Source organism: Pleurodeles waltl, chromosome 6, assembly GCF_031143425.1.
Source record: "Pleurodeles waltl isolate 20211129_DDA chromosome 6, aPleWal1.hap1.20221129, whole genome shotgun sequence".
NCBI classification, from domain to species: Eukaryota; Metazoa; Chordata; class Amphibia; order Caudata; family Salamandridae; genus Pleurodeles; species Pleurodeles waltl.
In genome coordinates, this window is record NC_090445.1 from 226,392,419 (window position 1) to 226,514,314 (window position 121,896).

At 44.2% G+C, this 121,896-nt stretch overlaps 1 protein-coding gene across 1 annotated transcript; it reads left to right on the forward strand.

The window, feature by feature from the left end:
- The first annotated feature begins 3,310 nt into the window (after positions 1–3,310).
- Positions 3,311–108,127, forward strand: NMT1 (N-myristoyltransferase 1). Its single transcript, XM_069237950.1, has 12 exons — positions 3,311–3,464; positions 46,643–46,754; positions 47,855–47,999; positions 48,080–48,198; positions 49,462–49,553; positions 50,099–50,215; positions 51,026–51,196; positions 72,743–72,851; positions 73,923–74,093; positions 98,961–99,128; positions 106,637–106,774; positions 107,221–108,127. The coding sequence occupies exons 1-12, from the start codon at positions 3,355–3,357 to the stop codon at positions 107,239–107,241; spliced, it is 1,473 nt and encodes a 490-aa protein (XP_069094051.1). The 5' UTR covers positions 3,311–3,354; the 3' UTR covers positions 107,242–108,127.
- The last annotated feature ends 13,769 nt before the right edge of the window (positions 108,128–121,896 follow it).

Below are 121,896 nucleotides of genomic sequence, written 5' to 3' on the forward strand. Positions count from 1 at the left end.
CCCTGAGCTGCTGGTGTGGTGACTTTGGGGTTGTTCTGAACCCCCAACGGTGGGCTACCTTGGACCAAGAACTGAACCCTGTAAGTGTCTTACTTACCTGGTAAAACTAACAAATACTTACCTCCCCTAGGAACTGTGAAAATTGCACTGTGTCCACTTTTAAAACAGCTATTTGTCAATAACTTGAAAAGTATACATGCAATTTTGATGATTTGAAGTTCCTAAAGTACTTACCTGCAATACCTTTCGAATGAGATATTACATGTAGAATTTGAACCTGTGGTTCTTAAAATAAACTAAGAAAAGATATTTTTCTATATAAAAACCTATTGGCTGGATTTGTCTCTGAGTGTGTGTACCTCATTTATTGTCTATGTGTATGTACAACAAATGCTTAACACTACTCCTTGGATAAGCCTACTGCTCGACCACACTACCACAAAATAGAGCATTAGTATTATCTATTTTTACCACTATTTTACCTCTAAGGGGAACCCTTGGACTCTGTGCATGCTATTCCTTACTTTGAAATAGCACATACAGAGCCAACTTCCTACAGGGGGCTAAAGGGGGCACCCCCAGCACAAAACAAAAAAAGGGGAACAAAAAAAATATCCCTGGCATATTTGTGGTTTCTGCCCCCCTTGGGGGCGGATAGGCCTAAAAAAATGCCCCGATCTGCCCCCAAGGGGAGCAGAAATGGTCATCAGCAATGTGCCCTCCTTTGGGGAGCGATGCTTGCCAAAGGGGTCGCAGACCCCACCCACACAAAACACACTCACAAGATCCCTGGTGCCTTTGTGGATTCTGCCCCTCTTGGGGGCAGATGGGCCTATAAAATTAGGCCAATCTGTCCCCATGGGAGGCAGAAATGGCCAACAGCTCTGTGCCCCCTTTAGGGGCGACCCTTGCCAAAGGGGGCACCCCCAGCATAAAACAAAAAAAAGGGGAACAAAAAAAAATCCCTGACGTATTGGTGCTTTCTGCCCCCAAGGTGGGCAGATGGGCCTAATAAAATAGGCCCATCTGCCCCCAAGGGAGGCAGAAATGGCCAATACTAATTTGCCCCGCTTTGGGGGGCAACCATTGCCCAAGGGGTGCCGCCAAACACACCAAAACACACACACATATCACATAATCCCTGGCGCCTAGTGGGTTTCGACCCCGCGGGGGCGAGATCGGCCAAAAACATGGCCGATCTAGCCCCAGGGTGGGCCGAAACATATAAAAAATGAGTGCCCCCAGGGCAGTGACCATTGGCTAAGGGGTCGCTGCCCAAAAACTTATTGAAAACAAAATCCCTGGTGTTCTAGTGGTTTTCGACCCCCCGGGGGCAGATCGTCTGAAAAAATGGAGGATCTGCCCCCGGGGGGGGCCGAAATAGGAATAATAATGGCCCCCGAGGGGAGCGACCCTTGCCCAAGGGGTCGTTCCCCAAATTAAAACCATAAGAAAATCCCTAGTGCCTAGTGGGGATTCCTGCGGGGCCCGCCTCTCTCCGCTCGTGCTGGAAGCAAATGGCTTCCGGCACGTCCTTGGCAGCTTCTGATGACGCTGGCACGCTGTGAGCGCGCTGACATCATCAGATTGCCGAGGGGTGGGTCGGGGGGGAAGGGGAAGGGATTCCCCTTCCATCCTCGACTTGGGGGTGTGGGCCGGGTGCAGGACGAGCTGGTCTCGTCCAGGGCACACGAGCACCCTGTGCCTGGACGAGACCAGCTCGTCTCGGGCACCAAGGGGCTTAATTAAGAGACTTTATATTTGCTTTAAACATTACCTTTTATTTATGTTAATAGTGCCGCTTCTCTAAATCCATGCTGATGAGAGTTGTCATTCTGTGCGCCCGGTTAAAGTAAAATTGTATTCCTTCTGCTTTTGTGAAATGTTCGTTTTTGGTTGCAAACTTCCAGGCACCCTATCCGTTACCCCATTTACTTTTAGACATGCAAAACAGCAGCCACTCTGGTGTGCTACAAGGCTAAAACATATTGGCAAAGACAATAGATCTTGAATATGTGGGACCTACTGGCTTTGCCGATTCTTGTTTAAAATCCTGATGGCGTCAGTTTACAAAAGTGGTCTTCAAAAAAAGTGGAAAAAAAAATGGGCCCCCACTCTGAATTTTTAGCAATTCTTCTATTAAATTGGCAGTGTTTATGTATGTCTACACTTATTTAAACATTGCAATTAAGTTCTGTTACAGTTTTAAAAATGCAATCAGATACACAATGTCAAACATACTATTCTGGCCAGGCAGGCCTTTCTAACATGGAAAAGTATCCACACTGTGATTATTAGGAGTGGGTTCTTAGTTATAAGTAGGACCCCTGGTTTTATGGGATTTTTTTTTTTACATTTCCGTCTGTTTTCATCCATATTTACTTTTAGGACATCTTACTGGTATTTAACTATATTTATTTTGTGCTTTGAAAATAAATGAAGTTGTAAAATGGTAAATTTCCACATTTATTAAACTGATGAACATGCACTCATACTTTGATGCCTATTGTGTTTGAAACAAATAATCAGCCAAATATAAAAAAAATTATACCACAGGTAAATATTACTATTATACTTTATATATATGTTAACATATGCTTATATTTAAGAGCACCTCAACCTGTTTTGACCTGCCTATCTATCTGCTCAGCTGTTGGCCTGCAATATACGAAAGACATCACGGTGAGCCTCCCACAAGAATCACAATTTTTAGTAATTTTCACTTTTAAAAATAAATGCAGACAGGAAACACATTATTTTCTGTCTGTAGTTATCTGTAAAAATCAGTAAAAACGGAAAACTGGAAGCCTTAGTTATAAGTGACAAAATAGCTAATTACGGCCCTTTACCGAGCAGTTTGCTGCTGCTCATTTCTGCCAGCTTAATACAAACCACTGTTATTAACATAGTGCTTGTTTTGGCCAGACCTTGGCAATCTCCCTGGCATCACTTGAGGCCCCCAAGTTTGAAAAACCCTGGTCTACGCATAAGTTGGCCTGCCAATTATTCTTGACATCACGGAGAACCATATAATAGGAGACCAACTTTTTGCATTTCCTGTTTAATAAGTAAATGCAGATAGGAAATCATTGTTTTCTGTGTTTATATGTAAAGGTCACCAAAAACGAGAGCCATAACCTTCATTCATTAGAAATTAACACATACAATAAGCCTGGGGTGCCGTGCCTCCTTCCTTACTACAGGCATGCCTTTAATTTTGGTCTTTTCTTCAGCCAACCTTAAGAAACTCCCATTGAAACTACAAGACCCAGAGAAACCAGCGACGCACATCCAATAGGCGGCCGGCATGTTGCCATGCGGCCGGTAGACTCGGATAGTAGTCCCTGATTAAAGATGGCGGATGACGGTGAGACAGCACTCGGGCAGCAGTCGGGGGACAACGACCACGACCATGAACACTGCAGCGACTGCGAAAACGAAGAGGAGCACAGCTACAATCGGGGGTAATTGGCACTGCTGACCGAGGCAAGGGGAGAGTGTCTAGTGTCTCCAATAGGGTTGTTAGCGAGCGGCTACCTCTGTCTAGCACAGGCGAGACGGTACCACCTCCGGCGCGCTGATAGGCTGATGCCGCCCTTATACCGGATTCTCGGCGCGCTGGTTAGCTGATGTGCTTGCCAGTTAAGCTTGTCGAGGCGTGGACCTAGGTTTCACGTTGAATGGGGTTCATACATGGTTTCTGCGATTAAGAGATAATGTTAAAAACGTGTGAACCCGGAGTATGTAGTCCCCTTTATCGGTGGGTTCGCGATGCACCAGCGCATGAAACGCATTTGTGTGTGGGGGGATGGGACTTAAACAGTATAAGTCATGGAGAAATAGAAAACAAATGTGACCAAAGCGCACTCTTTGTGCACCAAAGAAGCCGCAGTTTTTTTCCTTCACCTGGACAAAACTGTTCTGCAGTGTAGTGGTATAGCGCGTGGATTACAAGGTAAGTGCCCCTTATGTCCCGCAGTAGCCCAGGTTATAGAGGAGAGAGGAAGTAGGCCATGCTTCAACCACTGGGCCCTCCTCCCTGTCACATTCTATCAATGGTTGGGGGTCATGTGACTTCTTGCAAGGCGACTCGGTTTACTGAATATTTAGTATTCCTGATGGAGAGGGTAGCTAGTAGTAGATAAATTACTACATTGATTATTCCCCTGCCACCACATCACAACACTTTTTCGTTTTCTTGTTTCTTTTGGTGCATGATGTACTACTGAAAGAGCTTTCGTACCGTTTGTCGTCTATACTTTTTTGTTAACGGCGATTCTTCCATTTCTTACTACAGTAGCACGGGTTTGTGGTGTGTTTGACCACAACTTTTCAACTCCTAAAATGTACGTGGTTGCAGCATAGACAAGGAAATTTTACGGCACAATGCCCTTTAGCGTCATATTTCTTTAACATGGGGAGCCTTTCACCTGAGTAGATTAAAACATCACTGGGAGGCATTTATTGAAAGCGATACTTTTTAATTGTGAATTTAGAAATATTCGTGCCCCCACCCTGTCGCCAGTGCCATTAGTGATATAAAAGGAGAGAGACTGTCGTATGGCCTATAGCCATTTTATGCATGGAGAGGCATTATAGTCTAGTCAAACAATCTCAAGATTTTTTTTCTCAGTGTGCATACTGAACTCGTGTATTTGAAGGTGCTGTCATGTGAAAAAGGAGGCTTAGTGAAATTAAATATTTGACTATGACAACACAAGTTAGTTAGGTGGGGAAGCTGGGATGGAGCCCAGATTTTCTGATTTTAGTTTTGTAATTCAACCACTAGGTGAGTGTCCCTCTCTTCTCTTTTGCATCACAGGTTGGAAATGCCCCGAATCCTCATTCTCTCACTGCAGGTATTGCAGGAGGGAGGATGAGTTGAGGGGAAAAAGCTGACTCTGCTGTTGTATGCCACGTGTCCTTGTGGCTCCTAGACAGTGACTTATCTCTTCCTTTGTCAGCAGGAAACCTTCACATATGGGTGTTGAACTAAACATGCAGCATGTGTTTAAGATGGTGAAATTGAAATTTCACGTGTAAGTCGTGTTTGCGAAAAGCTGGGGGGTCTCCCTAAGATGGCACTCTGTGTTTATCAACATTGTTGATGCAGTATATGTTCAGAGCCTTGTTTTGGAACCTCGTTCTATTCTTTTCCTCTGTGTGATTCATAGCAGTAGAATTAAAGCCCTGTGAATCAATCAATTTCATTTTTAATTATCACAAATATATTAGTTGACCGCAAAAACATAAAGTTGTTACTGTACTCCCTTTTCTGCCATTTGTATAACCTTGTTGCCCTGGCAGTTTGTGTGCATTTATCCACAGGTTTCGTTTTTCTCAGTGTAGTCTAATATCTTTTGGTTTGATCTGCATAGAAGTGGGATTTCGGCATAGCGCTAAACAGTGGTACCTATCAGTTTAGTCAAAAAACTCAAATGTGTCTGTGTACAAACCCACATTGAGATTCTGTATCATGTTTTGTGTCTTGAGTGAGTTGTAAGGTTATGCTATTTTGTCTCATTTCACAAGGGTGAGCTATTAACCATTACCTGTTGGATTTCGTTTTTGGGGGTCTTGCAGTTGCCAACTGTATAGCTCTTTTGCTGTGTTATGTTGAGACATTTATTTATATTACACTGTATTGCCAGTGAAATTGGCTTACAGCATTGTCTGGTACAGATACCTAAACACTCTGGGATGTAGCATTGTGTGACAGACCTGAGTTTGTTTTTGCTTGAGTAGTATTGTCAGTAAAGTGGTTGTTTGTAACATTGGGAGCATTTTGCTATAGTCTGCATAAAGGTGAATGAATTTCTGTCCAACTTTATAATACCGGTCCCCTGATATGCCTTTGTAACAAACATTATTGTCCAGAGATTTTCATTTTTGACTTGTGTTTTTGAATCACGAGAGAAGTAATTTAGCTTGGTTCAACATTGCTGATCCAGGCCAATTTTTTTCCAGACAACATTTTTAACTAGCATTTGCAATGCAATAGGTCTCGCATTTGTTTGAGTTGGAGCTATTGGCATTGTAAATTCATAATTGGACTTTTCTTGCCACATAAATTGGTCAACCCTGCCTAATAATTTAATCTTTTCGTGCCATATAATTCCAGTGGCCGTGCATATAACTAAAGCACTTACATTTATCTTCTTCTTGTATGTGCAGCAAAAAAAAGAAAATGTTGCCATTTAGTGTCCTAATTTAAATCTGCCATGCTAATTCCAATAGAATACCACTTTCACCACCCCACCATCAGAGTTGCTGACTGGCTTATACAATTCCCCCCAAAAAGTCACAAGACAGCCAGAGAGGAGAAATAAACTAGAAGGGTCACGAAACACTTGAAGAGTGTTCAAACAGTCATAGTGTAATAAGGATGTTAAACTGGCCTGAATTAAAGAGAGATTATTAAAACATATTCAAATTTCATATAAACCTTTTATCATTAATAAACTTTTGGCATTAGACTAATACTCAAAACATCTCTTAGAAGGCACCATAACAAAAATATAATTTGTATGAAACACAGTCATGTAACCATATTGTTACCCCCTAGAGGCGATAACCCCATGAAAAAAAACAGGAGAAAGTAATGCAGTGTGACCATGTAGTTAGTCCCTAGAGGACGTTCTTGGGGCTAGCCAGCCTACTACAGTGATATTACAAACAAGGCCTTTAAAATACAACTTCTCCCAGCTGTAAAACAAAAGTTATAGCCATGAGAAAGCTTAAAAGACACTGAATGGTGGGAGGGGTTATTTTGGGCTCCCCATTAACATGTGAGAACCCAGAGATGATGTAGACAGAGCGTTTTGAAGGTGGTCCATTGTCCTAGGACCACAACAGGCTGAGTTATAAACAAAAATGTTCTGTAAAATTAATGCCTTGCAGAGCTTTATGGGGCTCGTTTTCGTGCCACGAATATTATAGTATGTTGACTTCAATACTCGGAACAACCCCTAAAGGACACCCCAATAAAAATAGCATTTGGAAGAAATGTGGTCTTATAACCATACAGTCAGTCCTTGGAAAGCATAATCACATGAAAAAAACGGGAGAAGGTAATGCAGTGTAACCATGTATTTAGCCCCTAGAAAACATGGTACATTACACATTTCAAAGCTAGCAGGACTACTGCAATGATATTACAAGCAAGACCCATAAAACATAACTTCTCCCAGCTGTAAAACAAACGTTCCAGCCGTGAGAAAGCTTAAAAAAGATAAACAAATCGTGGTAGAGGTTATTATTTTGGAGTTCTCACTAACATAGTGTGGGAACCCAGAGATGCTGTAGGCAGAAAGAGCATGTTGTTGTGAAAGTTTTGGTTGTGGTTCCGTTTCCCTAGGACCACCACAGGCTGAGTTATGAGCAAAAATGTTTTGTAAAAGTAATGCCCTGCAAAACATTATGGGCCGATTTTTTTTTTTTTTTTTCCCCCGAGTGCAGTGAATATTATAGTATCGGCTCTTGTGGCACAGTGGGAGAGCCGATTTTCGCTTTGAGGATTTCCGTTTTTCGTAAAGCATTCACCAGTTTCAAGTGTTTTTTAAGGAGAGACCCACAAGAAATTACCCTGATAAGGTAACTGTGAACAATGTGACCAGCACTCCAATACCACCGATTGAGTTCACGCTGGTGTGCCTGTTTGCACTGTGAGTGCCACGGCCACCGTGTAGCATGAAGGGGAGAGACAAAATAAATAGTTCACCCACGCTGAAGTATATCAGCAATCATACAATAATCCAGGTAACGGGGGCAGTCTGCAAGGCGTGACAAAAACAGTCTCAAGGTTGGACACACGTAAAGCATTTACAAATAACATCAAATTACTTTTTTTGAAAGGCAAGCCCAGGAATGAGTGAAAGTGATGGGCGTGGTTAAAAAGCCCACAATACTTACAACAGGTCAAAGCGTTAGCGCGCTTCACCTCAAAATGGTGGTTGTGTTGCAGTGATGTAATATTTCAGGAACCTATATAGTTCATTTTGGTGTCGGAGCATAGGTTTTTGAGGTCAAGTAGTTTTATAGAGACAGAATATAACTCCTCAGTGCAACCCATCCGCCATTTTACAAAATGGTGGGTATAAGGGAGGAAGAAGAGACCTATATAGAAATGAAGCAAATAATAATTGGTTTTAATCCCTTTATGTATACACCAAACAATGTTTATGATCTGAATATGGAAAAAAAATGTTCATCACTCCTGTTTTAGACACATTTTTATAGTTCACTTTATTTGTTTCGGCAATCGCTTGTGGTACGTTTGCAGAATGTTGAACATTTAAGAAGACCGTATCAACAAGGGCATCTTTTTTTTTTTTAAGCACATGTTTTGCAAGTACATGTAAATTTTGTGGTTAAAGGCTTTAGAAATATCATGGGTTTTAACACCCCATCAATATTGTCCCTACAAAATTCACACAGATCTTTCTGTACGTATGCATGATCCAAAATATTTACACGTTATGATCAAGTAGAACACTCTTTTATTGTTTCAACGCACAGAATATGACCTGGATGGAAGGTCACTTAGCAGAACTGATCTCTTGAACTCTCTGTACGGAAGATTGTTAAATGTGACAGAGCTCGTTTTCCACACATGCATAAGGTATCTTTCTACGTCTTTAATGTCACATTCTTCTTCTGTCTCAGTAAATCTTTTTACACACTCTACAGGTTCAGCAGTTAAAGCGCCAAGCTTTGTTCCAGTTTTGCTTATCGTGCCATCACCAGTAAGGATATGTACCTTGATAAGAACACTGGTCATGTCTGGGTCAAGTTTCTTGTACAGAATGTGAAGCGGGATTAAGGGTTTTTTCTCTCCCGTTCCGTAACGCATCCATAACTTTGACAACCCTTGACTTATGAGCTTTGCAACGCATCTAAGTAACAAAATAATGTCATTTGACAGTACAATAACTCGATTGGAACCATATCGAACAGCCCACTCAGCATGTGGCACAACATGAAGGTCAGCTTTGTCCATTTTGCTATTACGTTCTTGAGCAACATGGCCTGGCCCTTTTGAATATATCTCTGCAGGCACCAACTCCTCATTGACCATCATTCCACTTGCAATAATTGGAAATTCAGTGTTCACTGAAGCATTAGCAATGTTTTGGCAAGTTAACATCTCCCATTTCATCTTGTTCTATGTGATGACCAGAATTTATCAAGTTTTCAGTGAGGACACTTTTTCAAATTGAAATTCTTCAGGTGAAAGATTTTTTTTTTTTAGAGCTCTTGTACAAGTTTGTGCTTCACTGGTTTAGTTGCAGTATCACCTTCAAATAATGCGTTTGTTGGAAGAAGATGGTGCGACAGCATGGCCTTGATAAATTCACCCCTTTCTTTTGCCACATCCATCTCTCTGTGTGCTTGCTAAAGTTGTGTATTTGCATTTTTTTTTTTTTTTTATATATTTTTTTTTTAACCTATTTTGGAGTGACTGGTTGGACGAAACGCTCACTATAGTGATTAAAGCGTGGATGTTTAGCTTTAGTGATTATGTCAAACAGCTTTTTATCTTTCAATACAAATATCTCCTGCTTCAGTTCTGCATATAGTTTCGATGTTCCAGGACATCTAGTAGTCTTTTTACCGTTATCCACATATTGTTTGGTCACAAAGTTGTGTAGTCGCACAGGCTCAGTGACTTCAAAGAAGTTTCCTTGCTGCATGAAATGAAGATTGAAGAAGACTTTCATCATGTTCATTAAAACGTTCCCCTCTTTTTCCCACAAGTTCGTGGTGAGGAACAGTTTCACAATCGTATATCAATTTTGAATTTGCAACCTCTCTGAAAACATTGCAGATAGAAAGGACTTCATGGTAAACTAGCTGCTGTTGAGCAACATATTCACTTTTATGTGTCTGACCAACAATTCCCTTGGAGCTTTTCTGTGATCTCTGGAGTGTATGTTCCAGTTTCATATCTGGAGCCACAGCATTGAACCTTCCCTCTCTGTCTTTCACCACAAAATGTCTTTGGATGAATTGTCTGTAGATGTGTGGTTTTTCTACCTCTAGCTTCTTCACTCTTATCTCGGGTAGTTTTATGCAATCAAATTCGTGAAACACAGTAATCAGTGACTCCACAGTAGTCATGTGCAGCTCTCAATCACCTTCCTGATCAGCATGTACCAATTCTTATTGTTGTTAACTAGCGCTGTCATGTGTAAAACATTTCCCCAGTACTTGCAAAGTTCTGATTTTTCTTCACGTTGTTTGACAAACTACAAACTTGATTTTCTGATTTTGAACTGAGTGCATTGAACATTGACTGGTTTTGCATTGTCTTTTGAATGAAGTGCACCTTGTGGCTCGTTCACTTCTGAAATAAGATATGCAAAACCTAATGAGTCATTCTTGTTCCAGAACGCGCTCCAACGCAGTGTTTCTAGCCTCAGATATGATGAGCATACCTTGTAATGAACGAACATAATGAGTTCCAGTCAATATTGACTGAACAGTTTTGCTTCCAAAGATTTCAGCCTCAAGAAGTGCACCTTCTGGGCCACGTTCACTAAGGCAACTTTCTGCATACTGCAACACAACTGTTTTCATGTGGAAAACACCCATCATCGGATAAAGATCATCAAATTCTACTGGATTGCTCATTAAAATTTCAGCTACAATACAGAAAATGCCTCCATCGCAGAAAATTGGCAAGATAGGCTGGTCTTCAAGCTGAGCGTGCACATTTTTTTTAGAGCTGTGTATACTGTTGCATAGTTTGTGACTGGAGGTAGTATTACTGGCAAAAAAACAATCTTCTTCAGTGGGACAGTGTGCTAGGAAATCAGAGCATGAATTCCAGCCCAAGGAGAAACGGGCTTTTTTCTTCATCCTTCAGTCAGCACTGAATAAGCGATTAAGATAAGTTCAGTTAAGTCAGCTTTGTGGACCACAGCACAAGGTAGAAGAAGATCTATGTCCTAAGCCACTTTTAAAATTTCTGGTAGACTAGGACATTTTGATGGCTTTTAGTGATTTTGCTCATTTTGGCAAGGTAGTTGGGATATAAATTTGCAGCTCTTTTTATGCCTACAGCTGACACAGCTTGTTTTCCAGCAGGTACTTCATTGGTACAGTCTTGAAAAAGCACAGTGGCAATATTGTGTGTACTGAATGTTCCAAACAAAGAAGAGCTGTCTTCAAACTCAAAATTATCAAGAGCAGCAATTGTAAATCCTTTCCTGGTAAAGTGACTTTGAAGTGGTGTGCTGTTGGATTCACAAGGTTTTACAGCATGAGCTGCTAACAAGTTCTTGCTCCAAGCTATGTCATTATAACTTTTTGATACCCCAGTCCTACTCATTGAAGTGATTAGCTCTCAACTCTTGCACGTGTCATAGATTGCATGGGCATTCGTCATGTGTAGCGGAGTTTTCTTTTGCTGTCACTTGCACAGCATAAGCCTGTTGATTCATGGGATCGTCTTCCAGTTCTTCACTTATATTTTTAAAGCCATCATCAATGTTGACTGTTTCTGTTCCAAACTCAAGAACTTTAGTTTGTAACCATTTTGCTTTGCTGATATTAAACAATGATGTTAAAAATGTTATCTTAACATCAGGCATTCTTGTTGACTCCTATGATTTGCAGAGCTCTGGGGCATCACAACATTTTTCATTAAGTCCAAAATCTAAATCTTTCAGGACACTTTTTAAAATGCGTTCTGCTGATTTTACTGCATCCTGTGATTTTATTTTGGCTGCAAGCACTTCAGGAGTCAAATCAGCTGAGAACACTATACTTGGCTCATTCTTTTTGTTAGACTAACAAAAACGTTTTCTGTCGGTGTACATTTTCACCAGAAAAATATTAATTTAAATATTCTGGTTCTGTACAGTTTCACCAATGTTGACCATTATTTCACTGAGTGTGAGCCTGTAGCCAGCACTCGAGTGGCATTAAAACTTAATTTGCTTTTTCAAATAGTGCAAACTTAACTGAAGGCTGACAGTTACGTTGCTGCTGGGAGCTCATTGTACATTCATATTTGTGAATTTATGCATACATGCAGTTCGGCTGGGCATACAGATCTGTTGCAAATACATTCACCTCACTGCTTGGATCAGCTACTCGGCTGAAAACTTAATCTTGGACAAAACTAGCTTCGGATAAAAACATGTTTGCCCTTTGAGACTCACATACTCTGTACTTTGTTCTTTCGTCAGTCCCTTTGGCCTTTGTTCTGGCTTAACTAAATAACACATTGAAGATTCTCTGCTTTCTGATCAATTGTTGCAGGTGGACAAGGGGCAGCCATCGATCTTCTAAGTGGGTAGACATTGGGTTTTGTTGTTGCTTTCTCAGAAGACTCAGTTTCTTGTTGTGACTCACTGATTTCTGCTATTTGTTTTGACAATTTCCCCCCCCCAGGCTTTTTTCTATTGTATATGACTTGTATCACTTGTTGTTTCAATGATAAAATATTTGATCCTCTTCACCCACTAGTGTCAATCCTTTGTGAACTTCGTCTTGACCTATTTCTGCAGCATCTCAAACTCTCTTCTGTGCAGCCACAGTTGTTGTTAGGTTTTCTTTTGGATTAATTTGACATATGACACATTTTTCTTTGTTGGAGTCCTCAGATTTTTGTAGTTAGCAGCACTCTGTCAGGAGATAAAGATGCTCTGCTACCACCTGCTTCGCTCATGTTTACTAATTTGAATCAACGAAAACCTGAAACAAAAACAATATTAAAATACGTACCAATATGGTGGCTAAAACACATCATTATAGAGCTGCTGTTTTGTAAAATGGTGGAAGGGTTGGAGTTATTTTCTGTCTATATAAGACTACTTGACCCCCAAAACCAATGCTTTGAAACCAAAGTGAAGAGTATGTAGGTCTAATGGCTCCAGAAATAATACATCATCACTGCAGCACATCTGCCATTTGAAAAAATGTTGCCCAGAAAAAAGTGGCCTGAATTAGCAATGTATACTCAAGCTGAATTACTTCTTTAATGATCCAAAAACACAAATCAAAAATGAAAATCTATGCACAACGATTTTGTTAAGGAGGTATATCAATTAATCTCTGTGACTGTTGGTTACAGTAGCAAAGTCCTCTTCCCAGTCTTTAATTACTGTGCATTTGCTCCTGTGGGAGTTTTACCTAAGCTGATGTGAAATTTCACAGCTCACCAATAAGACTTCCTTTTTGTGCTACACCTCCCATCATTGCCTCAAAAAGGAAGCCAGGCATCCATATATATATATATATATATATATATATATATATATATATATATATATATATATATATATATAATCATTCCTGCTAACAAAGGTACTCAGCCAGCATGTGCAAGTGAGAGTTTTTAAGTGAATTTTATCATTTATTTATGATTGGATCTGCTAGAGTGATTTCCCTGGGCACGTTTCCCGCTTCAGAAGACCCATTGGAGAGTATTTTACTTTTAAGGCTTGGCACCTGCTTTTGCGGTTGCATTTTGGCATGGAGAGTGCCATTCCAACACTGTTTATCCGAGGGGACTGAAAAGTTATGATTTAAGCCCAACCACCACCTGGTTCAAGATGACATTCTCATGAGCCGTGCATTTTAGAGTTCCTGAAAGTGCAGAGTTGGTCCAGTGGTGGCTGAAAGAGGACCGTGAAACCCACTAGAAGCTGAAGCGGGACAGTGTCTGTTGAGGTCCTCCTGACCTTTACATGTGGCTGCCTGGTGAACAGCAGTGCTGAGCTGATGTTTGTTTCACTGAGCACTAACATTCAGAAAGCTGTACTCGTATCTAAAAATTAAGAAAAAGCAGGTAAAACTAGATAAAACAATTGCCTTGCTCCATTCATTTTAGTCATGCTGGGGCTGATCCCAGGTTTTCTGGTTTCATTTTTCGATTCAGCCACTAGATAGGTATATCTTTTACTCTTTTTAAATCAAAAGTTAATGCCATGTATTTCACTCTTTGTGCATGTGGTTAGAATGTGGATGGCAGACAGAAGCTACATGAAGGATAGGATCGTTTTGGGGCTTCAGCTTCTCTCCCAACTCATAGCACTTATTGGCAATTAAAGGGACAAGAGCGTAGAACGAATACTATTAGCAAACAAATTGCTGAAGCTGTTGCAGCACAACAGTGCAGGACTCCTTGTTTCAAGAGTCATAACTTTCTCACTGCCCCATATTTCAGTGAGGTGACTAGGATACAGGGTTTTCTCTTCCTGGCGTTATATCAAATGATTGTTGGTTACAGCCCTGATTTCTTATCACATACTTACTACCACTGGTCGGCTTGTTTTAAGTTCTTCCTCTTTAAAAAAATGAATAAATAAAGAAGCAAAGAAATATGTTGAGAAAGTGATTATCCAAGAGCACATTCTAATTTGTCACAGGGAAGCCAAGATTAATCAAAAACATGCCATCTGGTTTCATAGTTTCCATCTTGCTCGTTACATAACAACTGGAGTGTGAGTGGTTCTGATAGTGAGGGTTGGGAACATATCTCACCAAAGAAATGCTTGTGTGCTTTTAAATCTGCTTAGACCTTAAATACAGAGTTTACAACTAGCATATTTTGGCAGTGTGATAAAGCTAGGATTAAACATAAAGTATCCTAGTTCTATTGCCAAAACCTTTCAAATATCTCATGGCTAGCTGTGGAGGTTTGGTGTTTGTCTGCCCACCTCAATGAATCGAACACACTGATGAGGGTCTTTGGCAAATGTGTTTTTCATAGCACTCTGTAGCTTAACTGAGCTTTTTTTTCTTTTTTCTTTAATCACTCCTGAAGTCTACAGATAAAAAACCTAAAGGCATAAGTAGATTGTGAGGCATAAGATTCTATTTCATCCTAGTTCAACAATCCAACTACTTCCTTGGTGCACTTGACTCCTCCACGGTTACGATAGCAAGCAGGCAAGGCTTAAACCAAAGTGCAAAAGATAGATAGCAACTGGGATAAAGCATAACATTGTACTGTCAAATCTGTGGCTCTTCTAGACACTAGAGGCTCAGTTTATAAGGCGGTAAGAGATGAACCCCTCGAAATAACTCCATGACCCACAGTACATCATATACATGCCTTACGTCTCCCTGCGCCTACCTTAAAACCCCAATTCTCCTGGCATCAATGCAGCCCTCAAACACACCACAGACCACACCTTTTGGCCCCTGGGAAAATGTTTGAGTACACATGGTATAACCAGAGACTACTGTCAAGAGGTACCCCTCCTACCAATGTTCTGGCTACAGGTGCTGGGTGCTGACCTGGAGCACAAGTGAGCACAGGGGAGTAGTCCCGGGAGCAAACAACATCATTCAATGGGAAGGAGCTCAGAGCAGTTCAGATGGCTCTTCTGCATTTTTCTCCGCTGGTGAGGGGTCACAGTGTACCGGACAGACAGTCTGGTATCTCTCACACACACCAGCCATCAAGAGGGATCATAGGTGCACACACTGACCTTCGATTAAAAAGATTTGTATAAGGGTGGAGAGCAATGTCCCATCTTGGTGCACAGTTTATTCTAGAGAAGGAGAATTGCCCTGTAGGCAGTAGGACCAGGTTTTTCGCCTCCTCAGTGTCTCTGACCTTGACATAGTTAATGTTCCAACAAATATCTTTAAAGTTTGGGGTGCTGGAAATAGATTTAGAAGCTCCAGAAACAATGCCCTTCTGCCACTCTTTTGCACTAGGTCTTTGTTTAGAGGCATGGAGAGTGGGTGCTCTCTTTTCCATTGTCCAAGCTTCTCCTTTATGCATTCCCTCCCAATCCATTATTCGTGAGGGTGTTATAGAAAATTCAAGTCGACTGGGTGGATGTCCTATTGTGGTTGCATCGTGGTTCCCTCTTCTTCAGCTGACAGTGCAGGCACATAGGGTGTTACTGTTGTGTCCTTAGCAGCTGAAGGGCATTCCTCTGATCCACCTCCAGCTAGAGGTATGGCACTTTAGACAGTGAATCTGCTGGCCACTGACTGTTCCCTGTGGTGGAAGCATTAATTCAGCAATTCATGCACCCATCAATGTTAAATTCTTATTCCCAACACTAGCATAAGCAGTGTGTCTCTAGGACTGGGAGTACTACGTCTGCACACCCTTTGTAGTGTGTGTGTGTGTGAGTGACTAATTTAGACTGCTTTGTTCTATACCTGGCGATTTTCTACTTTGTGCTCTGTGCATAGCAATTATGGCTTTTTGGAGTCCACAGCAGGGGTGTGCAATTTAACAATATCTACTTGTCCATGAGTCATAAATCTAGTTGTCCTGTTAAAAAAAAAAAAAAATCCACTTAGGAGGCAGTTAGTGTGGCAACAAATTATGGCAGCAATGCCATTATACAGGACCTCTGATAATAGCCTCTCTGATTGTGCCAGGGCTCATACGGTAGTATGGCATGAATACTAGCAATTTCCTTCTTTTGCCACCTTTCCACAGATCACATACTGGGGCTGGAAGTAGAGGTGAGCAATAGTTCCTGGGATGAAATGCCCTTTATAGTCTGTGCAAACCTGCATGTTTTAGGGGTTTGCTCCAGCTCTTCTCTGATCTTTTCTCATACTGAGAAAGGTTGAAATTGTACTTCTCACAAGGGCAGAAGTAAAACTTCTTCCGGGTTTGGGTAAAAAGTGATTGGAGGAAAGTGAACTTGTAAATGCTCAACAGATATTTGCATGAGCAAATCTAAGCATGCGCACTTGCTCGTGCTGAAATCCAGTCCCAAAATATTTTCTAGTAGTATGATTTTTCTGGCATATTTCTGTAAATTCTTGTGAATTCATGAACGCCATAAATCTGCACTAATGCAAGGACATATACCATTGGTACACTTTTGTGACTTTTTCTTCAAGAATTGGGCCCCTAATTAGGTCTGACGTTAACCAAGACTTTATTTTTTTTTTTTAAATAAAATTCTATCTATATATTGGCTGGCTTCACTGTGAGTGACAGCATTCTGCTGTTTTACAAGCAGTATATGTGCACGCAAAGTACTTTTGTTCAGTGCCAGGGACTACTGAGCAATGTGTGCTTTTTGAGACTAAAAAATATTTTTCCTTTTGCCAATGTTTGTTATAATGGTGCGGCTCCAGCAGCTCCCACAACAACACATTTTTGCAAAAACCATGTCAAAACAAGACACGGATTGACAAAACCAAAAGGCTGACCACAAATGTCAAACCATTTTGGCTTTGCCAATGCTTGTTTATTTTCATGTTTCCCATATTCCTGTTAAAATTATTACACTGATTTTCAATTATGAATATTTTAGCATGCATCAACACATTTTACGAATTGGTGCTTTAAAGAAATCATACCTAAAATTTCACAGTAGTTAAGTAAAACCTTTTTTTTCCTAGTTGCATTTCTTTTTTTTTTTTTTTTTTTTTTTTTTTTTTGTGAGCTTTTTATTTTGAAAGCACAGATTGAAACTTGCTTTCAAGCTTCTTCAAATATTTGCATCTATTCGGAGAGTGTTCTGGGAGCATTATACTTTAAACATTAAACTTTGCAAGCGTCTGTACACATTGTTAGGATGGAACCACCCTCAGTAGTGCAGTCCGAGCTTATATTTCCTTAGAGTGCTCACCCTAACAATAAAGACATTGCAATAATAAGCCATAATTACAGGCTTGGACATTATTAACATATGGACTCAAATATTAGCTTAACTGCAGACAGTGCCCTTCCCTGGTCCTTGATGTGGTACTGTAAATTGGCAGCCAAACGGTTTGTATTCCAGAGGGTTGGGACTACTTTTCTGCAGGACAACATAAACATGAAAACTTGACCTTGACCCTAAACAATATGTCCTGGGCATCGGGCTATAGGAATTCCACAATGAAGTGCAGGGCTGTGCATGTGTTTGTAGTGAGGAATAGCTTTCTGTTCAGGTCCTCTTGTTCCATAGTTCCCATCTTGCTCATTACATAACAACTGGAGTGTAAGTGATTATGATGGGGAGACTCTGGGACAATTCTCACCAAAGAAATGTCAGTGTGCTTTGAAACACATTCAGGGTTTGCTTAGCTAGAAGAATCCGCCACTATACATTGAGGAAATTGTTCATTTAATTATTGGTCAAATAATTCAGTTACTTGGGTGTAATAATGTGAACACACAGTACTATCTTGTAGTAGAGCGGAAGCAAACATTAGGGAAGGGTGAGAAAAGGAAGCTGTTAACTATGTTTTATTTTGTTGCCTTGGTTTACTTCATACTAGCCGATTAAAAGCAGCCTTGTTTTGCACTTCGGAAGAACTTCTCTGCATATTGGCCTTCTCCACACACTGAGCACACTGTGTGTCATTAGTCAGGATAAAGCTGCATGTTCCTCTTGTATGGAGACCGTTTTGTAAGCCTGAGGTCTTGCCCTCCATTTGCAAGCTGAAGATGAGAGGTGGTAATGGCCACCAACATCTGATGTCCGCTTTTAAGGGCAATGGCTTTCCAAAGGCCTTATACCCAAGCTATATAGTAAATCAGAGGGTTACAATGGTGAACATTTTGGGGGATCACTGTATTGCATTATTGGATGTGTAGCTCTCTCTACATAGTAGGGAAGTGTTTACTTGAGAGATTTTATTTGTTGTGATCATATGTGGGAACCTTCTCGATATGTGAGTGACCAGTGAGGTGCTCTGCCCTGACTGCTATGTCTAGTAGGGTGATTGCGGAGGAAAAGGTGTGAGACGTGTGCGAATTACCAATAGCTGGCAGTTATAATTTACTGTGCAAATTCCATGGTAGGTTTCATGGCTCATTCAAAGATCTCTGCCTGCTCTGCTTAGGCAGAGGGAGGAAGTAAGGTTAATGTAATGGGTCAGGGGAAAAAGGTAGAGATCTACCTGGATGGTCTGCTGAACAGGTATAAGTAGTCCATTTAAACGCCGCAGCTAGAGGGACTAAAATATATAGGCAGCTAATTAGCAGTTATTTTATATGGTCATAATTCGGTGAACGGATGGTAGCTGCGGCGACGGTCTTTTGGCAGCTGTCACTGCGGCGGTAGGTGGTTTTTACCGCCATTGTCAAAATGAGGGCCTTAGTCTCCTGCCCAAATAAGTTGAACTAATTTTGATCTGGTAAGACTACCGTAACTACTAAAATGTTGAAAAGTCAAATTTCACAAGAGTATTACCTTTATATTTGTTTAGTATTATTCATCTATAATTCACAGGGAATCGCAATTAGGGAATCACAGTTTTATAAAATGACACATCTTGCCCTTAATTTCCCTAGGCTGAGCACTGAGAAGCTTTCATTGATAGTCAAATAATATTCAATTCTGATTTTCAGATTTAGTAATCTGGAGGATATAAGGGCCCCAGTTTAGATTTTGTTTTATGATTCGATTTCTATCCGATCTTTATTTTTTTCTGCTGAATGTTCTCCTAAATGTAAACATTGTTGCCATTTCAGTAGTGTGTTTTGATACTCGGCTACTGGTTCACATTTGTTCCTCTATCGCCTTCCATTCAGTGTATTGTCCATTGTAAGCAGAGAGGTTTTATTAAATGGTGGCTTGGCAGTGACCCTTTTTATGGGCGAGTACAAAGTGCTCCGTCCATTCTGTAATCTCTCTTTGGGCTTGAAACCACGCCCATGCCACGTCAGTCACTTACTTTGGTTTGTGGGCTTGCCTTTTAAAATCCGCTTGCTTTCATTTGTAAAAGGCATGCATGCATACGTCATGCCTTTTCCGGTGTTTAGCCCACCTACACAGCACCGGTAAATTACCAAAAACATCTGAGGCTCGATGTTTTTTTTTTTTTGCTTTACAACGCTAATAGCTCTAACTCTAACAAATGCGAGACCCGTTGCATTGAAAATGCTTGTTGTTGAATATTACTGCCATTCCAAAGGATTGCTATATCCCTGAGGTTGTTACATCCCTTGATTCATGAAAAAACATTGAATAGAGTTAATTGGGTTTACTTCGAGTTTGTTTTGCCTTCGTATGGGTTTGGAGATGATTTTCGTAGATTTAAAACTTTGAGGATGCTAATGTCAAAGTATCTATCAGTGGTGCTATTTCAAACAGCCGTAATTTTCAAAGAGGCAATAGGCAAATGTGCCAACTACTACCTTTTTCTTTTAAGTCTTGCTGCAAAGCCTTTGGGTATCTCAGTTTTGAAATATCCAAATCTTCAAAGGTTTTGGTATGGTAATAAAAAACCTAAAGAGACCATCTTGGGAAAAAAATACATTAGCTCTACCCAGTCCTGTATCACTAACAATCACCAGCAATAGCATCCCAGAATGTTCCTTATTTGATGATGTCTGATTGGGATTTGTGTCATATAGTTAAATCATTCACTGGATGGCACCCTTTTCAGCGCTCCTTTCTACTTATGGTACATTCATTGGTATAGCGAGTATATATTTATTAGAGTTTATCAATAGGTTTCATGAAATATTGGATCAAAACATTTTTAGAACTAGATTTTCTGAATGAAGCAGGAGTGCTACCCAGCACATTTTGAACATTAGAATATAAATTGGTGCAAGGAGTAGCCAACCTTGGTATTTTGAGCTAGAGAATGTTATGGCTACACTAAAAATAAGAAAAACTAAATGTTTTTAGTGCTGTTGATAAATAGTTTGCTAGATCGGAGAGCTTGCACGTAAGCTTATGCGGAATAGTGATTTAAGGTGTGTTTGCTGTACTTGTCCAGCGCAGGTGTAGCCCAAATACAGTGGTTATTGGTTATGGTCCTATGTTTCACAGAATCTCCCTCTGTTCATTTCAAAAAGTTTGATTTAAGCTATATAAAGGCGCTTTTAGGGTGTACATGAAATAAAGTTTCTCTATTGCTCAAGTTGTAAAACCAGTTTTACTTTAAAAATGTTTTTGTTTTAAAATTAAATATTTTAATGTTTTTTCTCTTTCCTCTGCAGCTTCTGCTTTACTTTCTCTGCTCAACCCTCTAACTCCGTATAAGCGTTTAATCTTGCTTGTGAGAATAGAGGCGTTTCTCTTAATTTGCTGTAGCATGAGATGCTGTTCTTGTAGAGGGATGAAGAGGCTTCAAGAACGTGCGAGGGTCTTTTTGGGTAAACCTTTCATGGTTCCTTATGAAAGAGTGCAGTACAGCTGACTAAACTTACATTAAGGCTGTTGAGTAAGTTTCTTGCCATCTGTGCTTAATCGCCACTATTAATTTATAGAATAACTTGGTCTAGTGTGTCTAATTATGTTGGACCCTCATGGTTTATATGTAATATATCTACATTTGAGATGTAATGTCACTACACAGTATTTCTATATATTTTTTTTATCCCGCCCTGATTGAATGTCCATTTCAGTTTGTTCCTCTGTATGTTTTCTGTAACATAGGATGAATTGATATTAATTATAGTGGTGAATCCAATTAATTTTTAACGCCTGTGTTGTTTTGGCAATTTTGCCGTTCGTGTTTACAGTGCCTCAAAGTGCACTGAAGCCGCAGTTAGGTGGCAATGTATAAAAACACAATTAAATGGGCTTTGAGTACATAAAGGAACTTATGTGCAAGATCAGTCAGAAAGCCATGAACAGGCCAGTCATTGATTGCTCTAAGAATACACTCCTGATTACCTGTGTCTGTCCAGTGCGAGATTTTTAGAGCCTGTTTCCATTGACTATGTAGCAGGCTAGTTTATGTATCAGGAGCTCTTGGGTTCTGGCACAAAGAGTCTTCAGCCTTTCTCTACCATGTAGGTGCTGATTAATTTGTGATGTCATCTCCTAGGTCAAATAATGAATCTTGCTTTCTGCTCTTGTTGTGGATAACCTATTGTGTACAATACCAGTACTTATCAGGCCTCAGAAAATCATAACAATATTACCAGACCTGCAGGTCTAGCGACTTCAATAATCTGCTCAACCTAGTTGTAACATGCTTAACACATCAACTTGTCTAAAATTGTGCAATTCTAGACAGTCCCGTTTCCTCATTCTCATATTAGAGCACCTTCAACTATGTGAATTCAGCATGTCTGCTGTACAAAAAATTATTTTGATTTAATAGACTAAACCGTTGAACCATGCAAAAAGTGCACAAGAATCTAGCCCACCCGTAGGGTACACATGACCCCTAACTTACCTCTTAGTTCACCAATGGGATTATTATTAGGGCAGGAATGTTTCTCAGTTAATGTTTAAAAACTCACTTTTAAGATATATATGTTACTAAAGCCTGATATGGTAGTGCATGGTCATTTACAGCCAGCACATTTTCCATTGAAATGGCTTTAAACCTTCCCAGTGAGATGCAGTTTTACTGATAAAACTATATCATATTTACCATTTGCACACCACCAAGCAAAGTGTTCAGATTTTGTTTATCCCATTAAAATATTTTCCATCGCACTTAAGAACTACCAAAACCGTGTGCTTTTCTAAATAGCTTTTCTTACTCCTATTTTTTAAATATTTGTATAGTTAATTTACAAGCTATTTAAATGTTGTGTGTTAGGCATCAGTGTGTCATTTTTTTTTTTTCTTTCTTTCATTTCAGTTTCCAGGATAAAATAGCAATTTGTAAGACAACACAAGCTGACATTTGACCTCTGTTTTGATTGCACAGCAAACGTGGCACGATAAAAACGAGATTTGAATGCATTTTTCATGCTCATTTGCTTTCTGATTGAATAGAACACTTATTCTTTGCCAGCCAGCTTATCCTGATAAAATCTGACCCACCATAGTGAGTGTGCAAGTATATGTTTGGAGGCTTGCTTAGGTTGATTCTTGTCAGTCGCATTTGATTACTTCTTTTTTGATGGTTGTCCTTCCTCTTCGTTTGTATACCCCTCTACTGGAGCATAGTTTGATTATTGTTATTTTGATTGCATAATTTGTATGCTTCCGCAAGGACCAGGAAGGCATCTTTTTTTATTTGAGTACTGCATGGGAGTGCTTGTGCTTTATTTCTCTTCCTCTCCCATGTGCTGCTATGTCCTCCAAATTGGCTTTCCTGGCTATTCTCCACCCCTGCCCAGGTTATTCTTAAAAGCATATTTTGTCAACATTTGAATAGAGATCAGACTTTATTGGATTTGTTTAATTTTATCTCTTTTTGTACAACATGTGCGAAAGCACAGTACTAGGCACACAAAGGGAGCTTTTCTGGTGTGGCGGGGCAGTCTTCTGTATTCACTAAGCTGGTGTTTGAGGCAGAAGGTTGACTTAGCATGGCTGAAAATTAGATATCTTGTTTCCTGGAGGCCCATAAATGGGCTTCCTGGGCTGCAGAAAAGCACCCAATATCTGGAGCATTTGCTTTTACTCCTAGTCCCCTGGAAAGTAAATGGGGCATTGGCAAATATTTTCCTTCAAATTCTGACACTTCTTTTTGAATTCAGTTCAGAGTTTCTTGTGCTAACATTTTTGAAAAATAACCCATGCCACTTGTAAGCACTGAAATTATTAAATTCAGTGTCAAGTTTCAGGATACTCTTGTCTGCTTTTCTTCCCATATTAAAACTTTTTAGAACAACAAATATTTCAACTGCGTTTAGGCATTGAGCCTATAGCTTGATACTCTCATTATATAGACAAGACCTATTGGCTTTGCTGAAGTTTGCTTTTTCATACAACTCCCAAATGGGAAAGAGGTGGGGTGGATCTAAGGGGGTCAAAGGCACACTAATACATGAGGACACTGGCAACTGGAGGTTAAAGATATTTTTGTATCTGAATTAAGCTTAAACAATAGCTTATGTGTTTCTTACCACAGTTTTGCTGTAAAATATTACTGCTTAATTCACCCACCGAGAAGATGGATGTCTGCCTTGACCTCACCAAGATTTGAACTCAAAATCAAGCTTGACAAAACATTGCTATTCATGATCTTGGCTCAATTCTTGAATTCTGTCTTCTTAGTTTAAATTGACTATATATTTATGCTATTCAGGAATGAAATGTCCACTGAATACTTTTAGCTCTACACAAACTGTATATAGTTTCTTATTTTTGGTTATTCTTTAGAGAGCCGAGTGTCACCTAGGGAATAATTGTGAGCCCACCATGCTGGTGCTGACCAGGTGGGAAATTAGGTTGAATGGATTAGAGTTCTTGGCTGATAGTGTCTGGTTCCTCTGGGGGGAGGAGCACTTTGGGTATCTGCTTTGGAGAGAAGGTGCAGGATGTTACTCAGTTCTGCCTACCAAATGTAACATTGCTCCCACAACATCAACTACAGTATCGGAGATCACCCAGGAATCAATTCTCACTGATACCACAGAGTTCATCAAGTCCAATAATGGCAATAATTTGACTCCCCAACCCTCATTTTTTTTTATTTTTTATTTTTTTATATATAGCAACTAAGCCTTGCTTCCAGTGAGATACTCTGTATTGTGATAATTAATTTTTTTAATGCTTCCAGAGACTGAAACTAATGTAAGACGTGTGTGAATTGGCATGGTCCTAAACTGGATTCATAAATAATGACATTCAGATCAACAGTCCTGCCACTCATATTTTCCTATCCACTTGAAAGGGAGCCAGTACCTCTCTTCTCACCAAAACAACACTAAGCATGTTGGATGACTCTGGTGCAAAATATTTCAGTCCTTAAAACTAAGGACTACACCCTTGAAGTCAAACCTACTCAGAGCTCGAAAAATCTACTCAACCATCCCCTATGGCGAGTCCTATTTGATCAGGATGAGTTATTTTTAGGACTTACTCTCCCCTTCTGTGGAGTTGACAAAGAACAGATCTCTTGTTCCATTAGAAAGTGGAGGAGCAATAAAAGATGCCTTTTAATCTTGTTCTTGTATGTCATATTTTGCTCTGTGTTTCCACACAGAGGTCAAACGTCAGTTTGTCTTACAATTAATTTTCCTTCTGACTGCAGAGTTCTAGGATTTTGTAAGGTAAACTGTCTGACCTGATGTATAGAATGTGAAACAAAAGGCTACAGGGTGTCGGATTTTCCTAACACACATGTAAATGACTAAGTCAACTGTACAAACATTTCAAAATATATCTGAGTAGTTGTGAAAAGCCATTTTTTGTTTTTATGTGTGATTTAAAAAAACCAAAACATTTGATAGTGTGAAAACAAATCCGAATACTTTACGTGTTGATGTGCAAAGGATATGTTTTCTGAAACCCAATTTTCACAGATTGTTAATACACTATATAGTTTTATAAGTAAAGCTGCAAGTTAGTGGAAAGGTTTTTGGATATTTTTTTTAAATTTACTGTGTGGTGTGGTTTAGTGATATATTTTTTAAATGTGAGTGTTTAAACAAACTAAAACACTCCTCCCCTGATACAATGCTATTGGTAAACTAAAAGCAAGTCATGAGTTGTGTCCTCTATATGAGGGCTAGATATACATGCAGCAAACTTTAGTCTATTTAATCAAACAAAAGAGGTTTTTTTGTACTGCAGAAATGCTGAGCTTACATATTTGAAGGTGCAATCATATGAGATGTTTAAAAAGGCCACTGTGTGAACTATTTGCCTAGGATCACGCAGTTTGGGACCGGTTTACAGGTCAAGTACATTACAGTTAGGTCGAGTAGATTATTCAAGTTACTATACCTGCAGGTCTAGTAACTTTTTTTTTTTTAAATGATTTTCGAGGCCTGCTACTGCATTGTATTCTCCAGTTGTGGTACAGCAATATTTCAACTGTAGAGCCCCTCTTGCTTAAGCTTATTAGAGAGCAACCATATTAGGAGCAGCTGCAAGAATACTCGCCAGTGCTGCCTTAAAACCTAAATTTCCTCAGCTGATAAACTCTAATTCAAAATAACGCCATCAAAGATCACCATACTACTCAAGTGAGGACAATCGGTTATTCATTATTTTTCAAAACTACTCACACAATCCTTCTTAGTTTATAGTTGGACATCACCACCACCGCACTTTTCAGACATAGAACTAGAGTATCCTAAAAGAAAAAACACAGAACTATCAGAATTGACTGCATTCTGCACTATTGCTGATCTGAACCAGCATTCAAAATGTAAATAAAGGACTGTCTATCTCTTCTGCATTTCTTACTGCATAAGAAGATATGGTTAAACATTCACTACCTTCAGTTGATCATATGCGCACGCATGTTTACTTTGTTCTGTGCTTGGACAAAAAAGAAAGGAAAGGAAGGGGGAATGGAGCTAATATGTAAAGACTCTGACTTCGAACAATTTAAGTGTCTCAAACTGTTAACAATAGGTCTTGTGATTGTGCTAGGGATGTGCTAGATTATTTTGCAAACAACAAATTCTTGATGAACTTTAGGAATATACTCCAAGAACATCAGGCATAAATTATGAATTGGGAAAGGGTGTGGCATTACTGCCAGAGCTGTTGTTTATTTATTTTTTTATTTTTTGGAACTGGGAAACCAAATTTGAGTCTTTGTGTCGGCTGAAAATCCTGTAATTCTCGGCAAATAACCTAATCTACCTGTGCGTAAGAAATTAATTTTACCTTTTGTAATAAAACTGGTGCTCATGTAAATTGCTTGAGTTCGTGCTAGATCGGGGGAAAAAAAACACATTATATTGTCAAATTCAGTATTCACTGGGGTATCTCCACCAACATTTGTATCCAAAACCCTGCTTTCTTCCTGGAAGAATATGGTCTGAATCAGTTCTCAACCACACACCCATTATAAAGATGCCACTCTGTTTGTCATTCCATGGTGGTAATCAAATCTAATTCAATGGAAGCCAATATCAGTCTAATGTTTAGACCATCTGCTGATGCTCTTAGAGATTAACTGTAAGGAAATGCCTCCTTGGCATGGTTACCCCTTGACATTTTGCCTTTGCTGATGCTATGTTTTGATTTGAAAGTGTGCTGAGGCCTGCTAACCAGGCCCCAGCACCAGTGTTCTTTCCCTAACCTGTACTTTTGTTCACACAATTGGCACACCCTGGCATCCAGGTAAGTCCCTTGTAACTGGTACCCCTGGTACCAAGGGCCCTGATGCCAGGGAAGGTCTCTAAGGGCTGCAGCATATCTTATGCCACCCTGGGGATCCCTCACTCAGCACAGACACATTGCTTGCCAGCTTGTGTGTGCTGGTGAGGACAAAACGAGTAAGTCGACATGGCACTCCCCTCAGGGTGCCATGCCAACCTCACACTGCCTATGCAGTATAGATAAGTCACCCCTCTAGCAGGCCTTACAGCCCTAAGGCAGGGTGCACTATACCACAGGTGAGGGCACCAGTGCATGAGCACTGTGCCCCTACAGTGTCTAAGCCAAACCTTAGACATTGTAAGTGCAGGGTAGCCATAAGAGTATATGGTCTGGGAGTCTGTCAAACACGAACTCCACAGCACCATAATGGCTGCACTGAAAACTGGGAAGTTTGGTATCAAACTTCTCAGCACAATAAATGCACACTGATGCCAGTGTACATTTTATTGTGAAATACACCCCAGAGGGCACCTTAGAGGTGCCCCCTGAAACCTTAACCAACTACCTGTGTAGGCTGACTGGTTTTAGCAGCCTGCCACACTCGAGACATGTTGCTGGCCACATGGGGAGAGTGCCTTTGTCACTCTGTGGCTAGTAACAAAGCCTGCACTGGGTGGAGATGCTATCACCTCCCCCTTGCAGGAACTGTAACACCTGGCGGTGAGCCTCAAAGGCTCACCCCCTTTGTTCCAGCGCCACAGGGCATTCCAGCTAGTGGAGTTGCCCCACTTTTGGCGGCAAGGCCGGAGGAGATAATGAGAAAAACAAGGAGGAGTCACTGGCCAGTCAGGACAGCCCCTAAGGCAACCTGAGCTGAAGTGACTCTGACTTTTAGGAATCCTCCATCTTGCAGATGGAGGATCCCCCCCAATAGGGATAGGAATGTGACCCCCTCCCCTTGGGAGGAGGCACAAAGAGGGTGTAGCCACCCTCAGGGCTAGTAGCCATTGGCTACTGCCCTCCCTGACCTAAACACACCCCTAAATCTTGTATTTAGGGGCTCCCCTGAACCTAGGAAATCAGATTCCTGCAACTTAAAGAAGAAGAGGACTGCTGAGCTGAAAAACCCTGCAGAGAAGAAGACACCAACTGCTTTGGCCCCAGCCCTACCGGCCTGTCTCCCTCCTTCAGAAGAAAACTGCTCCAGCAACGCTTTCCCCAGGACCAGCGACCTCTGAATCCTCAGAGGACTGCCCTGCTTCCAAAAGACCAAGAAACTCCCGAGAACAGCGGCCCTGTTCAACAAAGACTGCAACTTTGTATCCAGAGGAGCAGATTTAAAGACCCCTGCAATCCCCGCAAGAAGCGTGAGACTTGCAACCCTGCACCCGGCGACCCCGACTCGACTGGTGAAGAAACAACACCTCAGGGAGGACCCTCCGGCGACTCCGAGACTGTGAGTAACCAAAGTTGCCCCCCCTGAGCCCCCACAGCAACACCTACAGAGGGAATCCCGAGGCTCCCCCTGACCGCGACTGCCTGACTCTGAAATCCTGACGCCTGGAAAAGACCCTGCACCCGCAGCCCCCAGGACCTGAAGGATCGGAACTCCAGTGCAGGAGTGACCCCCAGGAGGCCCTCTCCCTTGCCCAGGTGGTGGCTACCCCGAGGTGCCCCCCCACCCCCCTCGCCTGTCTGCATCGCTGAAGAGACCCCTTGGTCTCTCATTGAAATGTATTGAAAACCCGATGCGTGTTTGCACACTGCACCCGGCCGCCCCAGTGCCGCTGAGGGTGCACTTTCTGTGCTGACTTGTGTCCCCCCCGGTGCCCTACAAAACCCCCCTGGTCTGCCCTCCGAAGACGCGGGTACTTACAGACTGGAACCTGGGCACCCCCTTCTCCATTGAAGCCTATGTGTTTTGGGCACCACTTTGAACTCTGCACCTGACCGGCCCTGAGCTGCTGGTGTGGTGACTTTGCGGTTGCTCTGAACCCCCAATGGTGGGCTACCTTGGACCCCAATTTGAACCCCGTAGGTGGTTTACTTACCTGCAAGAACTAACATTACTTTACCTCCCCCAGGAACTGTTGAAAATTGCACTAAGTATCCACTTTTGAAATAGCTATATGTGTTTTATGTAAAAAGTATACATGCTATTGTGATTATTCAAAGTTCCTAAAGTACTTACCTGCAATACCTTTCAAATGAGATATTACATGTAGAATTTGAACCTGTGGTTCTTAAAATAAACTAAGAAAATATATTTTTCTATACAAAAACCTATTGGCCTGGAATTGTCTCTGAGTGTGTGTTCCTCATTTATTGCCTGTGTGTATGTGCAACAAATGCTTAACACTACTCCTTTGATAAGCCTACTGCTCGACCCCACTACCACAAAATAGAGCATTAGTATTATCTCTTTTTGCCACTATCTTACCTCTAAGGGGAACCCTTGGACTCTGTGCATACTATTCCTTACTTTGAAATAGTGCATACAGAGCCAACTTCCTACATTAACTTTCCCTAATACTGCAAAAATGGACAACCCAAGCATACCATGAGGCAATTGCAACTCTGTTGTTCTCTATCAAATGTAAACAGTATATCAACTCCAGCTATAGATGACCTAGTGCTAATAGTTATCATAAAAAGGGGAAATAGAATGAGCCGTCAGTGGCGTCTCTGGAGACCCTTTGATAAGATGTTAAAAGGTGGACAGTGAAGTCAGTCTCTTCACAGGCTGAACATGCTAAAAGTTAACCAGTCTACTGGGCTATCAGTTTATCTACCTAACTGTACTCTATCTTGCAGTGCTTCTTCTGTGTGATGACTTATTCTTTTTTTTAAATCTATCAATTCATATAATTAAAGCCTACTGGTGGAGGCTACCCTTTTCCTGACCCAAACAACTATTATCAATTTATTATAAAACATTTTGTAAGATATCTAAGTTGGATTAAAGGTGGGCTATTTCTTGTGCCCAGCTGTCTCTTCATGATGAATGCATATATACTGAGTTGGTCAAATGCATACTCTTCTTTCCCAGCACAACGTAAAGCGATTTTGAGAAAGCTGTGGTCGCACTGTGGGTGTGTTTTTATTATGAATAAAAAGAATAACTTGTCATTTTCATCTGTTTCTGTCCCCTGTTTGAGGCTGGTTGAAATAGATGTCCACGACAGTCATTGCTAGCATGCAGGGTAGATGTGTACTGGTGGGGATTAGGATTATCATAGGTATGTGTTCATACGGTATGATGAGTCCTATGTCTAAATCAAAAATGGCAATGTTCATTAAGTTATGAAATAAACGTTTTACAAATAAAGCATTATTGTGGATTCCACTGTGTGGGTTAGTTCAGTTTATTAGAAGTTGTTGTGTGGGGAAGAGAAAGTGGTAAATAATTATGAAAAGGGAGTGAAACAGAGGAGGCAGAATAAATTCGTACTTTGGTTTGTGAAATCCAAAATAAATGGATTTGGGAAACTCATATTGCAGGATTTGACACAAATGGAGTTAGTTTACCATTATTTTTTTTGTCCACCACTGTATACAATGTGGTTTGTGACCTTTTAACAAATGGCATAGTTTTTTTCAATTTTCAGAAAAGGGATGAGAGATCAGTAGGACTCACTGTAAACCTGTGAAAACATTAAAAAAACAATTTTTTCTATCCACTTATCTATAGCTTTTCTTACAATATGATAATTAAATTAGGTGACTCCTAATAAAAGCAGGCTCTCTTCTGCATTGTCCTACATTACGTGCTGTTAGGTTCACACTTGTAGTGTGTGTGCCTTGTTCTCTTCATTCAGCAAATCTATGGACTTTGTTTAGGTTGCACATTCCTTTTATAGTGAGCCTTTGGATGACTTGCTTATGCTCAGCCTGGGCTGCAGCCCCATTAGTCTGTTCTGACCAGTTGAGAGATCGCAGCACTTCACCCTTCATTCATGCGTCGAACTAGGTGGAAATGCATTTGTTCTGGCCACAATAGCACTCCAGCTGGGTCTCTGCTCTGCCACATGACAAGCCACCTGCACAATACTGGATAAATACCATTCTAACCTTCTGCAAAGCTTCCACTCTAATTGGATTTCATGTAAGTACTACTTTGAGTTACATGGTCTGAAAGCTGTTGGTTTTGCGGAATTGATGAGCTGCATTACACTATACCTCTTTCATTTATGTAGCCCTCTTGGCTGCATGTTTCCTAACCTGCTCTTTCACCGGAGATGTGCAGATAGTTCTAGCATGGGAGGTGGGTGCTTAAACTTCTGACTTCCAACATGAATTGATCCCCCTTCCCCCCCGCCCCCCAGAAGTTATTTGTGTGTTTATATTCGGAGGGAACTTTGTGTGTGGGGAAGGTGATGGTGGGAGGGAGTACTGTAGAGTATTTCAGTCAGTAGTAAGCTGCTTTTCAACCTTGCTGTAAGGTAGAATTGCAACCTCTAATGAAAGTGAGGAGTGTGTATTAAGTGAGATTTTGGTCGGTCAGCCCCTGAAAGAACTTACAACTGTAAATTTAATGAGGTGCATCAAGATGCTTTTAGCCATTGTCGTGTTGAGCATTTTGCAGATATGCTATTGATAGATAGTTGGAAAATATCCTGGGTTTTATAGGGCAGAGTTGAGTACTTGGGTTCTCAGCCACTCGGTCAGAGGTACTACTCATTGCCAACAGAGCAAGACAGTTCAGTGAATGCACATATTATTCCTGTTTTTCCTTTGGGAACCCCATTTTTGCATTCAACTGTCTCTGCTGCAGGTGGGTGTTGGGCACAGTGAATTTTCTGGATCACTCCCAACCCTTTGGAGATAAACTGCATACCAACATTAAAAAAATTTGTCTTACCATGCCATCGTGAGCTACATGTGATGGTACATGGAGCAAGTGTGCCTTGGAGAGATGAAAAGTCACTGCCAAATAATTTTCCCATTGGTGCCGACCCACATCCCCTCCTCTGTTTGCACACATCCACCTGGAGATTAAGACCCCCATTCATCTGCAGAAACCTGTTTTGCACATACTGTGGTTCAAAACATTTCATTTATAGACATTCAACACAAGAAGTTGCTTTAGCAACTGCAGTTAGTTGCCTTGACAGTCTGCAGAAACATTACCAAGTGACACACAATCTTTTATTGAGGTGTGAGCTGCACATTTAATGTCGGCAATTTTAGATGGCAACAAAACAGCTTACAAAAAGTCACTTATTTATTCAGCATGCTGTACTTCATGTCCTGCAGAGGTGAGGTAAGCCTTCCGATTGCTCATAATTACCCAAATCATAGATCACACCAAATGCATATTGGCCATCTGTATAAATGTTTAGCTTCATGGCTTTTGCTGTACTGCATATTCTCGTTACTGCAATTGGTTCTGCTCCTTGTGCCATTCTGATACTGGACAATCGGGCCTCTTTTACAAGTTTATATGCAGTGAAGACTTCGTACGAGTCCTGTAATGTTCATTGGTTTCTCTCAAACAGGAGCCATCAACAAATCAATCTTCATCAGCCTCAGAAAGTGTGGCATCTTGCAAATCAGATTCCACCTTCGTATGGTGTTCAGTGGCCAATGTGCAACTGTGGAAAGCATAATCATCCAGTAGTTTTTTTTTTGTAGTAGTAGTATGGCAGAGTTCAAGGGTTAAACAAGAATTCCTAGCCTAATGGTGACGTAGGGTAATATAGAGTAATTATTGGCATATCATGTTTAAAGACATGCAATAGAATTAATAGATGAGATGTCTTGTTAGCCAAAATCCTTTTTATACTCTTATTGGATGAGGTGTTTTTATATGATTATTATTATTATAGATATATATATGATCCCAACTGGCAATAGTTAGGACCTAGTTTCCATAGGAAAAACGTTTTTTTGTTTTGCCAATAACTTTGGCGCTCTATGACGTACCTTCACGACATTTTCAAAACTAGTATGCCACTCAATTCAGCTGCTGTCTTGAACGTTTCTGGGTGATTCATCAAGCGGGGGCCGAGAAAAGAGGTGAGGGTCCCAAAACATGTTTTCCCCATGCAATTTCTCATAGGGATTTTAGGCACGCCTACAGCCCGAACTGCTGAACAGAATTACACCTGATTTGGCAGAAAACTAGATCTTAGTCCAGAAAATTCGCTTTTTGTAATTTGGCGTAGATCTGTTCAGTAGTTTTGGAGTTAGTAAAGAAAAAATATATTTATATATCTAGGGACGTGGATTCACTTGCGGAGGATCTGGGGGAAAAGCAAGGCCCTGATTGACTGGCTGCAACCTGAAAGGAAAGTTACTGCCACCATTTAGTTTCTCACATTGGCCCGGGGAAGGTAAAAATGTAGTGTGGAAACATACAAGGGGTCAGGATACAGGTATCCTGACGCCATTGCACACAAATTGACCATGTGTTTTTGTTTCTTTTTTGCCAAATCTATGGATTCACTGCTGCGCTTAGCGTGGTCCCCCACTGTAAACGCGCAAAGGTTCTGCAGATTAAAAAAAAAGAAAAAACACCTACTAATGCACAAAAACACACATCGCATAGCCAAAGGCTGTGTGCGGCGTGGGTTTGGGTGCAAGGGGGTGGGGGAGGGTTTGTCTGCAGGGCCAGATGCAGGCCAGGCCTTGCAGCAAACTCTTTCAGCTGTGCGTGACGGTGGTTGTATTAATGTGCGGTAATTTGATGTTACTTTATATCACAAAAAATTTAGAAATTCACTGGAAAAAAACAGGCACGTTATAGTTAGGTTGATGTTTTACTCATACAAAAACATAGAAATTCAGCAGTTACAGTGATACTTATCTGAAAAAACTATAACTTGTGCCGGAAAGTAACTTTCGGCAACAGGTTATAGGTTTTTAACATAAGTATAATTCCTGACCCCTTAGCACTGGTAGAGGGACCCCCCACAGCAACAAAAACATTTTTTTTTAATTATTTTTTGCTGTGTTTCACAAGATTTGCTGCAAAATAAATGAAGAAAAAAAAATACAAGCACGGGATCCTGCGCATGTTGTGTTTAAAAAAAAAAAAAAAAAAAATGTATAGGCCCCCAGGTGTGCCAGGTTCTGGGGGGCATTAAAAATTGAGTGCAGGGGGGAACCTTCCTCCCCAACAGCTCCAGGGAACACCACCTCCTCCCCAGATTATTTTTTTTTTTTTAATGCTGCGCACACGCCACCTTTAAAACCGGTCCTGCAGTCAAACAGCAGAGCTTTCATCTCTGTCCCCTGTGAGCTAAAAATCCTTCAGCAATCATGGAGCTGCTGTCAAAGCAGCTCCGTGCTTGCTGAAGCATTGGCCCTGCAGGGGACGCCTTAAGGCGTCCCCTGCAGTGTCCGGTAGCCCGTAAAGGGTGTGTTACTTTTTTTTTTTATTGTTTGAAAAAATGATTTAATTAAAATATATATGGAACACAGGGGAGCCCTTTAAGCGTCCCCCGCGGTACCAGATATCACTTAAACAGCTTTTGATTCATTTTTAAAAAAAGTTCTAAATTAATAATATGAAAGCCCATATAAGCCTAGGAGAAAGAAAAAAAAACACCCCTCCCCAATAGCTCAGTGTGAAGGTTGCTGACCTTCATGCTGAGCTATCGTGGTTCGAGTCTAGCCGGACTCATTTCCTTTCTTTATTATTTTTTTTATTTTTTTAATTTAAAAATAATTTGTTTTTGAAAAAACATACAATTTAAATTGGAGACAAATAACTCATTCTAAGTATATCAGATATCAAAGCCTTAAAACTCTTTCCCTCTCTCTGATTTAGTTTTAGGAGGGGTTTGGATATCCATACTGTGTCCTTAGCGTCTTTGTGTCCTGTTGAGAGCTAATATTTTGATATAACTAGATATCAGCATTGTGTTGAGTATTTAGGCCTAATTATTCTATTTGCTCATTGAGTGATTCTGTGTATAACTGGAAGAGCCTCGTGGCTGGTGTGGAGCCTTGGTATACCGCGTGTTGTGATAGTGAGGATTTGGATCTTATACGTAACATCTGTTAGATCTCTCTTTTAGGTATTACTTTATGCACTTGAATCCAGCGATGTTCATTGCTTTCATTTTTTTTTTTCGGTACCTAGAAGATCTTGTGGTCCACTGTGGCAAAGGCTGCTGTGAGATTGACTAGGACAAATTTGCAGTGTTTTTCTTTGTCTAGTATCTGTCAAGCTTCATCTGTTATGACCTGATTTTCATTTAATTGCTTAAACCCTGGTAGGTTTGAATTGAGAAATAATCTTCATGTGTATGATTTTTCCAGATAGATGTCGAGTGAATGGTCATGCTTCCTCTTTTCAGTTTTCCTTAATGCTAAGGTGTAATGGTGTAATGTAGGTGATGGCGAAGTAGTCAGTCCAGCGCTGTAGTTATCTGGCAGTCAAAAGTACATTGTTGTAGGATGAGGCCCTGAGTGTTGCCTCTGGAGTGGGTTAAGATAATTGGTCAGTGTTTCTATTTCTTGTGTTAAAACATGTTATTAGGCTTCCTTGATGTTTGTGAGGATTGTTGGATGGATATGATGCCATGTTTCTCTGCTGTCCCCTAACCGCATTCTTCTTCATGCACTACATTGTATGGCTCAGATTGTTTTTAAGTTAAAAAAAATAATAGTGGTGTTTTGCCATATTCCTTTACACTATAATGCACTTACTGGGTCTGTAAATAATGTGGACCTATCTGAGGGATTGGGGTGTTATAAAAGGCCAGGCCCTAGGTATGTTCATCCTTGTAGAGAACGCTGATTCAAACATGTTTAAGCTATATATAAAGGTGCCACTAATAAACAAGGTGCTTTTATATAACACTATACATATGCAATATATCAACTTCGGAGAATGACTGGGTGAGTTGGTTTTGCTGAGATTAAAATTCTTGACCACATGCCCCCAACAAAGGTTTAACGTACACAACCATTTAATCTACTGTTTAATTGTTAAAGTTCCAAACTAAGTGAAATAAGTATCTCACCGTGAAATCCTAATATGTGGAAAGTGGGGAAGAAAAGTAACCACCAACTTGCCATGAGAAAACATCAAATCACTTTTCGTATGTTTGAGATTTGTAAGCTTCAGAATATCTTTTTTTTTTTCTTTTTACGTTTGCTCCTATCGACTTTTACGTTAATTATAAGTTGTCCCTTTTAAACTGGATCCTATGGCAACAATTGGAAACCTTTTTATTCACGGGCATATGGTCTAGAGGGCTTTTCTCATGATTCCCTTCAGCAAAACTGTGCAGTGCTTTATTACTAAATAAATGATTTCTCGCTTGGATTTTAAACGGCTCGAAGGTAATTGGATTGCAGTGCATCCTGGGCCGTTACAGTGAATCAAAATTTGCAAAGGTCCCGCAGAGGGCGTACCAGGGCAGGCAGCTAGGATTTTTTTTCAGCCAGTCGAACAGCCTGTGAACCTTTCTGCTGAAAACAGCTGAATTCTCTTTACTGTTTAGTACCCTTGCTCTGTTCATCTTTCTGTAAAGGATACAAGATTTGCACAAGTCAAGAGCTGTTTACACCCATACCCCGTGTTTTGCTTCTGCACCCCCACCCCCTGCATATTTATTTTCTTTTTAGTTACTGAAAATGATACAGCCGTCCATGTCATTTTTTGTTGTTGTTGTTTTTTTTATAGTTTATTTAGCCACGTTGGACAGCATCAATGATAAGCCATGTAAAGGTTGGCTAACTCTGGGGTGAATCTGAAGCCCATTGCTATGCTTCTTAGCTGCAAAAACAGCTATGATTTGAAAATGAAGAGATTACCATTCACATTGTCTCTTTTATTGAGAACATCGTGCATGACTGCTAGTGCCTCTTCCTGCGGGATGGTCGTGTATAGAGCTTCAGTATCAGATTACTAATATCTGTGTTAGGATCAAAGGCGTTACAGATAGCTTAGTTTACAAAGTCCATCAAATCCCTGATATATTCCCTAGAGTTGACTATGAACTGTTTCAGAAAAAAATCACCATATAGAGATGGTATATTACAGGAATTCCTTTTTTTTAAGGAACTCCTACTCTTACGTAGTACCCAACGTGATTGTAATGTTTTTTCAGTGATTGAGGTGATCTGAATTGTAATCTCTATATAGTGATTACGATTTTTTCTTACTGTAGTGCTTGATGTTCCTTAATTGTTTTTACATTTCAAACGCCAGGTGCTGAAAAATAAGCCCTGGTCATCATAATTGAGTGCTGTTGCCAACCATCTGCACAATTTAAAAACTGGTTCCAGGACTGCATGTTACTTGCACTTTAAAGCGTAAAGTTTTACCTTGTACTTGCTGCATGTATGTTGGAGTGATTTTAGCACACTGTTACCAGGTATGATTCAAAGCCATTGTTGATTGAGGAAAAGGGCATGTAGAGTAGAGGAACCAAGATGGAGTTTGCCAGCTGCCTGCTGCCTTGCAGAACTTGTCTTGGGAAGGAAGTTTCTATGCTTTTTTTATGTGAAGGAGACCCAACTTGATTCCCTTCTCAAGGTTTTGGTTAGGCAGGGCATTCCATTGTGTCAGTCCTTGGTCAACAAAATGTAGCCCTTTGTACTTCTAGCTTATAACTAGCTTATATAGCATGATGCTGAACCTTTTAGGTCAATAAGAACTGCATGCTGATTTTACGTCCCGGCATCTTGTTGAGGATGCAAATTGGATATGAGTGGGCATTGACATCCTGTGCGCGTGCTTTAGGACTTGCAGAAAGTAACCATACAAACAAGCTTCAGTATTAGCATCTCAGCTGCTGGTTCTTCAGCACGAACTGGAAAGGCAGTATAAACTTAATTCCCCTAAGCCTCCTTCAAGTGAATAATGGCTCGGACTAAGGATGCATTAGAGTCTGGGAAGGTAGGTAGTTATGTTTCTGGCCAGGCAGATAAATGACTGCATTATAGTTCATAATTGTAGTCCCTGAGGTTTAAATGGGTAATGATGTATGTTCTTGTCACCTTAGTCCTAGAATAATTCTGACTTTAAAATGTATTTCTTTTTACATAAACTTAAATCAATTACACATTAAAAACAAATGTTGAAATGCTGAATGTGGCTTTGAATAGAGATGGCCTTTTGGTTTCACCTTTTGTTCAGACCTATAGGCTTTTCATAGCAATATTGTAGATATGCCTGCTGTGTCATTGATAAATGAAAAGCGGTAAAGACTTACTTCCTCCCATCCAAAGTCTTCAAAAGATATGAAGGGGGTGTGGACTCTGGGTCGTGTCTGGTCGGAAGCAATAAAGTCCAGTCTGTCAGTTGATTATTCTTAGCAAAATTATTTAACGAGGAGGTAGCTACTCATTGTGGGTACAAATTGTTGGCAATTAAATGAATGTTGAAGGTTGGCTTCATCTTTGAGGTTCAGCTTACAGTTTTATTAAACTTCTGTTTTAATATGTTTAAGGGCTTTATGGTGCAGTCTTTCTTCCCTTAGTTACCTGTTGTTATTATTCTTGGCCATCACGGAACATCAAAGGAGCAGTGATATTACAACTCCTGAGATATATTTTACTGGGTATTGGTCCAGGGGAAGATAAGCAACTCCTCTGCACATCACTCCGCTTCTGCATTTCAAGGTTGTATTCTGATAGATGGTTGGAAATAAAGCAAGCTATGGCAAAGCCAATTCGTAGTACTTTTTTCAATAGGTTTGGCTTGGTGTTAGGTGGCGTGTTTGGTAATAGTTGTGCGACTTTGTGAGCTGTTCCTGTCCTATAATGTAAAATACATAATGTCGCAACAACTTGAGCTTCAACTATTTGGAAGCTAGGCACAGGGCCACTTTGAGTAGACTGCATTAGCAGAGGTAAGCTGTACCCCCAATTAAAAGTGTAAGACAAAGGAGTCAAAAGATGAATCCTGTGTTGTAAATGCTGATCTTAAATGGTATAAACTGCAAAATATTGCTATGGATATCTTTTTTGACAACGGGACAACTTTTCGTGAAAGCGGATGTGAGTGCATGTCTTTACTTTGTGAACAAAAAGAGCTGCCTATCCAGTAGGATGGTATCATGACAGTAAAGTAAAATAAGCATGCAAGGGTGATTAGTGAATAATCTTAGCCTTTCTTAAAGAAACAGGAAAGCACCTTTTTTCTAAAATTAAAAACCGTAAACTGGCAAATATATACAACTAAAATATAATATGTAAGGGAGAACCTGCTGAATTACACACTGCTTGTAATGCTCTTTTGCAATTTAAGAAAATGACTGCTTATAGCCATCACCAAAACCCAAAGGATACACAAATGGGACAAAGTAACCTTCAGCTAAATGTAATGGCCTTGATGGACAATCGGGCAATCGCCAACCATGAAAGACCCATGAAAGCCAGTGGGTGAAGTGGGTTGACCTAATGACTGCTCTCTATACTTCTTACATGTACCTTTTAAATAAAAGTATTAACAGTGTGCAGTCTCCCCAGCATAAAACTGCTTGTAGTGAGACTTACAAAATGGTGCTGGGATAATCTTCTATAAGATTATTGAAGGAACCTTTGATTAATCTGTTTTTGATTCTTGCCCTAATGTCTTGATTCTCTTTGGGTGAGGGAGTAATGATCATATCCAGCTAAGTCTGGAAGTAAATGTGAGCACGTGAAAAGATTGGTTTGGATTACTTTTTCAAACATTATAGATATTCTTTTTTCACCTCTGCCATATAGCAGAGATGTGGGTTTGGGAATAGAATAGAATTGTCTGAAAGACAATTTTGCTGTGAACTCACAGCTGGTAAGACGACTGCTGTTTTCACTATTTCAAGAAACGCCTTATCTGTTTTGTGAGTTTATTTTTATTTTAGATTTGTTATTGTTTAATTGGCTTTCAGTCTTCAATGTTTGGTTGTTCAACTGTGCATATCATTAAGGCTGCTTCCTATATTCTGTCTGGTGTTGGGTTCTGGCCCAGAAAGCCTGTGATTATGAGCCTATACTTTTGCACCAGTCACCCGTTAGCTGCACTATCTTAAACCTCTGGCTATCACAGCTTCTTCAGGGGATGTGTGCAGTGACTGCACCTGTGACCTGTCATTTTTAGGTTTCAGCCTACCAGACAGCTAAAGACATCTTGGAGACTTTCAGAAAGTTGATCTAGTAATGCATTCTGCTTGTTGATTACCATTGACTTTGTGGTTTGTATCTCACACTTTCTGGATTTCCATTTGCTGGCTTTAATTACTTTAGGCTCTCCAGGTTCAGTTAGTCTCTCCCCTTGCCTAAACCATGTTGACTGTATCCTTCGACAAACTTCCTTTCTGTAAACAGGCCTGTAAATCTTGTTCTTATCAGGTCACATTTGCTGTGCATTCAAAGACCGAGGTCAAATGCTAGGCAGGGTCTTCCAAGGGCGCTTCTTTACTTTTCATTCTCTGACTTCAAAGTGGGAGGATTTATGTGACAATCTTGCTGGATACTGAGAGTAGGAAAGTGTTTTTTTTCTAGCAAATAACATTTAAAAGAACTGTGTAAGTGTTTCAGAGTATGTCAGAATTATCAACACACAAACAAAGCACATTTTCTGTTATTTCTGAAGTGTGTTGGAAACAAATAATTTAATATGATCGAAACAAATCATTACACTAGGTGATGCAATTTCCACACATTTGTCTGTGCACTGTATAGTTTTATTAGTAAAACTGTATGTCGGTGCAAATGTAATGGTCATTCCAATTGAGAATGTGTTGTCTTTAATGGCAGTGTGCAACCACACCATGAATACTCCATTCTATGTCACTCCACTCCACTCTGCTCTACACCACTGCACTCTACTCTGCACCACTCCACCCGACTGTGCTCTACATCACTTCAAGCTACAGCTTTCGACTCTACCATGTACCACTCTACTCTATGCCACTCCCACTCTCCACAACTGCACTGTCACTGTACTCTACGCCACTGCTCTCTGTGCCACTCTACTCTGCTCTACGCCACTCTACACCACTCTAACATTCTACACTGCAGCACTGCACCTTCCACCACGGAACTCTATGCCACTCTACTCTGCACTAATTCACTCGATGCCACTGCAATCTGGAACTATAATTTACACTGCACCACTGTGTGCAATTCTACTCTGCGGCACTCCATTCTATGCCACTCGACTATACACTGTACTCTATGCCTCTGTACTCTACTCTTCACCATTGCCCTCAGCCTCATTCGACCGCTCCACTCTACTCTTCGTCGCTGCATTGTAAGCTGTTGAATTTAATGCCACTTCACCCTACACCACTGTACGCTGCAATAATGTACTCCAATGCACACTACACCAGTCCACTGTACGCCACTCAGTTGTATGTCACTCTACGCGATTCCACATACTCTGCACTACTCAATGCCACTCAGTTGTATGCCACTCTACGTGACTCCCCTCTGTGCCACTCAAATACATGACACTCTCTGCCACAGCACTCTACTCCTTGACACTCCCCATCACTCTCCTCTATGTCAATTACTTTTAGCCATGTTGAACAACAGCCACACTGATGAACAACATGACTAAACACATTGCCAAAGCCAATAGCTCTTGCATAGGTGAGACCTATTGGTTTTTCTAATGCTTGTTGTATAAGCTGATATTTCTGCATAACCTAGATATTGGGAGTGTCATGTCTGTCTTTGCCTGCTATAGGGCATTTTGACCTTTGTACGGCTGGCTCTTGCTTGGCAGTACAGTCTTGCATACTACGTGGCTTTAGTGGAGTTAGTGAGCAGGTGTCTATATTCACAGTGGCCACAGTATGCTGTTTTTGTGCCTTCTGATACTTTAGTTCAGCCACCTACACTTTCCTTACTTAATGTATATAGCGCAACAGCACATTTGAATGCTTATTTCTGCTTTGACTCTGATTTATTTTTTGGGTTTTTTAATGTTATTTGTTTTCCTTTTGGTCTTCAAGCAAGCTGCTCAGTTTGAAGTTGGAGATTGTTAGAAATTGGGTCTTTGGTTGACAGTCAGGTTACCCCCTGTCAAGCAAGGACCCTCACTCTAGTCAGGATAAAAGAGAATCACCCTCCGCTAACCCCTGCTTACCCCCTTGGTAGCTTGGCAGAGCAGTAGGCTTAACTTCAGAGCGCTAGGTGTAAAGTATTTGTACCAACACACACAGTAACTTCGTGAAAACACTACAAAATGACACAACACGGTTTAGAAAAATAGGAAATATTTATCTAAACAAAACAAGACCAAAACGACAGAAATCCGACATACACAAGTCAAGTTATGAATTTTTAAAGATTAAACTCAAAAATAGTGCTTAGAAACAAAAATGCTTCAATGAGATGTTAACACGGCGTCGTGAAGGAGTCGTTCCCAACAAGCCGACACCAGCGGCGCCGGACACGGAGTCGTGTAGACCCCCAAGTACAGTACCTTTGAAGAGTGAAAACAAGCTGATGCGCAAAGTCGGGGATCGCGGCGTCTGTGCGAAACGTTGAATCCGTGCACTTCGAGCGGCGTCGGTCACAACGTGGTGCGGCGACTTCCACGGAGTCGTGGACTTCAGTGGGGCTGCTACGGCGTCGGGCCTGCGAAGAGCGTCTCGTTCCAGCGAAGGTCACGGCGTCGGGTGCAGGCAGCGTCACCGGATTCAGCAGCGGCGTCGGTCCGGAGTCGTCCAAAGTCGATTTCCACCAGCTTTCCTTTCAAGGGCCCAGGGACTGGATAGGACACCACTTGTCAGAGCAGGAGTCTCTCCAGAGACTCCAGGTGCTGGCAGAGAGAAGTCTTTGCTGTCCCTGAGACTTCAAACAACAGGAGGCAAGCTCTAAATCAAGCCCTTGGAGATTTCTTCACCAGATGGAAGGCACACAAAGTCCAGTCTTTGCCCTCTTACTCTGGCAGAAGCAGCACTGCAGGAAAGCTCCACAAAGCACAGTCACAGGCAGGGCAGCAATTCTTCCTCAGCTATCAGCTCTTCTCCAGGCAGAGGTTCCTCTTGGTTCCAGAAGTGTTTCTTAAGTCTGTATATTTGGGTGCCCTTCTTATACCCATTTTAGTCTTTGAAGTCCCCTTTCTTCAAAGGGGACTCACACCTACTTGTGAAATCCTGCCTTGCCCAGGCAAGGCATCAGACACACAGCAGGGGGTTGGAGCCGGCATTGTCAGAGGCAGGCACAGTCCTTTCAGATGAGAGTGACCACTCCACCCCTCCCTCCTAGCAGAGATGGCTAATCAGGGAATGCAGGTTACACCCCAGCCCCCTTTGTGTCACTGTCTAGTGCGAGGTGAAAAACAACCCAACTGTCAAACTGACCCAGACAGGGAATCCACAAACAAGGCAGAGTCACAGAATGGTTTAAGCAAGAAAATGCTCACTTTCAAAAAGTGGCATTTTCAAACGCACAATCTCAAAATCAACTTTACTAAAAGATGTATTTTTAAATCGTGAGTTCAGGGACCCCAAACTCCACACGCCCATCTACTCTCTAGGGGAATCTACACTTTAATCATATTTACAGGGAGTGCAGAATTATTAGGCAAGTTGTATTTTTGAGGATTCATTTTATTATTGAACAACAACCATGTTCTCAATGAACCCAAAAAACTAATTAATATCAAAACTGAATATTTTTGGAAGTAGTTTTTAGTTTGTTTTTAGTTTTAGCTATGTTAGGGGGATATCTGTGTGTGCAGGTGACTATCACTGTGCATAATTATTAGGTAACTTAACAAAAAAAAATATATACCCATTTCAATTATTTATCATTACCAGTGAAACCAATATAACATCTCAACATTCACAAATATACATTTCTGACATTCAAAAACAAAACAAAAACAAATCCGTGACCAATATAGCCACCTTTCTTTGCAAGGACACTCAAAAGCCTGCCATCCATGGATTCTGTCAGTGTTTTGATCTGTTCACCATCAACATTGCGTGCAGCAGCAACCACAGCCTCCCAGACACTGTTCAGAGAGGTGTACTGTTTTCCCTCCTTGTAAATCTCACATTTGATGATGGACCACAGGTTCTCAATGGGGTTCAGATCAGGTGAACAAGGAGGCCATGTCATTAGATTTCCTTCTTTTATACCCTTTCTTGCCAGCCATGCTGTGGAGTACTTGGACGCGTGTGATGGAGCATTGTCCTGCATGAAAATCATGTTTTTCTTGAAGGATGCAGACTTCTTCCTGTACCACTGCTTGAAGAAGGTGTCTTCCAGGAACTGGCAGTAGGACTGGGAGTTGAGCTTGACTCCATCCTCAACCCGAAAAGGCCCCACAAGCTCATCTTTGATGATACCAGCCCAAACCAGTACTCCACCTCCACCTTGCTGGCGTCTGAGTCGGACTGGAGCTCTCTGCCCTTTACCAATCCAGCCACGGGCCCATCCATCTGGCCCATCAAGACTCACTCTCATTTCATCAGTCCATAAAACCTTAGAAAAATCAGTCTTGAGATATTTCTTGGCCCAGTCTTGACGTTTCAGTTTGTGTGTCTTGTTCAGTGGTGGTCGTCTTTCAGCCTTTCTTACCTTGGCCATGTCTCTGAGTATTGCACACCTTGTGCTTTTGGGCACTCCAGTGATGTTGCAGCTCTGAAATATGGCCAAACTGGTGGCAAGTGGCATCGTGGCAGCTGCACGCTTGACTTTTCTCAGTTCATGGGCAGTTATTTTGCGCCTTGGTTTTTCCACACGCTTCTTGCGACCCTGTTGACTATTTTGAATGAAACGCTTGATTGTTCGATGATCACGCTTCAGAAGCTTTGCAATTTTAAGAGTGCTGCATCCCTCTGCAAGATATCTCACTATTTTTGACTTTTCTGAGCCTGTCAAGTCCTTCTTTTGACCCATTTTGCCAAAGGAAAGGAAGTTGCCTAATAATTATGCACACCTGATATAGGGTGTTGATGTCATTAGACCACACCCCTTCTCATTACAGAGATGCACATCACCTAATATGCTTAATTGGTAGTAGGCTTTCGAGCCTATACAGCTTGGAGTAAGACAACATGCATAAAGAGGATGATGTGGTCAAAATACTCATTTGCCTAATAATTCTGCACTCCCTGTAAAGGTAGCCCCCATATTATCCTATGAGAGAGACAGGTCTTGCAACAGTGAAAAACGAACTTGGCAGTATTTCACTGTCAGGACATATAAACCACATTACTATATGTCCTACCTTATCCATACACTGCACCCTGCCCTTGGGGCTACCTAGGGCATACCTTAGGGGTGCCTTACATGTAAGAAAAGGGAAGGTGTAGGCCTGGCAAGTGTGTACACTTGCCAAGTCGAATTTACAGTGTAAAAATACACACACAGACACTGCAGTGGCAGGTCTGAGACATGATTACAGAGCTACTTATGTGGGTGGCACAACCAGCGCTGCAGGCCTACTAGTAGCATTTGATTTACAGGCCCTGGCACCTCTAGTGCACCTTACTAGGGACTTACTAGTAAATCAAATAGGCCAATCATGGATAAACCAATTACATACAATTTACACGGAGAGCATATGCACTTTAGCACTGGTTAGCAGTGGGAAAGTGCTCAGAGTTCAAAAGCCAACAGCGACAGGTCAGAAAAAAATAGGAGGCAGGAGGCAAAAAGATTCGGGATGACCCTGCATAAATAAAAGTCCAACAGAGATTCATGGTATAAACTATTTACTGTGGATGATACCGTATGTTTGAACAATCTAGATTCGGACCTTGCAGAATCACAGTCATGCCACATATTCCAAATGGGAGGACCTAAAACATATGGTCTTATCTGCAGCTGCACTCTACATCAGTCACAAAGTCACCTAAGAATAAGGACCACAATACCTAGACCAAAACTTTAAGTAGTACTCACAAAACGGGAAATTTCACTCCAGATTAGCCCCATGAGCTGTTGCACCATTGGAGGATAAGCATTCTCAGTCCAAGTGGAAAAACCTTGGAACTTATTGCCAGCCAAAATATGAAGTATATAAAACAGAAAAAATATGACCCTGAAATGAGGTGAAAACCTGGCTGTTTCCTAAGAATATTCCTTGTAAGGCCTGGAACACCATTCATACAGTCCATGGCAAACGGGTGCCCACAAGACCGTGGTGGGTAGGTACACCTAGTGGCTGAGAACCACCACCTATCTGGTGAAATAAAGCATTCTAATTGAAAATCTATCCGTGCAGATTTCGGCCCATTCTAAATGCTAGCAGTCTCTGCCTCAAGTGCAGTCAGCCAAACACCATTTTAAACCTGCACCTATTTCTTACATTCATCACATAGGTTATCCCATCTTGTCTAGAGACAATGCACTTAGCTATCTGGTCACTCAGTCTGCCCACATACAACCATGACAACACTCTAACAACCATTCACTCCCGCGCATGTAGCTTTGCTGGGCAGATGCATCCCAGGTGCCCCCACATAAAAGGATTGGAGATTGGTATAAATACTTTCTATCAATCACAAGCATTTTAAAAAGCCACTCTCGTTTAAATTGAAGTTGCTATTAATTTAAAATAGCCCACAATGATCTACAAAAATCAGTGAAGTTGTGACTGAAAGAATGTTTTACAGCCTCTGGGAACAAAGTTTGAATCTTGATCATGGCTAATTTTGAGATGCTTACTGCTCTGGAGTCTGTGATCTTACTGGCCTTTTTAAATGTACTTTAATATTAGCAGCATTTTCGATAAGTTTTTTGGCACTTAAACTCAGATTTTTGCTGAACAGTTTCTTTCAGTACTTGGAGACCGGTGTTCCTTGTCTGCACAAGCCATTTTAATTCAACTATTTCTATCTCATTTATGCTAAAACTCATTTTTTATCTCTTAGTGGAACGAGTCCTGGAGATGAGAGTGGCGCCAAAAAGAAGAAAAAGAAACAAAGACGAAAAAAGGAGAAAGTGGGAGAGAAAGCAGATCCTGTCCAGGATCACCCAGTGAAGGTAAAATCTTGTTTTCTGGGTGGCTTGGTGCATATATCTGCCCCAACCTCTTCTGGATTGTTAGGGGAGGGTGACAAATTGAGTTTGAGGTTTGAGATTACTACAAGAGGTTGTCCGATACTTTCTTCTGGAGTGGAGGCCTCATTTGAGCTTTAAAATGCATCATAGATGGAATAGGCTGCTGGCCCCCTTTGTCAGAGGAGTTCTGGAATTCATATGTAGTAGATTCTTCTGCTCTGTCATCCAATGACAGGAAGTGAGCTTTGGAATTACATGTAGACTGAAGACTTGTGTAAAATTGAAAGTTCTGAACCATCAAATCTGCTGTAGGATAACTAGTAAAATGCTTGTATTGTTTCGGCTACTACCATGCTCCTTACAGTACTACAAACCCTAGTTCTTCAACATACTTTGTTTATCGTTTTTGTTCAAAATATGACTTGATAGTTTTCTAAAAGCAATTATAAGGCGATAAGGAAGAGGGGCTCTCTGTGGATGGGACTAATAAGGGTTAAGTCATCTGCCATTTAGTCCAAAACCTAACCCCATATCAGAGCGTGATAGGCATTCAAGTTGGCAAAATTAAATTGCATCATCCTTACACCAGGGGCCCAGTTTTAGAGAGCTGACACCTGGGGCACACTAACAGGCGGGCCTGCTGCCTCTATAACCATGTTTAACTATAAATGGAAACATGGTTCATAGCCTTTGTGAAGAAAGTATTGACGTGGCACTTCTTTCTGAAATGGGGATTTTTCTCAAACAACAGTTTGAAAAGTGCAGTTTGGTCAATGTTTTAGAACTTTGTTGTAAAATGTGTCAGTGTGCCTCTCAAGATGCCCTTCTGTCCCCAAATTAACTGTGAAGAATGCCATTTAGCCGGGTCATTCTACACATTTTTTTTTTTCTTTTCCCCCAATTCTGGTGAATAAACATTATTCAATTCTCGATCTCCTATCCTAAGACTGGCTGTTGGATAAAATTCTTGTCCTTTATTCCCTCCTCAAGACCTTGTCCTTTGCTACTTATCTGTATAATCCATACTATGGAGCCACTCTAATATGTCTCTTCTCTTTGCTATTTATGATGTCCTTTCTCAGGTGAACGCCTTGCCAGCAGAGAGAATTCAGGAGATACAGAAAGCTATTGAGCTCTTCTCAGTAGGCCCGGGGCCTGCCAAAACCATGGAGGAGGCTACGAAGCGAAGCTACCAATTCTGGGACACACAGCCTGTCCCCAAACTGGGTATGAAGAGCTTCAAGATTGTTTAATTTTTCCAGTCCTTCGAAGAGAATATTTTGTGATCATCACTGTCTTTCTTGCAGGTGAAGTGGTGAATACACATGGCCCAATAGAGCCTGACAAAGACAACATTCGTCAGGAACCGTACACCTTGCCCCAGGGTTTCATGTGGGATGCCCTGGATCTTGGGGATCGAGCTGTGGTAAGTTCTAAGCTGCCACGAGGTTGAGAGGGTAGAAAAGGTAGAGATTGCCTTCTTTGCAGCCACCACCACCACATCTGTAGAGGTTCTTGTCACTGCAATGGCTGGGTTAGTTATGGCACCCTGTGCTTGGACGTGAAGGTCTGATAAGCAAGGCAGCCTAACTCTCCTATTAAGTCAATGATTCAGCCCAGTGTGACATACCTTCCTCTTGCAGAGACCCATTCATAGGACTGAAAGTGCATATTCATGGAAACTAGTTTCTCTCTCTCCCTTGACAGAGGCAGTTGAGGGCTGGAGGATATAAATACTAAGATCTCATCACTCACAGAAGTGCTTCTTTGAGAAACCCAGAGGTTGGGGGTTTAGAAAAGGAACTCCCTTCTGATTCCTGGATGTAGGTTCTTACTTAAAGGAAGGTGGTGGCGTCTGAGCTTCTTTCTGTCCACCAACAAGGTCTTCACTTCATAAACTATGTCCCCTCCAACGCCTCTGTGGTAGTCTTTGTAAAAGCTGAATTGTTGGATTCAATACATTTTCCTTGCACTTTGTTAGGCTCTTTCCATTCACAGTGACACAGAAGAGGGTTTGGTGGGCAGTCCAGAGAAACCTATCTTTTTCACTGATACAACACCTATTTTACTGTCTCCTGTCACAGTCCCATTTCTGGAAAGTCAGAGTGATTCATTCTTGAAAATCGCAGGCTTGTCCAGTAAACGATTGTCTTATGCTAACTATATTGTTACTAATAGCTAAGTGAAGCATTTTCCTGTAATGTTGCCTGCTGTTGAGTCAGAATACCTTTTAAACAGAGTTTCGAGTAGCTGAGATCTTTCTTCTGGAAAGAACGCCTCTTCATGTTTAGAAGATTGCTAACAGGAGGTTGTAAATGTGTTTTCAAATAGTCAGTGCGAGGCAGATTGACCTTACTAGATAAAGTTGCTAAGAGTTTGTTTCAGCTGTACATCACAGAATATGAATGCTCCTGGATTCTGAAATATAACTGTGTTGTTTCTTTATTTGAATAAGCATAGTTTTCTTTCCTTTTACATTCCTCTCTGCAGTTTTTTCTCTCTTTTCATGATATCTTGCTCTGTCGTTCCTTCTGTCTTTTCATCTTCCCATACCTATCCTTTCTTGTCCCTGTGACACTCGTTCCCCTTTTATACTTGACAGTCTCCCACCACCCACCTCTCACATCTACCTGTCTCATCTTTACCACTTCTCTCGATAAACACTGCACCATTTGTCTTTATTTCATAGTTGAAAGAGCTGTATACGCTTCTGAATGAAAACTACGTGGAAGATGATGACAACATGTTCCGATTTGACTACTCTCCGGAGTTTCTGCTCTGGTAAGTGCTGCCACTGGACCTAACTTTCTCTACATTTAATAGTGCAAACCGAGGGTTGATAGTCTTGTATATGTTGTGCATTAGGTATATTCATGGAATCTTAACTGAGGTTAGTGTTGTGATGAAAGTGTTCTACTTGATTATGAGTTGGGATAAAGGCAGGGTAAAAATGAAGCCATTACTCTAAGTTGACATGCATATGTGGACTGTTCCAACCTTTTGAGCTCTGTCCATTGGAGGCAGTTGACCAGTATGCTTAGTTTTGTGCTTCTTTTCAGGCTGTCAGGCTGGTTGGTTGATTTTGGGCCAGTAATGTTGGCTAATACACACCAAACCTTCGGCACCAACCGGTCTCTTCATCATTGTCAAGTTGATTAAATTAAGTATTAAACAATAGAGCTGCCTGTTATTACAAAGCTTAGAAGCATGCAAAAAGTTGACTAATGTTCATCTAAAACATTCAAACATTTTTAAACCTCAAGAAGGGATCAAATTTAATGTTTTGGAGGTTCATGTGATATGAAGTTGTTCTTTTCCATTTTCAGGGCTCTGCGTCCCCCTGGCTGGCTTCCGCAGTGGCACTGTGGTGTGAGGGTCATTACCAGCAAGAAGCTGGTTGGGTTTATTGGTGCCATTCCGGCCAACATCCACATCTATGATGTGTAAGTTAATTCATATCAATTTCAGGTCGGTGGAGATGGCTTGATATAGGCCATTATTGGGCACTGTTGCGGTTAGTGATGGCATATATAGGATGTACAACCAGAATATCATGGGTAAGCTATTAGTGTGTAAAAATATTGTAGTCTAAATATTGTGGGCAAAATATTGTGAAGGCAAGTATAGCCTTGCTTTATTTCATGCCACATAAGAATACCTTGATGATGCACATAGACATTTATTTTCAAAGAACATGGATTTGAAATTAAGAATAGTATAGCTTCATGATATTATAATATTCTCCAGTTGGGCTATGATATTTTAATGGAATGTGAAGTAGATTTATATAGCGCAACTTATCACCTGTGGTCTCAAGGCACTGTCCATTGGGATGGGGAGATTAAGTGATTTGCCCAGAATCACAGGATGTTGCGCCAATGCCGAGGCCCAAACCAGGACCTCTAGCTCCTGAGGCGGTCGCTCTGACCGCTGCGCTACATCCTTTCCCTAGTTTTGCCCACGATATTCTGACGTACAAATGGTATACAGTAGCTCCTGTGGGGCACGCTATAAAAAGTAAACAACATTGCTCCGTCTTTTCCTTAAAGACTTTGTTTCTGGATGGGGCGGTCATTTCAACAGTCCCAATTTCTGATTTTTAGGTTCCCCTATCATTGAGGGGGGAAGGGAGGGGCAACCTAGTGTGTTCTTTTAGAAGTTGTCATTTTCAGAGCTCTGGCTAACCTCCTATGCCAGTGTTTTTTACGCTGATTTACTCTGTTTTGAAAATCTGTTGCTTTTCCTTTTTTCAGGGAAAAGAAGATGGTGGAGATTAATTTCCTCTGTGTTCACAAGAAGCTACGATCCAAGCGTGTGGCACCAGTGTTGATCCGAGAGATCACAAGACGAGTCCACATGGAGGGAATATTCCAGGCTGTGTATACGGCTGGGGTAGTGCTGCCGAAGCCTGTGGGCACGTGCAGGTAAGGAGGGATTAGCTAACCGCACGAGAAACCTGTTTATTGTGGGTAATGTTTCACTTGCTGGTGGGCCACCTGGTTAAATGCCTTGGTACAGCTGGGTCTCTTCCCAGTTCTTCAGCATTCATATGGATTCAGGCGGATGTGTGCAGGGAGTAGCCGGAGATTGCATACAGGGAGTGCAGAATTATTAGGCAAGTTGTATTTTTGAGGATTAATTTTATTATTGAACAACAACCATGTTCTCAATGAACCCAAAAAACTCATTAATATCAAAGCTGAATATTTTTGGAAGTAGTTTTTAGTTTGTTTTTAGTTTTAGCTATGTTAGGGGAATATCTGTGTGTGCAGGTGACTATTACTGTGCATAATTATTAGGCAACTTAACAAAAAAAAAATATATACCCATTTCAATTATTTATTATTACCAGTGAAACCAATATAACATCTCAACATTCACAAATATACATTTCTGACATTCAAAAACAAAACAAAAACAAATCAGTGACCAATATAGCCACCTTTCTTTGCAAGGACACTCAAAAGCCTGCCATCCATGGATGCTGTCAGTGTTTTGATCTGTTCACCATCAACATTGCGTGCAGCAGCAACCACAGCCTCCCAGACACTGTTCAGAGAGGTGTACTGTTTTCCCTCCTTGTAAATCTCACATTTGATGATGGACCACAGGTTCTCAATGGGGTTCAGATCAGGTGAACAAGGAGGCCATGTCATTAGATTTCCTTCTTTTATACCCTTTCTTGCCAGCCACGCTGTGGAGTACTTGGACGCGTGTGATGGAGTATTGTCCTGCATGAAAATCATGTTTTTCTTGAAGGATGCAGACTTCTTCCTGTACCACTGCTTGAAGAAGGTGTCTTCCAGGAACTGGCAGTAGGACTGGGAGTTGAGCTTGACTCCATCCTCAACCCGGAAAGGCCCCACAAGCTCATCTTTGATGATACCAGCCCAAACCAGTACTCCACCTCCACCTTGCTGGCGTCTGAGTCGGACTGGAGCTCTCTGCCCTTTACCAATCCAGCCACGGGCCCATCCATCTGGCCCATCAAGACTCACTCTCATTTCATCAGTCCATAAAACCTTAGAAAAATCAGTCTTGAGATATTTCTTGGCCCAGTCTTGACGTTTCAGCTTGTGTGTCTTGTTCAGTGGTGGTAGTCTTTCAGCCTTTCTTACCTTGGCCATGTCTCTGAGTATTGCACACCTTGTGCTTTTGGGCACTCCAGTGATGTTGCAGCTCTGAAATATGGCCAAACTGGTGGCAAGTGGCATCGTGGCAGCTGCACGCTTGACTTTTCTCAGTTCATGGGCAGTTATTTTGCGCCTTGGTTTTTCCACACGCTTCTTGCGACCCTGTTGACTATTTTGAATGAAACGCTTGATTGTTCGATGATCACGCTTCAGAAGCTTTGCAATTTTAAGAGTGCTGCATCCCTCTGCAAGATATCTCACTATTTTTTACTTTTCTGAGCCTGTCAAGTCCTTCTTTTGACCCATTTTGCCAAAGGAAAGGAAGTTGCCTAATAATTATGCACACCTGATATAGGGTGTTGATGTCATTAGACCACACCCCTTCTCATTACAGAGATGCACATCACCTAATATGCTTAATTGGTAGTAGGCTTTCGAGCCTATACAGCTTGGAGTAAGACAACATGCATAAAGAGGATGATGTGGTCAAAATAATCATTTGCCTAATAATTCTGCACTCCCTGTATATATGCGTAGCCCCACTGCTGTTCACCACTACCCCCTACCTAGGGATAGGAAGTGTTTGCAATGACAACATATCTGTCTCGCCTTCCTTTTCCTCTTCTTTTTTGTCTCTTATATTTATTTTTACACTTGAAGTAGATACCCCTGACTCTTACTTTGTGGCTCTTTGCTGGGTTTGCAGGTTTGATGAAGGATGTGGTTTTAGCTTCTTCCCTTTCAAGGTTTTGTCTGCACAACTTGTAAATTAATTAATTTCTTTGCTTTCTATTGGTTACGGCGTGCAGTTTCCTGTCGGTTTCCTGTCTCCCATTGTGTGTTTGTTTTTTTTATTCTGGAGCATGTACCAAATATCTTCAGGAACATATTTTTTTTTTTGCATTGTCACCTCCACTTTTTGCCTGGTAACTGATGCAATTTTCACAGACGTGCACTAGATTCCTAATAGAGGGTCCCGAGTGCCAGACCTCTTTACCGAAAACTGTACAATTGTTCCCAATTGGCAAAACCTTTAGGGCACAGGTACTAAAGAGGGGTCTCTAAAGAGCGTGTTTTGCCACCCTAAGGGACTCCTCACCACACTCATGCAGACTGTCATTGCACGTGGCATGAAATGCGTGGCATGGCACACCCCCTGTCTACCATTCCTCCAGACAGGCATGCAATATATGTTAGTCACCCCACAGCAGACCTTACAGCTCTAAGGCAGGGTGCATCATATTACCTGTGTGGGCATATCTTCCTCAGCAGGTATGCCCCTGTGATGTTAAAGTCGATTCCTCAACATTGCAAGTGAACAGAGATTCCATCTTAAGTATATGCACTTGTGAGTACAAATTACCCAGCTACATGATGGCTTCACTGAAATCAAAGGTGTTTGGTATTGAACACCTTGTATTAATAAACCCACACTGATTCCAGGGATGGATTTATTAATCCATGTTATTTTAAAAGGATTTCTGAAGTGCACGGCTGCCCCAGAAGGTGCTTCCCCGTGCTGGTCAGTAGAGAGACAAAGCAACAGCGAGGACCATAGATCTAGAGACAAGCTAGAGAACAGCCAGGTCTTCAACATTTTCTGGAGCTGTGAATGATTTTGAGTCATCCTGTGGTGAAGTGGCATAGAGTTCCAAAAGGTCTCGGCTAAGACACAAAAAGAGTGGCCTCCCAATTTGGCTCTGGTGTGACAGTGGAGATGAGCCTCGTTCAAATCAGTGGAGCATAGTGATTTGGAGGGCCTGTAAAATTGCGTCAATGTAGCTAGACTGGGTGCTCCTTGCTTGTATATGATTAACCGGTGTAAGCAGAGCTGAGTTTAGAGAAGGAAAAAATAAGTGGGAGCAGCATTTTGAAATACCTGCAGTCTGTTCAGGACAAATTTGTTGAGCCCAGATAAAGAATGTTGCAATAGCCAAGACATAAAATGACCAGAGATTGTACAATCAGTTAGCAGAGTTGCAAGGGGAAAAGTGCCAGAATGGGCTTCAGGCTCCATAGGATGTCATAACAGTGGCCTGCCTTACGTTTCAAAATATAAAGAATTATCCATCCACACCCCAAGGTTTTTCACCATTGATTTAGTGTTAGGGGAGACCCTAGTATTTCTGGCACCCATGCACCCAGAGGGTACCTTAGAGGTACCGCCTGAAACCTACCAGCCTCTAGTGTGCTGGCAGTCTAGTGTAGCCCAGCCTGCCACCATAGACAGGTTTCTGACACCCCTTCAGGTGAGAGCCCATTCTCTCTGAGTCCGGTGTTCACATCTCCTCCAGCATGATGGCTAGTAATTTAGTATTGTAGGCCAGGAATTTAAAAGTTTCTGCCACCTTTGATATGCAACCCCAGCTTCCCCCAGACCTGGGAATGCCCACCCCTCTGCCCTGAGGCCCGTTGACACCAGAACAGGCGGGATATTTGTTTTGCATTAGGCATGGTGCACTACCAGGCCAGTCCCGCCCCAAACGTGGGCTGCCAGATGTGACTCATGGGAGAAGGCCTCCACCATCTTGACTTTCGTGGGATTAGGATATGCCAATTCTCCACAGGAAGTGGTAATATAGGGGGTGATCTAAAGGGTGGTGCCCTTGAGGCATAGAAACCCTCAAGAGCTGAGACCCCCTTTGGGTTTGGTCAGACTGGTCCCCCAGTCCCAGTCTACACCCTCTTTCTGCAGGACCGCAAGAACCAGGAAATCCTTGGAACGCTGCAAACCTGACACCAGAAAGCAACCACTGCACATGAGCCGCACAGCCAGAGTAGAAATTGGCCAACGGGATCATGAGGGTCAAGAGACCCTCAAGAGCTGTGCCCAGCCCCCAACCGCCCTTAGGTTTAGCCAGAGGGGTCGACATTCCCCGTTTGTAGCCTCTTCCTGTGGGATGCTAAACTGCAAGATTCTTCCACAGCACGACCCCACCGGACAAAGCACCACTGCTCAGAGGTGTCCCTCAGCTGGAATTGCTGTGTAACAACAGTGTTCCTTGTGCCCAAGACCCTCGAGACCAGAACCCCCCAACCCCCCCCGTGAGTTGCACCGGACTTGAAGCCTCTTTTCACAAAACCGTTTCCCACTGAAATCACCGGGGCACCCATTGCTGAAACGCCCTTCTGCACCCATGTGCCCTAGAGCTGACCAAGGTGACCTGTTGGTGCTACCTCAGATCTTCCTCCATACTTACCTAAAATCCAGAAGAACGGTCCTGTAATTTGTTGCTAAGCACCTGTATGCAGTGTATGTTTCTTTCAATAGGATAAAATTACAGCTCTAAAGATACAATTGCTGTATACTTCTTGAGTGATAACTCAAAGTACTTACCCAATTACGAGGTTCTTGGTGTTAAAAAATATATAGTATGTTATTTTTATAAATTGGTGTGGATATCCTTATTGAGAGTGTGTATCATTTATTGATTCTGTGTACGCAACAAATGTCTAACACTCCCCTCTGATAGGCCTAAGGTTGTTCGACCACACTACCACAAAGAGAGTACCTTGGGATTTTTAAAGCAAGTCCTGTCCACTTATAAGGGATTTGTGGACTCTATACACGGCGTACTAAACAAAGTGGCAGCTTCCTAGAGTATCTGTTTTTTGTGTGCATTCGCTATGTTTGTTGCTGGCGATACTTTTTTTTAGGTCAAGCGCTTTTCGATCTTTTGCAAGTATTCTGTGGGCTTTTGACCATGCCCATCTCATGCCCATCACTTTCACCCATTTGTGGGCTTGCCTTTCAAAAACTTCTTGATGTTCTTGGTAAATTCTTTACATTTGACCCACCTTGGGGCGGTTTTTTTTTTTTCATATATATATATATATATATATATATATATATATATATATATATATATATATATATATATAATATCTCACCCTGCAGATTTACCCTGTTACATTGCGATATACCTCAGCGTGGGTGAACTTTTTTTTTTTCTTGTCTTTCCACTTCGTGCTCCATGGCGCTCACAGCGCAGAACAGCAGCAGGAACTCCATTGGCAGTATTGAAGTGCTGGTCACATTGTTCACACTCCTCCCACCATTCATTGTCTTTTTAAGCTCTCAAATGCCTGGAACTTTTGTTTCACAGTTGAGAGCAGGTTTAAAGGGCTGTGTTTGTAGTATTGTTGTAGTAGGACTGCCAGCCCTGAAAATGTGTAATGCACTATGCCCTCTAGGGGCTAAATATGTGCTTGCACTGCATTATTTTCTGCCATTCTGTTTTTAATGTGGTTATTCCCTCTCGGGTCCAACTATATGGTTACATGATCATGTTTCTTATAAATGCCATTCTTGTTGTGGTGTCCTCTAGGGGCTGTTCTGAGCATTACAGTCAACATACTACAATATTCAAAGCACTCAGAAACTTGCCCCATAATGCTTTGCAAGCATTCTTTTACAAAACATTTTTGCCCATAGCTCAGCCTATGGTAGTCCTAGGACAACAGGACCACCTTCAAAATGTCTTCACCACAGAATGCTCTTTTAGTCTAGATCATCTCTGGGTCACAACACTAGGTTAGCTTGGACCCCAAAATAATAACCCATCCCACTGTTCAGTGTATCTGTAAGCGCTCTTTTGGCAGGAACTTTTGTTTTGCACCTTGGAGTAGGTTGTGTTATGAGGGCCTTGTTTGAAAAAATATTCCAGTAGGCCTACTAGTCCTTTAGTTATATGCAGGGCCACTGGACGTATGTGGTAGAAAGGACCAAAATATGCGGCAGGATTGACTAGTTACTGTGACAAAACAAGTCCAGTTATACATTTACAATGCCAATAGGTCCAACTCAAGTAAATGCGAGACCTATTGTATTGCAAATGCTTGATTTAGGTTTCACCTACACATCACTTATCTTTGTAAAGAAGCTGTCCATTGTCCCCAGCCCCTGCTCTCTGTTGCCCCACCCCCATTCCTCCTCTCCTGTTTTGCTTGCCACAATCCTAACCGCAACTGAAACCTCCATTTTCCCCCTCCTCCCCACCCTAATTGCTGGTGTTTCACAGAAACACGAGCTGTTGTGCCACATGGCTTATATTTAAAAAAGGAAAAAAAAAAATTACGTTGCTATGACGTGCCCAGCCTTGACATCGAATCACGCATGCCTGGATGCCCCTTGGAAGTTAAACCTGTTCTTCATTCTGTGCACTTTTGTTTTGCTGGCATGTCAAGTGTTGTGCCATCTTGATGGGATAGTAAACACTAATCTGTGAAAATAATAACCAAGGATCTTATTATGCAGTGAAGCAGATGGATACTTTAGTTTTCACCTACCATTCCATATATAGCTGTGGGATGTTTCAGTTCCTGCATTTATTCCCTCTACTTGTTGCCTATTTTCAGACATATTTACCAAGATACACGGAGAATATTTTGAGCACGTTCGACCTATTTAACTAATCGGCCATGCCTCTTTGTGATCACAGAAGAATCTGCTGTTTATTCTTATATTTGCCAGTCCATAAAGGTGACTGCAAACTTGCCTGTCTCTGTAATGCTGTCCATAAAACCAGTAAATTAGTCTAATTCTAGGTAATATAAAAACATTTTAAGATGCCCTCCTCCTTCTACCGTCCCAAGAATGTTTGTCCTTTTCATAATTGCTCTAAAGTAGCCAGAACACAACATTGAGCACTGTATAAAACATCGTAAGAAATAATTAAGAGTAGATTTTATACACCAAATAAATTAATCATACACAGTAATGAATTATATCCCAATAATTTACCTCTTAATGTGTCCTTAGATGAAACAGTTCTAACCTTGGTGGTTTCTGGCCAGAGTATCCCGTAGCGGAATGTGCCTAAGCACTGGAATCAATGTTTAGAGTACTAGTCGCTTCATCACATGCAGTCCACTTAGAATGGTGTCAACCATGTTTGCTTAAAAATTCTGAGACTTGGTCTTCATCCTAAAAGAAAGGATGTGCTTGTTTTTGGTTGCCACAAGTCGATACAGTAGAGAGAACCTGCATAGTAAATGATAGTTCTACTGCGTCTCGCATTCCTGGTCATCCGTTGAGCCACTCCTCCAATTCCTTGTCAACACAATCACCACCTTCAGCATGCCCATTTTTTTTGTCATTTAAACATTTCTTAAGGCAGCTTTGCAAATATATGTTGAATACATTTTCGTAAGGCAGTTGCGCTGCTCTTGACCTCCAGGCAGGAGGTCCAGAGCTTTAGGAAACTTCCATTCGCTCCCTTTCCTCACCAGCTGGAAAATTTGTTTTCCACAGTATGCAGTAATGGTTTACCAAAGAATCTAAAAGACACATACCAAAAATGTAGAGCTAAAATAGTATAGTTAGAAATATTTATAATTGAAAGAGTGTGTGTGCGTGTGTGTGTAGTGCTAGGTTTAGTTCTGCGGTTAGTGTTATCATTAGTTTGTCGTAATTTAAGATCTTTGTAATTCCTGGATATTGTTGGTCAGTTAAAAGTCATAGATAAAAACAAAACCTAAACATTGGTAAACATGTGCATATTGATCTATACATGGCTCGTCTCCCATGTGAAATATTCAATAACTGCACCTATGTTTTTAACAAGCACTCTACCAATATCACATCCTCATTTGTAGTTGATGTTAACATCCTACTTTTTGGACTCCGAGAGAATTTCAGTAATCACACCCTTCTCGTTGAAAGTCTGAGATGATCTCATCTTGGTCTTCCATTATTTAATACTCTCCTACCAGGTCTACATCTTCTCCTTCAAGAGTGAACCTGATCAACGACTTCTCCACATTTGAGGTCGCAGTGGGGGGTGTACGCAAGGTGGTACATTCTTATCCCACAGTGTTCAAGCAACTGCCTCTGTCCTTTTTGAGACACCATCAGCTCACTTCCTTTTGTCCTACACTTATTGGAGCCTGCAGTGGAACTATTTTTGACCACTGCTTCAGTAAGAGCTGTGCCGGACCACGGAAGACAATTACAATCCTCTGGTTCCACACACTTCACTATACTGGTCTCTTATTGCTTCTAGAGCCAGAAAAAACAGCCCTACATCTCTGCTGTCTACATTGCCTTCTTTAAAGGAAAGTAAGCAGATGGATGCCCAAGGTCCTAAGGTCTATGGGACCTCTGCAACTGCCATAAAAACTGCCAATGCCACAACATTGTTTGAAAGGGGCAGAAGTTCCTTGTCTAATGCTTTGTTGAAAATGATGTGGACGATTAGGCATGATGGTATTGATCTAAGTCATCAGTGCTGTGCTGTCAGATCTGGCAAGCCATGTCTATTGCCATAGCCTGGCAGTGAAGGATTCATTGTGGATCAGACTTAGAGTATTAAAACCAGAAACCCCGTAAAAGGATAGTAAATGTACTTTTATTTGGAGCTTGTGCAGATGAAGACATTCTATGCATCATTTTGAAATTGGACCCCCCTAAAGCAATCAGCTTGAAAACAGCAAAGGAATTGCTCAGGCATCTGTGTAAGACCCTGTGGCCACTGTTATTAATAAGAGGGTCCAAACTCCTCAGTGGCCACAGCAGTGCCACCAGTTGCAGAAATGCTCGTATCAGCTCAGAAAGTTAGCTAACAGCAGATGTAGACATCCGGCTTATTTTGCAACAAGTAAGCCTCCTTCCTAACATTGACTTCTCTGCCCTCCCAACCACGTCCCCCTCTTGTTTGCCTCACTGGTTGGGTTGATGGGGAGGATTTCTTTGTTATTCTTGTTGAAAAGTCAAGTTAACCACCATATATAGCCTTGATAGTGTGGACCAGGAGATCAGGGACATAGTGAAGTTGTGCCCCAAACTAATAATAAACAATGTAAGCAAAGTAAAATGTCACACAAAGCAAATTAACATCACCCACCCCTACATAATATCAAAGACTGTGTGCTTCATTATGAATCACAACAGGAACGAACAGAAAGATACATGAAATGAAGTCCATACTTAATTGAATTTTCCAAACAAGTAGACAATTCTACAACATCCCTGCTATGGTACATTACATAAACTGATTAGCTCAAACAATCCAATGCAACCTGGGCCAAGAAGACCAACCGAGCCCCAAAACAAGCCCACCTCCAACCACACTCACGGCAAGGATCCCAATGACTGCTCCAAATGCGCCATTAGTTTGCCTGGATGAGTAGATTGGTTAAATATCTCTAGGTCTGGAGGACGGTGGCATTAACTTATCTTGCAGCACTGTTTGCTCATTACAGTAGATTGCCAAGTTCAACCACTCTTTAAATTGTGGAGAGCTTTAACTTCCCCAGTACAGGCCACCTGCCTTTTTGCTAGCAACAGGGCTAAGGCAGTAAATTTCCTATGTGGGGTGTCTACATCTTTCTTCCAAACCAAGATGACAAACCTCAGGTCCATAGGATTTACAGGCCTCGATTAATAATAAGAAAATTGTTACTAGACCTGCAGGTCGAGTAACTTGAATAATCTACTTGACCTAACTGTAATGTACTTGACACGTAAACAGGTCTCAAATTGTATGATCCTAAGCAAACAGTTTAGAGTTGCCTTTTTCTTTATTCTCACATATGATTGCTCTTCAGATATGTGAGCTCAGCATTTCTGCTGTACAAAAAACCCTCTTTTGTTTGATTAAGTAGACTAAAGTTTGCTGCATATATCACAAGAATCTAGCCCACATACAGGGGACACATGACCTGCTTTTAGTTTACTCATAGCAGTGCCATCAGGGTAGGAGTGTTTCTCAGTTTGTTTAAACACTCACTTATGAAAATTAAATTACTAAACCATGATGTGGTAGCATACTGTCATCTACACACTGTAAATTCCCAAGAAATGTCCAAAAACCTTTCCACTAACTTGCAGCTTTAATGATAAAACTATATAGTGTATTAACAATCTGTGAAAATTGAGTTTCAGAAAACATATCCTTTGCACATCAACACGTAAAGTATTCGGATTTGTTTTCATAGCTATTAAAAAATTCATCACACAAATACAAAAAATGACCTTTCACAACTCTTGATGTATATATTCTGAAATGTTTGTACAGTTGACTTAGTCAGTGTTGTGTGTTGGGAAAACCCTGACACCCTGTAGCCTTTTATTTCACATTCTAAACAGCAGGTCACACAGTTCACCTTACAAAATCATGGAACTCTGCAGTCAGAAGGAAAATTAATTGTAAGATAAACTGACTTTTGACCTCTGTTGGTGAACACAAAGCAAATGTGAAATACAAGAACAAGATCAGCTTATATTGCCCCTCTGCTTTCTGACTGAACAGAACACCTGTTCTTTGTCAACCAGCTCGAAGGGGCGAGTCAGTCCTAAAAATAGCTCGACCTGATCAAATATCACTTGTAATAGCGAGTGGTCGAGTAGACTTTTCGAGCCCTGAATTACAATGTCTATTATAGCAGAGAATCATTATTTCCTGCCAATAGGCTTGTCCCCTACTGCAAGTCCAAAGCCAGATGTATAAATGTAGCCTCTGGCACACCACATCAGTCACAATGTGATCTCTCCTTGAGGCCAAACTTCCAGAGAAACATGGGGGTATTGTAGGCACCCTGTAAGAATTGGTAATGAATAATATGCAGTCTGTAGCTGGAAGTGGTCACGTCTGTCTGCGCCCTCAGAATTTCCACATTTCGACCGAGAGTTCCATAACCATTCCTCTCCCACTCCTACCTAGCTGATTGATCAGTCCCGGGTATTTACTTCTGGGTAGCGAGATACCGATTTATTATTATGTGTTTAGAGGTAGTAGTTGTTAACACTTGGTCTAGTGTTCGGAATATGCTAGACCTTGCATGTGAAATTAGTGAAGCCATTCACATGTACCTCTCAATCGGTAATGCAGCAACCTGTCTAAGTGTGTGCATGACAATTCTTCCTTCTGTTCTGACCATGTAAAAAATACTGTTCTTATAAAGGTTGTCCCAATTCAGGACACCTCGTGCAGCGAGCTGAGAGATTGCATTGGGCTCATGGACCACAGGCAGTAGTGGATGATGTAAGAAGTTGGCTCTTTATATATTATATCAAAATGAGGTATACTGTGTAAAGAGTCCAGGTATTCCCGTATAGGTGGACAGGGGCTTGCTCTAGCAATCCCCAAGTTGCTCTCTTAGGGGTAGTGTGGTCGAGCAGCCATAGGATTATCGGAGAGGAGTGTTTAACTTCTGCAGTAGGCACACAGTGAATTAGTGATATACAACTCAAGAAGGCGATCCACAGCAATTTACAATAAAAACATGTATCTTTATATATGTTTAGGCACCAGAATCAATACGATCAGGTAAGTCCGTTTTGCAAGGAAAATCTTTACAATTTAGAAAAAGTCGGCAGTGCGTTTCTCGAAAGCTGCAATGTTATCCTATAGAGGAAAAGCAAATACTGCATACAGGTAGAGTACAGAGACTTACGGGAATAATCTCCAGGATCTATGGTGGGTGTGGGGCAGAGTCCAAGGCAACACCAACAGGTCACACCAGGCGGCACTAGAGCAGCTGGGTGCAGAGGTGCAGTACAGCCTTGGGTGCCCAATGTTAGTCAGCAGGGACCGGTTTGATACTAAACATCCCTATTGGTTTGTGAAGCCTTTGTGTAGCTGGGGAACTCGTATTGACCAGTGTCCAGACATGTACTTAAAATGGCTTCCCTGTTAACTCACTATTTCAGAGGATTGACAGACATAGCAGGGGCATATCTACTCTTGCAGATCTGTCCTCACCTGTAATGTAATGCACCCTGCCTTTGGGCTGTAAGGCCTGCTGTATGGTTGAACTGCATATGTTGCATGCTGTGCTAGGAGACATAGCATACAGGCAGTGTACCATGTTGTGTTTTCACTTTTAGCTGCACCAAGACACGCAGCCTGCAATGGAAGTTGGCATGAGCTAGGTGAGGGGGTCCTTCAGGGTGACACAATGTATGCTGTGTCCCTTGGGGCCCTCTTTGGTACCCATGCCCTAGTTACTAGGGCTACCATTTACTAAGGACTTACATCTGTGGTATTGGGGAACAAGTGTACAGTTTTTGGGAAAGGGGTCTGGCACTGGGGACCCAGTTAGCAGGAATCCAGTGCACTTCCTGTCAAAATTATATCAAATACCAGGCAAAAAGTTGGGGTGTCCGTGTCAAGGTGCACTTTCCTACAGATAACTAGTGGGTAGGTTGGGGACCAGATAATTTCCAGAACTTCCTTCTTGCTCAGTCTGTCCCGTGCTCTAACTGTGCATATAATTGTTGTCATGCTTGATGTATGCCTGGGAACCTGCATGCCTATTAAGGACAGTAGGGAAGTGTTAGCTGCAGTACCTGGCTCTACTTCAGTATGCAATTAAATGGGGTGATAGCTGGTACCATTGTGCTGCGAAGTGGGCCTTTACACATAGATAGTACAGTTCATGGTCTGACACTTCAAACCTACTTCTGTGTAAGGTTCGCGTAAATGTGTCCCATTTCATCTGGGTTTGCTTTTCTGCCCGACCATACTAACTTAATCAAGTGAAATCTAATTGTTCGGAAAATGGATGTGTTGAGTGGCACTGGTATATTTACAAACAAGTATAGTAAACTAGGAAGAAGTACCATCTTCACTAAACCTATACAACTAGCCTGAGACAATGGGAGGGAAATCAGTTACCCATTCTGCTCAGAAATTCTAGTAATTGTAACGCTGTAGTTTCCGGGTATAACAGCGTTTCGAAGCCTGTTGATCCATATGCCAATGTATTTTAAAGAGCCATCACACCACTCCAAAGGAAAGTCTAGCGTGAGTCTTATGGTGAAGTCCGTGAGTACGAATATCTGTGATTTGCTCTAGTTGATATTACCACCAGAGAGAGCCCAACACTTTATATACTCTCTCATGAGGTCATTAAGAAAGTATTTAGGGTTTTTAGTGCAGGTCGTGTCATCTTCATACAGTTAGGTCAATATATACCTACTGGTGTGATTCAGTTCATGTTGTGGATACGCTGATGGAGTTTTGCAGCAAGAGGCTCCAGAACAAGGACAAAAAGTATGGGTGACGAGGAACACCCTTGTCTTGTGCTCAGTGATGTGATGATAGGTGAGGAATCACCTCCATTAATGCAGACCCGTGCCATCAGCATTGTGTAAAGTAATCCAATCCACAAATGGCTGTGGTAACCCCATCCTAACTAGAATCATAAGAATGTCCAACAATTCTTGGGACTCCAGTGCTCTAAAGACATACAAAATTGCCTTTGCATCCCTCTCTAGATTTAAGTCCTCCAGGAGGGCATACAGTGTCTTTACATTACATACTGTTCAGCGGCCAGGCACAAATCCTGACTGATCTGGCCTCACAGAATCCGGCATGGCATCAGGAATGTCAGGCGATTAGCAGTTAAGGTTAAGAAGAATTTTGGCATCTCAATTGCAAAAATGACAATGGGTGATAGAGATCGCAACCTTTGGGTGGTTCAGCCGGTCCGATGAGCACTGCTTACCACATCGATGGTGGGAAGAATACGCTGCTTGCGGACTTCCTCATACACACTAAGTGAGGAGCCACGATATCAGCATATTTCTTTTTATAAAATTCAGCTGACTGCTGTGTGCTCCTGGTGTCTCACTATGTGGGTTTTCCCTAATCATCACCAACAGTTCTTCCAGCATGGTAGGTTGCATAAGAAAGAATCAGTGATCATCACTTAGCCAGCCCAGTACAACATGCTTCAGGTAGCCTGCAATTTGTGTTGGGGGAGGTCATGGGGGCATTGGCTCTTCTAGTCTGGACAAGTGTGCCAGGAGAGATAAGAAAATCGCGTGCCCCATTTTTAGCTATACATATGACCCTAAGTGTTGATTTAAAAGCCTCCTACACTGTGCCGGTATGTTCCACCATACTGCTGTTAAGTGCTTAATAGTCAATAATTATCATCTTTAGTTTCTCTCAAATGCCCTATCTAACAGGAATTCAGGATTTAAGTACCATCAGTTTACAAACTGCACAGCTCCTGTAATCTCTAGACCCCGAATTATAGCTAAATGGTCTGATAGTGTATGGGCCAATTGTTAGACCTTTCTGACCCAGAGCCACGCATCCTCTAGGATCAGCCAGTAATCCAGTCTTTTCAAACCAATCATTCCATGTAGTAGAATGTATATTCAATGGCTGTTGGATTTCTCGCTCTACACACATCTAAAAGCTTATGTTTGCTTACATGCCATTCATGTGTATTGTAGCTGTTGAGCAAGCTTTAGTCTCTGGGTGACATCCGTCTACCCTATACTGAAGTACACCATTAAATCCCCACCCCATATGAGTGAATATGGTGCAGTGGCAAGCAGTCTACCCCGCAGTTTGTCATGAAATCTGGTGTCATCAACATTTGGGCCATAACAATTGACTATAGTACTGATTGCTGATCAAGCCTGTCCAAAAAGATAACATATCTACTGTGTTTGTCAATAATACACTTAGTCACCTTAAAGTGAATGCCTTTTTTATACATGGATGGATACACCCCAAGCATAAGAGTATGAATATGCAACATAGTGGAAGGCCCGTTTAGTTTCAAGACAACATTGTGAACTTGATGCATGGTGAGTTTCTTGTCGTAATGCAATCTTTGTAGTGCCCATCTAAATAAGATTGAAACTGCTGCACCTTGCGAAGGTTGCTAAGGCATTTCACATTCCATGCCAAGCAGTTTATGGTTCAGTTAGCCTGAGTGTTGGTCATATCTGTGTGTTGGATTTATCTTGCTGCTGGTTAGGGTATGATATAGCACATACAGATTGTGTCACACTATTTAACTACTGGTTTACAGCCTTATATTGTGTAGGTCACAGTATTCATTCCACCAGCAGAGTATCCTCTCTCCCTAGCCTACCTACTCAGGTGGCACAAACCCACCAGGACATTTTTCCTACCCCTTCATCCTAGCAAACCGATATTGACTAGAGCAGTAATGCTCAATTAAAAGTGAATAAAATACAGTAATTAACAACAGTAGGTGCAACTCTAGATAGCGCTTTAAGAGCCAGTGCTCAGCCCACACAAGACTCCGGTTGATTGTACTAGGGAGTATACAAATTCCCAAGCTTGTTAGGCTCACTGCAGTCCACATACTCTTCAAATACATCAAAGGATATGAATATACAGCTCCTCCTTGTCACTGCAGTACAGAGCGAGTGTCATCATCCAGATGAATCCATTTACTTTTGGAAAGGGGACAAACCCTCTGGCTCCACATGGGCTCTTGGTCCTCCCAGGAAAGTTTGTTTTTTTCCGCCAGGAAATCAGCAGCTTGTTGCGGCAGGAGGAAAATATGCTGCTTATCCCAATAAGTGATCTTAAGATGGACTGGGTGTAGTATTGCATACTGTATGTTCTCTTTGATGATTTGTTTAACAGGAATGAACTTGTGCATAGCCTCTTGCACTGCTATTGTAAAATCTGGAAAACATGAAGAACTGACCCTCCAGTTAAAGTTTAGGCTTCTTTCATGCCATTCTGAAGACCGCATCTGTTTCACGAAAGTTTAGGAGGTGTACAATAATGTGGGGGGGGGGGGGCAGGGGCAGGGCTTAAGGGTGCCCAGTCGTGATTGCCCCTTTACCACCACCAGGAGATTGGAGAAAGCATCTGAGCCAAAGGTTGGCAATAGTAAATCCCCCTCATGTTCTTCCAGCCTGTCTTGTGTTTACAGATTCAGGAATTCCCAGTATATGGATAATATTTTGACAAGATAATGCCTCTGAATCCTCAATTATTTTTGCTGTTGCACATAATGCGTATTAAACAATACATAGCAGAATATCTCTTGATTTGTTTTTTCTTGTACTGCAGAAATCTTTTTAGGCTAATTGTTTTAGAATATGCGTTAGTGTTGCAATGGTTTTAATTAACCGGGCAAAATCAATAAACTTTCTGTAGGAAGTTGGCTCTGTATGTACTATTTCAAAGTAAGGAATAGTATGCACAGAGTCCAAGGGTTCCCCTTAGAGGTAAGATAGTGGCAAAAAGAGATAATACTAATGCTCTATTTTGTGGTAGTGTGGTCGAGCAGTAGGCTTATCCAAGGAGTAGTGTTAAGCATTTGTTGTACATACACATAGACAATAAATGAGGTACACACACTCAGAGACAAATCCAGCCAATAGGTTTTTATATAGAAAAATATCTTTTCTTAGTTTATTTTAAGAACCACAGGTTCAAATTCTACATGTAATATCTCATTCGAAAGGTATTGCAGGTAAGTACTTTAGGAACTTCAAATCATCAAAATTGCATGTATACTTTTCAAGTTATTCACAAATAGCTGTTTTAAAAGTGGACACTTAGTGCAATTTTCACAGTTCCTAGGGGAGGTAAGTATTTGTTAGGTTAACCAGGTAAGTAAGACACTTACAGGGCTTAGTTCTTGGTCCAAGGTAGCCCACCGTTGGGGGTTCAGAGCAACCCCAAAGTCACCACACCAGCAGCTCAGGGCCGGTCAGGTGCAGAGTTCAAAGTGGTGCCCAAAACGCATAGGCTAGAATGGAGAGAAGGGGGTGCCCCAGTTCCGGTCTGCTTGCAGGTAAGTACCCGCGTCTTCGGAGGGCAGACCAGGGGGGTTTTGTAGGGCACCGGGGGGGACACAAGTCCACACAGAAATTTCACCCTCAGCGGCGCGGGGGCGGCCGGGTGCAGTGTAGAAACAAGCGTCGGGTTCGCAATGTTAGTCTATGAGAGATCTCGGGATCTCTTCAGCGCTGCAGGCAGGCAAGGGGGGGGTTCCTCGGGGAAACCTCCACTTGGGCAAGGGAGAGGGACTCCTGGGGGTCACTTCTCCAGTGAAAGTCCGGTCCTTCAGGTCCTGGGGGCTGCGGGTGCAGGGTCTCTCCCAGGCGTCGGGACTTTAGGTTCAAAGAGTCGCGGTCAGGGGAAGCCTCGGGATTCCCTCTGCAGGCGGCGCTGTGGGGGCTCAGGGGGGGCAGGTTTTGGTACTCACAGTATCAGAGTAGTCCTGGGGTCCCTCCTGAGGTGTTGGATCGCCACCAGCCGAGTCGGGGTCGCCGGGTGCAGTGTTGCAAGTCTCACGCTTCTTGCGGGGAGCTTGCAGGGTTCTTTAAAGTTGCTGGAAACAAAGTTGCAGCTTCTCTTGGAGCAGGTCCGCTGTCCTCGGGAGTTTCTTGTCTTTTCGAAGCAGGGGCAGTCCTCAGAGGATGTCGAGGTCGCTGGTCCCTTTGGAAGGCGTCGCTGGAGCAGGATCTTTGGAAGGCAGGAGACAGGCCGGTGAGTTTCTGGAGCCAAGGCAGTTGTCGTCTTCTGGTCTTCCGCTGCAGGGGTTTTCAGCTGGGCAGTCCTTCTTCTTGTAGTTGCAGGAATCTAATTTTCTAGGGTTCAGGGTAGCCCTTAAATACTAAATTTAAGGGCGTGTTTAGGTCTGGGGGGTTAGTAGCCAATGGCTACTAGCCCTGAGGGTGGGTACACCCTCTTTGTGCCTCCTCCCAAGGGGAGGGGGTCACAATCCTAACCCTATTGGGGGAATCCTCCATCTGCAAGATGGAGGATTTCTAAAAGTTAGAGTCACTTCAGCTCAGGACACCTTAGGGGCTGTCCTGACTGGCCAGTGACTCCTCCTTGTTGCTTTCTTTGTTCCCTCCAGCCTTGCCGCCAAAAGTGGGGGCCGTGGCCGGAGGGGGCGGGCAACTCCACTAAGCTGGAGTGCCCTGCTGGGCTGTGACAAAGGGGGGAGCCTTTGAGGCTCACCGCCAGGTGTCACAGTTCCTGCCTGGGGGAGGTGTTAGCATCTCCACCCAGTGCAGGCTTTGTTACTGGCCTCAGAGTGACAAAGGCACTCTCCCCATGGGGCCAGCAACATGTCTCTAGTGTGGCAGGCTGCTGGAACCAGTCAGCCTACACAGATAGTTGGTTAAGTTTCAGGGGGCACCTCTAAGGTGCCCTCTGTGGTGTATTTTACAATAAAATGTACACTGGCATCAGTGTGCATTTATTGTGCTGAGAAGTTTGATACCAAACTTCCCAGTTTTCAGTGTAGCCATTATGGTGCTGTGGAGTTCGTGTTTGACAGACTCCCAGACCATATACTCTTATGGCTACCCTGCACTTACAATGTCTAAGGTTTTGTTTAGACACTGTAGGGGTACCATGCTCATGCACTGGTACCCTCACCTATGGTATAGTGCACCCTGCCTTAGGGCTGTAAGGCCTGCTAGAGGGGTGTCTTACCTATACTGCATAGGCAGTGAGAGGCTGGCATGGCACCCTGAGGGGAGTGCCATGTCGACTTACTCGTTTTGTCCTCACTAGCACACACAAGCTGGCAAGCAGTGTGTCTGTGCTGAGTGAGAGGTCTCCAGGGTGGCATAAGACATGCTGCAGCCCTTAGAGACCTTCCTTGGCATCAGGGCCCTTGGTACTAGAAGTACCAGTTACAAGGGACTTATCTGAATGCCAGGGTGTGCCAATTGTGGATACAATGGTACATTTTAGGTGAAGGAACACTGGTGCTGGGGCCTGGTTAGCAGGGTCCCAGCACACTTCTCAGTCAAGTCAGCATCAGTATCAGGCAAAAAGTGGGGGGTAACTGCAACAGGGAGCCATTTCTTTACACTTTCCAACATAACTTTCCATATTCAACAGTGTTTCACTTTTTGCCACTAGGTTGTCCTCTGCCTTTGAGAATCCTTGTTCTGTCTTCACCAGTCCGCTGTTATGCTTTTCAAGCTTGCGAGATATCGAGTCCATTGTGGTGTTGAGCATTTTCTTTTTATTGTCCATGGAGACCATGCTCTCCTGCATAGCTCTCAGGAGTGTTTTCTTTTCGTCATCCTTTTCTCCCACCTCCTGTGATGGTACCTTGTGATTCAGCAGCCTCACTGTCTGTTGCAGTCATTCTCCTGCCTCGCCTGGGCTCAAGTGGTAGCATTAGTTGGCAGGTGCCTAACTTCCCTTTGTTGTGCAGTAATGCTTATGAAGACTCAGGTTGGAGCCAACACTCCCTTGCGGACTCCGTTCGTCAACCAGATCAGGCACCCATGGTGGATTAGCACCCAATGCCCTAAGAGATGTCGGGAACTAATTGGATTGGTGGCCACCGTGTATCTAACTGTGGTACAGGGGCATGAGCATGTCCTCCATGCTACACAGGGTCTTATGGTGCTTATCTTACTCTGTGGCCACCCACTCCTGTCATGCCGTATATATAGTGCTTTTTGGTATTTAACAACGTCCCACCTCACCCCCTGTCTGGACTCTTTACTTGGAGGGGTGGGGGGACATGAGCAGACATAGTCCCGCAATGTTCCACAACCCTCACTGCAGGGCCCACTCTCCACCCACACCAGTTGCATGATAGTATCAAGTTATGAAGGGCACGAGGGCTTCCAGGCCTTTTTGTGAGTGCCTAAGGACAATTTCTCCACTCAGCTTTTAACTGAAACGCGGTGGGTGTTGAAGTCCCTGCGCAAAGCCACCAGCCCCTTCAGTGGCCTTTCAACGGACTGAGATCTTGGCTCATTCAGGGGGATAAAGGAACAGGCTTTACCAAGCTTCCCAGAGCAAACATCCACTCAGCGCTGTTATGCTTCTGGAGCAAAATGTAATCACTGGCCTGGTCACCTGTTCCTTCAACTGGGGCTCATCGTGGCCTGAGGACCATGCACCGCGCTTCCCTGCCCCCCCCTCCTCCGCTGTGCATCAGCCCAACAGTTTGCAGTTGAGGGCCGGATCCGCTGTCTGCAGAGCCCCTTCGGAGCACCAGTTTGCCCCACTGCCCAGCTAAGCCTCCAAAGGTCAAATCGCTGATCTGTTCAGCTTGACCAAGGAGCTCACAGGTGTTGATGTTCTCTGCACCGCTCTGCCGTACTCACTGTGAAGAAGAATGCAGTCAACATAAATCCACGCCACCTGGTCACTGCAGTCGGCATCCCAGACTGTTTAGGCGTGGAACAGCCAGATTATCTATGAGCAGAATTTAGCAGAGCTTTCCCCAGTTCATTTATAGGTATATTGGTGCGAAAGTATGGTGATGGTGTCAAATAATTGCTTCATATGGCAGGAACCTCACTTAAAGTGGAACCACCTTGCGTGCCACCTGTCTGGCACCCCAAGGGGCATGGAGAGGTAAACAATCATCTGGATGAGTGGAAAAATATCCCAGGCGATAGGTAGGTCCTGAATAGTGATCAGAATCTGAGGGTTAAATCTTCTGTGGCCACTCTTTGAAGAGGTCACAGATGTTTTTTCAAGCCAAGCAGGACTTACTTCACAAGGAGGTCAACATATTAATGTTGAGCTGATCTCTCCTTTTCTAAGAGGAACAGGAATGTATTCATGTTACATAATGGTTCACAAGAAAGGTCCATCACAATAATTCATGCCAATTCCCCATCTGCAAACAGCATATAAATATATGAAAAGGGAAATATTTAAAATGTTGACCCGCCATCAGATCTACCCTCCACTATGTCAGGGGGGACTAAATGTGCACAGTAGACATGCCAAAATTTGTAGTCTTTTATAGTCTGATCACAACTTTCTTATATTTATTAGGTGGGGGGACACAGTTATTAGCCATACAAAGCCCTTCCCTGTGGAGTTACTACGTGCCTAGAACTTTCCACTTTTAAATGAATAAAAACTGTGGCCCGTAAGGTACTAGGACTCTCTAAACGTGATCCTGTGTTGCCTGCTCTAGGACACTGCATTGGCTACCTATTTAGTAATGCATTGTGTTAAATTCTGTATGCTTTTTTCGCTTCAAAAAGATCACTATCACCCTCAACTACTCAGTACTCATCTTGTTTTAAATGGTGCTGCGCTCTTCAATCGCCAAAATCTAGTTAAGTGTCTCACACAAGTCCTTAAAATGAAGCCTCTGATTTAGTGGCAGAGCATTCTGCTTCTGCTGACAGTAAACTAAAGTATATTCCCTGGTCATAAGCCATATACGCAGTCTTCTGAAGTTTAGAAAGGTGTCTTAGTATCGCTGTGTTAGAAGTATGCTTAATAAAGGAAAACAATTAAATGACTTCCACTTTTATCGTTTCTGCTCATTGAGTACAAGTTGTTCTTTGCAACCTCTTCAATCAAAGCCTGCTACTAACCTAGGCTAACTTTGTCCCTGTATGCTTCGTAACAGTGTTCCCAAAGCGAGTTGATGAAGAAACTTGATTGCTGTACTTGAACATAGGCACCTTTATGTTGAGGAAGATCATGGTAGTGAATCTAGAGGCAAAGGAGAAATATGCATGCTTCATCCTCCTTTTGCCTCAAAACTTTAGTGCATACTTGCTAGTATTCGTCAACATGTGGTGATGTAGTATTGCTCTTTTTGCTACGGTGAGTCTAGCAGAAATAAATGTGTTTCTTTATCCGACAGATATTGGCATCGATCTCTCAACCCTCGCAAGCTGATTGAAGTGAAATTTTCCCATCTAAGCAGGAACATGACGATGCAGCGTACAATGAAACTTTACCGACTGCCGGAGGTCTGACACTAGCAGAGGCAGCAATTGCCTACACATAACATTTCAGGCAGAGGGTCTGTGTGAGATAAGTGATAAAAGGAATAAGGAAATGAAGGGTTAAGAGAAGAGAATGCTAAATGAGAATAGAATGAGTGGCAGACGATAACGAAGTATCAGGAAGGCAGTAATTCTGGATAAGGATGTCTGGGACAGGACAAAGAGTGGAGGGCTTCAAAAAAAGGACAATAAAAAGAATCCCAGATTCCAGAAATGTAAAGGGCATGCAGATTCACGAGAGCTGTTCATGACCATACAAATGCTGGAAGCATGCTGCAAATCTGCACATAACATGACCGAGGCTTAGGGCCAGATGGCGGGGGAGGAGGTGCTTGGCCTGTCTGATTGGCCTTTGTAAGAAAAGATGAGTGGGAATTGGACAAAACGAGGTGGGAGCAGAGATTTAAAAAGGGCCATGAGCTTTTGATTAATCTCTGAGAATTAACAAGAGTGTAGCAGGATGTTTTGACTCTGAGAAGAGGGTGGCAAGACTAGATGAATGGTGGTAAGGGTTCTAAGAGAACGTCAATCATTGCCACAAAAGTGGGAAATAAACTGAATCTAGTAATATTGAAGGGGTTTTAGTGGGGGTATTGGAGAAACTTGAGTAACCTGGCATGGGGAGAACAACAAGCAGAAAAGTGGAGGAAGGCATACGAATATGAATATAGTGTTACTTTTCCAGAGCTAAGTCATTCCCTTCAATGATTTATAGTGAAGCAAAAGAAACTGAAACAATTTGAATCACTTTCTGCAAAGGGTAACATAACCACAACATGATGTAAAAGAAGGGGTTATGGAGAAGGAAGGAGAGTTAAACAACCCCCCCCCCCCGCCCCAATTTCTAATAGGAGATCTGAGAGTTGTGGGAGGATACGGAGGGCTGAGACAATCTGAGTAATTCCTTGTACCATCAAGTATAGAGAAGTAAGAGTGTCCCCTTCATGGGTTTTTTGTCATTTTCTGAATGGCATGGAACATATATTTCTTTTAATTTTTCTCGCTCTATCCATTCTGTCCCCACCTCGCTTGTAGGTTCCGAAGACCGCAGGTTTGTGCACAATGGAGATGAGACACCTTCCTGCTGTGCACAAGCTGCTGACTGAGTACTTGAAGCTCTTCCATCTGACTCCAGTTATGACGCAGGAGGAGGTGCACCACTGGTTTTTCCCTCAAGAGAACATCATAGACACATTTGTTGTAGAGGTGAGATTTAATTGCTGTCATTATTACAACGAAGACATGTTGAAGATTGAGAACATGTGGGACCTGCAGTCCTGGCAGTCCACTTGTAGTACCAACATGAGCCTGTGAGGCTGACTTAAAATATCTAGTATAGACTTGCGACTGCCATGCTGGCAGAGGACTCATTATTAACCTGCATCTCTGGTTTGTGGGAGAGGGCATGCTTAGGATGTCCATTTAGTCTTCTAATGCTACCCCTTGGTAAACCGTTCCTCTGTGTGAAGTCTTTGTGGAAGACATCAGATGATGGCCTCCAGTTCAGGACAAATCTGAAAACGCACCTCTTCTCTCAGTAACCAAACTTGTTACTTCCCTCACAAATCCACTCTCCTCATTTTTGACTCCTCTCGTTTACCCCGCTCCCCTGACTTTTTTCTCCCACCAGATTTCTTTACCCTCTGTCCTTGCATGTTGGCATTTCAAATTGGACTATTGTTGATTACTTTAGTTAAGTGCAACAGTAGTTATTACAACAGTAATACACTAGTAATTAACCTTACTCTCCTATTTTAAAGACGTCTGATTTGCTCACTGTAAAGAGCACATACCCCCGATTTGGTTACAGAAGCGCTGAATAAAAGTGCATGTACAGGGAGTGCAGAATTATTAGGCAAATGAGTATTTTGACCACATCATCCTCTTTATGCATGTTGTCTTACTCCAAGCTGTGAAGGCTCGAAAGCCTACTACCAATTAAACATATTAGGTGATGTGCATCTCTGTAATGAGAAGGGGTGTGGTCTAATGACATCAACACCCTATATCAGGTGTGCATAATTATTAGGCAACTTCCTTTCCTTTGGCAAAATGGGTCAAAAGAAGGACTTGACAGGCTCAGAAAAGTCAAAAATAGTGAGATATCTTGCAGAGGGATGCAGCACTCTTAAAATTGCAAAGCTTCTGAAGCGTGATCATCGAACAATCAAGCGTTTCATTCAAAATAGTCAACAGGGTCGCAAGAAGCGTGTGGAAAAACCAAGGCGCAAAATAACTGCCCATGAACTGAGAAAAGTCAAGCGTGCAGCTGCCACGATGCCACTTGCCACCAGTTTGGCCATATTTCAGAGCTGCAACATCACTGGAGTGCCCAAAAGCACAAGGTGTGCAATACTCAGAGACATGGCCAAGGTAAGAAAGGCTGAAAGACGACCACCACTGAACAAGACACACAAGCTGAAACGTCAAGACTGGGCCAAGAAATATCTCAAGACTGATTTTTCTAAGGTTTTATGGACTGATGAAATGAGAGTGAGTCTTGATGGATGGGCCCGTGGCTGGATTGGTAAAGGGCAGAGAGCTCCAGTCCGACTCAGACGCCAGCAAGGTGGAGGTGGAGTACTGGTTTGGGCTGGTATCATCAAAGATGAGCTTGTGGGGCCTTTTCGGGTTGAGGATGGAGTCCAGCTCAACTCCCAGTCCTACTGCCAGTTCCTGGAAGACACCTTCTTCAAGCAGTGGTACAGGAAGAAGTCTGCATCCTTCAAGAAAAACATGATTTTCATGCAGGACAATGCTCCATCACACACGTCCAAGTACTCCACAGCGTGGCTGGCAAGAAAGGGTATAAAAGAAGGAAATCTAATGACATGGCCTCCTTGTTCACCTGATCTGAACCCCATTGAGAACCTGTGGTCCATCATCAAATGTGAGATTTACAAGGAGGGAAAACAGTACACCTCTCTGAACAGTGTCTGGGAGGCTGTGGTTGCTGCTGCACGCAATGTTGATGGTGAACAGATCAAAACACTGACCGAATCCATGGATGGCAGGCTTTTGAGTGTCCTTGCAAAGAAAGGTGGCTATATTGGTCACTGATTTGTTTTTGTTTTGTTTTTGAATGTCAGAAATGTATATTTGTGAATGTTGAAATGTTATATTGGTTTCATTGGTAATGATAAATAATTGAAATGGGTATATATTTTTTTTTGTTAAGTTGCCTAATAATTATGCACAGTAATAGTCACCTGCACACACAGATATCCCCCTAACATAGCTAAAACTAAAAACAAACTGAAAACTACTTCCAAAAATATTCAGCTTTGATATTAATGAGTTTTTTGGGTTCATTGAGAACATGGTTGTTGTTCAATAATAAAATTAATCCTCAAAAATACAACTTGCCTAATAATTCTGCACTCCCTGTATGTACATCATATCACTCTAAAGAAACTTAAAATAAATATTTTGTGCCTGTACAGTCATTTGCTGCTGGCACATTGCACATGGTTCCTACTTGGGTCGACTGTGCTGTAGTTCCTTCTTCAGCTTACAGTTTTGGCACAGTATTTGATGCCTAAGTGGGCCAACCGTATTGACACAGGGAATGTGAAAAAAGAGCTCTCTTTAAAAAAGGTACTGATGTGCACACAAGTCTGTATAAATGTACCTAATCTTCATTCCGCCCTGGCCCTTGTTGATGACACCTCACAGGGTTAGCCTCCATGAAGAGTGCAGTGCAGAGACATGGATTTTGCTTAATTCTCTGATACTAGCCGTTATGATGGATACTTTTATCTGCAGATTCCTCACCTGTAGAATAGCCCCAGGTGCCATACTTCATCTGAAGAATTTCAGCAAGTGCTCATATGTCCTGGCAGGTGGCGTCATACCATCCCCATGTAGTTTTCAAACTACCACGAACGTGACAGAATAGAGTTGTATACAAGTGTCACTCCTGCATGCAGACTTCACTTCCTTTCTACTCGCGCTTTCGAATACAAATTCAGTGCTCTGCTCCCAGCTTTTGTTTGTTGATTTAAAAATTTGCAGACCGAATGTTAGGGAATCATGTCCCCACTAAAAACCCCAGGCTTCAAACTGTACAGACACTGAAGGAAGCCGATACCAGTCATGGAACCACACAAGGTGTGACTTTGGTACCTGGATTAAAGTCATGCCTGAAAGTATGCAACAAATATTGTCTCATGCGCTCAAAGGCAATCCAAAACTGTAGACGAAGTACCACATCGCAAACCATAAGGAGAGGTTGTAGTTGAAGCACAGGTCTTGTTTTCACTCAAGTCGTCGACTTAGTCTCAATTCCAGTCACCGGGCTGTTAGTGTGAACCATCCACTTCTTGCTCGAAGTTTTCAAGTAAGTCAAAGTCCAAACCAAAATATAAATATGAAGCAGGACTTGACTCATTCTCCCGTTCTAGCTCAAAAGGGAAGGTATGAGCATATCAAGATAAACATTGCTGTATGAAGTTGGCTCTGTATGTGCTATTTCAAAGTAAGGAATAGCATGCACAGAGTCCAAGGGTTCCCCTTAGAGGTAAAATAGTGGTAAAAAGAGATAATACTAATGCTCTATTTTGTGGTAGTGTGGTCGAGCAGTAGGCTTATCCAAGGAGTAGTGTTAAGCATTTGTTGTACATACACATAGACAATAAATGAGGTACACACACTCAGAGACAAATCCAGCCAATAGGTTTTGTATAGAAAAATATCTTTTCTTAGTTTATTTTAAGAACCACAGGTTCAAATTCTACATGTAATATCTCATTCGAAAGGTATTGCAGGTAAGTACTTTAGGAACTTCAAATCATCAAAATTGCATGTATACTTTTCAAGTTATTCACAAATAGCTGTTTTAAAAGTGGACACTTAGTGCAATTTTCACAGTTCCTATGGGAGGTAAGTATTTGTTAGGTTAACCAGGTAAGTAAGACACTTACAGGGCTTAGTTCTTGGTCCAAGGTAGCCCACCGTTGGGGGTTCAGAGCAACCCCAAAGTCACCACACCAGCAGCTCAGTGCCGGTCAGGTGCAGAGTTCAAAGTGGTGCCCAAAACACATAGGCTAGAATGGAGAGAAGGGGGTGCCCCGGTTCCGGTCTGCTTGCAGGTAAGTACCCGCGTCTTCGGAGGGCAGACCAGGGGGGTTTTGTAGGGCACCGGGGGGGACACAAGCCCACACAGAAATTTCACCCTCAGCGGCGCGGGGGCGGCCGGGTGCAGTGTAGAAACAAGCGTCTGGTTCGCAATGTTAGTCTATGAGAGATCTCGGGATCTCTTCAGCGCTGCAGGCAGGCAAGGGGGGGGTTCCTCGGGGAAACCTCCACTTGGGCAAGGGAGAGGGACTCCTGGGGGTCACTTCTCCAGTGAAAGTCCGGTCCTTCAGGTCCTGGGGGCTGCGGGTGCAGGGTCTCTCCCAGGTGTCGGGATTTTGGATTCAAAGAGTCGCGGTCAGGGGAAGCCTCGGGATTCCCTCTGCAGGCGGCGCTGTGGGGGCTCAGGGGGGACAGGTTTTGGTACTCACAGTATCAGAGTAGTCCTGGGGTCCCTCCTGAGGTGTTGGATCGCCACCAGCCGAGTCGGGGTCGCCGGGTGCAGTGTTGCAAGTCTCACGCTTCTTGCGGGGAGCTTGCAGGGTTCTTTAAAGCTGCTGGAAACAAAGTTGCAGCTTTTCTTGGAGCAGGTCCGCTGTCCTCGGGAGTTTCTTGTCTTTTCGAAGCAGGGGCAGTCCTCAGAGGATGTCGAGGTCGCTGGTCCCTTTGGAAGGCGTCGCTGGAGCAGGATCTTTGGAAGGCAGGAGACAGGCCGGTGAGTTTCTGGAGCCAAGGCAGTTGTCGTCTTCTGGTCTTCCGCTGCAGGGGTTTTCAGCTGGGCAGTCCTTCTTCTTGTAGTTGCAGGAATCTAATTTTCTAGGGTTCAGGGTAGCCCTTAAATACTAAATTTAAGGGCGTGTTTAGGTCTGGGGGGTTAGTAGCCAATGGCTACTAGCCCTGAGGGTGCGTACACCCTCTTTGTGCCTCCTCCCAAGGGGAGGGGGTCACAATCCTAGCCCTATTGGGGGAATCCTCCATCTGCAAGATGGAGGATTTCTAAAAGTCAGAGTCACCTCAGCTCAGGACACCTTAGGGGCTGTCCTGACTGGCCAGTGACTCCTCCTTGTTTTTCTCATTATTTTCTCCGGCCTTGCCGCCAAAAGTGGGGCCTGGCCGGAGGGGGCGGGCAACTCCACTAGCTGGAGTGTCCTGCTGGGTTGGCACAAAGGAGGTGAGCCTTTGAGGCTCACCGCCAGGTGTGACAATTCCTGCCTGGGGGAGGTGTTAGCATCTCCACCCAGTGCAGGCTTTGTTACTGGCCTCAGAGTGACAAAGGCACTCTCCCCATGGGGCCAGCAACATGTCTCGGTTCGTGGCAGGCTGCTAAAACTAGTCAGCCTACACAGATAGTTGGTTAAGTTTCAGGGGGCACCTCTAAGGTGCCCTCTGTGGTGTATTTTACAATCAAATGTACACTGGCATCAGTGTGCATTTATTGTGCTGAGAAGTTTGATACCAAACTTCCCAGTTTTCAGTGTAGCCATTATGGTGCTGTGGAGTTCGTGTAAAACAGACTCCCAGACCATATACTCTTATGGCTACCCTGCACTTACAATGTCTAAGGTTTTGCTTAGACACTGTAGGGGCACAGTGCTCATGCACTGGTACCCTCACCTATGGTATAGTGCACCCTGCCTTAGGGCTGTAAGGCCTGCTAGAGGGGTGTCTTATCTATACTGCATAGGCAGTGAGAGGCTGGCATGGCACCCTGAGGGGAGTGCCATGTCGACTTACTCATTTTGTTCTCACTAGCACACACAGGCTTGTAAGCAGTGTGGCTGTGCTGAGTGAGGGGTCTCTAGGGTGGCATAATGCATGCTGCAGCCCTTAGAGACCTTCCCTGGCATCAGGGCCCTTGGTACCAGAGGTACCAGTTACAAGGGACTTATCTGGATGCCAGGGTGTGCCAATTGTGGGATCAATGGTACATTTTAGGTGAAAGAACACTGGTGCTGGGGCCTGGTTAGCAGGGTCCCAGCACACTTCTCAGTCAAGTCAGCATCAGTATCAGGCAAAAAGTGGGGGGTAACTGCAACAGGGAGCCATTTCTTTACAATTGCCCTCTCTCAAAGTTCCTGGCTTTAGAACAAATTCCTCAGTTGGCCCAGATGTGCCTCGAGTTCCCCAGGCCATCCTTGACCCAACAGCGGATAGCAGCTTTCCAGGAGGCCAGGCTGGAATTCTGGGCCCCTCAACCACTCTGTTCAGGCCCCATGGAGCAATGGGCCTCCAGTCAGGTTGCTGCTGGTGGGCCCTCTCTGAACAATGTCTATTCTCTTGGGACCTGCTACCAGGATTGTTCTTTCTCCAGTACAGACTTGCACGCTAGTTCCTGAAACCATTGGCATCAATATAGACTCCACCTCCCGACCACTGATCCTCTTTGTTGCATCCTATCCTTGATGTACTTTCTGTATGTCATCCATGCAAACTTGGATACTACTGATTAGATTAGCAGGGCTGTTGGCACTAGTGTTGTGCTCTGAAGACATGATTAGATGAGTTTGACAGGATTTTCTGGATGTGCAGATGTCCCTGGAAGATTTGACTGTTGAGTGGTTCGAACTGTTTAGGGGGAAACAACAGGCATCTGAGCCACATCTTGCACTTTGGGATTACTGATGGTAGCAGGCTGTTTCCCCATCAATTCAATTAATTCAGAAGCTATTTGTAAGGAAATGGCTCCCTGTTGCAGTTACCCCCCACTTTTTGCTTGATACTGATGCTGACTTGACTGAGAAGTGTGCTGGGACCCTGCTAACTAGGCCCCAGCACCAGTGTTCTTTCACCTAAAATGTACCATTGTTTCCACAATTGGCACACCCCTGGCACACAGATAAGTCCCTTGTAAAAGGTACCAGTAGTACCAAGGGCCCTGTGACCAGGAAAGGTCCCCAAGGGCTGCAACATATGTTGTGCCACCATCAGGGACCCCTCACTTAACACATGCACACTGCCTTTTTCTCCCCACCAACACACACAATCTGCAATGGCAAAGTCGACATGGCATCCCCCTCAGGATGCCATGCACACAAAATGCTGCCTGTGGCATAGGTAAGTCACCCCTCTAGCAGGCCGTACAGCCCTAAGGCAGGGTGCACTATACCACAGTTGAGGGCATAGCTGCATGAGCAATATGCCCATACAGTGTTTAAGTCTATTCTTAGACATTGTAAGTACAGTTGTGGCCATATTAAGTATATGGTCTGGGAGTTTGTCAAAAACGAACTCCACAGCTCCATAATGGCTACACTGAATACTGGGAAGTTTGGTATCAAACTTCTCAGAATAATAAACCCACACTGATGCCAGTGTTGGATTTATTAAAAAATGCACACAGAGGGCATCTTAGAGATGCCCCCTGTATTTTACCCTTTTGTTCTGTGCAGGACTGACTGGTCTGTGCCAGCCTGCTGCTGAGAGACGAGTTTCTAACCCCATGCGGTGAGAGCCTTTGTGCTCTCTGAGGACAAACAAAAGCCTGCTCTGGATGGAGGTGCTTCACACCTCCCCCCTGCAGGAACTGTAGCACCTAGCAGTGAGCCTCAAAGGCTCAGGCTTCGTGTTACAATGCCCCAGGGCACTCCAGCTAGTGGAGATGCCCGCCCCCTGGACACAGCCCCCACTTTTGGCGGCAAGTCCAGGGGAGATAATGAGAAAAACAAGGAGGAGTCACTGGCCAGTCAGGACAGCCCCTAAGGTGTCCTGAGCTGAGGTGACCCCTTCCTTTAGAAATCCTCCATCTTGATTTTGGAGGATTCCCCCAATAGGATTAGGTATGTCCCCCCCCCCCCCTCCCCTCAGGGAGGAGGCACAAAGAGGGTGTAGCCACCTTCAAGGACAGTAGCCATTGGCTACTGCCTTCCCAGACCTAAACACACCCCTAAATTCAGTATTTAGGGGCACCCCAGAACCTAGGAAACTAGATTCCTGCAACCTGAAGACGAAGAAGGACTGCTGACCTGAAGCCCTGCAGAGAAGACGGAGACACCAACTGCTTTGGCCCCAGCCCTACTGGCCTGTCTCCCCACTTCGAGAAAAACTGCAACAGCGACGCATCCCCCAGGGTCCAGCGACCTCTGAAGCCTCAGAGGACTACTGTAGGAAGTTGGCTCTGTATGCACTATTTCAAAGTAAGGAATAGTATGCACAGAGTCCAAGGGTTCCCCTTAGAGGTAAGATAGTGGCAAAAAGAGATAATACTAATGCTCTATTTTGTGGTAGTGTGGTCGAGCAGTAGGCTTATCAAAGGAGTAGTGTAGGAAGTTGGCTCTGTATGTGCTATTTCAAAGTAAGGAATAGCATGCACAGAGTCCAAGGGTTCCCCTTAGAGGTAAGATAGTGGCAAAAAGAGATAATACTAATGCTCTATTTTGTGGTAGTGTGGTCGAGCAGTAGGCTTATCAAAGGAGTAGTGTAGGAAGTTGGCTCTGTATGTGCTATTTCAAAGTAAGGAATAGCATGCACAGAGTCCAAGGGTTCCCCTTAGAGGTAAGATAGTGGCAAAAAGAGATAATACTAATGCTCTATTTTGTGGTAGTGTGGTCGAGCAGTAGGCTTATCAAAGGACTACTGTAGGAAGTTGGCTCTGTATGCACTATTTCAAAGTAAGGAATAGTATGCACAGAGTCCAAGGGTTCCCCTTAGAGGTAAGATAGTGGCAAAAAGAGATAATACTAATGCTCTATTTTGTGGTAGTGTGGTCGAGCAGTAGGCTTATCAAAGGAGTAGTGTAGGAAGTTGGCTCTGTATGTGCTATTTCAAAGTAAGGAATAGCATGCACAGAGTCCAAGGGTTCCCCTTAGAGGTAAGATAGTGGCAAAAAGAGATAATACTAATGCTCTATTTTGTGGTAGGGTGGTCGAGCAGTAGGCTTATCAAAGGAGTAGTGTTAAGCATTTGTTGTACATACACACAAGCAATAAATGAGGAACACACACTCAGACAAATCCAGCCAATAGGTTTTTGTATAGAAAAATATATTTTCTTAGTTTATTTTAAGAACCACAGGTTCAAATTCTACATGTAATATCTCATTTGAAAGGTATTGCAGGTAAGTACTTTAGGAACTTTGAATCATTACATTAGCATGTATACTTTTTACATAAAACGCAATAAGCTGTTTTAAAAGTGGACACTTAGTGCAATTTTCAGTTCCTGGGGGAGGTAAAGTAATGTTAGTTTTAACAGGTAAGTAAGTCACTTACAGGTTTCAGTTTTTGGTCCAAGGTAGCCCACCGTTGGGGGTTCAGAGCAACCCCAAAGTTATCACACCAGCAGCTCAGGGCCGGTCAGGTGCAAAGGTCAAAGAGGTGCCCAAAACAAATAGGCTATAATGGAGAGAAGGGGGTGCCCCGGTTCCAGTCTGCCAGCAGGTAAGTACCCGCGTCTTCGCAGGGCAGACCAGGGGGGTTTTGTAGGGCACCGGGGGGGACACAAGTCAGCACAAAAAGTACACCCTCAGCAGCGCGGGGGCGGCCGGGTGCAGTGTGCAAACACGCGTCGGGTTTTCAATGGTTTCCTATGAGAGATCAAGGGATCTCTTCAGCGTTGCAGGCAGGCAAGGGGGGGCTCCTCGGGGTAGCCACCACCTGGGCAAGGGAGAGGGCCTCCTGGGGGTCACTCCTGCACAGGAGTTCCGTTCCTTTAGGTGCTGGGGGCTGCGGGGGCACGGTCTTTTCCAGCCGTCGGGAAATGGAGTTCAGGCAGTCGCGGTCAGGGGGAGCCTCGGGATTCCCTCTGCAGACGTTGCTGTGGGGGCTCAGGGGGGACAACTTTGGTTACTCACAGTCTTGGAGTCGCCGGAGGGTCCTCCCTGAGGTGTTGGTTCTCCACCAGTCGAGTCGGGGTCGCCGGGTGCAGTGTTGCAAGTCTCACGCTTCTTGCGGGGAGTTGCAGGGGTCTTTAAATCTGCTACTTGAAACAAAGTTGCAGTTCTTTTGGAGCAGGGCCGCTGTCCTCGGGAGTTTCTTGTCTTTCTCGAAGCAGGGCAGTCCTTGGAGGATTCAGAGGTCACTGGTCCCTTGGAAAGCGTCGCTGGAGCAGGTTTCTTTGGAAGGCAGGGGACAGGTCGGTGAGTCTGGGGCCGAAGCAGTTGGTGTCTTCTGTTCTTCCTCTGCAGGGGTTTTTCAGCTCAGCAGTCCTCTTCTTCTTGTAGTTTCAGGAATCTAAATTCTTAGGTTCAGGGGAGCCCTTAAATACTAAATTTAAGGGCGTGTTTAGGTCTGGGGGGTTAGTAGCCAATGGCTACTAGCCCTGAGGGTGGGTACACCCTCTTTGTGCCTCCTCCCAAGGGGAGGGGGTCACATCCCTATTCCTATTGGGGGAAATCCTCCTTCTACAAGATGGAGGATTTCTAAAAGTCAGAGTCACCTCAGTTCAGGACACCTTAGGGGCTGTCCTGACTGGCCAGTGACTCCTCCTTGTTTTTCTCATTATCTCTCCTGGACTTGCCGCCAAAAGAGGGGGCTGTGTCCAGGGGGCGGGCATCTCCACTAGCTGGAGTGCCCTGGGGCATAGTAACACGAAGCCTGAGCCTTTGAGGCTCACTGCTAGGTGTTACAGTTCCTGCAGGGGGGAGGTGTGAAGCACCTCCACCCAGAGCAGGCTTTTGTTTCTGTCCTCAGAGAGCACAAAGGCCCTCACCACATGGGGTCAGAAACTCGTCTCTCAGCAGCAGGCTGGCACAGACCAGTCAGTCCTGCACTGAACAATTGGGTAAAATACAGGGGGCATCTCTAAGATGCCCTCTGTGTGCATTTTTTAATAAATCCAACACTGGCATCAGTGTGGGTTTATTATTCTGAGAAGTTTGATACCAAACTTCCCAGTATTCAGTGTAGCCATTATGGAGCTGTGGAGTTCGTTTTTGACAGACTCCCAGACCATATACTCTTATGGCTACCCTGCACTTACAATGTCTAAGGTTTTGCTTAGACACTGTAGGGGCATAGTACTCATGCACCTGTGGTATAGTGCACCCTGCCTTAGGGCTGTAAGGCCTGCTAGAGGGGTGACTTACCTATGCCACAGGCAGTGTGAGGTTGGCATGGCACCCTGAGGGGAGTGCCATGTCGACTTAGTCATTTTCTCCCCACCAGCACACACAAGCTGGCAAGCAGTGTGTCTGTGCTGAGTGAGGGGTCCCTAGGGTGGCATAGGACATGCTGCAGCCCTTGGAGACCTTCTCTGGCATCAGGGCCCTTGGTACCAGGGGTACCAGTTACAAGGGACTTACCTGGGTGCCAGGGTTGTGGCAATTGTGGAGACAACGGTACATTTTAGGTGAAAGAACACTGGTGCTGGGGCCTGGTTAGCAGGGTCCCAGCACACTTCTCAGTCAAGTCAGCATCAGTATCAGGCAAAAAGTGGGGGGTAACTGCAACAGGGAGCCATTTCTTTACACAAGCCCCAGCCCACAGGTCAGGAGACTCCGCCAAAGCTGGGAGAGTCTTCCTAGTCTGTCAGGCGAGGAAGAGTAGAGGAAATAGGCTGGTTTGTTGCAGGGCCTACTCTGCCTTGCATCCTCCTGTTCAGGTCATTCCCTCTGGGGAACTGACCCACTTCCACAGTGATAGGACCTAGTCTGAATTGCCTCTTGTCTGTGCTTTTTATGTCTTCACCCCTTCTCTCTATTTTGGGGTTAGAGGTATCCACCTCTGCTAATCTTATCTTAGCCAGGGTCACCCCTAGCTTTCCCAAAGAGGTTACCCAGAGCTTGAGTAACCCCACCATGACCAACGGGGTCAGGGGGCCTAACCTGCTATTTGGCATGGGGTCAGACCACCATGCCAAGGATAGTGCAGCCATAAAGGCTAACACCCAGCAGAGGCCACTGACAGCTGTCAGTGCCCAGAACCACACCTTTAGCTCTTCACCTACAAGGGAAGGGGCTAAGTTACAGGTTTCTTTGGGTTCAGGGTGCCTGTCTGCTGTATTAGAGTGGGGGGTTACCACATCTTGTAGTAAACACCCTTCTTCCACTCTTTCTTCTGTTAACTGAGGAGCCACCCACTCAGGTTTAACAGTTGCCTGACTAGCCAGGACTTCTTGTGGGTCAGGTTGGACGTTACCAGTGCCACTTTTGGAGTTCTCCCCTACTGGAGCAGAATCTCCTTGGCTTGCTGGAACCTTGGCTAAAGGTTGTCCACCCTTCCTACACTGTTTTCTTTTCTTTTTCTTCTGGGGCCTACTTGCAGTTACTGCAGAGGCAGCACCTCCAGAATCCTTGGAAGAGGACTGGCACTGGACCAGTTCCTCTCTTGGGCTCTGACTAACCTCTCGGTAGTCATTTCCAAGGAGACAATCAAGGGGGAGGTCTGTACTGACTACCACCCTTCTCCAGCTAAAAGTCCCACCCAATTCTATGGGCACAAAAGCCACAGGCCTATCAGTGACCCTGTCTGGGCTAACTCTTACTCTGGCAGTCTCACCTGGGATGTACTGGTTAGAGAACACCAGCCTGTCATGCACAATCGTGTGACTGGCACAAGTGTCTCTCAGGGCAGTGGCTGGGATTCCATTCACCAGTAGGTGGTGGAAGGGTCTACTTCCCTCTGGAATCTCCAACTCACCTGTTGGGCCCTTTTTCCAGTTGAAGGCTATGAAGACCTCCTTATCTGAGGAGTCATCCCCAATGGCTACACTGGTTACCCCTGGGATTTTGCTAGGGGTTTTATTTTTTTGGGAAAAGAAGTGTCCTTGGTGTGGTGCCCTGTCTGTCTACAGTTTTGGCATCATGCCTTAGTGGCATCCCAGTTCTTACCCTGGTACCCACCTTTGTTTTGGGTTGTGTCTCGGGGCCCACCCACCTGGTCTGGTTTTTGGGGGCCTACAGAGGACTCTTTTTCTTTATCTCTAGTGTCACCCACTTTCTCCTGGGGAGGCTTTGTAACCCCTTTCTTTTGGTCACCCCCAGTGGAAGTTTTGGTTACCCTAGTCTTGACCCAGTGGTCTGCCTTCTTTCCCAATTCTTGGGGAGAAATTGGACCTAGGTCTACCAGATACTGATGCAACTTTTCATTGAAGCAGTTACTTAAAATGTGTTCTTTCATAAACAAATTATAAAGCCCAACATAGTCATGCACTTCATTTCCAGTTACCCAACCATCCAGTGTTTTCACTGAGTAGTCTACAAAATCAACCCAGGTCTGGCTCGATGATTTTTGAGCCCCCCTGAACCTAATCCTGTACTCCTCAGTGGAGAATCCAAAGCCCTCAATCAGGGTAGCCTTCATGAGGTCATAAGATTCTGCATCTTTTCCAGAGAGTGTGAGGAGCCTATCCCTACACTTTCCAGTGAACATTTCCCAAAGGAGAGCACCCCAGTGAGATCTGTTTACTTTTCTGGTTGCACAAGCCCTCTCAAAAGCTGTGAACCATTTGGTGATGTCATCACCATCTTCATATTTAGTTACAATCCCTTTTGGGATTTTCAACATGTCAGGAGAATCTCTGACCCTATTTATGTTGCTGCCACCATGGATGGGACCAAAACCCATCTCTTGTCTTTCCCTTTCTATGGCTAGGAGCTGTCTCTCCAAAGCCAATCTTTTGGCCATCCTGGCTAACAGGAGGTCATCTTCACTGAGGCTCTCCTCAGTGATTACAGAGGTGCTGGACCCTCCTGTGAGGGAAGCAGCATCTCTGACTATTATTTTTGGAGACAGGGCTTGAGGGGCCCTGATCTCCCTAATTAGGACTGGAAGGGGGGGAATTCTCCTCCAAGTCACTAACATCATCCTCTGGGAGGTCATCCTCAGAGGGGTTGGCTTTTTCAAACTCTGCCAGCAGCTCCTGGAGCTGCTGTTTGGAGGGTCTTAAGCCAACTGGGATTTTCTTTATTTTGCAGAGAGACCTTAGCTCCCTCATCTTAAGATGGAGGTAAGGTGTGAGGTCGAGTTCCATCACATTCTCTTCTGCACCAGACATTATGTTTCTAAAAGTTGGAATACTTTTTAAGAATCTAAAACTATTTCTAGAACCTAATTCAAACTTTCACAAAACTTTTAAACTCTAAAAGAAATGCTAACAGGGACTAACACAGGGCCCTAGCAGGACTTTTAAAAATTTAGAAAAATAGCACAAATTTCAAAAATCAGTTTCTAATGACACTTTTTGGAATTTAGTTGTGTGATCAGGTATTGGCTGAGTAGTCCAGCAAATGCAAAGTCTTGTACCCCACCGCTGATCCACGAATGTAGGAAGTTGGCTCTGTATGCACTATTTCAAAGTAAGGAATAGTATGCACAGAGTCCAAGGGTTCCCCTTAGAGGTAAGATAGTGGCAAAAAGATAATTCTAATGCTCTATTTTGTGGTAGTGTGGTCGAGCAGTAGGCTTATCAAAGGAGTAGTGTTAAGCATTTGTTGTACATACACAAGCAATAAATGAGGAACACACACTCAGACAATTCCAGGCCAATAGGTTTTTGTATAGAAAAATATATTTTCTTAGTTTATTTTAAGAACCACAGGTTCAAGATTTCCAAGTAATACTTCAAATGAAAGGTATTTCACTCAGGTATCTTAGGAACTTTGAATTAACACAATATCATGTACAGTTGTGACGAAAATGGCAATAAGCTATTTTAAAACTAGACACTTAGTGCAATTTTCAACAGTTCCTGGGGGGAAGTAAATATTGGTTAGTTTTGCAGGTAAGTAAAACACCTACAGGGTTCAAAGTTGGGTCCAAAGTAGCCCACCGTCGGGGGTTCAGGGCAACCCCAAAGTTACCACACCAGCAGCTCAGGGCCGGTCAGGTGCAGAGGTCAAAATGGTGCCCAAAACGCATATGCTTCAATGGAGAAGGGGGTGCCCCGGTTCCAGTCTGGCAGCAGGTGAGTACCCGCGACTTCGGAAGGAAGACCAGGGGGGTTTTGTAGGGCACTGGGGGGGGACACAAGTTAGCACAGAGAGTACACCCTCAGCAGCACGGGGGTGGCCGGGTGCAGTGTGCAAACACGCGTCGGGTTTCCAGTGGAAATCAATGGGAAACCAAGGGGTCTCTTCAGCGAAGCAGGCAGGCAAGGGGGGTGCTCCTCGGGGTAGCCACCACCTGGGCAAGGGAGAGGGCCACCTGGGGGTCACTCCTGCACTGGAGTTCGGATCCTTCAGGTCCTGGGGGCTGCGGGTGCAGAGTCTTTACCAGGCGTCGGGATCTGAGGAGCAGGCAGTCGTGGTCAGGGGGAGCCTCGGGATTCCCTCTGCAGGCGTCGCTGTGGGGGATCAGGGGGGGCAACTCTGGCTACTCACGGTCTCGCAGTCGCCGGGGAGTCCTCCCTGAAGTGTTTGTTCTCCACAAGTCGAGCCGGGGGCGTCGGATGCAGAGTAGCAAGTCTCACGCTTCCGGCGGGAAAAACAAGTTGTTTCAAAGTTGCTGCTTTGTTTCAAAGTTGCTGCTTTGTTTCAAAGTTGCTGCTTTGTTTCAAAGTTGCAGTCTTTGGTGAACAGGGCCGCTGTCCTCGGGAGTTTCTTGGTCCTTCTAGAGCAGGGTAGTTGTAAAGAAATGGCTCCCTGTTGCAGTTACCCCCCACTTTTTGCCTGGCACCAGTGTTCTTTCACCTAAAATGTACCGTTGTCTCCACAATTGGCACAACCCTGGCACCCAGGTAAGACCCTTGTAACTGGTACCCCTGGTACCAAGGGCCCTGATGCCAGGGAAGGTCCCCAAGGGCTGCAGCATGTCTTATGCCACCCTAGGGACCCCTCACTCAGCACAGACACACTGCTTGCCAGATTGTGTGTGCTGGTGGGGAGAAAATGACTAAGTCAACATGGCACTCCCCTCAGGGTGCCATGCCAACCTCACACTGCCTGTGGCATAGGTAAGTCACCCCTCTAGCAGGCCTTACAGCCCTAAGGCAGGGTGCACTATACCACAGGTGAGGGCATAGGTGCATGAGCATCAGATAAATGGGCCTTACAGGTTATTCAAAGGGGATGCACCCTACCCTTCATTTCCTCCCAACACCGTCTTCTTCACGTGCCGGAATTAATTTCAGAAAATCATTTGACAATCCTGATGCACAAGGTAAATGTTCTAATCTCTAGTTGAATGGGTACCAAACTCTGAGAAACGCAAGTGCTGCTATTCACACTATTTCCTTGCCCTGAAAAAAGGACTTGGGCCTCAAACCTATTTTTTGACCTCTGCTCGTTGAATGACTTTGAGAGGGAAAAAATTCAAAAGGTCTACGCTGACTCAGACCCTCACTCCTACCTAGGACCAGGATTCATCTCTCAAAATACCAATCCAACAGTCCCATAGGTGTTTCTGTGTCACTGTGGGCCAGGAACGCTTTCAGTTTACTATACTTCCCATCAGCTGTACCTCTACCCCTCTTGTGTTCACAAAAGTAATGGCATAGGTCTCTGCTCATGTTTGGAGGTCAGAAATACGCGTACTCATGTACCTCGAAGACAAGCTGCTGAAGAGAAACTTGCTGCAGTTAACTGAGCTGTTGACATTGTTGGGCTTCATTATCAAGTAGATGAAGTTCCACCTGTGTACCACACAGACTTCAGTTGATTAGATCCTTCCTGGACACTGGTATTCAAGCCCTTTACTCCACTGAAGAGAGTCTTGGACTTTCAGAGTATAAATCATGATGTCCTAGATCTTGGCCTCCTGCATCCTCCTCGTCCACTATGCTGGGCACTGTGGGCTCAGCATCAGAGCTGCCTCTGACTCATTCAGGTCTTAAGGTAGACTGCTTGGGTTCTGCAGTGGGGGTCTGATGTCGTTCTCAACCACAGGAAGAAGCTGTCCTTTCCCCACCCAGAGACGGATACATCACTGCTGGGTTGAGGGGAGATTGGAGGATGGGGAGGGGCCTCAGTGGAGATCAGAGATCTCTGGTAATGGGCCTGTTCCAAATCAAACGTCTGGTCCTAAAGTCCTTCCTGCCAACCATCAAAGCCCTCATGGATAACACTAATGCCATGTGATACTGCGTCATGCAGAATGGAGTTCGGTCCTGGGCCATGTGCCATGAGGCTCTGCACTTCTGGAGGTGGATGAAACAATAGAACATCTTCCTGGTTACCAACCACCTGGCAGCGTCACAGTGAATGAACTGAACAGGCCGCAAGTAAGGACTGGGCAGCCAGACCGGGAGAACCCACAGTGCGGCTCGACCCTTGAGATTCTCAAGCACGAAGGGATAGCGTTGGCCCACTTCTCCTTGGGCTGTGGGATATGTCAGTGGTGTCTTTTGGCAATAGGGTCTGGTGCAGGGGGTGCTCTCGGTTGGAGGGGGCCTGCAGAAAAATGCTGCTGGAGGCATCGGGGAGTCCACTGTTGGCAAACCACCCTGGCACCATTGGCCGACTTCAGCTCTGGCGAAGGGGCACAGGTGCAGTGGTGCTGCCCGGTGTTGGGTTTTGCCAGTTCAGAGTCCTCCTGAGTCTTCTTTGGTTCATGGAAGCAGCTCTGCTACTCCACGTGAGATCCTAGTTACTTATTGAAGTGCTGGCAGTCCTCCCAGGCTTTTGGAGGCAGAACAGCTGTAGGACGAGTTGTCTGTGGCGCAATTGTCTGGGACAGTAGGCAGTCCAGTGGGGTTGGGGCCAAGTCAGATGCTGCTCCTCACTTCTTGCTTTTCGTGGCTCTTTGGGACCTTCTTCTATAGTCCGGCAAATCTGAGGTCCTGGTATTGTGCGGTCACCTAAATACTCAATTTAGGGGGGTTAAGGGGAGTGAAAGGTAGTCACCAATGGGCTAATTACCCCTACGGTCACTACGCCCTCTAGATTACCACTTCTTTTTCGGAAGTGGGCATCACCCTTCCCCAGAATCCCCAATTCCACCACACACAAGATGGTAGAATTCCTAAGGCTGTGATAATTTCAGGCTGGTTACCCTAGAGGCGTGTCCAGCCTGCAAATGCAACACACCTCCTGCATAGCTAATTTTTCTGCCTGTCCAGGTGCCAAATGGGTCCTGAGGCAGGGGGTGGCATCTCTGTTCTGAGGGAAGCCAGGTTTGCATACCAAGGGCAGTGGGCTTCTTTGAAGCTCCCTTGCCTTGGAAGGCAGATTTGCAGGTCATCCTTTTGGGAGGGGTGTGTTAACACCCCTGCTACAGCAGGCTTTGTTCCTGACTGCCCGAGAGCAAAGGTTCTCACCCTTAGAGGAGGCAGGGAGGGAGTGTGGTTGGGGGGGGGGGGGGGGGGGGGGGGGGGGAGAGAGACTCAGAAACTCCTCTGTTGGTGGCAGACTGGTGGAAACTAGTCAGTCAGCCCACTAGCTGTTGGCAGGTTTTCAGAGGTAGGGAGAAGAAAGAAATCAAGTCAGGAAAACAACATATGCTCTCCAAAAAGTTTTAACTTTGTGTATCAGTGAAATAAGTGCTAGGCACCCATTAGTTTCATGTTATCAAGAAGGGTGGCAAGGTGTGTTGGGTGGACGGGGGTACTGCTGTTCTTGAAAACCTGTCCACAGAGAGATCACCCAATCCATTAACACCCTTTGCATCCTCCCAAGACCCTTGGTGCCCAGGGGAGCTATAAGAGTATGTAGCCCAAGGTTTTAAGGAACTCTGCGGACAGTGGGGTTGGTGCAAAATACTTATGAAGGCAATTTGTACTCCCTGCACCAGACCATGCTGTGTGCTACAAATCTCCAATTTATCATGCCAAAACCTGCAACTTCTGAAATGGAGTATGGGGCTGAACCAAGATAGCCACTCCACAAGAGTTCAGCGTGAAACCAGTGTGAAACTTGTGTGAACCCAGCTCGAGCTACAAAACAAAAATAGTCAGCCGCAAGATGGGTTTCCTGGAGCATATGCACATCAGGGGTGGTGCGTCGTGATTAAGGACTGCCCCTTTCTTAATCTTGTCCAGGACTCTGTTTACATTCCAGGTGAGAAGTCTAAGCCTACCCCCTGGTCACTGGGAGAGTCCCTTGGATTAATCAGAGGGGCGGGGAGGGAGCAATAGGTGGATTAGCAGCACAGGGGAATGATGTTGTAATACATACCCTGGGGTCTGCATCTGGGGAATGGAAAGCTGCTGGACATTGTGCAGGAAAACTGGCGCAATAGTTGAAAAACTGGAAGTATCTATAATGGTAGGGACAATTCCTAACCAAGCAATGAAATGATCAACCAATCCCTACCCTCCAATTGTCTCCCTAACCGTCCCTGAAAACAACTCATCAACAAAAACATGGAGTTATCAGAGCTGGAAAATCCAATCAAGAAAAGAAAGCAGCAGTCCGCAGTTTGTGTCTGGAAGACTGGATGGACAAATTTTCTGTGTATTATGGTTTGTCAGACACAGTTACTTTGATCTTTCGTGCTAGACGATGGCTGGAAGGGCCTGACCCCTGTGGCCACTGCCAGGTGGTGTCTATGCTTGTTTTGGCTCCGGTGTGGCATCTACAACAAGACTGGGGGAGTGGGACAGTTGCTCTACTCTGTGTTGCGTTTCCTTCAGTCTGGGTGCTCTTCAATCCAGTGCCATGCACTTTCCCTGCATAAAGGGCTTTGTACAGCAACATATATTGAATTTGCATGGCTCTTAGTTTTTTTTTGCCGCTAAGTAAGGAGCGGCGTTGTTGCTGTACTTGCAGCGTGCAGTTCTCCAATATCCTGATCTTCATATGAGGGACTGTCTGGTTTACGAGATGCCCAGAGGATCACATCCATACCTGTAAAGAATATGGGGTATTATTGACCATGGTAGAGCATCTGGCAGCAGTCGAGGGGGCAGGGACCTGTGGGACCTATCAACCAGGAAACATGGAGACAGTTCTTCAGCCAGGACCCAGGACTGTAGTCCTTGTGCAATGAATTGTGTGTGAAATGTTATTGCGGTGGGAGCACCCCTTAGTGTCTTCTGCCCAGCTCTCAACTGTGCGAACAGTCTTCTGGAGGCGCAAAATGTTTTCCTGGAGTCCTCAGATGGTGTCATCTGTTTCGGAAAATGTGACCCTCTACTTCTGTGACCCTGTTCATTGTGTTTCCCAGGTCCAAGTGAAAAGTCAGTGCTGAGTTTTCAGATTTTTTTTTTTCCCCTCCAGTGTTGTTCTGAACTGCTGAATCACCAGGAGTATTGCCCCTGTGTAGTCTGAGGGCGGCTCCACAAGTTGGCTGTGGTTGGGTCCACGTCAGGGCCTCAAGTTGGATGCATGAACGTGTCTCTGTGCCTTGATTGGTTTGTGACAGCTGCTTGTCTTTCCCTACGTCTAGGGGAACTGTTGTATTTGCAGCAAATGCATGTGTTACCTAGGGGAGGGGGGGGGGGCGATTGTTTATCTGCAGGACTGCTCAGGGGGAATGCAGGACTCACAAGGGCAGCCAGGGCAGTTGGAGCACAGTAGCGCTATATGCTGTGAACCTTCCACTCTACTCTCACTGCCACCGGCAGGGCCAGGCAGAAGCCAGACGGCCCCTGCTACCTCCATCATTCCCCACCAATCCCCCTTTCTCCCCCCACCCCCCTCGCCCCACCAATCTCCTCCTGCCCAGGCTGATTATAGTTCCTGTGAAAATTCTTTACCAGATACTCACTTTGAGTCTGCACGTTTGGTCCCAATGCCATACGAGGGTCCGAGTACAATTGATCAGAGGCCCCCAGGTGTCTCAGCTGCAGCCTCTGCAAATCTAGTTCCTATACCGCCTCAATGTATCTGCCTTGGAGCGCTCCAATACCGCGAGTACAGCTTATAGATCACTGTCCTCCAGGAATCTGTCAGGGCAGAAGGCCCTCTAGAGCCAGCAGTCAGAGTGTTGCTCCTTTGTCGGAGTCCTGATGGGCAGTGGTGCTCGCACCTGTGTTCTCCACTGGGCTCTCCCGGGCCATACCGATTTTCTTGGGTGGGCCACTCCCTGGATCCATGGGGGCCAAGCCTGGCCACCAAGACTGGGCAAGCACTGAAAAGAGGTGCTACCGGTATCGCATCAACAGCGCTGAACAGCGGCAGTAGATCTGTAGATTACGAACTGATGAGTGGTGGGACGGCTGACAGAGATTTGTACATTGCGGCCACGATCTTCGGGGGTCAGGCCAGGGCTGTTTGTTCTTGCAGTCTGCAAGACTGCAAATTATACATTTGCATATGCTCACAAAGCTGTACTGTGGAAGTCCGGTCCAGTGAGAAATCGCTTTGCTTGCTTGGACCTGTAGGGCCTTTTGATTTGAGTCCCATCTCAGGCTCCTCCACTTTTGGGCTGTACTGCTTTGATATCTGTTCTAAAAGTGAGGCATTTTCAGTTAGAGGTACCCATCAGAAGACCAAGTTACTTAGTTTTGGGAACATGTTTTCTGGTGGATACTCTGTCTAACCACAGATTCATCACTGCTCGCCCCCCGCACCATTCTGTGGAGTTGGCTTTTTAACATCTTTACTTTAAAATGTTCTGAGTTAGATCTTTAGGCAATAGTGGTTCACATTGGTATGATTACAAAAACAGTTATTTGAATAAAAGGACTAAATAGTCTTGTTCATTCTATCAAAATGCTTATAAAAAGAGAGACATCAAGCCACCTTTGATAGAAGAGAAAATAGCAATTTATCTGTATTGTTCATTTATTGTTATTGATGTTTTGCAAAAACCATTACAATAACAAAGAAACACTCTGTGCATGTGCCCCCACTGTCGGAAGCCCAAATTCAAGGTGACCACAATCCACAAACGAGTGAAGGCTTTTATCACAGTTGCAGACAACTAGTAAGGATAACAAAATGTTCCACACTAAAATAAAGTAAAACAGACACATTTCCTGTGTGTCTGTTACACATGTTAATGACGTTTTGATCCTTAATTGGATATTAGGGTCTCATCAGGACTAAAAAGATGAGGGGTGTAAGAAGTCTAGGTGACCCTTATATAGGTTTACAGGGGTTAAAATAATAATCCGAAATGCTCTTTTTTTTGTAGTGTGGGCGAGCAGTTTAGGCTTATCCGAAGGTAATGCTAAGCATTTGTTGAACATAGTGTCAATAAATGAGACACGCACTCGAGAAGTAACTCAAGACCAATGTTTAGAAAAATATTGATACTTTTATCAAATGGTTCAACAACCGAAAACTTCAAAAGAAGGTAAGTACTGTTGAAGTGAATCAAGTTTTGCTAGTAACATGGTCACTCGTGCTTTTACGCAGTAAAGACTTTTACAGCAGGGGGGGGGGTCCTTGTCAGTTCTCAGGTGTCCCCTTTATATTGTACATTGTGGGTACAAGGTCACTAGAAAAAACAGCAGTTCGGTTTTACCTGCCCTGAGACGTCCAGGTCAGAGGTGCTGTATGGGTCGGGTGCCTTGCACACTGCATTGTTGATGGGTGGGGGGGCCAGGAAACAGGCTGCAAAGGGGGACTTGAGGACAAGTTGGGGGGGGGCCCTCAACAGGGGGAGCAGGCGGTGGAAGTCCTTGGGAGCAGGGGTACACTATAGTTTGTCGTGGACTCTGGCTGGGGAGCTCGGGCAGCAGGTTTTAGTAGTGGGGTGCTCCTGCACCAAAGGTGCCCGCGGTTCTTGGTTGGACCTTCAAGAAGGAGAAAAAACAGGGCAGCTGGTGCACTCTCTGTGTTGGTCTCTCCGGTGTTGATGTCCCTCGAAGGCTGGTCTCTGGTTGGAGCGTTTGAGTCCGGATTGGGCTCAAACAAGCGTTGGTTGCTGCAAGGGGGGCAGTACCCTGGCTATCGGTGCAGAATGGCTCTGGTGAGTCCTGGTGTCTTCACTTGGGGAGAGACGTATCTGATCTCCTGGAGCACAGTGACCTCTTCCTAGGCAGCTGCTGCATCAGTAAGCCTGGTGATCAGCAGAACAGTGAGCCGGACTTTGCGGTTGGTGGCTGCTGGGAAGTGGCTCCTCCACTTCAAGGAAGATGCTGCCAGTTTGGTGAAGTGCTGGAGTCCTTACAAGGCTTTTGGAGTATGCACAGCTACAGGACGAGTCAGGTTTTTGTGATTGTCGGGACAGGAGCAGGTATGCAGGTAAGGTTTTGCACCAGTGTCTACCAGAAGTCCGAATTTCTTGCTTCTTTGGGTCTTCTTTGTCCTCTTCTTTCTTCAATTAATCAAATGTATCCTTCTAGTGTCAGGGGGCCACCTAACTACTCAATTTAAGGGCATTTAAGGTGGCGTATTGTAGTAGCCAATGGACTACTCACCCTTGGAGTGACTACACCCCCTTTATGACCACTTCTTGCCTGGAGTGGGCATAACCCTGTCCCATCTTTCCTAATTCCACCAAAAGCAAGATGGTGGACCCCTTGATTCGTGGACCTTATCAGGCTGCCCACCTTAGGGTTGTGACCAGCCTAGTAGTGCAGCATGCATACATGCATAACTGCTTTCCTGCCAGTCCTGTTGCAAAACGGGGCCTCAGGGCAGGGGGTGACATATTAAAGGCGGCAGGGACTTTGAGGTCCCTGGCCTTGGTATGCATATTTACTAGCCATCCTGCTGGAGGAGGTGTGAACGCCTTCCTCTGGAGCAGGCATGGTTCTGGTCTCTGAGAGGGCAGGCTCTCACCTCCAGGGGGCCAGAAACATGTCTGTGGTGGCAGGCTGGTCTGCACCAGTCCACCAGCGCACTAAGAGTCTGGTAGGTTTCAGGGGGCACCTCTAAGATGCCATCAGTCTGGATTTATTAAGACTAGGTGTATGATACCAAACACCATCGGTTTTAGTGAAGCCATTATGTAGCTGGGTAACTCATGACAAGTGTCCAACCCATACTTTAAGATGGATTCCCTGTTCACTAGCAACGTCTAGTAATTGAACTAGACAACATAGGGGCATATCTGCTCATACAAATATGTCCTCACATCAACTATAATGTACCTTGCCTTGGGGCTATAATACCTGCTGTAAGGGTGACTTACATACAGTGATTTGGGGAATGGCACACAAGTGTGCCATGTCATGGTTTCTCTCATGGCTTGCACATGACATGCAGTCTGCAATGGCAGCTGTGCGCAGTATTTAAGCAGATCCCTTAGGGGGGCACAATAAATGCTACAGCCCTTAGGGACCCTTTCTAGTACCCAGGCCCTAGGTACCAGGGGTACCATTTACTAGGGAGTTAGAGGTACTAGAGTGTGTGCCACTTGTACACAATTAGAAACTTTACCTTATTTTTAGGGAAAGAGCACTGGCACTGGGGACCTGTTTAGCAGGAACCCAGTGCCCCTCAGTCAAAAAACCTCCGTACTAGTGGCAAAAAGTGGGGTGCCCATGTCCAAAAGCGGCACTTTTCTGCAATCCTTAATAGTTGTCTGTTACTGTGATAAAAGCCTTCACTGATTTGTGGGTTGTGGTCACCTTGAATTTGGGCTTTGACGGTGCGGTCACACTACGTGTTTCTTTGTTGGAATTATTTCTGTGAAACATCAGTGTCAATACTGGAACAAGATAGATAAGTTGCTGCTTTCCTTTTATCAAAGATGGTTTGGTGTCACCTTTTTTTGTAAGCATCACTAATGTCCTAGAATGTATAAGACTGTATTGTATTTTTATTGAATAATTGTTCTTGTAAATCATACCAATGTGAACCACTGTTTCCTAACAATTATTGTAAACCTGGATTCTCATGGGTTTAAAGGTTGCTCCTGTAGCCTGATCTACACTAAATTAAAGATCAGCACACATTCACCAATTATAAACTGATAGGCAAGGATGGCACTTGTGTTGCTCAGTTCTGTCACATTTGGGGCTGTGTGAAGCCTGAGCGGGCCTGCATGACTCCTCCTGACAGAATGCTCTAGGATCACTGCTGTTGAAATTATCTGGCTGTAATCTAGCACCTGGGGATGTATTTAAAGGGTGAAGAATATGCTGTTAGATGGAATAGCTAACTGAAATATTAGTACCAAAAAACTTTCTTGTTCATGTCGCCACCAAAAAGCCTGCTGTTCAGCCTTTGTGCTTCCTATATACTGATAAGCACTTGCCATATAGTGAAAAGCACTTCTGATTGCCAGCATCTGTATGTCAATCCCTGTTATTTATTATTTACCATTTTATCCTTTCTGTTTTTCGGAAATCTAGACACCTGGTGGCGATGTGACTGATTTCATCAGCTTCTACACCCTGCCGTCCACTATCATGAACCATCCAACTCACAAGAGCCTGAAGGCTGCCTACTCTTTCTACAACGTACACAGCAAGACACCACTTGTCGACCTCATGAATGATGCTCTCATAATTGCAAAATTGGTGAGTTTCCCATAGTCTGTGTACAGCCTAGTGTATTCAAGAAAAGCTTCAAATTCCAACCACAGGTGGTAGAATGAATGACACCATGAGCAGAGTGCTCGTTGTTAGGTTTTGCAAGTCTTTCTTTTCAAAGAACTCCCTTTTATTTCATAGGTATCCCCCTGATGATCTGGCTGTTAACTCAATGTTCCATAGTGAAGGCAGCAGTTCTCTCTTGGTTAGCACGGTCATTCTCTCCCAGTTTAGTGAAGGAATGCTGTATCTTTGTACCAATCGGGACTGGAGAGACGCTGCTTCTTTTGAGGGATAAAGACCTTTTGGTTTGTTCCAGAAGACTTACCTTTTGCCAGGCTGTGCAGACTGAATTCTGAATGCAGGTTGTTTCATAAGTAAGCAACAAGGATGTTTTGGCTCCGCTAGCCAGAACTGAAAGTTAAGCCATATGGTTTGCTAGAGGGACCGGACTTTCAGTGATGGTGCAGAACTGTGAATGTGGTGAATGTGCATCTGCATGATCTGCCACATACCAATCTAGAATTTGTGGTCCTTCTATCACATTATTTCCAGGCCCACAGGTACAGTATGGCTATCCCTTAAGTTCTGAGGCAGTACCTTGTTTGCTCATGCTGTTCGCCCTGATTTCAAAACCATTTGAACCATAGCACCACCCTTTTATGATTCTGAAGATACATTAGTTTAAAGGAGCTACTGGACCCTCATCCTAAATCTTAGTTTCTACCATGAAGCAGTTAGCTCATTCAGTGCCTCGGATCTTGTGGGTGCCCGAGCGACTTGAAAGTTTTAGCCACAACCAAGTAGTAGCAAAGTGTGAGCCCCTAAAGTGTAACATTTGTCCATCTGTTATGAATGCTCACAGATTTCCAGCACTAGTAACACTCTTTGACTTTGAATGCCAGCTGGATCAGTAACTTGTAGCCTTATAAACTGCCTGTTTCTCACAAACGTCTGGACTCAAGTGACCGTGTTAAATGAACACTGAGACTTTGACTTTTGGAACAGTTCTTTGGTACTATAAAATCATCATTTTCAGGTGTTATGAATTCCACATTCCTTTAGTCGGGTGGTGCTTATATTATTGTTCCTTCTGGTCTTCTGAAGGCCAGCAGGTCCTGGGTCTGTCGTAGGATGGTGGGGAGAGTGTTCCAGGTTTTGGCGGCGAGGTAGGAGAAGGATCTGCTGCCGGCGGTGGTTTTTCGGATGCGGGGGACTGTGGCGAGGTTGGCTGAGCGGAGGCTTCGGGTGGGGGTGTGGAAGCTGAGTCTGTTGTTGATGTAGGTGGGTCCGGTGTTGTGCAGTGCTTTGTGTGCGTGGATCAGGAGCTTGAAGGTGATCCTTTTGTTGACGGGAAGCCAGTGCAGGCCTCTCAGGTGGAGTGTGATGTGGCTGCGGCGGGGGACATCGAGAATGAGTCGGGCCGAGGCGTTCTGGATGCGTTGGAGTCGTCTCAGGAGCTTTTTTGTAGTCCCTTAGTAGAGGGCGTTCCCGTAGTTGAGTCTGTTGGTGATGAGGGCCTGGGTAACGGTTTTTCTCGTGTTGAGGGGGATCCATTTGAAGATCCTGCGGAGCATACGGAGGGTGTTGAAGCAGGACGCGGAGACGGCGTTGACTTGCCTGGTCATGGAGAGAGTGGAGTCGAGGATGATCCCCAGGTTGCGTGCGTGGTCCGTGGGTTCCGGGGCTGTGCCTAGTTACGTGGGCCACCAAGAGTCGTCCAGGCTGATGGGGTGGGTCCGAGAATGAGGACCTCCGTCTTGTCTGAGTTCAGCTTCAGTCTGCTGTCCTTCATCCAGTCGGCTACGGCCTTCATTCCTCGGTGGAGGTTAGCTTTGGTGGTGTGGGGATCTTCGGTGAGGGATATGATCAGCTGGGTGTCGTCGGCGTAGGAGATGATGTTGAGGTTGTGTTGTCGTGCAACGTGGGGGGCCATGTAGATATTGAACAGTGTCGGGCTGAGGGAGGATCCCTGTGGGACGCCGCAGATGATCTCGGTGGTTTTGGAGCAGAAGGGTGGGAGGCGGACGCTCTGGGTTCTGCCGGAGAGGAAGGATGTGGTCCAGGCCAGGGCCTTCTCTTGGATACCGCCGTCATAGAGGCGTGCTGATAGGGTGCGGTGGCAGACCGTGTCAAAGGCTGCTGAGGATGAGGGCGGCTGTTTCTCCTTTGTCCATCAGGGTCCGGATGTCGTCAGTGGCGGCGATGAGTGTGTTCTCGGTGCTGTGGTTACTGCGAAAACCGGATTGGGAAGGGTCCAGGATGTTGGTGACTTCGAGGTAGTGGGTCAGCTGTTTGTTGACAATCTTCTCGGTCACTTTTGCCGGGAAAGGGAGCAGGGAGATGGGCCGGAAGTTCTTGGGGTCCGCCTTGGGCTTCTTCAGAAGGGCGTTGATCTCGGCGTGCTTCCAGCTTTCTGGGAAGGTTGCTGCCTCGAAGGAACAGTTGATTGTTTTCCGGAGGTGGGGCGCGATGGCTGCGCTGGCTTTGTTGAAGACGTGGTGAGGGCAGGGGTCCGATGGGGATCCGGAGTGGATGGAGTTCATGGTTTTGATGGTGTCTTTGACGCTGGACCAGACGGTCAGGCGACTGCTGCGAGTGGTAGTCGCAGGGGTGGTGGACTCGGTGGTGGGTGCGGGGGGGTCGGGGTTGAAGCTGTCGTGGACGTCGGTGATCTTGCGGTGGAAGAAGGTGGCCAGGGAGTCACACAGGTCTTGAGATGGCGGGATGTCGTTGGTGATGGGGTTGGAGAGTTCTTTCACGATGCTGAAGAGCTCTTTGGTGTTGTGTGCGTTGTTGTCTAGGCGGTCCTTGAAGGCGGTCTTCTTGGCGGTCCTGATGAGTTGGTGATGTCTGCGGTTGGTGCTCTTGAGGGCTGTGTGGTTGTCTGATGTTCGGTCGTGTAGCCATTTCTTCTCCAGCTTCCGACAGGTGTGCTTGGAGATCCGGAGGTCCTCGGTGAACCAGGCAGCTTTCTTGTTGGTGTGGTTGGTTGTAGAGGTCTTGAGAGGGGCGAGGGTGTTGGCGCAATCGTTGATCCACTGTGTGAGGTTGGTCGCGGCGGTGTCTGGGTCGGTGGGTGGTCTCAGGGCGAGGGCGGTAGTCAGTTGGTCCTCGGTGACCTTGCCCCAGCAGCGGCGTGGTAGCTGTTGGGTGCTGTGGTGTGTGGTGGGTTTTCTGAAGGTGAACTGGACGCATCTGTGGTCTGTCCAGTGTGGTTCGGTGGTGTGGTTGAAGGAGACGTGGGGGCTTGCGGAGAAGATTGGGTCGAGCGTGTGTCCAGCGGCGTGAGTGGGTGTCGTTACGAGCTGTTTGAGTCCGAGGTTGGCGAGGTTGTCGATCAGGGCGGTGGAGTTGGCGTTGTTGTTGTTCTCGAGGTGGAAGTTCAGGTCCCCGAGGAGGATGTAGTCTGTGGAAGCGAGGGCGTGGGTGCTGATGAGGTCGGCGATGGTGTCACTGAACTGTGGGCGGGGTCCGAGAGGTCTGTAGATGAGAGTTCCTCTGAGGGTGGTGTTGGGGTCGGTGTGGATCTGGAAGTGCATGTGCTCGGCGGTGGTGAGGGTGTCATCGGTGTTCGTTGAGATTTTGATGGAGTCTTTGTGGATGATGGCGATTCCTCCTCCCACTCCGTTGGTGCGGTCTCTGCGGGAGATATTGTAGCCCTGTGGGATGGCTATGGCGATGTCTGGTGCTGAGGTGGCGTTCAGCCAGGTCTCCGTCAGGAAGGCGACGTCGGGGCGGTGGAGTCTAGGAGGTCCCAAAGTTTGATGGCGTGCTTGCGAGCGGAGTGGGTTTTGAGGAGGATGCAGCGGAGGTGGTTGGGTTCTCTGGCTGTGGTGTGGAGGGTTGGATGCTAGTGAATCTGCAGTTCCGGCAGGTGAAAGGCCCGTGGGTGCGTTTCGGGGTGGCCCGGTAGCAGGGGTGGTCTCGTCCGGTGTTGAGTGCGTGGAGGGTGCTTGCGTCGTAGTGCAGTCTGGCGTTGCGGGGTGCAGGTTCCAGGGGTTCTGGTGCTGGGTGCGGTCCAGGCGCGGATGGGCGCAGACGGGCTTGCCTTAGGCGCGGACGCTGTGCGCCCGCTACGCGGCCTCCATATGAGGGCAGAGGGAGGGAGGAGCAGCTGGGAGGTGGGAGCGGGCGGCCAATGGGAGTGAAGGGGGCGGGGCAGCAGGGGCTCAGCGGCGAGGGAAAAACCCCGGGGAAAAAACAGCAAAGAAAACGGCGGGAGAGGGACAACAGAGCACAGGGGTACAGAAAGCAAAACACAGGGGCACAGAATGAAAAAACGAAGTGGCACAGAAGCCAAGCGCAGGGGTACAGAAAAAATGGAGCGATTAGTCAGGCGGCAAAAGCGGCAACTGAGGTTCAACCCACAGGGGGCTGCGTGGCAGATGGGGGGAGCGACCTGCCTGGTGACCACTGTCTCCTTCAGGGCTCTGAGCCGCTTACCACTACTAAAAAAGATACTTGGGTATTTTGGGACTATTTTTAACCACAATACCTTCTGCAGTACACATGATAGCCCTTAAAAGGTTTATGGTAACAATACCAGATGACAAAACAGTTTGTGACTGATGGCACAAGATTAAAGAAGACTGTGATTTTCAATCATTTTCTAACGGATCTTGTCATTGAGTGCTTGAAGGTGGAATATCTACATAAACATTTCATCATTCTGGCACCTTTTAGTTCTATTGACTCCTAACCAAGGCTTGCTTACAATAAAAAGTGAGAACTCACAAAAGTGCACCCAGAGTGTATCAATATCAATAGGTGTCCATGCTATTTCAACTATAGCAATTTATATGTAAGTGCTTTAAACCTGTTTGGTGGCCTATGTTGGACCCAAATGTGCATTATTATTTTTTTATACAGAGACTAGCCTGCTACTGGTTCAGTATTGCAGTGCTTTCGGTAGTCTGGCCGTTGCTTTCCAAAAGGTTCCAAGGTATCCCTCGCACAGTAGTGTGGATGATTTTTTTCTGTGTTAGGAAATGTCCACTTCAGTCAGTTCTGTTTTTTTAATTTTTTTAAAGAACTTTTATTGCATTTTGAGCATACATGCATAGCATATTCCTGTTCAGATCTCGGGCAGAATGTCAGTAATCGTCAGCCGTATAACAGGGTATCAAACTTCAGTATTGAGAGCAACAATATGATTAAATGCTCAGAATAAATGATGCATACTTAAGAGTAAATTCTGATTTTGGAATGTTGCATAATGCATGTAAAATAGAACGGTTGAGCCCCCAAACATGTCTCACTCCCATCCCTCCCCGCTCCTGTTGCAGTTGTCCAGCTTGAGCCCCATACCAGAGGCATTCTTCAGATCATGACCAGCGTCCGATCAAACCATAGTTGCAACAGGTAGAGTAAATTGCAATCCAGTATTAGATGGTACAATACTCCCACTAGCAAAGCCATGTTGTGTGCAGTGGTTGCCCCCATGTACGTAAGCTACCCCATAGTGTCTCAAGTCAGGGGCTGCGAATAGGAGCATCCGGTGGTAGGTCATCTAAGTCTTTGAGGGAATCTACCAGGGTTCCAAGGCCCAAGCTACCTCAGTGGTGCCCTGTCCCCCTCTTTGTCTCCTGCAGCCAGGTTGTCACCTCGTAGTCGACCCACTTAATAAGCTCTCTCCTCCATATCAATATTTTAGGGCCTCTCAGGTTTTTCCAATTACACACAATTTTCTTTTTGCCCAGGGCGAAGGGCAAATCCTGAAAACGACTGGTTACTCTAGACTTGGATGTATGGGGGAACCAGTGTAAGAGACCTCTCTGAGGCATGTTTGGAATGTCTTTGTCAATGATAGTCGCCAGTATTCTGGTCCAATCAGTTCTAGGTTAATCTTTTTGGTGCTTGATGGATGAGACCAGAGGGTTGTGACAAATAATTTGCTCGCCTTCTAGGTATCTAGACATGCTCATTGCAAAACAAATGTAAGCTGATTGTTCGTGCCAAGACCTGTTGGGTCCTGCTATTGCCAGATAATGTTTATTTTTACAAATATACCAGTGACTGTACAAGTGTGATCAGTTTTCAACCATGTTTGTGTTCCATACTTATTGCCGCCATCTCTAGTAAATCTCGAGTGCTCCATATCGCTACTATTTGCAAAGCAGCTTGGTTCTCTGGTTAGAGTACAGTAGGTCCTTAAGCCTTGGGGCACCCGTGGCAAATAACACCCACCATGGGTACTGGCCAGTAATTGTGGCCTAATCCCTACAGAAAGACATTGGCCCTCATTATAATATCGGCGGTAAAAACCGCCTACCGCTGCGGCGACAGCTGCCAAAAGACGGTTGCCGTGGCTACCAGCTGGCCGCCATAATATGACCACAGCCGGATTTCCGCCACAAGAATGGTGGAAATCAGTCTGTGGCCATACTGGCGGTTGGCGGTAAGGTGGCGCTGCTACCACCAGCAGCGCCACGCCAGTAGACTCCTGCCAGCCATATTATGAGAAAAATACGGCCTGGTGGTGTTCTGCTGGTGGGCGCTGCTGGCGGTAGCAGCGCCCCGTCCCATCTCTTGCCGGAGGACCTCCTGGATGCAGGTAAGTGGGTGTGTGTGTGTGTGTGTGTGTGTGTGTGTGTGTGTGTGAATGTAGGTGTGTGAGTGAATGCGGGTATGCTTTGAGTGTTGAATGCATGTGTGCATGTACGGACGTGTGAGTGCGTGTATGTTGTGATATGTGAATGTGTGTCTGCGTGTATGTTTGAAAGTGCGGATGTGTGTGTGATTGAATGTATCCATGCGTGTAAGTATGTGGGAACGGGTGTGTGTCTGCGTGTGTGTGTGAAGGGGGTGTGAATGTAGGGGAGGAGGGTGGTTTGGAGAGCTAGTGGGGGTATCTGGAGAGGTGGGGGGGGTGGGGGAAGAGACCCCTATCTTTGACAGGGAAGGAATTCCCTGTCACTGATATGGCCTACGTCGTGGTCTTTGTGGCATTATGAACGCCACGAAAACCATGGAGGTAGGTGGGGTCATAATCCTGCAGGCTGAACAGTGACGGTCTGTTACCGCTATGGCGGTCGGAGTGGTACGTTGGCGGGTTGACTTCAGCCAACCTGCCAATGTCATAATGTGGCCGCCTGCCTGTTGGCGGTACTTACCGCCACATTATCCCCGACTGCCGGGGTCGTAATGACCACCATTATGTCTTGCCAGCTCCTCCTTTTGCTATCTCCCACCATTCCTGTCTTGTTCTTCTAATTTCCTGTTCTGTGCATGCTTTATCCTTTCAATGCTCACTTTTTGCTGCCCGGAGCTACTTTAGTGCATGAGGCCCCCACTCTTCAGTGCATGAATCATCCTTTCTGCTCAATCTTGCACTCTCCTCATGTGCATGCTCCCTGTCCCCTCTGCGTGGTTTCCCATAAGTGCCTACTTAATCTCTCACACTCCTTGTGGTCCTGCTCCCTTCTACCTTATGGTACGCACCTTTACCTTGATGGAGTAAACTTTCTATTTTACCTTTTCTTGTTCCTTCACAGAAAGGGTTCGACGTGTTTAATGCCCTGGATCTAATGGAGAACAAAACATTCCTAGAGAAGCTGAAGTTTGGCATTGGTGACGGAAACCTTCAGTATTACCTGTATAATTGGAAGTGCCCCAGCATGGGAGCTGAGAAGGTAACTTCCACTGGGAATGGAGACGTAGAGACACAAAGTGGAGGAGGTTGTAATTAAACTTGAGTTTGTGAGTTGTCAGGGTCATGCTTTCTAAGGAGAACAGTACAAGGGCCTTGGAGGCCAGGCTCTTCCTTGGGATACCAGGGCTCTAGCACTGAAGCAGAGTCAACACAGCCCCTGAAATTCACATCTCTTGATTAAGCCCTAAATGGTGGCACTATGAATTTACCAATTGGTTTTAAAGTACATATTCTTTATTGACAACTGTTGTAGATGTTAGGAGGAAGTCAAAACTAAACTTCTCAAATTATTTACCAATGTCTAATTGTTGCTGTAATTGCTTCCTATTTCTGGAACTCCCTGACTTGTCTTAAAAGTCAACTGATATTTTCCTGTGCCTCTTTCTCTCTAGTACTCGTTTAACAGGTGTCCGTTGCTTTCCACAGGTGGGATTGGTGCTGCAGTAAACACGTGGTCCTCTGGGACTGGATTAAGCCACTGAGCTGTGCCAGCAACTGACCTCTGAAACTTTGATCTTTTGGAATTGCTTGCAGAGGACTGTACTGAACCAAATGAGAGCCAAATGCAGTGATGTAAGGATTGTTCTCAGTGGGTGAGGATTGCGCCCCTTCTCTGGCATAGACTTCTTCCCATATTTTTGTTCTCTCCTCCGCTCGTCACACCACTACAAAGTTCCTCGTCGTACTGGTGTGACCAAGGGAATGTACAACTGCTGAACGCTCTTGCACGATTGGCGTAAAATGGAGTCAACGGGTGAATAGTAATAAAAAGTATATATTATATATATATATTTTAAATCTTTGAGATTTTGACCTTTAACAATGCGTCATAGCTGCTTTTTGGCCATATTGTACTTTCCTTCTGCCACCCTCTCCTCGCGGATTAAACTGAGATCACCTCTAGCATGACACTGATTTGGGTTGTAAGTTGCACAAGGTATTGTTGCGTTGCTGGATTTCTGGAGGAACATTAACCAGAAGTCATCTGAAGTTGATTTCTGTTGGGAAGAAGCCTCGCATTACTAGTCTTTGAAGGTTGGTATTGTTAATTGGTTTTACAATGAGAGCAAGCTAGGGCAGTTTGTTGACTTTATGAACGGTTGAAAACTGTCAAACTGCTCCTGTAAAAAGAGGTGAGGGGTGATGAATGTATGTTGAAGGAAACGAAGGGAAATCTTACCAACTGCTGCCAATACAAAGGGCTATGAATTGGTGTTGCAAGTTGTCCCACCTGCTGCTGGTTCGCTTGCTTGCTTGGGCAGACAAAAGCAGTTTGATGCCTATGCCTGCCCCATGAAATTTAATAAATAATAAAATTATACAATAAACCCAAGTAGTAACTAGTGTGAATGATGATTTTGCCTGCAGCATGAGAACCATTTTGATGTCCCAAATGCATGTCAGGACTCCTCCATTGACAATTACTAAGACAGCAGTTCCTAACCCCTATACTTCTGTTCACCCCTTCTCCCCCCGCACTTATTACTACTGCAATCCGGGACCCCTCACAGAATCACTATTGTAATCCAGGGATCCCCACCGAATCATTACTGAAACCTCGGGACTCCAACCTGAGCAATTTTGATGATTTGAACCCCAAAATAATACACAAAAATACAATACAGAAAGAAGTCTTCATTAAACAAATACACAGATGCTGAAATATTTGTTTTTGATTCACAAACAAATATATCACATCGAAATGTTAATTTTAATGTAAAGTTGAAAATTCTCTAAATTCAATTGAGCCCTCACAACAGCCATACTATATTCTGTTTGTTCTTGAACCGCACCCTACGTATCAATCTGAGAATACTAAATTAATTTTGTTTTTAATTTCAAATTCATTCACTTTTACAGAACGTGTTAACGTTTTCAATTATACATTTTGCTTCTTTAGTTATATATGTTTTACTAATCTGTTACCATCAGCAGTCCCGGACAAAGGATATATAGTATGCCTGAAACCTCAACACCTTTGTCTACTTCTGTCAATGGATGATAAAGAAACTAAGAGCAGCCTATTAATGACAGCCCTGCCGACAGCAGACCCTAAAAGCAAAATATAGCTTCCATCTCAAGTACTGCCAGAGCCCACTTGCTCAAGCAAAATATCACCTCAGCCCCTTGCTAACCTGGTGGAGACCGAGCTGAAGAAAGAGTTGGACCCATACAGCATTTTTGGCAATGCAAAAAGTTCAGGCTAATGCAAAGTCAAATGCCAGGACACCATCCGCTCAGGGAAGGCCGAAGAAAGGACAACTTTGTAAAGAGGGTGTCTTTAATGGCATCCACATTGATCAGAGCAGCTTTAACGCTATGTCTGTTCTAGGCAAAGCAACTGACCTTTACATTGATTGCTTACTGGAGGTTTATTTCTTTATTTCGGATTAAATAATAAATGCATAAAAGAAAACACAAAATCACAGATCATAATCAAATTTACATAAGTTTATAGATAATCACCTTTATAGGGAAACACAGTTAAGAAAATACGTCTTAAAACCAATAAATAATTTTAAAAAGTCACAGTATTAACAACCTAAAAATGTTTCCATAAAAATAGAATAAAAAAGACCTGTCTCTCTAAACAACATCCTGACCACAGCACCTGTTTTTAACTCTGACCGCCCCAGCCAGAACTTGAACTTTTGTAAACTGAAGATGGAGGACTGCAACATTTGTAAATACAACGAGGCAGTCTCCACCTGATTTAAAAAAAGAAAAAAAAATCTTTCCCTCTCAGAAGAGGCAATATTTATCCCTGCCTTAAGTGCAAAAGTAAGTGGGCACAAAAAAAAACATAAAAATGCATAATGACCTAGGTAGAAAACTTGTCGCAGGAACATCGGATATGATTATCCACGTTATAGCGAATGTGGGGATCAGCTAAAAGCCAATGTAGTAGGTTTAGTCTGAACAGTGTTAATAATAAACAGTAGTCAGCCAAATTCAGGGTACAGAGATAAGGCTCCAAACCGGGTTCAGATTTCATAAGTAGAAAGGCCCTGACAGTGGAGGATAAAAGCAGGAAGCTAATGCAATCCTTTATGTAAGGAAGTAAAGCTCCAGCAGCTACCATCGATGTGGCAAACCCTGGATTCTGTCACCTTAGAGGGGTGGTAGTAGTACTCAGGCTAGGATGGCTTAGGACCCTCTCCTTTTAGGCCTGGAGATGACATTTTAGACCAGATATGCCCTTTCATGATGAGCCATAATTCGGAAAGCCCATAGATGCCCCTCATTACTTAGTGACACCGCTCAATGCCGCTGAGTCTTACAACATTGACACATATCCCTTTTGAGGTCCCAGCGGAAGAAGGCAACCTATTGTGACAGACACAAAAACTATTGAATGCAACCAGATCTACATCAATCTCATTCTTACCATCTGTGCGACTACGTGCTGTAAAAGAAGGCTTATAGATGTGATGAGCAGCATCATACAGTAAATTCCAGACCACACGAATAGGAGAAAATCATAAATTCCTGAACACAAGTCTACCCACATTAGCAAATCCGATTGAAGTGAAGCTGTCTGGGCATGATTTCATCCTGTATATGCCTTATCCCTTTTTGCCAACTGAGAATGCAGCCAATACAGGAGAAACTGGACAAATATCGGGCACTGTGAAGCGGGGTCTTTCGATGAGCTCATTCTGTCGCATCAAGAATGAGGACTGTCCTTCTGTGGTGTATGTCCAAAAACAACCACGAGTGGGTCTTCCGTTCTTCAACCTCTAACTGACTTTGTAATGACCACGAATACTTCTTTGGAGGGATTTGAAGCACATATCCAGCAGACGACAGTGAGAGGACTGTGATACAGTCAGGAGACAAACTTAACACCAATGTGCTTCAACTAAGGATCATTAGAAGAGGTCTGCAATGTTTCCTACTGTAAATGTCAGTCATTAGTGTTGATCAGTACAGACAAAACAACATCAATGCTTTGTCAACCAGCAGAGGGGCACAAGGTCTCAAGTACTGTCGGCAGCCTCTGTAGCATTGGCCCACACGCCATCAAATCTCCCTACAAGCAGAACGTCTTTCCAGAACAGACAGTAAGCAAGCTAATTTGGGAGAGCTGAACGACAGCCTGTTATGGAGTATGTTTATTGCATGTTAAAAAATAAAACTGGATCAATTTCCACCGCTGGCAAACCAAACAAGCATTTGCAATGCAATAGGTCTCGCACTTACTTGAGTTGGAGCTATTGTAAATGCATAACTGGACTTTTTTAAACAGATTAATTGGTCTACGCTGCCGCATATTTTGGTCCTTTCTGCCACATAATTCCAGTGGCCCTGCATATAACTAAAGGGCTAGTAGGCCTACTGAAATATTTTTTTAAACAAGGACCTTAAAACACAAACTTCTCCCAGGTGCAAAAATATTTACTTGGCAGTTGGTACAGGCAGCATTGCCCGTGGGGCAATGAATAAACAATTGTACTCCAAGAATGTGTGCTTAATGGTCACTATCCCTTTCATGCAGTCTGGGGAGTCGGGAAAAAACACTCATGATTTTTTGCACACTTGAGGAGAGCCACCTCACATGATATTAATGAGCCTCAGACAGTCTAGATCTGAAAAGTTACTTATCAAATAGTGACCATTGTTCAGCATGATCAACTGTAAGCTCTTCTCAAGGTTAGGTTTATAAATACACGCGCACACACACCTCAAGTTCACAGACTCGAATGTGTTTAGTTCACCTACTTCGGTTTCTGCTTTGTATTAGCAGCTTGTATCACATTATACCCAGAATGTGCATTTAATGTAAAAATGTCAAAATAACTGGCGATTTATGTCCTTTCTGGAGAGAGAACATACTTTTGTCTAGTGGAAGCTTGGCGTCATCATAAGATAATGCACAGGGTTAATGCACCTGCTGCAAAGAACGTGTAATAGGCAGATCAGAGTGCGTACAATGTTAAAAACTATACCGCTGATCAAGTTCACGCTCTGAGCGCTGTGAGTGCCGTGGCAGCCAGAGAATGTACTTTTGTCTAGTGGAAGCTTGGAATCATCATAAGGTAGCGCACAGGGTTAATGTGCCTGCTGCAAAGAACGTGTACTAGGCAAATCACAAAGTGCATGTAATGTAAAAATGTCAAAATAACTGACGATTTATGTTCTTTCTGGGGAGAGAACCTGCTTTTGTCTAGTGGAAGCTTTGAGTCATCATAAGATAGCACACAGGGTTAATTTGCTTGCTGCAAAGAACATGTGCTAAGCAGATCAGAGTGCACATAATGTAAAAACAATACTGCCAATCGAGTTTGCGCTGAGTGCCATGGCAGCTACGCAGCACAGACAAAAGAAAAAAGTAGTTTGCCTACGATGAAGTATGTCAGCAATCATGCAATTATCCCTGTAACAGGGTCGGTGTCCAAGGGTAACCAAACCGGCCGAAGATGGAACAAACGTAAAGCATCTACCAATGACATCAAGCGATTTTTGAAAGTCAAGCCCATGAACGAATGAAAGTGATGGGTGTGAGGTGGGCTTGGTTAAAAGCTCACAATACCTGACAGGAGAAAGCGCTTGCACGCTCGACTTAAAACCTGATTTTTAATTGCTCTGTCATGGCCCAGATAATACTCGTTCACGGACCTATGTAAGCTTGAGAATCACCCCCTATTCCACTAGGATTGCAAATAAACACCCTCTCCAGTTGCCGCTGACAAGTCCTGCATCAAAACCCCTGGTCTTTGAAACAATCAGCCTGGCTCCTGAGTTCAATGAATTCTCTCATTTAGACAATCCTACACGCTTCATAGACATTCTTGTTCTAGCCAGTGCTGTACACTAACAAAACATGTGTATGTAAATGGAAGAAAATATGTGTGTTCACAGAAAGACGGACGTCCTTTCTCTTTACAGCCCCATCGGGTCTTACCTTATCTATTAAGTGTCTCGTATTGGTTTCAGACTTGTACCAATCAGACTATACATTGCAGGAAAACCGAGGTTCCTTTGGTTTCCATACCATCCCTTCTTTTATGGCCTCACAGGGCTGTTGTGGAAATTGTGAAAGGTCTCTTCAGAGCATTCCCTCCAATGAGGATTCATCAATAAAATAGGAACTTGAACCAGTGGTGTCCTAGGTAAAAAGGAGCCAGTTCTCAAGGCTAGCCTCAAATGCTCTTGTTGGAAAATAGACCGTGTGGCACATTTACAGTCAGTCTTATGATGAACGTTAACAGGGAAAGAGTAACACTGCGTTATACCAAAAGTGCCTGCTGACTTCCATCTCAGTTAACTAGTCGTACACACACCTTTCTTTCAGCAACCTTCGGATGCAGCTTGAGGGAGCTTCGAATTAAATTGATGTGTCCAAATGTCTGAGACTCTATTATGGCAAGACTAATGAATTTAGAGAGTCCGGACAATTGCTAATAGCATAGTCTAATCCAGAGAAAGGTTATCTGTTGCTGAAGTGGGGGATGTCTAGGTGGGTAGCAAAATCAGTTATTTACTGTAGCACCAAAGCTGGGTGGCTGCTTGCAAGGACAGTCAAAGTACATTGTATTCCTTGCAGATATCTGCAATATTGAGATGTCCACCTACCTTCACTTCACACTAATGCTTGGATACAGTAGCAGACAGTGGTGGGCCAAGTAGTTCTTAATCTTTTCAGACTTACTGAGCCTTTCTATCATTTTTCTTCCTCCCACGCTGTTGATGCGTTAATTGTGATGCTGTTTGTTTTTTCCAATCATAATATGGGACTTTATGAAAGATTTAATGCTGGTAACTTCTGTTGGATGCCTCCAACTGCAGGTTCCTCCGCTTAGAATAATCTCCAGGCACCTGGATACAGAAACTTCACTTTAAAGTACTCCTGAATGCTACAAGGTGGTGCCTCCTTACTGGCATGCAACTGACAAAGTGGAACTGATCATATCACCCCCAACCCTGCGAAATAATGTCAGTTCCTTTCGTTTCTTACCTTTTGACTAGGTTCCGAAGGCCCTCTTCCAAACTTTAACTGACTTCTTTCTGTTTCATCATAACTCCATGGGTTCCTATGTACCCAAAGGTGCCTGGATTCCCCGTGAGGGGGGTGAACGTCTAGGGGGTTTGATCTCCTGTGCTGGTACTGGAGTGATGCCTGCAAAGGGCTGACTGACTCTTTGTGGACACTTGAAAAAAATTCAGTATCTGATCTGGACTCCTGATTATTATCTGTTTTCTTTAACCACTATTACACCTTTGTGCCTGTAAAACTACAGAGATGCTACTGTTAAGACTTCTAAAATTAAGAAAATCGCACTGACACATGGATCTTGAAAAGGCTCTGGGTTCTGTACTGGTGCAGGTGCTCATATCAGATGCAATTTTGAAAGTATTAAGAAAAGTAGGTTTCACATATTAGAGATACCATTGCCATAAACAAGGTTTGACACTTTTTATCTGCTCAGAACCATTGGTAGTTCCTTAGCCTTCTACTGAGAAGGAGAATAATAGTTGCAACTAACCACTACAGAAATCAAACATTATCTTCTTGGGGATTTTGCTGCCTAAAGGGCCAACAGCGAAGGCACTGCAGCCATTCCGGTCAGTAAACATAGGTGTGAAAGTCAAGCGTGAGCTGCCCTTAACTTGTTTTTGGGTGATGTAGGCAAACCTTATGAACACTGAAACATGCAGAAACACAGAATATCACTGTAATAGATTTAAGCACATTCGGGGTTGTATTTTTTTTTTTTGTCACCCCGGCTCCAAGTTCATCAACAGATAGTTCCATCATTAATAGAGAGGGTTTGTTAGAATATGGCGGATTTCCTTTAATCACGACAAGCGCACAAGGGCCAGTAAAAGAAACTGTGCTTAGTTTTGCTCGCGCTCGCAGGTAGAGACCACTGGCACTCATTTTTGGGCACCAACACGTACTTTTTCTCATCAGACCTTGACCCAGAGAAAGCGCGATAAAAACAAAAGGAGGAAAAGAGGAGTGAGAGAGGCAGGAAAACGGTGGCAAAGGGAGACAGCAGAGATGAAAAAGAGCACGCAAGACTGAAATAGTGGAAGGGAGTGTGTGGTGGGGGACAAAAGATGCACGAGTTGGAATCCAGACTAAGCAGCTTTGGCATTCGGCAATGCAGACATTCGTCATCCCGGCTGCGGGAATATATATAAAAAAAAAATTTGCCTCCAGCACTGACCATTTTCTAAACTAAGCACTACCTACAAAATAGACTCCAAAGCAATGAAACAGCCAGGAATTGACGAATAGCCTTCACTCAACTCCAACGCCTTTCTAGGAGGAGCTCCACACAGGAACGTTTTCTACACAAATGGAAAGAGATTGCTAAACCAAAGGATTGTGTTGCTAATTCTGAGTGGATACTGCTTTCATGCCTAGCACCCCAGGCCAAAGCTATCCCATTTAGCAAGTTTGCTTTTACGTTGCACACTCCAGCCAGAAAAAAAAATCTTTCAAATTTCTCTCAGTTGAGAAATTTGTCTCCGATGAAATTCTTTACTCCAGAGCACAACACCGGAGTGTCTTGGTGTTAGTGCTCTCATCTACTCGATGTAATGTAGCGGGGCTGTCCATCAGTCCCTGCATCTATAGCCATTTAAAGAAGGGATGAAAGCCTTCAAATCTAGAATAACTGCAATGAGCCTCAACATGCTTCTGCTGAGACCAGACTCTTAAGGGTTGGATGGGCAGCTCGCGGAGTTAGTTAACATGTAAATGCTCCCCTAACCAGTTAGTGATGAACCTGTCCCCTATAATGTCTGAAGTTGCAGAGTTGTTTTTGAATAAATTACTCATCCTGGACCAGCACGGAAGATCATTGTGTAGTTTTCAGCTCACAGCAGTCTCGTTAAACAGCTCTCCATACAACCTGTTCCCTGAGCCATGCAGACACTTTAAACATTTTGTTCCTTAGGCTCCACTAAGATATCAAATAGATATGCAAAACTCTGAGATCCAGATGAAAAATCACTGCCATTGCTTTCAACCTTTAACAGGGCTACCATCTCCACCATGTTATGCACTCTCTCCTTAGGAAGAAAACCTTTTCTGAAGTCCCCATGAACTGAAGTCTTTTCATGAAAAAATCTATGTCCGAGATGGTCGACTGCTAGAGACTGATTTTGTCCAACAATGAACATGATGCTGTGAGGAGCCAATCATCCGGATGCAGGTGCATGCGAAGCTCGTACCACCAAAGATGGTCTACTGCCACCACCATAGAGAGCGAAAACTCTTGGTGCTGATGTCTGCCCAAGCACTCGATTGAAAACTATCTCTCTTAATCGCATCACTTAGCTATTGCTGCTATAGTAGACTGATCATGATATGAACGTAATCATTGAGGGTTAACTGTACATTTAATCTGCTTTCTGATGAGCTTTTCGAGAAAGTATTGGTCTATAAACGAACTCAAGTGTCCTTTCTTTGAAACCATGGAGCATCTTAAATAGCATCCTCTTTCTCTGCATGTTGTACCCTCTTTACCCTCTGTTGCCTCTTTCGAGGGGAGAATTTTCTCCTTGTTCATCAATGTTTGGGCAATCAGGCAATGTTTTATTTTGCCACCAATGGGTCAAACAATTGGGCAATGTTTTGTGTTGCCACTACAAGCCCAAGCGAATAGAACAGTAGCTTCTTTTGGGGGTAGGTCTACGACCCCAGAGAAACCAATAGCACAACTGGGGATTGTGTAGGATTTCACTGTCTGCGCATCACATAGCTCCTTTATTACTATGCACCAGTAACTTTGAATCATGGGACAAGCCTAGGTTGTGTGGTAAAAGGAACCTCCTTCGTCGTTGCATCATAAGCAAGTATGTTTCTGGGTTTTTCCCAACTCTATGTAACTTGGCCCTTTATAGATACATTCTGTGCAAGACCTTCTACTGGATGAGGTGAAATCTGTCTCTAATGGCCACCTCCCAAGTGTCCAACAAAGCTGTTTCTCTGTCGGTATCCACATCCTGCTCCCACCGCTGACGTAGGTTTATATGGTTGCCTGGGATATTTATTAATTACTGTCTTGTACATCGATGAGACCCCCCGTTTACCCAGGATGTGACATTCGAGTGTTGCGTATTTGAAAACATTCTCCCAGTCAATGGCCTCTGCATGTAAGGCATGTTTGAGTTGAGTGTACTTGTAGTGTTGTGTGCGTGAGAGTTCTGTTTCTCCTGCAGTTTTTCAAATGGCTTGATGAGTCCACCCTCCATAATGTCGCCAGTAGCTTACACACCCACTTCAACACAATTCCCTCCCATAAGGGTGTTAAAAGCATCATTTTGCCCTTCCACCCAGTGTGGGCCACTGCTCTCTCTCATGCTGTTAAAGCAGACAGAGCGGGGTGAGGAGCTTCTTGTTCATCTTTGGCCCTCCATATAAATAGTGCAGCCAACTAGGCGCAGTCATGGTATGTCTGTCCCATCCAACTGGTGGCTCATCTAATGGAGCACTGATCCAGTCATTAACTGCCTGTTGTTGAGTCGTCTGTAATATGCCCTTATATGTAGAAGAGCTATCCAACCATAATATAATGATCCACGGGAGGTTCAAAGCAATGCTGGGGGTGTAGGGGCGGGAGGGGTGCTTCGTCAGACAGAAGCAGTCAAATCTCCCTTCCTAATCCTACTTCATATAAAGGAGCTTTGGCGGTGATTTTGTTTTGAAGATGTCTACTCGCCCTATGAGTTTTATTGGTAGCTTGCAGCATCTGGATATGTCACTCTGTACATATGTCAGCAGCTTGTCTATTTTCCTTTTCAGGAATCTGTCTGGTTTCAATGAGATGTCTATCCCTAGGTATTTAAACCCATTGTATGCTACCTGAAGAGGGCTGGTTACTTCATTCTCCAGAGACCAGTCCCAAATCTTATAAAGTACCAAATGCCCCAGTTTACTTTATATCCAGAGTATTCTCCGAACTCCTCCGTGTTAGAGCAGTTCCCAGAGTTGTGCGGGGGTGAGCCAAGTACAGATCAATAGAGCAATGTCTGCGTATAATGAGATTTTTTTTCCTGCTGCGAGTCTTTGCCTAAACTGAAGCAGACCTGCTCAGTGGATCTGACCCAGCAGGCAAGGGGTTCTAGTCACAGGGCTAATAGGACTGGTGAAAGTTGACACCCTTGCCTAGTCCCTCTATGCAGCAGGTGTGATCCAATGAGCAACACACGCTGCTTGTGTATTTCCACCGGGAGCCCATATGGTCCAGGGGTCTTTACTGCTTTGCATGTATGCCAAGACTTCGAACAGCTCCTCATGTCTGAATTTTCCCTCCATCAAAGCTGAGGTGTCCTCTCATAGGGTCAGAATATCTACATAAGTTAAGAAACTATCTGCCTCTCCCTCGACAGGGCTAGCTTTCAAAAGCAAAGCTCCTGGTAATACTGGACAAACTCAGGAGCCACCACATCTGCCTTTGTTATCCTTTCTTCCACCCTGGTGACTATTTCTCCAACTCTTTTGGCTTCCTTTTCACTACAGTTAAGCCGCGTAGGAAGATGGCCACCCATACCAGCCACTAAGTATAATTTTCGCTGCATTTTTGTGCTGCATTCTGTTCTACATGGTGATACTTGTGCTGCAGCATGACTCACCATATCTATGAGTAATTTCTCAAAGGAGGCTAATTGAACGGATTTCTTAAGTTTTTTTTTTTTTTTTTTTCTGCCCTACGTTTGTCTGTATTTTGTCATGGAGAACCACTTGGTAGGCTTTCCAAATGTCGTGGTGAATCAACCGATCCCATATTGTCATCAAAACACAGTACTGAATCCATTCTGATTTCTGGCGTAGTTTTGGGTCCCTGCTGGGAGGGTTTAACATCCCAGTATGACCTGACAATTAGTGAGTGGTCAGCTATCCCTCCAGCTAGATATTCTGCCTCTGCTAACGGAGATGTTTTCCAGCAGGCATAAATACTTAGTTCAGCCAGCAGTAGGTCTTGTGTGCTCATGAAGTGTGATTATTGCCTGATTGGCTGACACAAACCTATCTACCGGCACTAGTGCCCTGGCAAACCACTCCTGCAGTGTGTGCTGAAATTCTTTGCCACTTATCATTCTCGATCGACCTAGCCCTGGGGTATTGAAATTGCCTCTCGCAATTGGCGATGTGTCTCCAGTATCCAAGAGGATGGTGCTGATTTTCTCTAGTGTGCTTTTCTGTATGTGTGGGTTTGCATGTACATTAATGAAAGGGGCACTGGGGATCTGGGAAACCAGGATTACACTATTAGGATATCACTACGGCTTGACCACCTGCTGAACACTAGAAAAAGGGTTTTCTTTTTCCCCAATATTGCCACCTGTCTATACCTCCGGAAATAGCTATTGTGTCAAAATTAAAGGTATTGGCCCCTGCCAAGGAACCTTCAGTAAGTGCCCATCTAGTGTGTGTCTTGTAATAGAATGTTCGATGGCATGTGTAGCTGCAGATACACATGTTGTGCATAGCCCGCCATCTGGTGTTGGGTCGGAGTGTTACAAGTTGTTTTTCTTCTAAGAAGTCTTTCGAGTCACGAGACCGAGGGACTCCTCCTCTTTTGCTTCCATTGCGCATGGGCGTCGACTCCATCTTCTATTGTTTTCTTTCCGCCATCGGGTTCGGACGTGTTCCTTTTCGCTCCGGGTTTCGGAACGGAAAGATAGTTAAAACTCGGAAAATTACGTCGGTATTGTTGCGTTCGGGATCGGGTTAGATAGAATCGACATCGAATCGTGAAGAGCTCCAGTAGCCCTTCGGGGTAATTTCGATCCCCCGTCAGGGCCTGGTCGGCCCGACCGCGTGTAACATCGAGGCTGATAGAACGGACCCCGTTCCGATTCTGTCCTAAATGCCACAACAAATACCCATATACAGACCAACATTTGGTCTGTAACCTGTGCCTGTCGCCCGAGCACAAGGAAGAAACTTTCGAGGCCTGTCGTGCGTTTCGATCCCGAAAAATGCTCCGTGACCGGCGAGCCAGAAGATTACAGATGGCGTCCACGTCGACAGGACACCGAGAGTTCGAGGAACAAGGAGAAGAAGAGGAAGCCTTCTCTATCCATGAATCGGACTCGGAGGAATTCGACGTCCAAGAAACAGTGAGTAAGACGTCGAAGCCAGCACACAAGAAAACAGACAAGGCCCAGGGGACGCCACTGCCAACAGGCCATGGCTCAACCCATAAAATCGGTGACCGCCCATCGGCACCGAAAAAGGCCGAACTAGTGCCGAGATCGTCCGACTCGGGTCGAGACACAGGCACGCAGCAATCTCGGGACCGAGAAAGTGCTGCCGACAAAGATCGACGCCGAGACAGCGGAGCCGAAGCTGCTCGACGCAGAGACAGCAGCACCGAGGAGGATCGACGCCGAGAAGTTTCGACTCCAAAAAAGAGAAAAGTCGCCTCGGAGCCGAAAACGAGTAAGGACATAGTTTCGGTGCCAAAACGACCGGCAACCGAGCCAACTACCAGCTCATATTCAGAGGAGCAGTCACTGTCCTCTCAATTGCGCAAACATAGATTCGAGGAAGAGTTACAGTCCACTGAAGTAGACCACACTCAAAAGCGGATCTTCATACAGAGTGGAACAGGGAAGATCAGCACCCTTCCCCCTATTAGGAGAAAAAGGAGACTTGAGTTCCAAACACAGGAACAAGCACCACAAACAAAAGTGGTGAAGAAGGTAACTCCGCCACCCTCTCCTCCACCTGTAACTCACATATCACCGGCACAGACTCCGTCCCACTCACCGGCTCACACCACCATGAGCCAAGATGACCAGGACGCTTGGGACCTATACGACGCCCCAGTGTCAGACAACAGTCCGGAGGCGTATCCTACCAAGCCCTCACCACCAGAGGACAGCACAGCGTATTCACAAGTGGTAGCTAGGGCAGCAGAGTTCCATAACGTGTCGCTACACTCGGAACCTGTCGAGGATGACTTCCTTTTCAACACCCTCTCCTCCACCCATAGCACCTACCAGAGCCTGCCTATGCTCCCAGGAATGCTAAGGCACGCAAAGCAAATCTTCAAAGAGCCTGTCAAGAGTAGGGCAATAACACCAAGTGTGGAAAAAAAATATAAAGCACCGCCCACAGACCCTGCTTTCATCACCTCACAGCTGCCACCAGATTCAGTTGTAGTAGGGGCAGCTCGCAAGAGAGCCAACTCTCACACATCAGGCGATGCACCACCTCCGGATAAAGAAAGCCGCAAGTTCGACGCAGCCGGAAAAAGGGTCGCAGTACAAGCTGCAAACCAGTGGCGCATCGCTAACTCTCAAGCGCTCCTAGCGCGATATGACAGGGCCCATTGGGACGAGATGCAGCACCTCATCGAGCATCTACCCAAAGATTTACAAAAAAGGGCGAAACAGGTGGTTGAGGAGGGACAAAACATCTCCAATAACCAAATACGCTCCTCTATGGATGCAGCGGACACAGCTGCAAGAACAATTAACACAGCAGTAACCATAAGAAGGGACGCGTGGTTACGAACATCTGGCTTTAAACCGGAGATACAGCAAGCGGTGCTCAATATGCCATTCAATGAGCAACAATTGTTCGGACCTGAAGTGGACACGGCAATTGAGAAGCTAAAAAAGGACACTGACACTGCCAAGGCCATGGGCGCACTCTATTCCCCGCAGGGCAGAGGCACTTTCGGCACCTTCTGCAAAACAACCTTCAGAGGGGGGTTTCGGGGTCAGGCCACACAAGCCAGTACCTCACATTCAACACCATCTACCTACCAGGGACAGTACCAAAGGGGAGGCTTTCAGGGCCAGTACAGAGGAGGACAATTACCTAGAAACAGGGGAAAATTTCAAAGCCCATAAACACCTGCAACCAAACAGTGACTCACAGGTCACTCATCCCCTCCACACAACACCAGTGGGGGGAAGAATAAGTCAGTATTACCAATCTTGGGAGGAAATAACAACAGACACTTGGGTCTTAGCAATTATTCAACATGGTTATTGCATAGAATTTCTCCAAATCCCTCCAAATATACCACCAAAAACACAGAATATATCAAAACAGCATTCAGACCTTCTGGAAATAGAAGTTCAAGCATTACTGCAAAAGAACGCAATAGAACTGGTACCAGGTACACA

Coding starts and splice junctions, on each gene's coding strand:
- NMT1 (XM_069237950.1), top strand. CDS start 3,355: ATGGCGGATGACGGTGAGACAGCACTCGGGCAGCAGTCGGGGGACAAC. Junction 3,465..46,642: donor GAGCACAGCTACAATCGGGG/GTAATTGGCACT, acceptor TTTATCTCTTAG/TGGAACGAGTCCTGGAGATG. Junction 74,094..98,960: donor TAGACACATTTGTTGTAGAG/GTGAGATTTAAT, acceptor TCGGAAATCTAG/ACACCTGGTGGCGATGTGAC.